The following is a 132,323-nucleotide window of genomic DNA, read 5'->3' as shown; positions in this document are numbered from 1 at the left end:
AAGGAAGAAGGTGTGTCTGTTTTATCCTTTCTTTCTTTCCGCGAGTAAATCGCCATAATCAAACTATCGTTTGCAAGTTGCAATCCTTCGGGGTTCGCCTATCGATCGCTACTTCCCACGGGTAACGCGCGCAGAGCAGATTCACCTTTAAACGAAAGACTTAAGCCCTTCGAGCAGTTTTTCACGCGACGATGAATATTTCAAGACGTTTACGATCGGGTTAATGCCTACACAGAGATCGCGTCCACCTCCTGCTTGCTTATTTGCATTCCCATTTGCATACGCACTTACGTAAATTGTTTGATCGCGTTTCGCATCTTACGGCTAAACAAGCAAACGACCCAACGACGTATCGATAATCGCGATAGTTAAATAACGTAACCCAATCGTACGAAACTTTTGCAAGTTGTACAATACCTTCGTCTTCTTCGTGACGGTGTCGAGTCCTATTTTTTCTTTCTTTCTTTCTTTCTTTCTTTCTTTGTTTTTTGAGAACACTATATCGTATACGGAATGGTATATAGAATGAGATTGGATGGACAAAGTTTTATTCGCGATTCGCGTGAAAGAATTTCGAGCGTAAAGACTATTACGACGCTGGCTGTCTCGTCTCCATTACCGAGCGAATTTTCGGCAGTCCGACCGTGCCACGGTGTGTAATTTGCTAGGGCCTTAGTCGTCGAAGGTAAAACCCGAGAAGCGTGACAGCGTGCTCGGGGCTTAATCGCGTTTGCTTATTTCCGGCGTTGGTCAGCCGACGCTGCAATTATGTAGGAGCGAGCTCGAGCGCTAACTGCTGCATAAGGGCTTATTTTATTCCTATTAGGGTAAAACGGGTAGTCAGGACGACGCGCATTCTCGTGTATCCCCAATTACGTGAAATTAATTTGGATCCCATTAGCGGTGGCCCACCGCTGCCGCGTCAACGATTTTTCCCAACGGTTGCCCTTCGGTTTCCTTTCCCCGTAAAACATACCTTAAACGTAAACCACAGATCACGTAAACGTTTCTTACTTACGTTTACGAAGCGTAGAACGCGTGTTCGTTAATGCGAAAAGATCGCTACGAATATTATTGGATCCGCTGAGAAAGCGCAACCACGTTGCGCTTAAAACGATCGTTGCTCGGTTTCACAGAGAGTAGCAGTTGACAGGAAACGCATCGACGAGGCAAAGATTTCGTCACGGATAGGGTGTTAACGATCTTTCGGTGAAAGGATAGAAACCGCGTGGACGAGGAAAGTGAGATATTTATTCTCTTCTTTTTTTTCCCTCTTCTTTTATAATACTTTCTATGGAAGGCTTGCCGGCGGAACGAGCGTCACTTCCGTGGGACAGGGCTTGAATGCAACACACTGTTAAATATCGCGCACCGAACGTGTGCCTCGTAAAATGTTTTAAGAAAGCGCAGCGCGCGCGCGCGCGCGCGGTTTGCATAATTGCAGACCGTGGCCGAGAACGGATGCGCTTATTAGCTGAAAGCGGTAGGAAATCACAGTTTCATTTTTTCGCGTGAAGGTTCCACGCGGTTCGTTTCGCGAAGGTACACTGCCTGATGGAAACCGAAGAAGAAGAAGAAGAAGGGAAGAAGGGACTGGCGAGAGGATGTGGTTAACCCACGGTCAAATCGAGCTTTTGCCGGGCTTCTGCATCCTGAAACGGGCGACAAAAGAGAATCACCGGAACAAAAGTACAGCCGTATACTGCCCCCGCATCCTGTTCTCTCTCGATCCTCCATTTACAGTCTAGCTCTGTCTTTTCGACAGATCCGAACCATCCGTCTACTTTTCCACGTTTTGCTGCGGTGCGATGTGTATCGGTGTCGTAACAAATACCCAGCGTGCAACTGAAATTACAGTTTATCGATCGACAAATTGGACGAAATAAAGAGTTAAAGAGATAAAAAGAGATATAGATACGAGGCGTCGGGGCAAGATTAATGGATTATCGTCTTGCTATCTTACCGCTGACAATATGTACGTACGCTGGCCTCTGGCTTGCCCAGAACGTCGAGACGCGACGTCTACTTAATATTAATAACGCGTCGCCTGGAAACACAAGACAAGCGAGGCGGAAGGCGATTAACCGGTGGGCATTTAATAAAATGCAAATAACCGGTCGCCGATCGATTATCGCGGTTAGCGGTAAATAAAGTTATTTCGACGACATCGGCAAATCGCGAACGGATCGAACACGGCACAAAAGGTTCCGCTCGTATTACGCGGCGATCGAGGGGGAACAGCGCGATCGCAAAGGTAGCAGAGAGAAAGATACGACAACGGAAGATTGAACAGAAACGACGACGACGACGACGACGACGACGAAGAAGAAGAAGAAGAAGAAGAAGAAGTAGAAGAAGGAGAAGGAGAAGAAAGAGAAGGACAGAGAGAAAAGAGTAAGGGAAAAAAAGGTGGATCGAGGTGAATAACAGCGTATAATGTGTCCAAAAGGCACCTGCTTCTTTCGAGCTTACTATCTTCCCATCGAATGGTCTCGAGAAAAGGAGCTAGACTCGAGTTAGCCGATGTTATCTCGTTCCGAGACCAGCGAACCACTTATATCGTTAATTGCTCCCACTTCCGGCCTCCCTTCTCCCTCTTTGTTTCTCTACCTTCCGCCTCGTGTTCTCCCTCGACGTCCATCTCGCTCCCACCGGTTTTATCTGTTGGCCGATGCGTGTGCTCGCGCGAGTGCTCGTACGCTGACGCGCGCGCGCGAGCGCTAAGAGCACGCATTATGCCCTCGGTTAAACTTCGGAAAGGCGAGCACGGAAGCTTATGCCCTTTTAAGCGGTCTCGTGTAAAGTGGATGTTCAGCCGGCCTCAAGCACAATGTATTTTAATCGCCTCGTCACGAAATTATTTATTGCGGATTCCGTTTTACGAGGAAATCAGTGGTAATTGGGGAGGCTTAACAGGGAAATACTTATAAACTTTATTGCATGTAGATCGGGTGCATAGCCGCGGAAACCTCGAGGGTACGCGCGGCCTGGCGTAATTAATTGAAGAATATCCAATGAATTCCTCTCGCGCAACCTCGGGGCGAGCTCGAGTATAAAATCAGTATGGAGCGATGACGATCAACCATAATTTATACCAGATTTTACGAGGGTACGTTAAACAGTTAACAAATTGGCAGGCAAGTTTCATTATTTCCAGATCTTGCAGCTTCGGTGCTTCTTTCGCCGGTATAACGAATACGTCGCGCAACGTAGACGTAATAATTTCTGCGAAGAATCTTCGTCCAGAAACCGTTGCTGCCGCATTTCGTAAACAGCTTGTAGAAAATCGAAAGATCCGGTGGCCGTAACACTTCGAAGAAGCGGCAAAGGCATCGATTCATCGACGAGAGGCGCGAGAAACGTCGCGATCAACAAGAATTTGCACGACGTATAATGAATGGCCGAAACGTCGAAATATGGATAAGTAGTGGCGCGAAATTCCTCTCGGCAACGTGTTAACGATCTTCCTTTCTCGACGTCACGGAGATTCGTCGAACAAGATTAAGACGAAACCAGTTGGTCGAGTCAACGTGACAGGATGAACCAGCGAGGAGGGAGAAAAAAGCGAGGGATCACCAGGCGTAATCGTGGCAACCACTTACTCGCGTAAACGTACGCCTGTTCGAAAAATCAACCAGCCTCGCCTTCTATATCCAGCATGTTGGCGAAAATTGGGAATAATATCGAACACGGGCCGGTAAATTGGTCGCAAACCGAGTCATTCTACTCCGATGAAATTCGTCGACCGAACGTTTGCCGTGTCTCCACTCTATTTTGTACCTATCAGTGGTCGTATCGAGGTCAAAGTGCCGCGTATTTAAATAATATCGTGGCACGTCCGCATCGTAAATTTCTATTAAAACACTTAGAATGCTTTTAGCCGTTCGTTTCGTTTCGATGTTGTAAATAAAATTTAATCGAACGACATATTTCACAGTCAAGAGTGAAACTATGTCTCGCTATAATTCATCATTAAGGATACGATAAATTACAAAACGTAAAAGTAAGATCCGCGGAACGAGATGTTTATCGTTAATCGAATCCTTTAATTGCGCGCCTGTTTCGAAACGATAACGTGACGCGTGCAGGTGTACGAGGAGTGAAAACGATATAATCGATGGTAGCTTGTCATTATCGAGTATCGTATATTATCGGCGCTCGTCAATGTGCCAGACGAGTGAGATTTGTCGCTCGCATCGTTACCCATTCGATGACAAATCATCGTCCGACCAATTCGACGATTCTACCGCGATACTCTAATGTCAGCCCAGTTACCTGCCTTTATTAACCCCTCGAGAAAAAGATCGTTCCTTCCCATTGACTTAACGAGAATATGCAAATATCATTCGCCGAATGGAGATAAGAGCGTAATAAAGTATAATTTCTCGGTGAATCGTTTATAATTTCTCCTTGAGTTTCTTTATCGTGAAATCTATCGAATTATGTCATGCTGGCCACCGACAAGTATAATCGTCTTATATAATACAACTGTATTAATTTTCTATGCGAAGCAAACATAAACACGTTACATAAAACTCCGTCAAAATTGACTCTCCGTTCCAACTTTAATTTTACAACCTAAATAGACTCTAATTACGATCCGGGTATTATTTATTAATTCGTTAAAACCTGTCCACCGTAATTGTATAATCCAACGGTCACGTAGAACGTCACGTTGTAAGCGGTTTTCGACGATTATAGTTAGTATCGCATGTAGCGAAAAAAAAAAAAAAAAATAATTCATTCGACGCTCGTAAAATTATCGAAACGCAGCTCGTTCTTTGCCGAGCGGCCACTTACACGCTGTATCTGATGTGGCCGTATTAAGGTAATGAATTATCGTCGTCCGATCGCGATAACCGTCGAATGTTTAGCCAACAGTTTTCTCCGCGTAACCCTTGCAATTTGCGTGCGTGAAAGCGTGTGCCCACGCGAACAGCCGTCCTGTGGCTGAAATAGACGCATCGTCGTGTCCGAGATAAAGCCGGGGAAACCTTCGGGGAAACACATGGCCGCGAGAATTTAAATATTGTAATTAAGAAAAGAGGCTACGCGTAATCGAGAGCCGAAGCCTGAGCTTGGTCAAGCACCGAGCATCGTTTCGGTGGGCGAGCTTCGGCCGAGCATATGGCCCGGACAATTACCAAGCAAACTCCGAAAACACGAGGGACACCGTCCCGCCTTATCTTCCTCCTCGATCCCGACCATTTTTGGCCCGTCCTGCTCGTCGGTTGAAACGCTGCTCCGAAGATATAACATCCACGTTTTTCGTTTCTTGTAACGTATTTTTCGAGCCAACGGTGCTCGTGTGTTCCACGCTGCATCGGGAGGAAATATTGTCTTACAGGATTCTCGTTCAAGAGTTTTCCCGTGTCACGGCTAATTGTTTCTCGGGACATGATAAAGTCGAACGATAAAAAGAAAAGCATAAAGAGAAAGAGAGAGAGAGAGATATCAAGAGGTACGACAATAAATAGTCGGAATCAGCGTTGATTAATATGCGGACGTAAAGAAATTTCACGTGATAACCGGCGAGTTCGATTCCAGATTATAGGTGAGTAATGTCCCTGGCAACCGTTCGGCAGTCAGCACGACGACAGAATCATTACTTAAACCGATACACTGCGCGCGGTGGGTAGAAACTATAAGTACACGCTGGATGCCCAGTTTACGTGCGTAAACCCGAGGTCTCCAGCGGCGGTAAATTGATAAAGTGGGTGACAAGTCGTTAAATCACCGGCAGGTACAGTCATCGAGATGCGATTGCATGTGCAGTCGCACTCTCGCGTGTGCGCGCGACTACGGGCCGAAGGGACGAGAGGGAAAACGCGGTGTCGAAAGCCAGAAAGAGCGAGCGCGATCGCGAGAGGAACGAGAGGAAGAGAGAAAGGACGAACGGGTGAAACAGCGGTGAAGAGGAGAAAGGAGGAAGCGGGAATCAGATTTACCAATCGACGATATATTTCAACTATCAACATTTTTGTAACTTATCGTTTTAGCGCGCGGAAACATTTGCATACGAGTTTCGTAAATCATTTATAAAATACGTTGCCAGGAATTTACGACTTTTGCCCGCGACTGCTTTATGAACGCTGGTATTTTTTTCCTTTTTCGGCCGAACATTCCCTCGTTACTGAGAAGTTGATTCCCTCGTTAGTTGGAAATACGTAATTTCGGCCAACGTATCGAGTATTGCACGATACGGACGAAACGGTTCTGGATTCGGCACGGAGCATCGTTTCAGGGAATTTCGTTGCCTTGAGAAGAGGCAGGTCCGATAAATTTACGCCATGCAAGGGGAAAGTGACGCGGCAGGTGGAATTTAGCGAGAACCGCTGAGAACACGGATTGTTTACCTGACTGCTTTCCTGCGGATGTCGCGATTGCTGTTAGCTTAAATCACTGCCATATTTTCAGCCCCCCTTGCGCGTGCATCATACGCTTTCTCTTGCCTCTTCCTCTTCACCTTCGCTTTCAGCTAAATTTTAGACTACTCGAGAACCGCAGCGTGATCCACGTGATCGTTCGATCCGTGCTTCGTTCTTCCTTTCTTCGATTCCCCGCGAGTCGAAACGTTTTACCGCGAGCTTTCAACTTTTCGCCTTTATATTTTCTCCGAGGTCCCTTTCGAGCGGTGCTTTCCTTTTTAAAAAAAAGATTACTCGCGAGTCAGTTCCATCGGGGCATTTGAAGAAATTAGCAGGTGTGTCGCTTAAAAGCCGCCACAGCTGCCACGGAACGTAGCTAATTTTTTCTTCTACCTACCGAGCCAACATTCCCCCGAAACGCAAAATGGAAACGGATTCCTCTCCTTCCAAATTAACGAACAATTACTATCATCTTAAGAGATGACTCGGCAAACGAATTCAAGATCGTGATATTATCCACCGAAACGACTTCTGGGGCACCGACGATGAAAGACCGAAAAGACAGCCGAACGAAAACCATAGCTATCACAAAGCGAGAAATAGTCGAGATCGGCCGATGTCGAAAAAGAAAAAAGAAAAAGAAAAAAGAAACGATCGGCACGTTTGTTGTTTCACGGAATCGAGGAAATTGATTTCCTGTTCGATCTGTTGTCGATTTATTCGCTGACGTTATTCGGTATAGGATTTTGAATCGCTGTTCGCGATATTAGGAGCGAGGCGAGCAATCGCCGGTGGGAAACGGTTTCTGGGAAATCGAAAGGCGAAGGTTCAAAAGTCGGGCGCACGATGATGGATGAAGAATCATTTAGAGAAGAAGCAGTAGGGTCTTGCGGGGAGGACTATTAATTACGACAAAAGGGGCCGCGGTTCGGCATCGAGTATATAAGCGGCGGGACTGAAGAGAGCGAACGATTAGTTACTTTAACCAAATTATCTCGCGGACAATGGGGCCAACAGGTGAGAAGTCTTCTTTTGCTTCGTATTTCGATTCCGGAAGATCGTTGCCCTGTTCGCGAACCGATGCACGGAAAAGGCGTAATCACGTTTCTTCGAATTTCCGCCCCTCCCCCCCCCCGCTTCGTAGTAATTTCACTTTGACAGAATCAGGTTGTACGTATTTGTAACGAACTTCACTTTGTATTTTAGCTTTGGTTTAAATCTTTCAGATCGAAGATTAGAATGTGAGAACAAATTACGTGTAATTTTTTAAATTTTTTACACGTGAGATGGTGTTACAGATTACAGTAACTAATGTTTCCTTAAGTAGCCACTGAAAGAATAGCGCATGCGACGACAAGAAATTTCACGAGTAAAAATACTTTCGAATAAATGTAGAGTAAGCTTAGTCTATTAGCTAGAATATTATTCGTCGGTATCTCTTCTCTCCTGCTGTTATTTTATCCGCGTAATCTGTTAAAAATTCGCGTGTTTCATTTTCGTCGATAAATAATATGTTAAAATATGTAGTCACGAAACGAAGGCACATGACAAAAGAAATCTCATCTCGCTAAATGAAATTTCCTCTTCGAACACGAACGAAGACGGTTCGCACAGTCGAACCCCTATCCGAGCCGTGACAAAATGTTATTCACGAAGGCTAGGCGTTAAAGGGAAGACCGAAAGGCATTCGACTTTTCCATCGACCGTGTGTTCAAAGTGGACCAAATAACCGAACAACAATGACTCGGCAACCGGAGCAAAATGATCTTCATTATACCAAAATCGGTAGCCAAATTGAGCGCGCACTTTTAAAGAACAGTAGGTTATCCAATATGTAGGATGTCGTGACGGCGCGGCGTGGCAGCGCATCCGAGACGGTTTCAGCGGACTTGGTCGTTTCCCATTGTGTCTCGAGTGGACAGGATGATCGTCGCTCATTTGTTTCCTGGCGGGACGGCAAGAGGCGTCAAGACGGCAAGAGAGCAACAGCAACAACGAGAACGACGATGACAGGAACGGCAGACAAGGCTGCCTGTAATTTCATACGTCAGCGCCGAATATTAATTCGAATTCCTCCCTTAGACCGCTCGTCCTCGCAACGAACCGAGGCAACGGCAAGCGGAAGGCAGGGAAGAGGGGCAGTTTTTGTCCGGTAAATGAAATATCTTCGGTAGCTGGGCGTCCTGCGGCGATCGAGTTCGCTTCCACCGGCTTTTGTACCGGCATTGGATTCTTCGGGGACTCCCCGTAGCGGATAAGTGGAATCATTTCAACGATCCACGAGGATCGAGGCCGCCGCTACGCTCGACTACCGAATACCGTCTCTAATACGACTCTCTTTGACCGGTGTTCGCTGCTCTTAAGGAATCTATCTTGAAAATTGGATCATTTTTAGCCGGCATCACCGTGCTCCATCGCTCTCTCTCTCTCTCTCTCTCTCTCTCTCTCTCTCTCTCTTTCTCTCTGTCTGTTTTTCGTACAAAGTTTGGCCATGGAAGGTTCGCGATCTTCGTGATCGAGAAAAAAGTTGGCAAGCAGAAACGTTTCTTGAGGTCAAGCAAGGTCCGGTCTCGTACAGCAGGTAATGTAATTAGTAGAAAGAAAGAAAGAAGGAAAGAAGGAAATAGAATATTATCCCACCCTCGTGATCCTGCAATTAGCATCACCGTCGTTACGCGTTTTCGTTGAAGGCTGCGGTGACGCGATAAATTCGTAACGCGAAAACTATCGATTTAATTGAAGCAACGGATCGGATCGTTCTGATCTCTTCGAGCGTACCATCTGCACAGGACGACCGCAACCTTTTTCAGGTCGAGAAATCGAGGAACACTCGACTCGATCGTACGCCTATCGACGAAGGGGTCGTCTTCTCTTCTCGGACGATAACGCAGCTCGGGGGAAAAAGAGATGCACGGCAGCTGGTTATATTGGTTCCTCTCGAACACACGTGGATAGTCTTTTACACGGTCGAGGTTCGAGAGACGAGAGACGAGAGACGAGCGGCTCGAGTTTATACGGTGTGTCCGGTCGTTAGAACGAACAGACCGATCGCGGCAGATATCAGAAAAGCACGGGCAACGTCGTCGTACACTGAGTGGCCGCGCCAAAAGAGAGGGCGAGAGATAATTAAGGCGGTCCCGTAGTAAATACTTGCTCGTCCGTGTGCAACGGTGTGCGGCTGTGCGCGTTATATATATCGAGAGCAGTACATGTTCCGTGACACATATTGATGATGGTGGCACTGCCATCTTTTAACTACTACTCGCCTCTTTTCTGACCTTTCCTTTTTCTTTTCTCGCCGCCGGATACATATCTTCGATAACGACGAAGGAAGGAAGAAAGGGGTGGCACGAAGGAAAGGGGAAACGCGAAAAATCAACGATCGTCGTGATTCTCGAATTTTACTGACGGCAGAGGAAATTGTTCGCTCTGGCCTGTGTATGACGGATGTCACTGCCGGGCATCCGATCCGGGACAAACATTTCCTGTTGCATCGAGTAAGGCGAAACACCGAATAGAAGAAATAAAGTTTAATAGAAATCTGCATAGAGAACATCAGAGAGTCTGTCGTCCGTGCGCGGCAAAAAATATGATTAATTCGCGAAATAATAGTGGCACGCCGTTGTACGCTAAATGCTGCATCGTGTGCGCGTTATATAATACGCGTATATACGTATAAAGATAAGCGTATAACACGATGACACGTATTGATGATGCCAGGCATCGCCGTCCTTTTCTTTGCTCAAAGCAGTTGCACTGCCAAGGCAGATCGGCGAGAAACGACACGGGGATACCGATGGGGAGGAGACCGTACTAAGAAGACAATTTGGCAGCGTGCCGGTTGTTAATTTTAATTACAAAAATAACAGGACAAAAACTTTCTCGCAGCCAATCCAAAAGCGACTCCGGTGCCCCCGACGCCTCTTATAAACGAGCTCCGACGAAACTGTGAATTACGAATTTGCCGTTGGATCGAGCTCCCGGCGATCCCGATCCTGCCAGCTCTTAAAGCCAAATCTTTTGCGAACTATTAGCGTTATCCGATTTCTCCTTTTTCTCCGTATTTTTTGTCACCGTGGCGTCGTCCAACTTCTCTCGGTTATCTCTTCTACTGGTTATTGCGTGGCGATCGTCGCGCAATTCTCCCAGGCGACCAAAATTTCCACCGCTTGCCCCCGACAAAATTACTTTCTTCCAAAAGTACCGGCTTCGTTCGTTGGCCGATGTTAACGCGGAAGGTTGATCCTTTGAAGGACCTTCCGACGGGTTTTCAACCGAGCTAAAGGACGTCGCAAGCTGCACAGACCGCTGCGGAATAATTTGTCAAACTTGTCACCGAGGCAGCGGCGCGACCATGGTTTCGCCTAATGAAGCGTCACGAAATTCCTCTGCGAAACACATTGACAATTTATCCGGCCCATTGCACCCGAGTAGCACGTTATGGGAACGGTCTTATTTCACGGGACGTTACGACAATTCTTACCTCCGTTCCGCGTTCCCTTTTTGCAGAAACTTGAGAGCGCGCGCGCGATCGTTCGCCTCGTGAACCTACAATAAGTACTACATAAGCTCGCGAGCGCGCGATGAAACGACGCGCATGAGGACGTTGAAACGCGCTCCTTCTCAAGAACGCGTCTCCTCGGATCATTAAATTAATTACTGTCGTGTTCTAAAGGGAACGATGTTCCACTTAACGTACCTTGATCGCTTCTTTCCGTGGATTTTAATTAGCAAGCGCTGAATTATGCACCGCGTTAACGTACCCGTTGCAGTTAGAAATTAATGGCCGCCGTTAATTCGCAAAGTCAATAGTGTGAATTTCCGATCCGCGTTGAGGACACTAAGATAAGCCGCTGTCGGGGTCTAATTGAATTAACGGCCGCGATTAATTAGAACTCGCTGCCATTACTCGACTAAGTCAGGCAAGAGGAACGACCTTTGTTCTCGATATCGATTAAGGGACGCGATAACGAACGCGGTATCTCGCGTTCGTTAAACACGCGATGCGAAATCCTTTTTTCCTAACTATCGAACGATCGATTTCTTAAGGGACGTACGACGCGCGTTCACGCGGATTACAGATCGAAATGCAACGTGGCGAACCGCGTGGTTTACGACGCGATCGACAAAGACATATCCTTGTCCCGGTCGATGCTCACTTAACAAGCCGGCCAAAGCAGCTGGTCCTAAGTGAAATTAATTGACTCCGATAAGTTAGCATACAGATAGCAGACCGTGAAGGCAAGTAGCACGGGCCACCGCCCGCGTACGTGCGGTTCTCGCGTGCATTACACGCGTGTGCGTGCCCGTAGAGAAGCAACGAGGCGGTGGTATGGGTGCGCTATCCTGCTGTACGGTCGCCTGCATAAAAGGCCAGGTCTGCACATTGCCTTTATGATGCAAAGAAGGCCAGCATTAGCTGGTAACAATGGCTCGACCAGTACCTCGCCCCCTCTCACCACCTTCCCCCTCTCTTCGCTTCTCCCTCAACCCCTTCAGCGCCCCCGCGGCTCTTACACTTCGTTCTTTTCCTTTGGTAACAGGCTTGTTAAAGTAATAACTCTAATTACACACCGTACGAATACACCTTCTCACCTTTTTGAATGGACTCCACGGAGAAGCGTCTCGTTTCTTCTCCCCTTCCCTCTCGCGTTCGGCTCTTTCATTATTCCGTATCGTGGCCGAGTGGCTCCGAGTCGAAAGTTCCTGTTACTCGCATCCGGTGCAAAATAAAGTTGAACTTAACGCGCGGTTACGCGCATAATTTATATCCCATCGCGGAGGGAAGCGCGTTAGGGGCGAGCTGAAAAAACCCGGGGAGAACTCTACGTAACACGTTCGACCGATTCTCTCGGATGTTCGAAGGGAAAATAGCTGTTGCCAGCAACCATCGATAACGCAACAAGGAAATACGATTAGTGGCACCGGGTAATCCGAAAGATGATGATAATACCAGCCATCGTTATACTTGAAAAACTTTGTGCTACCGATGATAGTATTCTAAAAGTGCCTCTGCCAGTTTCACAATGGCTACTTTACCCGCGATAAAATCAGTCCTCTGTTTCCTTGCCCTCTCGATTTCTTGACAGGAACAGGCTAGCAAAGAGAAGCGAGCAAAGATCCTCCTACTACTACTACTTTCTCTGTCGGCAAAACAACACGGTGTCTCGCTGGTAGGTGCGCAAACAATTTTTAAATCCAATTAAGTCGAGCTTCAAGTCGGTCGGTCGGCGGTCGCAACAATAACACTTTGCCTTTTACAATGCGGTGGCGCGGTTGCTTAATACCGCATGTGCCACGCCTCCTAGCTGCCCTCTCATCCCTTCTTCGTTTACCCTCTCTAGTCGACTGGCCAAACCCCACTCCATCTATCGCGCCGATGCCCTTTTGTTTCGCGGTTCATTTGTCTTTCTTCCTCTCCATCCTTCTCCCACTTTTTCCTTTGCCTCTTTTCGTACCTTCGTATCCTTCACCCCCGCTATTTCTCGGCCCGGGTCCCGCTTCCTCTCTCGTTTTCGCCTTCTCACTCTTTTCTCTCTTTTCTGGCTGGCTGGCTGGCTGGCTCGGCCCATCCGACTACGATGGGGTTCTCCAGCAGCGCTACGGTCGACTCGCAGCCCCCGAAAGGACCATAAAACGATAAATTAAGTCGCACCGAGAGTAAGAAACACCGTAAAGACATCGTTCACGGCGTACCGCGTATTATTACCGATCGATGAGGAAGATGTCATCTCAACGAGCGATGAAGCAAGTACGACTCGTCTTGTTCGCTATTTGAAACTGAGTATACTTTTACTTGTCAGACATCCGAGTTTTCTCCTCGATAATTACCGTATCGTTGACTCGACCGATTTCATACTCGACGAGACGCAGGTACTCGAATGAGAACCAACACGTTGCCTTTTATCGTAGAATCGTCTGTAATTGATTGATCACGATTCGAGATATAGGTCGCCGTTAGAAAGTATATTCCCATCCGAATGACATCGTTTGTAATTGGACGATCCATTCCGTTCCTGGTAACAACAGGGCCCCATGAGACAGAACGTGGTCCGATATTCCCCTCCCCCCCCCCCCCACCCTCCAACATCGTTATCGTCGATTGCTCTAAAAATGCCTTTCGTAACGATCGGAGGAAACGTTTAATTTTCGGCGACTCGTTTCGTTTTGTGAAAACGACGTTGAGACCGGTCGAGTTAGTAACGATCCAATAATAATAATAATAATAATAATAATAATAACGAAAGTATAGTCCGCGACTGATCACGATTTCCAATTGAATGCTTCGTGAAATCGTGTGCAATCACTGCAGCGAACGCAGTTTTCGTGGACAAAATGCGACCCCGATTAAAGTAATGGCAAAGTCGGTTTCGCCACGATTTGTCGTTACTGCTGTTATTTCTTTTATTTTTTTTTTCCTTCTGCTTGATAGAAAGCAAAAAATAAGACATCGATAATCTGGAAACGTTTGGTATCCGAACAGGATTTTTGTCCAAGTGCATGAAGCAGCGGCCACGAACGGCAGAACCATTCCTCCTCCAAATATGTCATTACCATTGGGCAAAACGATATTACCCCGTAATCGCGAAGAGCGGTCCGCAGAGAGACACTTAATTTTCGCCGATTCGTATATCCGTGGCCGTATCAAAAAGTGGCCGAAGCTCGTTCGAGATTGATAATCAGGGCCTCGATGATTGGCCAGGAGCGTTTCGTAGGACCGTCCAACGACACGATCGTTCGCAATCACACAAACAGCTTTTTCCACGAGTCAAGCGCGATCGGTGGTAAATTACGCGTTCTCCTTTGCCCTTAATAACGACGGAACAATCCGAGCCATTTAATTTCCAGGTCTCTTAGGTTCCCCTGTACTCGGTGCGAGGGAGGACTCGTCGAGCCGAAGGGAGAGTCCGTTCAAATGACAGTAATATCGTTGCCTTGTGGTTTTGTGCACCACGGTCTGATTATAGTCCACTTCCGCCGCGTAAACAACGGTCTCGGGACAAACCTCTTTAATGGCCTTTACCCCTCAGCAACGGGCAGTCCCAGCTGCCCGCGAGTATTGTGGGGTAAATCGTTCTACCTTAGCGTATACACCCCTGATTTTGTACTTGGCTTTTGTGATAACTCGCTGAATTACACGAACAGCTCGGACGTTTCATGACTTACGGCTCTAGACTTGGCGCCGCTGAGAACCAAATCCCGAGCGGTCAGTCCGCTCCGTGTAAACGGTACTTAACGGGCATCGAGAATACCTAAAGTTGTAACTTGGGAATTGTTTGGGAGATGGTGGTCGCTTGTACGTAAGCGTCGCGCAAACTTTCGTCGATGACACGAACAAAGTATCTATTTCGAAAAAGGAAGACATCCGGAGACAAAGTATGCTACAGACTCGAGTCATCGACAAAGGGAACAGAATCCAGAGACACGCGATTAAAACGGAGCCACGAGGAACATAAAGCAGTGAAAAACGCGAGGGTGGCAATTAGAGATTTCAATTTTCCTTTGGGTACCATCTGCACAGCTGCACCGTACGCCGGTTGTCTAACGTCCAATTATGCTTAGCGGTAGACGCTGAGAAAGGAGATTTGTCCTGTAGGGCACGAGCGCATTCCGCGTGGCAACGAGCTTAAAGGTACGAGGCCAAGATAATGAATTGTGTTTCATTTCAGTTGGTCCGAAAGGTATAATTCCGGCCGTGTGCCCGCCTAATTAGGCGGAGACATCTGTAGCCAGGGGCTCTCAAACATCGCTCCACGATTATCACTTATCGCGACGTTACTTAATTAAATTTTCGCTGGTAGGAGAAGATGGTTGGACAGCGCGTACCAATATCGCGTAAATTAAAATCGCAAAACAATATCGCGAAATTCAGTGCGTAACGTCGACGTGTCCCTGATCGAACGATAAACGAAAGTAACGTACGACGTTTTCGATCTTTATCGTACTCGAGCCCGATTGGAACGCGTTAAAAACAACATCAAGATGCGTCCCGAATCATCGAGCATTCGATCCGAGGCAGATAAGCATCGATACGTTCCGCCAAGGTGTGCGTTCGTTATATTATACGCAGCAAGGTCCGGGCAAAACGATCCCGCGTAGGAAACGTTCGCGCGATCTCCGAGCACGTCTCTGCTACTCTGGCCTCTGTAATTTTGCACTAATCCCACTCGCCGCGAGGAGAAAATGTTATCCCCGGTGCCAATCGCAAACGTAATCTTTCTATCTATTACAGACGACGACCCGGCACCGCGCGCGTTCGTATCTACGTCGATGCGAACTTTTGATCTTACCATCGCTATATTACATCATGCGCGGGGACTCCGATGCAGCGTTGCTCTCTCGTCTCGGTGAAATCACGTCTTTACCTGTCGTCCACGTAAAATTCCACGCTACCATCGCGGTGCCATACCATGGCACAATCTTCGATTCGTAAAGTTTTCGTTGATTTCCACGGCATTGTACCCGGCGCACAGGCAAACGTTACTTTCCACGTCCGCGGGAATGTAATCTTCCACTCTATCGCAAAAAGGCCGGCTCGCGCACGGTGTTCGTGTCCCCTGTTAATGCACGGCAATTCTTCTGATCGCTGGACAAGTCGCGGTAATATTGCTTTCCACATGGAAATGTGAAAGTATTTTCATTAAGATAATCGAATAGCTGGCCTCAATTTATAATTTTTCCTTAATTCGAGGACTCGACGCGTTGCACGAGTACCGGCACACGAGCCTAGCCGAGCGTGCCTTGTCGTTTCGCCTCGTAATATATGGAAATTAAAAGGAAATAAAGAACAACCGAAATCGTAAAGAAAGAAACAGCTGAATTACCCTGGCGCGTTGCTACGTTCGCGAAGATGAACCTTCGATCTTATCAACGTAACGTTTATGCATGGATCTGCGCAGGTGTTCGACTCCCTTTAGAGTTAATTTACAACCGCGTACCAATACCTCGCCACTGAAACCTGCGGTAGCACACGTGCTAACGGTTCATGCTTTTTTTTTTAAACACGTCCAATGATATTGTCCGAGTAACCAAAATTAGCTCCTCGACGATCGATTCCTCTGGAATCCAGAAGACAAATTGCTTTCATGATTATTCCCACTGGTTTAGAGAGGTTTATTAAGTCGCGTCGACGTGGTACTCGGCATCTATTTCCTCCGTAAGCGGCCGTTTACAAAGTCTTGCCCCCGATAATTTCCTTGGTACATTAGACCAGTTACCGAGGTATTGTGTCACGAAAGCCACGTTAAAATCATTTGTTCGTAGAGTTACGGGTAGCCAAAGTTGCGGAGCCTGGTATAAACTGTGTGACAAATCGACGACCGTTAACCAGCCGAGTGCACAGACCTGTGGCCATTCGAATCGAAAATTTGCAATCCTTTATTTAGTCAACAAGCCGAAAGGACACCCGGTTCCTCCTTTTGTTCGGACACCCTCCATTAGGCTCAGCGGCCCTTAAGGCAACCACACAATATATACATCCCCGAAGAGTTTTCTCGGTCAAATTTGCCGATCTCTGAGCGATTCGCAACGGACGAACACCGCGTCGAAAGAATTTCTCCTTTTTCGGAGAATTCTTTCTAACGACCCTCTAATATTCTTCTGTAGACGTGTCTTCACAAAATCACGTCTCATTCTGTCTATTGTCGCAACTTCAAAGCATCATTTATTAACGAAGCAACAACAAACGAGACACATGTAAGAAAAGTAATGCAAAACCACAGCGAAACGCGCTTCTTCCTGTGCTCCGGCATAACGAAGCTTTTAAAATCTTCATAGGATTCTGGTTCCCGTTGGCTCGCGTCACAGTATACGCGCTAATCGTTCGGGACAGGTCGACACTCGTCTCGTTTCCCGTAGAGAGGCGAGGACGAGTGTGCCGGTTTCTCCGGCGACGATCTCGTATCACGATTTCACGTTTACATACGTGTACCTCATCAGGGATCACCGAAGTGATCGTACTGGCCCGATCGTGTTACGGGATACCCGTCCCTTCCAGTTCGTTCGGCCAGATTTCTTGCATGATCGCACCCGAATTCGTCCGTCGCGGACATGTGGACACCTTCCTCCTCGTTCACGATCGGCTACAATGTATATTAATGATTCTCGTTAACTACTCACGCCGATACGTAATCGACAGTCACATTACGCCGGGAAACGCCCTCGATACATCAATCCTCCTTGTCATCCCTCTATAGTCCAGCAATTATAACTCTCGAATTACGCGTCTTCGTATAGTAATTTCCTTGCGAGCGAATCTGATTTTCTAGCCGATACGACGGAACGAGATTCTTTAAAATATTTTCCGGTCTTTTTGTAGAAACGATCTGTTGCGGTCACGACTCGATATTCAATAAGGTTGTGGTGCGAGCGTCGCGAAAATTTTTCTTCTGTATTCCACGTAAAGCAAGGATTTCCAAACGCGCAAGAGGCCATACCATGGAAGCCTCTTATGGAGTTCCACGAGTTCATCCTTTCGGAAGAGATACCATGGACCTCCCACGTTGGAAATACGATACGCGGACCCGGGTGACGATCCCGATCACTAATTGACCGTGCCGGCCTCGGCGGTGATCTTTAAAAACACCCGTCGGATCGTAATTGTTCCAGACGTGAGACAGCGTATCATCCTAATTTAATAAGCCACGCAAGGTAAAGGTGTAATCTTTACCGAAGAAAAATATCTACTTTCCTGTAAACGGTGGTAAAGAATGGATACGTATCTTCTTGCAGAGAAACTCGATTTTTCTCATCTACGAGACTAAACGTTCGATCGACTAAACTGTTTGCTCTCTGTGTCTTAACTACCCTTACGGTATGGAAGGAGGCACGGGTAAAGCTTTATCCTTGAAGTTATTTGGCGTGGGAACTGAAAGATCGAACGAGATTCGGTCGTTTTCTACGAGGGTCCGGCAGGAATTCGACGATTGTTTTCTAACGTAGCCGCACGATATTCAGCACGGTAGCAGAACGGTCCGTCAGCGCCAATACCACGCAATCACGGCGAATTACTCGACTGATTGGATCGTTTATGCTGATCCTTTGATCTCATCTTTTCCTCCCTCCTGTTCGCCGATATATTCCTCCACGATGTGGCTAGCCATGGATCCGTTAGAGTTTATCTTTGACCAAATAAGGACGGAATAAAATAAAGAACGATGCCCGTTCGTGGATCGGACTGCGGTCAGGGACAATCAGCCTGGTGAATTACCGATATGATTGCTACTGAAATATTCTTGCCGACAAAGGTCGAAACGTCCGAACGCTTCTCCATAGTTCGTGCACGCAGCAGCAGCAACCTCGAGAAACCCTTCTGTTTGCACAACTCGTCGTCACACGAGTCTCGTAGAAACAGGTACGAAAATAAAACGTTTCGATTACGTTATTGCTCGTAATCCTTTTCCATTGTAATCTTCAAATATTTGCAATCTTAAAATACTCTTTATAGCTTTCTACTTTCTAAACAATCGAGTTATCCTTAACTTTCCTTTTCGTTTCTTAACAAGCTTCATCTTCGTTCTACCTGACTACCTGACTCGCTATGTATCATCCCCATTCTTAGTAATTCTCCAAGCTTTAAAATCCCTCACGTTCCACGACAAAAGGGTTCTTCCAGTTCTAAACGTAAAAAGACGTTTACAAATTGTAAAACAGCGATCAAACCACTGTGACCATGTTATTCGCAACAAACAATCCCGAAATCGGTGTACTACGCGATTAGCGATATATTTCTTCCGGTGTTGTATCCGGGTGTGTAGCGATTTCCCGTCTTGGAAAACATTCTGTCGCACGGTATCGATCGTGTAACTGAATTAGAGGACGAGATAGCAGCTAGCAATACCGCTTTGGCAAAGGAATACCTTCATTTTCCCCTTTCGTGTTCCACCAGCATTTTGCCGAAGGCAATTTTCCAGTACATGACAATGGCAATCCGCGTTCGAAGATGACGATAAGAGTAATGGCGCGACGAGACTCCCTTCTTGCTGTCATTATCGTTGCTGCTTTATTATCGCGTCGCTGGGTAGTCCGCTCGTTATTGCCCGCCGTTAAACGAGAGCAAAGGACTATAACGAAGCGGCGGCTACGAGCGGAGCTGAACTCCGCTGCCGTGAATTAACGCGAGCATAAATTCCCATAGACACCTCCTTAATCGGCGTGTTCCTCTCCACACCTGCCCCCTTCCAGGGGAACACATTCACGTCGTGCCAGGTTATACATGCGCGCTCAAGGTACCATGAAGACGTTGCTGACAATACGGCTAATGCATGATACAGTAACTGATACAGTTATCTGTTCTTAATTGTCTACGGCGAACGAATGCATATGTCGCGGGTTATGGGAGATTTTATACGTCGATAACGCGAAACCAACCAGTACAGTGTTAGAACGCGTTAAAAGTTCATCGTTTGTCCGCTGGAGCAACGTTTAACGTACGGTTCCTCGTGCATGCGTTATCGCGAAGCGAGAGGAATTTGATTTTCAATTGGCATTTAAGATTCTCTTCGTTTCGCACGAATTAAAAAATGCAAAACGAATGGAAAGTTCGACGATAGGAATTCCGGCGTACGTAGTGCAACGACGAAGCGGTGTAAAAATACGCTTGAAATGAGAATCGTGGGTACGCTTTATATCGTCAGGCTTGTAATATCCTTCGTTCGCGATTTGTACGCAAATTATTACGTATCGAGGGACAATGGCGGTCTCCGCCTACATAGTCGATTGAATTTTCTGTCTACAGGGAGTACGGAGCGAGAAATTAGCGTGGTCTTTGGTCGCAAGTTTAAGCGCGGAAACCCCGCGGGCACGCAGAAGTATTCGCCGTGATGGTGGTTGTAGATGGATTCGCGGCGAAGTCGGTGCGGAACGACGGCAATTAATAGCGGGTGCCTATAGGGTGCCTGCGGAAGTAAAAATAAAATGGCACGAAGCTCGCCCCTTTGGCGGCACTACGGCGGCGAGTCATTAAGCGGACGGGGGAGGGGAAAAAAGGAGGGGAAGGCATTGTATAATATCTCGTGCGTTACTGCGAAAGCGAAGCGGTGCATGTGCACGCGCACACGCATTCGCGGCTCTTCGAGCCTCGGCTTCTTTCTCGCTCCCATTTGGCGCGGTTGCAACGGCACGAGCCGAGTAATAAAGTTTCTAATTGCCCATGATCGCTCGCGTTGCGTGTTTGTTTTTAATCGATGAACAACACCGGCGTGATTACGCGATTATTAGATTCAGGAATCGGAGCGGATCCGTAACTCGACTTGACTCGACCAACTTCCAAATTAAAATAAGCGACGAGAAAGCTCGTCCGCTGTTTCGTTCCGAAATTAATTTTTGCATGGTGGCAGGAATGTTGATTTGACAGGCGATCCAAGACGAATCGTTCGAAAATGATCGAGGAACACGGCGCGGACGAAATCGGGGACTGATCAGCCGCGATCACGCAGGCAGCCTCGCTTAATGAAGGTAATTAAGTTTTTCTGCATCTAGAAGTCACCACCGCCGCGTGGTTGATGGATGCTTTGGCCGATCTACACGTAAGTGGTAGCATGCAAGGGAGTAGAGGAGCCAAATAGACCGAGAAGACGAATGAAAAATTAGCTCTTCGAGAGCGCGTTTTTGCCGCGACCCTTCGTCACTCCCGGCGATTTTATTCTCGCCTAAGGTGTATCGCGCATCGATGCACTCGTTGCTCCTTAGAAACGAAACGACCCCCGGTCTAATCCGATAAATTGCGCTTTACGTCCAGACTACGGATTTAAACACCACGCGATTCCAATTTTATACGACCAGAAATTATGACGAATATCTTTTCCCATCCTGCGGCTCCCTCGGGATGGAAGAGTCGTTCTCTCGCCAACCAACCATGCCAATAATTCAAACCGTGCAACTTTTAAACCAATGGAACCTCGACGAATTATGCATTTTTCTATACCGTACGAAATTGAGAGCGCGAAATTAGAAAGACCGCGGCTGATTATACGCGCGTCGAGTTTCCTAGAGGGAAAAGGGTGAATCGATGAAATTCACCTCGGCGAGACTGGACGAACCGGCGCGGCGAGATCTCAATTTAGCCGGAGTTGCTTCCACTCCGAAAGATTAAAACGATTACCGAGATTGAGGAACGAGATGGTCCGAGATACGTTAACGGAGAGAGGAAACGATCGAGCACGAGAAGTAGGTAGCTGGAATTCTTGTTAGTCGATTACGTCATTAGCAGGAACCAACGGTAACAAGAGCAACAAGAGATAAAGATGCTGCAATCGGCAGCCAAGGGTTTACTTTCTGCGTTTGTTTGTATATTCCGCGAGGATTCTTTCACGGATTGAACCCAGCAACGCATAACTCTTGCATATAGGTATTTACGCAAGTGCGTGTCGGCATGCAGATCGTTGGTGTTTTATCAATCAGACGAAGTTGGACTCGCTACCTGCTGGAGCAGGTTATAGAAGAACAGGTAGATATAGAAAACGCACATTCATCAAAACAGCGACGTTAAATCGTGTGTTCGAAAGCAACGGGGGTCGCAAACTGCTCCAAGTCGAAAGAAGACGCGTAATTTCGAAGACACGCTGTAAATTTCAAATTACGTGGAATCTGCATGATAGATGCGGTGATTAGTAAATGCTACCGGTTGCGGAAGTTGTGGAACTTCCAAGTACGTGGTCTGTGCGCGTATCGTACGATGTTCCCGATCCACGTTACATTCCTGTAGAAAGGAAGCGACGAAGCCTGATCCTGGTCGAAGGATCGTAAAAATCGTGGGTATTGCCGGATCGACGAATTCATCGATGAGATCGAGCCGACGAGTCGATGAAGGGACCGGTTAAAGACGGAATGCGGTCTTGCCACAAGAAAGACTTTGTAACTGATCGGTCAATCGGCTCTCTCACAAGCTTGCGCAATGCACCGAAGAATGATACACAATATATATCGATGCACTACCCCTTTCGGCGTTCTCTTTCCAGGGGACCACCGTGACCACACACCGTGATTTTTCAGTCGTAATAACCTAGTAACGATGAAGATCTGATCGATGTCTTTCTTTCGATCGTAAGATCACTTTGATCGAACGTTAGATCGAGACGTGAAATGGAGCTAGAGCAAAGCAACGTTCGAAACGAAAGATTTCTGTTAATCGAATGGAATGGAATTTGAGAAGAATCTTAGTATCGTACTAGGCTTCGATAACGATTCCTGTCATTGGAGACACTGCGATCGATCGGAAATCAAGCCTGCCGGTCGTTTGCGCAATCCACGAAGGCTAAATGCACGTGTAATACGTGGCAAGACGCAGAAGCACGGCGATCGTTCGAGTATTCGCTTCTTTCTTCGTTTCTCTTTGCCGATCGTGGCCCCCTTTTCTCGTTCAAGCGCCTTGCAGCTTCTGCGGCCCTGGCCACACGTTACAGGCTTCAAACCACAGAGCCTAACGTTCCCATATGTATCATATGTTCTGTCCTACCGTACACCGTCACGCGCACGCACACGCACGCACGCATGTCAATTCTCACGCACTCGTGCACGCACATCGGCCACTTAAGTCTTTTATGGAAAAAACACCGGAATTTCTGCTGGAACAATTAGATCGTGTCCCGAGATTCCAAAGGTTGGAGAAATCAAATTGTCCCCCCCGGTAATCAGACATCTAAGTAAGATCTAGTTGAAGGATCGTGCGAAGTTGTAACTTCGCGTTGATTATAATTTCATTTTGCCAGATATGTTTCTCATTATAGATCCGTATCGTAACTCTCAACTAACAATTAAATTCGAATTTACCTAAATATAATAGAATTATAATTTCGTGGAGAATTGTGCGACGAACGCGCGAAAGAAATAAGATGGCAGAGAGATACGGGAAACCATGTAGGGCACATACTTTAACTGCTACAGAACAGGCTGCGGTCATTGCGGCATTATATTCGTTTACTTTACGTTAATCATGGCGTTTTATGGTAATTCGATAGCGTCTTTCCCGTCCGTCTGTCCTCCCTTGTGTCTCCTGGATTAGTTCACAGTCTTTCATTCCGCAATCGATCCTACATCGTCGATACGATTCCCGGTGCAACGAGGATCATGCACGTCGGTAATCCGATCGATCGATCGACGGATCGATTGGTCGTCGTAGTTGCCTCCGGCTAAACTCATGGCTCGTCGATCAAACCTTGTCCTCTCGTAAGGAGAACCGATTTGTTCGTTAATAATCCTCCGTCGTTAGCGGTTAATTAATGCCTCTCGTAATTAGCCTCTCTAGGAGAAGATAATCTGTCGTTCTTCTTTTTATTTAATAATCGCTCCTCTACAACGATTAACCGGTTCTCGCTCTTTCTCTTCCTCCGCGCCAAGTTTAATGTCTCTTTGATCTCGGCTTATTGGCTGTTTACGATACCAATGATTTACGGCCGTTAGAAACGTCATAAATCTTTCCTTTCTCTCGACGCAGAATCGAGCGAATTTTTCCATCGAGGATCAAACGATTCGACTCGGTCATATCCTACTTTTAATTGTACGTTGAAATCACGCGACTCGTTACCGCGATCGGACGACCTCGTACGACGCCCTTTTAAACGCGCTGGCTGCTCCAACGCTAGTACGGATAATTCTCTAACCCACGAGGAGCATTAAGAGCGCGATCCATTACGAGTAATCGCTTCTGACAGTATCGTGGCGAACAAAAGTCATTGCTCCTCGAAGGACTGGCCCAAGAGGTTTTCTTGAATATTTTTCGACACATAATACTCTGAGCGGTTAGCTCGGTGCTCGCTCCATCAACTTCGATCAAAGCCTACGAGTCAGACGAAGAGAAAGAGAAGTCTCGAGGGGCTCGATAATAAGCTTAGACATCATCTCTTCGAGCCGAGAGGAAAGAGAAGTACGCGAGGGAAAAGAGAAGTTTTGTGGTTAACTCGCATTAAAATCTGTACGATATAATTTCGAACAACTATCCTTTACATCGACTTCGAAGTCGTACAAGGAAAGAACGGTTTTATCAAAGTGGAACTATCTCGATAGTCTTTAAGAGAAATTTGAAACGGTATCTCGTAATGACGAACTTGTTCGAGCAGTGCGTTCGAAAGCGGATGACGTATCGAGCGTCGAATCTTTCGACGAAGAAAAATTTAAAAGATCGTTTGGTTTTTCACGGACGCGTAAAATGCAAAAGAAATCGATACCGAGAAGAAATACGAAGAAGCAGGAGAAGAAGAAGAGAAAGAAGTTGGCAGAGAAAAGGAGGAAGCCAATGATATTTTTGTGGTAGCGCAAAAGTTAAGGCCGTGGCCGCAGAGCAAACGTCGGTCGGCCGCAATCTTCGGTCAATTTCCGAGCAAGAGGCAAGCAATCTTACTGTGCAAACAAAAAGGTGGCCACTGTGGGGTTATCTTTCGAAAAAGAAACGAGATGAAGCGAGATGGAGAGAATCGCTGATCGACCCTTTGTCGGCCCTTCGTCCAGAGATGTTTCAGTGGCAATCGCATCGATAATTTCACTTCGTTTCTCGACTACCGCGCGCGCTCCTTGTAAATGCAATCCTAGTATCCCCGTAACCTTTTCCTCATCCGATTTTTTTTTTCAAAACTTCCCAACACGCTTTCAGTCTGCACGTCTGACTTCGTGGAATTTTCATTCGTTGCGATCACGTAAGATATCTAACATGTTTTTGCCGTGAGAACATATAGATACGACGATTTCGTAGATGATCGGAAGAATTCGTCGTAGCTTCTATCGTTTTGTTCTTCGAGCGAACAATTTCAAATCGTTTCGTCGATTAAAATTAACGACTATCCATCGAACTGATCGCTGGTATCGCAAGAAGCCTGTACAAGAAGATCAGGAAGAAAATGTTGAAGAAAATATAGTGGAAGATGCTTGACGTAAGTAAATTGCCGGAACTTCCACGCGGCAATCAGTTTTCCATCATGACTCTATTACCGGCCGATCTAATTAATGCCTCAGAATTTTTCTTATCGAAAGCAGATGATTCTGTGAGAGTCTAGGGTTAAGACATCGGCCGATCGATCTTTCCATACGCCGGTGAAAACAAATGAGCTTCGGACAGCCGAGGTTCGAAGCGGCCCTTTTGAGGCCCTTTGATGCCCGGCAGCTCTTGGGTCAGGCTACGCCATTCACGGTAGCCGTTCGGTCTCCTCTGACCTCGACACTTTTCTTATTTTTCTTTTACCCTTTTTTACTTCATCCCGCCGACCATCGCCTCATTCCCTACTGGAACACCGTAATGAACCTAGCGGAATGGACAATGGTCCTGCTACGTCCGAAGCCTGATGCCTCGCCACCAGAAGGGTTAATAACGATCCTCCGCGATCATTAGTAATTACCCTTTCCCGCTTCTACGCTAGAATCTTGCCGAATTTTCGCCCATTTCTCTTCTTCCTTTTTTTCTCTTCTAACAATTAATTTTCACCCTCGTTTAAGGCAAATTTTCCAAAAAAAAAAAAAAAAAAGGAACCAAAAAGAAAGAACGAGGGGATCGTTTAGTTAACTAATTGTATTGTTACGTAGGACTTTTATCGTTCATATAGGCACGCGTGTGAAATCGACGAAGCTATTTACGAAGGCGATGCAATCGGTATTGGAAGGACTCATTAAGCAGGATCTCGTTTGAGCGATTTTTTGAAAGTTGCACAGCTCTGTATCCCGCTAAAGCGGTGCAATTAAAATCGCAGCTGTAGCCGATTGCGGCGTAAACAAAAGGGAGAAGAACAGCAAATTACAACAATAGCCCTTGCCTCGAACTCCATTGTCGATGTAATATTGATTAATTACAATGTAGAGTGTCGGCTTGTCAGACAGGCAGACACCTTCGGCGATCGTCCGCAATCATCAAGGCCTCCATTAACAACAAAGGGCCGTACCATATGTGTACGCGGTGGTCCTTACCTCAAACTTTATGACTTCAAGAACGAAATCGTGCCCCTGCGCTTTTATAGATGTAAAAATCGTGCGAGTGAAACATCTGTGAGCGTATCGTACGATCTAACAGCTGAACATCGTCTTTCCCGGATAACGAGATTTCGAATTTTTCTTCGTCTCGGAGCAGATGTAAAAGTCATGTTAAAAAAAAAGGAAATATGGATAATGATAGTAAGGATTATACGCCCCACAAGCATGCCGTTGTTAAGACTACACGGCCTTAAATCCCCTTTAACAGGATAATAGAAAAGTTATCGGCGACGTTACAATAGCGGAGGGTGTTTGTAATTAATAGCCTTCCCAACCACTGACATTTCAACCTATTTTATCGATGTCGGATATGGAGGGGAAGGTGAAGTGGCTACATTCATTGATATTATTACACGGCGCTTAGTTTTAATTCTACTACTTATTTTAAAAATACTTCGTACTAAGTATTCGAGATATGAATAATATTTTTATCTTCGTTAGCGACTCGTTCTTTTAATTAAATATCAATGTAAGAAACCAATTGTTAACGTACATTTTTATAGGAAGTAAAACGGTTTATAGGCAAAAGCATTACAAATAGCCTTTAGAATCGGAAGGTGAAAAGTTCTTCCTGACCCAACCTTTTCCTTTCTGATCCTGAAGGATAATTAATTAAGTTTGACTCACCGCATGAATTACTGGGACTCGAAGTCAATTAATTAATTGTAACTTAGTCCACCCTTGCGAAGCGTGCTCTAAGGGGATTTTGTCACCTTTTAAAAGCAGTTACGAAGACTCCGGACTTTCAGAGGCATAATGAATATCCTTTCAAAGCAACCGTCCTTCAAGCTTGCATATCGATTTATAAGCTGTCAGAAGAAAATCTACTGTTAATAAATAGTTCTAAGCGTAAATGTATATTTTGATATTTAGGAAAGCGTTACGAAAAATGTATCCAGTGTGCAGATTTCTTAACAATGCCTTATATCGCGGGTAAAGGTTAAACCGAAAGATCTTCGCTTGTGCAAATAGTAAACCATGTGAGAAGGATACGAAGACCGATAGGAGAGGGTAGTTAGAGAATAGGCGGGAATAAAAGAAACCCAGCAAGAGTAATGCCTGGGGAAGCAGTTAAATTCGTTGCATGTGTGCCCCCAAGAGATTTCTACTCGCCCCTACACCCTTTGTTTCTGCGTTAGGTAAGCTTTTGTTTCGGTTATACGACCGAGGATACCGCAGGCCCCAGTCCAATAAAACGAAAAACAGATCCCCTTTACAATGCCGCGCATTTGCATAATTTCGCGTAATCTCCGCCATTTTCGCTCTTCGCGAATCTCTTCGCCCTTTTACTACGAAGGAGAGGGAAAAATTAATTTACGAGCACTCGCTTGTCTCGAGCACGTATTTAAATCCACGGGTTTTCGCGTCAATTACCGTTACCTCCTTATATATATACACCTCCTATCGTACCATGTATAAGCATACAAAATCGAATGTTTAACATTGGACGAATAGCAGCAAACATTTTAAACTTACCTACCGTGTCGAATTATATTTTTACTCGAACTGGGACGGTAACTGCCCAAACGTCATTCGTCCATACTTGTTATTGGCAGTAAAGGAGCGCAGAGGTTCGTATAACTTTCGCGACTTGGCAAGGCAACGAGCAATAATGGAGAACGGAACTCGCAGGCGAGATGAATTCGAATGATTAAGAACGATTGGATTGTAGGTGCTCGCTTCAATTATGAGCAAGACACGCCATTCCCTCGTTATATCGCACTACTCTCGACCACAACGACCGAAGACGACGAGCATACCGGCGTGGACGCAGAGGCGCGAACTTTTAATACGTGTGAACGCTCCTTTATTAGTAGCGTGACCAATGAGCGCTGACGCTATTAATCAAACGTCTAACATCAGCCTGTGTGCGCTGTACACACACCCTACCGACTAGTGCGCGAACCGTTCTTCTTCCAATTATTATCGAACAGCGCAGTCTCGCGGATTTAGAATCTATTATCGATGGACCGATCGAATTCCTGGATGCGCATACACCGGCCTAACTTTACCCCGCGCTTATCGGTGTCTCGTCTTTTCTATCATAGAAAATAACGGTGAAATGGTGCGAACGTTAAAATCGAGAAAGAAATCTCTTCTCTGCTTTACCGCTCGTTTAATCCAGATACGTATCTTTCCTACGAATTAATTATGGAAACACTTCCGGCGCAGCGAAAGCGGAAGTAGCGTGTAAAAGAAAGTCTAATCAGTGTAATGTATGTACGAACAATTCCATGTATAATTTTTTTCTATGAATATCTATATCGGACTGTCGTAAGTATGTATTTCTTTTCTTTTTAATTAAAATGATTTACGATATCCAATTATGATAAATATCAACGCGGTATATTCAGTGATTAGTAAGAACCGTTTTGACTCGTGGAGTAGAACGTAACCTAACTTTTTTGTCAACGTTCAATTCGCCGCGCAATGTTCGCATCGTACCCGATTAATTAATCAAGTGTTTTCGCGGCGTGACACGTTTCTACCTGAGATTCTCGTATATCTCGTTTGTGCCTCCGTAATTAACGCGTTGAATTGTTCCGTATGATGCGATACGGAAACGGGAATATGTGTTAGTGCGATTGTAACGCGGCAGCTCGTGACTCGCGTCGATCGTATGCAAATCCAAATATAATCTGGCAGAGTCGGTGACAACGAGTAACGGTCGAGAAACCTTAGGTGATCCGAGGCGATCGAATTTCGAAATCGACACGACAACATCGCATAATGGCCATGCAGTTACAGGTGTGTCCAATCGTGGTCGTTTCACTTTTTATTGCTCGTGCCTCGAAGGTACAACGAACCGTGTTGCACTGTTCCTCGAATTAACTTGGACGCAGCAGGAAATTATATCGATGAAATGTCATTCCCACTTGGTTCGACAATAATTATTTGTCAATGAATGAAATAATCTATCTAACCTTTTTTATCAGAGTAATCACGAGTAATTAAAAACAATATAAATAGCAATAACGAAGTAGGAAACCTCGAAAAGTTTTATCATTCTATCCGATCGAGAGTTACAAGAGCGTTTGATGGAATTGCCAACGACACTGTAGAACGTTCAATTGACCATCTGTCGACATGTGTGTGTTTGCGTGTCTCGTTTGAAAAGAAGCAATGAGAAGTCACGTAAGGACTGAGGAGGAATAAAAATACCTTCTAACGACAAACGTAGGAAGCGGAAAATTCAACGCCATTTTACGCACGCCGAGATCCGTAACCGAGATTACGCGGTAAGTTATAACGATCTTATCTTTTATAACTATGTTTCATAATGCCTCTGAAATCGCCTTTAATATGGTATGATAGCAGTTAATAGATGTAGAAATAACGATACACATATAATTAAACACGAAGAAACGTATGTTTGAAAGAATTTGAAATACAGATAAGTTTCTGTTTTAATAATTTCGATCTGAAGAAACTGTTCAAATTTGCATCAGAATGTATTTAAGTGCATTACAAATACGTAAATACGTAGAAACGTAAAACCCGGCCCGAAGGCACTGCGGTCGGCAAGTATCTTGTAATCTGTTTATCGTGTTCGCCCAGTTGCTTTCATGATGTCGATACTCCAAATTAACGTTTTATTGCGGCTGCGAAGGATATTCGTTACTACTCGGAGGAAGCTCGCGTGTCGTTAATACCAAGATCCAGGATGTACGTTTAAAAGTGGGGCAATTAAGGATACAAGGCAACAATCCCTTGCTGTAATTTTCTCATTCTTGAAATCCACGTTATTCTCTGTAATTACTTAAGAAATGGAAATGCTCACCGTTCACGAGTGACACTGAAATGTTTAATGCATTTGAGATTTGCAGAAAAGTGGCGTAGGATGAAGTAAGAGGGAAGTAGGAACAAATTCATTAGACTCATCGATAATTGCGAGGGAAATACCATCCGAAACTTCTCACGATAGAATCTTTAATGCCATCCCAAGCACTTTCTTACCGAATAATTTAACAAGCCGAAGCACCTTTAATCACGAAGTTTTTCCTCCACCGTTTCCCTGCCCCTTTCTCCGCCTTTCTTTTTCCTTCGTTCGTTCGTTCGTCGAGTCTGCAATAATTTCCTCTTTCAAACGAGCAACGCGAAGGGTGGGGGAAGATAGCGAAAAAACGTGGAAGAGAACACAGTAGTTGTTTAAAAGAGGTTCAAAGCGACTGACGAACAAATTACCGGGAAGTTTACCAATCCCGCACGCTTCTGCCCCTCCTCTTACTCTTTCTTTTTCTCTCTTTATCTCTCTTCTCGGCTCACCCTTCCCCGACTTCGTTGTACTCGTCTTTTTTATATATTAATCCCACCGCAACGACGCGCTGATAATCTTGGAAAGGGCTGTTTTAAATTGGCTCCTTTGACGCGATACGCCGCGCGATGAGTTTCATATCGGAATAATTTTCGAGTATCCCTCCCCACCCCTTCCTCTTCCCGTCGTTTCCTTTTTCCTTCTTTTTTCAAACCGCCGTTTTTACCGCGAGGCGTCGACCAGCAACATCATCGATTCGCTAAACGTCACACTGTCGATACTCCTTGCAATTTGTCGGCAACGATGTTCTCTTGCAAATACAATCCTCTACTAGTCTTCGTAGCTGTCGTCTTTCCATTCTTTCGTTTTGTCTTTCGTTAGTTCGTTGTAGGGAAGGAGAGATATTTTCGTTATTTAAATTCGAATTTTTAAATTACCGACCAGTTCGGCGATAGTGATTTGTCATTGTTCATCAGCGTGCATCGTTTGCAGGACATTAATCACCGGTGAGAAGGGATTGCAAAGTTAAGCGCAACATTGATGCGTCCGTGAAACAAAAGGAACAGGCGTAGCTGAGCGGCATGATGAATCCACCGGTAGCCAATTAAGTCCCAGGAGTGTCGTTAAACTACTACATACTCGTTAACGTTAAAATGTCGCTCAGCGAATAGGCAGGATGGTTTAAAACGAGGAAACGGACGTGAAAAATGACAATTACCGTGCGTTGCAGCGTTATCCCGTCAGGAAACTGGCAGGAGTCGCGAGACGACGAAACTGTTACATAAAATTTCGCAAAACGTATGTTTGCGACAGTGAGTTTCTAACGATTTCGTCGGCGCTCAAACCGTGTGAAACGTTGGGGAAAAAAAAAGGAAAAAACTAGCGTAAACGACGAGGTATAAAAGGAAAGAGCGAATTGTTGTCGCGGTGATGCGCGACGTCGCGTTTTATTGTGACATTATCGAACGCCTAGTTTTCAAAGCGTATGCCGTACGCTTCGGGCATTATTATTATTATTATTATATTCGGATCGTAACTAGAATAATTCGAAACGAGGAAACGGACGTGAAAAACGACAATTATCGTGTAACATAACAACACGGCATCAGGAAGCTATCGAGATTCGTGCAATAATGAAATTATTACATAAAACCACTCGGACCGTGTATTCGCGACGATGAAACGCCAACCGGGGTTCCTGTTCGTACATTCGTGCACGGCATGTTCTATCTTTCGTTGACTTTCCTATCTAGCTTAAACTCTCTACAGGACGGTTTTATTTTCTTCTTTTAATTGATGCATATAATTAGCGATGGTTATCGATGGGCTGGAAAGGGACTCGTCATAAGCGGACGAAAAGAATAAGCATCGTTGTACTCAAAGCGTAAGTAAGCGTTCATACGACTAAATTACAATTTCAATTTGGTGTATTACACGGCAACGGGAAGCTGTTCCAGGAAACGGTAACTTATAATTTTCTCAGATCTTGATCATCAAATTAAGGCCATCGTTACGTGTGGAGGCTACAACGGCAGACATAAATACCGAAGATCGCGTCTAATCAGCGCATTGTTTCCCGAACGTTCGAGTCTCGTTTTAGCGCGCACCGTCAGCCGGTAGGCGAGCTAAATGCGCAGAAGGCTTTTTAATTCGCGTCTAAACAGTCGGCCGATTCCGCGGCGAGAAAAGAAAGTCGCCTTGACGACGGGTTTCTTCTATACAGGCGGATATTTAAAATGCGAGGAAATGAAATTGCCTAGGTGAAGCTCGCGCGCTCGTTTGAGAACCGGGAAGATGGTAAAATAAAGTAATTGTTGCTATTACCGGGCGACGATGCTCGTGTTGGTAAATTGCAGGTGTACATGCATATACATTATGTATAACACGCCGCGCGTTGATGCAGCTGTAGGTGTGCACCGAGGATTCTCTCTCTTCTGCGCGGCTTGTGAGAATCCGGGCAATTACGTGGCTTCGCTCGCTATGGAATATCTGGCTTGTTTATAACGAATTAATTTAGATGTCTTAATTGCCATCGGTTAATTGTTGTGGAACACGGAGCGCGAATATCGCGGCGGATCGTCGCTTCAAAGACACCCGGAATTCGCGAAATGGGATTGCGTTGCTTTCACCGAGTTCCACGCTTCCGCTGTGCGCGATCGTTCATTAAACTCCGCCTGCATGACTCACTTTTCGTCCAAATATTTCTAATTGGCGAACGCCGCTACTTTTTCCAATCTTTGCCTTTTCCGATTTGTACTTTAACGTGTGCAAAACACCTCCTAAAGAATCGCGCGAATAGCGTTTGCATTAAGTCTGTAGAAATATGACGCGTTGCCCGATGCTGTAATTATATTAATTAAAAGCTAACGGAATCCACGGTACGTGGCAGGGGTTAAAGGAGTCGAGATCTATTAAAATTACTTACAAGGTACGTTAAATTTTGTAAATTCCTTGGTCATTAGCGACTCGAGGAAATGATAAACTTAAATGCGTACGCGTCGGCGATTACAAACGCACATTATTCTCGCTTTCCTCCTGGGAAAGTTAAGGCATCGAGCGTGTTAATTATAATGAACGTTAAGTAACCGGTGTATACGGGCGCTATTATCGTTTGTACCGAGGCAACAAAATCGCGCAGTCCTGCATCACATCGGGGAAAGCAGTTTACAGCTTGTTACTTATCGCGATGAAGTGCACTAATGCGGTAATGCACGAGAAATCCTATCGACCGGCAAATCTACCATGAATTGAACATAACGATGTTCGAAACGGTACAATGCAACATCGTAATACATTTTTCGCAACTTTTCGCTTACACGATTTTTCGCCGTTATGCGTTTTCCGTTTTTTCCCCTTCCAATCTAATCGACCAAAGACGACGAAAAACTTATTTCTCTATTAGAATTCTGTTTATTAACGCAACGCGTAGAATCTCCGTAACGCATCAGAGAAGATAATCTAAAGTGTCGAATAGAGACGTAGAGAGTGTATAGAAGGAACGTTGAGTAACCGGATCGCAGTTTAGTTTAACCCAAGGATTCGAGTATACACAGCGAGTGCAGTGCAATGTATCCATATCGTATAGACGAGGAAATAACGAGGGAAGAGTAGAGCTATTGCAGGTAACGTGCAACTATTGCTACCGCCGCCTGGCCGAGGCAATGGCTCCTTCACACGACAGGCCAATAAAACGTTTCCATGGGATATGAGCAGCCTGCAAAATGCTAATCGCCTTGATTCCGACGCATTTTCGAACGGATTTCACTTGCCGCTCTTGAGGAAATAATTCTCTCGTCTTCCTGCCGTCACGAAAGAATTCTCTCTTCATTGTGTCGAGGCAAGAGAGTGCACCGCGTCGCTGACATAAATCGCGTTATTCGTGAAACTTAATTGCACCGTTATCGGAATAATTAGAGCAACAATTACATATCTACGTACACGGTTGAATTATTAACATGGTTCGCCCGATACACGAACGATCGCGCCAGCTTTTTCTTTCTTTCTTTCTTTGCCTTTCGGACCGTCGATGAAACGTCTCGATATCTTCCGATGCACGCGATAACAACGTACTTATTACGAAAAATATGGTACACTAGCGGAGAGGGATCGTCGAACCCGTGTCCGAACATCGGCGATCATCTCCTCGATATATTATCCTTAATTCCGAGCGTGAAATCACAAAACATACTTTTCATCGTCAAATAGTTTTGTCACGTGAACGATAGGCTCGCGTGAGACACACGTGATATTTCCCGTGGAACAGCTGCGATAATTCGATAGTAGAATCGTGCGACACGTGTCGCGTATTCTCGAAATAACGAAACGATTGAAAGTATCCAATTAAAATCGAACTTCGATGCCTTTTAAATGAATTCTTTCGTAAATCGTATTTTGCAATCTGTTGCAGAACGGTGCGCGTTGATTTCGATGTTGGCGTAATTCAAAAGCAGCCAACGAAATACCAGATGTAACGACTGGTAATAACGAACACGGTCTGCGGTGTAAACGATTCGAAAAAATCGTTAACTGGCCGGAAATCGGTAATCGCCCGGAATAATCGGTTCCTTTTATATCTGCTTACGTTTTTTCAGTGGCGCATTAGTCGCGGACACGCATTTTTCTACGTAAAAACGAAACACGAGGGTGGATACGCGGTTCGTCCCCGTGCAGTCGGCTCTTTTCTTTATCGTTTTTTTTCCCCCTCTTTTTTTCCATCTCCTTCCCTCCTCCCTTTTCTGTCATATTAATCGGACTCAAGCTGCGCATATCCTCCGGTAATGAGAATTACACCCTTTCTTCGGCTTTCCTTTTTATTCGTTCGAAGCAATCTACGATTACTTCTTCGTCCACGAAACCCATTCGACGAATGAACAAACGGGATATCCTAATCGTACGGTTCATTATGAGCGTGTGCACGCTCGCGATGACTATGACTGATGCTAAGCCACGACGAATTGCGATGCACATTACGAATAAATATCGCACTCTTTGCCCCGTCTCGTCTAATGTGCCCGCTCACAGATTGCTACTTGGGTGGGTTTCGAAAAGGCATCGGGACGAGAGCGAGGGACATTACGTTTAATTAAATTTCACCGTGTCATGCGACGCTTACTGTTCTTTCGACGATGAAAAACACTTTATTCGGCACGCGGACAATCGTTAAGGCAAATGAATCTGCTCGAAGTTCGAAGGAACGAGCCGAACGACACGATGGTTCGGCTCACGACCATCTGGTTGATTTTTCGAAAATATGCGGTCACGCGGAATAAAAATCGCTGTTCGGTGATTATTCCTCGTCGCGGGTAAATCGACCAACGAACTTTGCACGCGAAGACCGAATAAATTTCTATTTCGTGACGCAGCCACCACTTGGAAATCGACTGCCGAGTAGAATCGCGAATGCAATACCGAACGCTGAATCGAACTTTCGAATGAAAAATTCGCGAATGTCGCCATCGCAACGATTAATCGGCAAGGTTGACCGATTAATGGAAAGTCGAAATCTATCAGAGAAAATCGTAATTCCGAACGCCGATGCCGGCAGGAGAGGCAATTCAGGCGATTCCGAGCACGCCATCTATCTTCCAGCGCGTTGGTAGCGAAGAAAGAAGGCATAATTAAATTAAATTAAGCCCGGCTGAGCTCTCGGCCTCCACCCCTTCTCTTCTTCAACGTTGTTCCCCTCCGCTTCTTCGTTGTCCTACCAGCGGCGATAGTCGACGCCGCCTTTATTTGCAAGCAATTTGCGCTCGCGGATCGCGCTGCAAAAAATCTGAAAATAATGCTGCCGTATTAATCATATCCCTCCGCCCTTATTCCTCCCCTTCCTCTTTCGGTTCTGTCTCCCCCTTTTATTCTGCGTTCGTCTGCATACCGACATACTTACGCCTCGTCCTCGCATATTTACGACCAAAAAACACCACATCCGCGCACACTCGGCGTAGCGCAATTTAGTGCACTGTTTACTATGCTCTGCGAGTATACGATACGACGAACTGTGCAAGGAGCGAGAGGAATTTCGTTGAAATTATTTAATTACTTCATTTGGGAAGAGAGGTAGACGAGGAACGTAACGCGCAAGCTTCGTAAGCCGAGTTTATTCCTTCCGTAATATTCGAACATTTGGTATCTTTATATCATAGAGATATCGAACGAGATTATATTTCTATATACAGAACAATCGATCTATCCAACCGTGTACCTACGGATATGTACATCGCATGGTATAACGGAGTAAGTAAGCAGCAGCTTGGTTAAAACGAGGAAAATGCGAGTAACCTGATTTTCCGGTTAACCGTTCGCTTAAAGGAAGGCACAGTGTATTTACATGAGAGGTGGGAATCACGATAACGAAATCGTATTTTGTTCGATAGTAGTCGAGGTGATAATGCGAAGCTCAGGATTTCTTTGGCTTCTTCACGGGCTCGAGGCCGCTGTCGTACTCGGAGGTGTTAAGCATTCTGACTCTCTTCAGCAACCCCATCTTCGGTTCGTCACCTTGACGCTTCTGCTTCTTTGCCGGCTCCCCGTCGAGCCTGAAAACGCAGAGACGCTCCTTAATCGTCGCATTAGGGCTAACCCGCAATTTTCGGTAATTCGACGTAAACGACATGTGGCGAGGACAGAGCGAGGTAATCGAAAATCGACAAAAAAGCGGACTCGCATTAAAAACCGGCAATACACCCCCTGGTCCGCTGGCGTGCCACAGAATTTCGGCCAACTGCCGTACCGAATTTCACGTTCGTCACTAAGTTTTTCCCGGTCGATCCGTTTTATTCGCCTAATCTTTGGCGGCGGCTAATGCTGCGCCACAAAAGAACCATCGAAATCAGAAAGAAAACGGAATCGTTCTTTTCTACGGAAGCACGCGATACGACGATGTGTCGGCAAAAATCTGCAGCTTCGTCAAAAACAACCGTTCCCTTCGGTTCGCTTCTCTAAGAGGATCGAAACCCTCGACCGATGGACACCAACGTTTCCTAAAACGTTTCCTTCTCGTGTATCCTATGATCCATCGTGGAAAAGATGGTGTTTAGACGTGTTCACGGGCGCACATGGTGACACGTATACACTGGCGTGAGTCGGTAAATATATATAGAAACGCACACAACAACAGGCGTAATCGCACCCACAGAGGCGTACACCATGGGTCTCTCGATCCATTGGAGCGTCAGCTCGGTGCCCGCCTTTCACCCATTAAAACCAACTTGTTCTCTCTCTACGGGTGGAGGGCACCCGTCGGTTACCCGTTGTGTGCATCGAAAGCACGCCCATTCAAATCGCATTAAACAAGTTAGTGCTTAATGTCTGCCCTAAAGAAAGCGGCATGGTGCGTGTCACTATCGAAACGTCGATATACATCTCGATAGATAAATACCCTTTTGGAGCGATATGGACAGGCGGTTACCGTGTAAGTTCTACGATTAGAATTGTAAGACGAAGTAGCCAAATATAAGAGACATAAACGAGAGTGGAAAGGCCAGATTTATTAGAAATGGTCGTCGTATCGTACAACGAAAGAGTAATTTAGCGTTACGGTACACGCGCCGTCTTATCTGCCGATAATCGTGATCGACGAAACGCGACCTCCTCGGACCGGAAAAAATACGGGATGTCGAAGAAATAACGAGCGATGGCCAGAAAATCAGAGTGACGTTGCGGGTGAGAGTTTTCCATAAAGAGGGGGAAGATTAGAGACGGGGACAAGAGAAGCAGAGAGTGAAGGGAGGCTCGTGCTCGTCCCGTGGTTTCCGTAAATGGCGCAGCCAGGGCCGGAAGTAGCGGTCGCATCAGTCTGTTTAATAGCCGTATTGTATAATTATGAACAATGGAGAGATATAGTCAGAGAGAGAGAGAGAGAGAGAGAGAACGGGAGAAGCCTGGAGAAGGGCAGAAGCCAGCCGAATGCCATGTGAAATGCATACCCGGAGAGATAGACGGAGACGCGGTTAGAGAGAACGAGAGCCAACCGACGTCAGATAGAGAGAAACGAAGGGAAACCGAGAGAGATAGGGAACAACGAGGATGAGCACGACGAGAGCCGTATGGCTTATGGTTGCCAGCCACCGTACACCATGTCCGCCCGTTCGTCGTACATGACGAATGACACAAAGCGACAGTTTTGACGTATCTAACCTCTCTAGGAACCACGAGCTGTCCTCCCGCTACGTTTGCGTGTACTATCTGTTAACACACGTGGTTGCGTTTGTTAGTTATTGTCGTGAGAGGGAAAGAGAGGGAGAGATGGAGAGAGGGGTGCATCGCAGTTAACACGCTAAGCCACGCATGAATCCGTCATTAATACTGCGAGCTCGCTCGTCTCCGTGATTGTCTACCTCAAACATCGACCAACCGGTCACCCGGCAGTCTGTCTCTCCTGTTCCTCTTTGAAATCGAATAAGAATCCGTTCGGATTATCGTATCGTATCGAATAAGGTGACGTAAGGATAGAGACATCGCGGAATAAAATCGAATACTTACTTCTCGTTCGTGAGCCTGTTGTTATGCTGTTGCTTCGAGCTGTCTTTCTCGTGCAGCTTTTTCCCTATTCCACCGATTCGCTGCGGAGTTTCCCTTAGAGCAAAACTCTTTGCATAGTGACCCAAATGGACGGTTCGTCGATCGAAGATCTCCCGCATGTCGCGTGGGTAGCTAGAGTAGAAACGTATCCACGAGGTGTACGCTGAAAACCAACGAGATTCGAGATTACTCGCGCGTTTGATCGCAGCTAATCGTGCAACGTTACAAGCTCTAATAACGTTCGACGAGCAGCGCGAATAAAATCTCGAGAACCGTCGCGAACAGCTTTAAGAATAGCGTGGATTTCGTCCACGTGTAAATGAGGCCACGTGCGCTGTAACTCGGATGTTAATCATTGACTGCGCGTAGCGCGCCCTTATTAATCGAGCTTCCATTAAGTTCCACGGGGGGCAGGCAGCGCACGCGATTCTATGGGGTGTGTGGCCCGCGGTGTGCTATTAAGAGGCATTAACGGGGGTCGAGTCAAGTGCTGTGGCTAATAGTCATCCCCCTTATTCCCTCTTAACTTCTCCAGCTTCCGCGAGCGGGTGAGAAACTCGGGGGTTCACCGATCCTGAGAGAACTTGACATGTGCCACTGTTACTGTCACTCCGTGCGAAAAATCTACCGTGAAGTGCTTCTCTGTCCGCTCTTTTGACGGATCGGCATGCTTCAGCTTCTCCCCTTCGCTCAAATTCATCCGAGTTGAAAGCTACGATTATCGATGTCAAAGAATATCTGCGAATTTGTTGTTTCTTTTCGATGTATTTCCGAGCGCGTATCAAATTTGTTTGTCGAATCGATATCGTATGTAAAAATTAAAACGTAAGGTCTAGTAAAAAGAACTTGGACGACTATTTCTATCAGGAAAACTTAAGCGTCTTTAATTCCGATAATTCACCTCGTAGACCTTATGTCTTGACATTTTCCGGCTTGATTTCCGTCTGCCTTCTATCCCGACTCGACGCTTCCGTACATAAGAAACTTGCAAAGATCTTTCTCTGGTGGCCCGGTGTCGACGTTGAAAAGGGAGAAATGTTTTTCTCCATTTAGCACATAAATCACCCGCGGGGGTGGTATCTAGCCGAGAAGGCAGAGAGAACGCGAGTAGGGGCTGCAAGAGTGGGCCGGGTGGGGTGGCATTGTTCCTAAGTGATGTAACTGCGTCTTATTGTATTTGTATCCTGTATCGCATTGTTAAGAGTCTCTCGCCACAAAGCGTAAGTGGTTTTGGCGGAAGCCACATTCAGTGGTTGGATTGTGTCGGCCACCCCCATGCGAAAGGCGTGCAAGTGGTCTACACTAGATTCGATCTAACTTGTTGTGTACCATTTATCCACTTCCTCTTAGTAGAAAGAATTTTGTAAAAAATATATCGAAGATAAACATTAGTAATTCCTTTATTTCGGAAAGTTAAATTACGTTTTTCGTTAAAAAAAATATTTACGATATATCATTTCATCGGTAATAAGTCTATAACACAAACGTGAGGAAACGTAAATGAGCAGATGAAGGTATAAACTTTTCATAGAATTTAATAAAGATGGAAAAGTATCAGAAGCATTTACCAAAGTTACACTGAAAAGGCTATAGCTAAGGACTGGTATAAAGGACGACACATATACACAAGCTGGAGTGGATGAATCTCTTTGATTGGTGGTAGTGGTCGAAGGCCAGGGGGTTGTTCTATGGAGTTGTATTCACTATTGAGGGCTGTTCGGCTCTATTGGGGCGATAATGTTACGAATTAGCAAGATTTCCACTTCTATGCGCTCTGCCAGGATACTACATTGCTCGCGAATTAAATTTTGGACTTAGAAAAGAACGAAAGATGTCGTTACGAAGTGTTTGATACTTTTTTTTCTTTTTTAGATATTGCTTCGTCATCGTTATGATTTTTCGAGGTGTTGCAAAAAAAAAAAAAGAATTACGGTATCGTCTGAAAGGTTTCCGATTTCAAGGTACGTACAACTAAATCAAATTTGTGTTCATCTCTTGCTTTCACGGTCTTTCTCTGTTTCTTTGTAACGACACGACCTCGTGGAAAGCGCAGCGTCGAATTATCAACGACAATTAATCTATCAATCACCCGAGGCACGTAGAGGAACGGTCAAGTGGTTAACTGTGTACCGTCACTCAAATCTGGAGGCGGCTAAGCGCTCAAAAACCGTGGCTAACCTTCGTGTAAAGCCACGCTTGACGTGATACAACTACGAAATTCAAAAACCTCTTAGAAAGATTTATGGCCTTTATTTTTCGTTTTAGAATCGATCACCCTGGAACGGCGAGAACACTACTGACACTATCGACTGTGTCTCTCTGGCATCGCAAATCGTACTTTATAGCAGGCTCGTAATATTCGAGCATAAGGATAAATATTCCCTCCGAATGAAACTCGAATCGTCGCGTTCTAATGGATTTATTATCGCAGCAAATAAATTTTTCGGCTTAACGACTCTAATAGGGGAACCATGACACAGCAAACAAGATCATCGCTCCCATCATCCAGAGAGTATGTAAATATCCAAGTGGCCGACGAAAACCGAGACGGAGCAAAGGCTCTGCAACGCGGTCGTGTAAGGGTTGCTTTATATGCGAGTAGGGTGCCCGCTGGAATTGGCTTACTGTCCCCCAAAGTCAGCTCGCTTTCGTTCCGATGCAACTGAATCGAAGTGCGTGCTTCCTCATCCTTCGCTAAATTTCATGAGTACTTTGTGTCTCATCATGGCAGAGGTTAAAATCGGATTAAGCGTAAAACCGTAAAGTCGACTCGACTTTCTATCGAGCTCTTACCTCCGTGCATACATCTATCACCCATCTACGTTAGCGTATTTAAAGCAGGCTTACCTTTGCACGCTCTTTCCCGTAATTTCGTATCTTCCAACACCATGGTTTCAAACTCATTCTGAAGCCCGATCGCTGCGTTGTGAACGGAAGAATGTTTCGACAGGGGCGTCAATAGGTTGTTTAAAATATCGTCCATGATCTCTTGCCTGATTCTGATACGCCTAGACTCGAGCATTCGGACAAATTCAATTTCTGGCGGGGTTAAAAAGATAGTCGCCGAACCGGAAGAACCAGCTCGCGCGGTTCTACCAATTCGATGCACGTAATCTCTGGCAGACGTCGGTCCTGTGTATTGAATCACACAGTCCACCTTTGGCAGATCCAATCCTCGAGCTGCAACATCCTAAATAAGGAGAATCGAACGTGTACATTTGAAATTAAAAGTATACTTATGGAAAACTTGAAGAGAGAAAAGTTCTGCTGTGGCCGATGATTCGAACATCTTGTTCTTCGATGATAATCCAAGAGGCGAGAGCAAGGACCGAGAGAGCGTGCGATCTGCCGGTACAAATGTCTTACAAACCGTGCCGATTTCTCGTTTTGTACGAAGGTGAATGCGCGCGGCTGGCAGCGAGCGCCCGCTGTGAAACCCCAACAGCGAACGTTTGAGCACGGCCCTGATTTCCTTGCGTTCGGTTAACCAATGATTTACCGAACGGAGCACATCGAGTTTCTGCTTGACGACCCTGGAGACTAATCCCGGACCACCAGTGGGGGGCGTCGTAGCCCCGAAAATTCTTTCGCGGCACGATACGGATGTGTCTGTCTTCTTTCTTTTTATATCTTTTTATCGAATTAATTCGACGCCAACCTACGACGCAACGGTCCAGGCGCCGGGGTGAAGGAAAACGAGAAAGAAGTTAGCCCTATCGAAATAAAATACCGATCCTGACGGCGAACCGTGTTTTATCGGCGCGATTTTGTTTCGTCCGTTTCTTCACGCTGATTATGGTATTATTTTTCCACGATAAACTTATTCTATACAAATATATTATACCAAATGATCGACTATTTTCCTGAGAAGGAATATTTCAAAATCGTTGTAATTGATCGGCGGGTATAAACAAGTCCGATTAGAACTCGACCGAAAGATAGTCTGATAAAGTGAAATCGGCCGAGGACGCCCACGTATCTTTAGATGAAACAAGCACCGCAGCTGCCACCGGTGCGATATAATGTAACGAAAACAGGGACGAGGAGCGATCGATGGCAGCGATTAAGACAAACGATCGTTTAGGAGAGAGGCCGCGATCGTGGCTCGGAGGATCGAGAACGGATCGTCCGCTCAAAACATCTCACTCGGACCATAGATCACCTCGTGGATCCGGATTCACCACCGCTGAGAGCCGCGGAACATTCCATCCGCGGGGGCTCTCGTGAGTTTTCAACGTGGAAATTAATAATGCTGCCATAGAATCTTCGTTCAAGTGACGCTGTAAAATGTGGGCGGCTGCCATCGTTGTTCAGGCACTCTGGGATCAACGTTTGTACCTTTCGAAAGTAAAGCGCCAAAATTTTAACGAAGTGGAAAACACCGGCACAAACATCTCGTGATGTCCGTTCTCTGCTTTATTTATTCGATAATCTTAATAGCAATTAATCGGTTTATATAGAGACTAATGAAGAAGGTAGAAAGAATAATGACAAGCTGTAACGAGTTACCGTGAAACACGTGTTGAATCAACGATGCAATCGCCTGATTAAAAGAAATTAATCTTTGCTGTGAGTAATGTGTAACACTGTTGCGTGTCGTGGATCATGAATTTTAAAATTCGTGCATTCCGCTGGACTTTGATGGTCTCTTCCTTTTTCTTCGTTCAACTGGCGCTTTAAATTCATGTTAACCGACGAGGAAGAAAATTGCAAAGCGAACGATAATGAATTTAATTATTACTACTGCATTTTTAACGATATTTATCGGACGTCAGGATCGATCACTTTCACCACTAATTAAAATGATAAAGCAGTTGTCATGGAGTCACGATATAACAGAAAGTTGATTCACTAAATCGATACACGATTAATTTGATTCGTGTAATACGATGGTAATTAGTAAAGGAAAGAAAGTTGTCTATCGGTCGTAAACCGTTGCATCGCGTTATTCTTCGAAATAACACGTAGGAAACGCCTTTCAGGCCAATGCTCGCATTCCAGAATTAGAATTTTTCGTGAGTATCGGTATCAGCACTGACGGCTTTCCCGATGAAATCTCTCTATCAGGATAAGCATTATTAATGCGAGCATTCGCTATTTAAATGTAGAAAACAATTAAAGAAAGGGCTAGCGGATAACGGACAAACAATCATAATTATACTCGTTACGAAGGCCTCATGTGCGCGCATAATTTTTAACCTCCGGGCACAGCGTGGGTCCAGAGATATTAAATTCTGCTCTGAAAGAATAAGCCACGGGGTAATTTACCGCTGGGGGAGTGCCGTTGGTGTCTCTAGCTTTTCTTCTACTCTTTCCTTCTCCGTTTCTCTCATTTGCCACTGTTTTATAATAATTTTTGTTCTCACAGAGGAGTTTCGCTGTTTTCATAAAATAATCTCCTCACTTTATTTTACTTTAGGTAATGGGTAAGCTTTCACGAAACCATTGAAAATTTCCAAGCCTAACTATTAGATGCATAAAACGTTACTTACCGTGCATAGTAGAACTCCACTTTTCGCCTGTCTGAAAGTTTTGAATACTTCAGTTCGTTCCTTTTGAGTCATGCTACCGTGTAATTTGAAGAATTCCACGTCGACCAAAGGATCAGAATCATCGTCATCTTCGTCGATGGGTTTAGTTAGTACAGACGATAAGATCTCCGTGTGATAATCAACCATATCTTGCGTGGCCATAAATATCAGTATTTTATGTTGACCGTGACTCTATTAATAGTACAAGCAAGCTTATGAAGTTTTAAGTACGAAAAAATAGTATTGTAGTTTCATATAGAAAGTCTACCTGACACTTTCCCGCGATATAAGCACTTAAAGTCACCATTCTCAGTTTTGGAGGTGTGACGATATAACTTTGATTCACGCTTTGTGGAACTACTAAATCTTCGTTAAGCTCGTTTGCATCACCACCGGTTGTTTCCAAATTTTCTTTAGCAGCATCGATGAAAACAGGATGATCCATAGCAAGGCCTGCCAATTTTTCTACCGCCTGTGTCAATGTCGCGGAAAGTAAAATTGTCTGCCTTCTCGACTCGTCCCCATTATGATTATCATCTTCTTTGAGTTGCGTCTTATCTTTCAGGGTATCAAACTCCTTCTTTTCCACAAAGTCTGAACAAGCTTTCTGCCTATCTGATTTTTTCGATTTAACGTAAGGCTCGCATTGATCGGAATCATCGTCACTGCTAGAATGATACACTTGTTTTCGTTTAGTATTGTCTACAATATCATCGTCCTCAGATTCTACATCTATGTCCTTGTTCGATTCAACCGATAAGTTATCCTTTTGCTTATCGTTTCGAGATTCTTCTAAATCACCACTATTTTCCAAGTGCTCAAGATCTTCATCGGTAAAAACTTTCTTTATATTTTGACGCAACATTTTCATGGCATCGTATCCTGTGTTTTGACTTGGGAGTGACACCTTCAAAGCACTCACTATACTGAAATGGTATTGTATTATAAAAATATTAACATCAGTTTTTTTTTATTTTACTTCTATTTTTATTTTTATATATTTTTTGCTACAGATAAAGAACATACCCTGATATATCTTTCTCGTACCCCATGTCAAACATTCTATCAGCCTCGTCTAACACAAAGTATTTAACATCGCTCAATTTTAAAGCCGTCGTGCGTTTTATATGATCTAATAATCTACCCGGTGTACCGACTAAAATATTGCATCCCTTTCTCAGTCTAGCTTTTTCTGCTTTTCTTTTTTCACCACCTGCTAGATATCCTGGTACGATCCACGTAAATGGCTAAACACGTTAGAAAATGAATGGAAATGTACTCAAGTGATCGATAAATAATTAATAACGCAGCACTTACTTTTATTAATTTCAGAAAGCACTCGTAAGTTTGTAGTGCTAATTCCCTAGTTGGTACAACTATAAGAGCTTTTAAACCACTATTTCTACTTAATTTTGGTCTAATTTTATGTAAACACTCAACTATAGGCAAAGCATATGCCAATGTCTTCCCAGAACCAGTTTGTGATCTAACTAGAATATCTTTCCCTGAAAATATCTGGGGAATTGCTTTCTGCTGCACTATAGTCATTTTAGTGATATGCATATTTTGCTCCAAGTTAGATATCTGATAAAATGTTTCATAATTATTAAAATATATTATTATATCAGATATGCCATTTCTACAATACTAACCATGAAAGGATGAATTTTAAGATCGGTAAAGGTTGTCCCTGTAAATATAGGCTCATTTATCGGTTTTACTAATCTTTGTCCAATGTTTGGTATGTCTGGGTTATGCCCAAATAAGGAAGATATCTTTCCAACAGGTTTATGAGAGAAATTTATATTTTTATTATCTCCTACATTGCTATTGTTATCAGTTTTCGACTTTTCTAGCTGTTTTTTCTTTTTTTTCTTGCCAAGATTTATCTTTTCTGGTGAATCAGAAGGTTTTTTGGATTCTTCTTTAAATTCCTCTTTAGCTTTCTTTTTTGATATATCATTTTCATCTGGTTCCCTTTTCTTTGAAGAATCGAACAAACTAGTTTCTTTAACTTCAGATTCTGGTCGTTTTGAAAATATGCTAGACAATGTCTTCTTAGTATTCGTATCTGTAATGTTTCTCTTTCTTGCTAACAAAGTTTTACCAAAATTTTCTTTGGTAACTTTAGTGAATGAAATAACAGGGACATCAGAAGCTTCATTCGCTTTGTTGGTCAAAGAGTCACTTGTTTCTATATCATTTTTATATTCTTTTGTAGGCTCTTTAGATATTTCATGTTGCGATTGCTTCTGTTTAATATTTACTTGTGATTTAGTCTTTAATTTATTTTGTACAACAGAAGACTGATTTTTATTAGGTGTATTAGTTCCCTTTAATTTTAGTGCAACAATTGTTCCTAAAGACTTTTGTTTAATTCTTTTTTTAGTAGTACTATTTTCTCTAACGGAGACATTTTTTGACTCGTTATTGTTTGGAACTTTACTTTTAGCTACCTTATTTTTTGTCTGCCTCATTAAACTAAGGATAGAATCATCTTCTGTCCCTATTTTCTATTGAAAAATTACAATTCTCCATGAAAATGACAATTTAACAACATTTTTAACCTTTCACTTACCTTTTTATCAACAGGTTTTGCACAAATATTCAAAGAAATATCCATGTCTTGTATAGTCATTTGGAACTGTTATTTTTTAATGTACACTTTCAAAAATAACAACGCGCACGTCTATAATTATTGAATAACAAACACAATATGTATTTAAAAACGTGGAACTAACCTAAAAGCACATGTCAGGCACACATTTACGTTTGACTAGTTCAGACACTGAGCATGCGCAGATCGTTGCGCGCGGCTGGCTTCGAGGCTACTGTCGAAACTGCAGTGTTCTTTCGATCTGTGATTAAATCTACGTTAGAAACATAATAAACATTATTTATTGAGAAGCTAATATTATTGTCAACACATGTAGGTTTTGTAGATATACGTTTTTGAGTGAAAACCAAATAATAACATTTTTCTATAATGATCGCTATATCACGTAAAAATTATCAAATATATACACCAATGCAATATCTTCTTCTTATTGCGAAATTAATTATTATCGATTAGAAGTATTATCGATTACTATTAATAATAATGATTCGAGCGTAGATTTATGAAGAAATAATCAGAGGAATTAGTAGATAGATCGAATTACTATAAGAATTGTATTTCGTAGTTTTAAAATTTAAGCGCGTATTTACTTGTGGACATTTGTGTTTACATTTTTTACGAAGGATCAGTCAAGTGTCGTTTGACGTAGTAACGAAAACAGTGATCATTCCTGCTTGTTCGAACATTTCGCATTCGTAGTTCATCGTATCAAGACGTTAACAATTCGACAAGAACATGCACTGTATCGGACTAGCGTTGATCACAAGGATCATCAGCACCTACACCATGGTAAGTGACAGACAATCCGTCAGTTAAACCGGTTTTGAACACTTGGTACGGTAACGGAAAATATTGTTAAATTACTGTTCAAACTTGTTTTTATCGATGACGAATATTATCGTTACTACGTTACATATTCTATTTCTATATCTTTTTCCTGCTATATTATCTATTTATTATGTATTTTTCTAGTCGCTGTCAATACTTATGATAAACCTGTTGATGAGCAGATATTTTTCGAAAATATCGGACGAAGAATTCTTTAATTCCATTGAAAGTTGGGGTATACTTGGTTTTAATTGGTTGCAAATTTTAAAAAACTTGCAAATAAGGTATAAAGGTGGGTACAATGACGAACGCATAGATTTATTCGAAAAATATCATGGCACTAATGTAGAACTCGAAACTCCTAGCACAAACAACCGTGATTTTCTTCCTCGTATACATAATATCGTTTTTACTGGCCAGTGCGTATCTCGCCTTGGGATCAATTTCCGTAAGTATATATTTAGCTGGTTAATGTCTCTCGATAAGTTCGAAATACAATGCGTAAATGACCAAAGAGAACGGACGTTGTAGTCGTGTATTGAAAGTGAATCGATCGTAGACTTCTTTATTTGAAGAACGTATTTTTGGCACGTAGCAACCTTGCTTAAACTCGCTAACGATCTTGCTAACTTCGGCGTACGTTCACAGAGGAAACCTAAGTGCGCCGTGCCTTGGATTTATTTGCAAGTGATTAGCATAATAGATCAGTCCGTGGCGTTGTCTATTCATCTGACGCACGAACAGCAATATGATGTTTACGATAAATCAATATGGTACATTCCACTGTGCAGTATCTACCTAGGTGAGTATGTTAAAGTTATATAACTCACCGATAGAGAGTATGTCTTATTAGACTGTACTTGTCGATCGATTTCTTTCTTCCGTATGAATGATTGACAAAGTTTACGTTTTTCTGATTTAGTATTTTCTGCGTGCATATGGATGATTGTGTATAATGCTCGGAAAGAATGGATCGAGGAACAACGGAACCATACAGATTTACCACTAACTTCGACCACATCGACGATGCAATCGAACAATGGCGGCGGATTAAAATCACCATCGTTCCTCTCGCAGAATTTTTTGATGTTCGATTCACCGAGATTATCTCCGATATTATCCAAATAGCTAATACACACAAACTTGTGGACTCTTTGGACTTTGTCCCTATGTTGCATTTTTCAACAAGAAAAAGACCAGGTAAAACGTACAGTAATTAATTGCTTATGCGTTGCAAGTTCATTTAACATTCGTATATTTATTCATGGTTTCAACTGCTAATCTTAGCTTCTTAGCATAAAAATCAATGACTGCTTTCAAGTTTTATCATTTTTTGCGATACACGTACATAATTCGTTCTATAGAGAGACGCGTATAGATATCATTTTTATGTTTCTTTCTCCCCTCTCTCTTTTTTTTTTTTTTTTTTTTCTTTCAAAACATTTCCATTTCTAGAAAAGATTCGAATCTTAAGTCCGCGTAATAACCATTGATCACTCGCAACTAATGGAATGTGCGGAGAGCAGGCAAACTACCAGAATACGATGAATCTCGGTCCCGTAACTGGGAAAATGTATAATAATGCGGGTAACTCGATAAATCAGTTCGGGGATGCGACTAATAGAGTGTATCAAATGCGCCCACGGCGGAGCGTAGCTGCATAGAAAATTTGAGAAATGGCCACGTTTTACGTCGAAATACTTTTAAACTTCCGGGATTTGAATCGCGCGCAAGCATATTCCCCATACGAGGACCGGCGTCTCCTAGATGGAAGTCGATTTGTCCAAAAATGGTTGGAACTTTTCTCGAAACTCTCGAGAATAATGATCGAGCGTACAATAGCTGATAGAAAAAGACCCTTCTCACGATTTATTTCGGGCGTTTCACCACGTTCCTAGGCGATCATTTGCGTTCGCCGAATAGTAACGCACCAACGAGCGCAACTTTTACAATATTCTAGAATATCCTTTCACCGCGCAAATGTTTCTCAATTTCGTGTTCCTTACACGAGAGTTAGGTTAAGCTCGGAGACGTCGTCAATTTACGTGATTATCGATAACAAGATATATCTTCGACGTATAAATTGACGCTAACAAAAACTTTCGTAAGCTTTCCGTTGAACGATACGGCTGCGAACATGAAGGACAGACACAGTGGGGTACGCGACGTGGTTGGTTGGTGGTGCTTTTAAAAAGAACTGAGCGAGCCAATTTGTAGACTGTCGCAAACTTTTAAAACACTAGTTGACAGCCGGTCCGCCCCCTCGCAACTTATACACCCTCCTCGACACTCGTCCAACCATCCAGAAGGATTCCAACCACCATTCCACGTTCCTCTCTGTCTCTCTCTCTCTCTCTCTTTCTCTCTCTTCCTCTTTCTTTTTCTCTCTTTCTCGTCTTTCGACTGAAGTACCTACCTACCAGTAGACGGCGAAACTCACCCCTCCGTGTCGTGGAAGCCGATGGATTGTAAAATAAAACTAACTTGGCTCTTTCGTGGATCGAGAACGAAGTACCGGCGAAATCTTATTCCCTCGAGTCTCTTTTATTTTCGCGTACCCCTTTTTTTCCACCAACCAGGGTGCAATCACGAAAAAAAAACTCAACGAAGAGTAGATATGTACCACGAAAGAGTCGTGCTTATTCGAAAAAACGAAGAGGTCTTGATCTGAGATTAAATCAATTGAAGATCGTATTTGCGGCTGTTACTTCTTTAAAATATTTCTTGTAAATTTGTATGATACTTAATACTGAAATAAGTCTGAAATAAACGGGTACTTGTAAGCTAACACGTAAAACAATAGCTGTTATTATTTCCAGAAGAACTTGTTCTTTAAGTATTTGCGAAAGGCAAACTTTCGTCGAATGTCATTCCCAAAGAAAATACCTTTTCACGGAATGACGTGCTGTTTACTACACTTCTTTAATATCTGCGCGCAACTTGGAATACTTTTACGAGTATCCAAGGATTAAGGAGAAGGGTAATCACACGCATGGTGTATATAAAGGGTGGTGCGACGTAATTAATCTTCTTGTATGACACTTTAGCTGGTTACGGGGCAGAGCTTGCCAGAAGCCAGAACACAACATCCCACTTAAGCTCGACGCCCAGAAAACAATTAATACGAAATTGATTAATAATTATTGCGTCCCAGTTTCGGTTCTCTTGTCGTGCTTTCCGGTCTTGCTAGTCACCGAACCGTGAAAAAACAAATTTTTCAGGTTCTTCGATCTCCTACGAGAACCCTTATCCTGATCAATATTCCATAAAGACCATTTACGGTATCAAACTATGTTCTAAAGTCGATTCCTTTCGGTGTTTTGGCAAATAGATTCGATCGTCTCGAACTAGGAGAAAATCGAACCTTAAAGCGTCTGGTTCGACGGAATGGTCGGTACGCGTAGCCGTTCCACTCCTTTTGTGACATTTATTTGTTCGTCGCCAAAAACGGACAGTCGATTTGGCATTACTTTTCCAGACAGACAGATTTTATTGATCTGCCGCGTTCGTTCTCTCCCGAACGTGAGTTGGAAAGAGAGAGCGAAAAGACGAACACCACGGGCGCGAAAGAGACGATGATAGAACGGCGGAACTGAACGCCCCATAAAGCTAACCAATGCTAATACTTCGCATCTCCGCAGTGGCGTCCTTTCGCGACCGTGTATCTCATAGCTCATCTGTTTGCTCGCACGGTTTCGAAAACACGCTGCGACGCCGCTGCCCTGGACCGGAATCAGCAATAAACGCGTAACCGAGCCTAATTCGTAATGTTGGCTCAGTCATTGTGGCCCATTGTGAATTCTCTTCCCCTGTTATTCAGGGGCCACGAGTATAATGCTGGGGTTATCGCAGGAAACTGCCAGTAACGACAGTAAGAGGCATGTAGGTACTCTTGCGAACACGCTTTACCCGTTTGCTCCTCGATATTTCTTTGCGGCTTAATATCGGATACATCGTTTCTATGAAAGTATGGTATTTCGACCAACATCCTACAGTCTTAAAAATTAAATAACTCTTTTGGATGCTCCGTTGTGCGTCAAACTTACAAATTTCAGCCAGTGTGAATAAGACGAAGAAGGGAGAAAAAATGGGGGATGGGAAATCACGCGCATCATGACCAAAAACTTATTTTGCCAAGAATCGTACGCAAATATCGGCGAAACGTCTTAGCATGTGAATAAGAGGATACCTATCGCCTGTCTCTTACTTGGTACGATTCTTTTTCTCTTCTTCCCTCGCTAGTGGAAAATGCAAGGCTACTGAAACGCAGACCGATGACCGTTCCTGCTCGAGAAACGGACACAAACGGGAGAAATCACATTACTTTCGAATTTCTTTGCGTCGTAACGGGGGTGGCACGTGTCCGTGCTTTTTTTCTTTTCTAAGGAGAGGCGGATGGACAGCGGGAAGCGAGGAAATAAATTTGTGAACACGATGGACGGTAGGGCACAATAGCTGCGTTTAATACTACATTAAACACGATACAGAACGATCTACCCCGTGACCACTGTGACAAAGTTTCCTGGACAATACGTCACGATGACTGTATTAGTGGGCGAGGGATGGAAATCTGTAGGCACGTGTACGGAATACTCGTCGACCTCGTGTGTATACGTTGATCCTCGTGTCATATACGAATTTCATTTGCAAACCGTAATTGTAAGCAGGCTCTTTGTCATGCAGGTGTTATTTAACGAAGAAACCTGATTTTCTTTCAAGTACAAGCGGCCATTACAGTCCAGATACGCGATATTTCATTTCGTACCGTATCGCCAGGTTAAGCTAGATTACTAGAGCCATTATCCTTGGAAGAAAGAACGGGTGGAAACGAGTTCCTTCGATCGACTTCCGACGTTCTCAACGAGGTTTCCACGTTCCCGCGCGTGTATTCGGCTACGTGAAGCAATCGAACGCTACCTCGTTACCGCGCCACGTAATTGATAATTGGTAATTATCGGCAACTGGCCGAAAGATATGGCCTCGCTACTACGTATCTTCGTGGTTGGACTCATCTATCTATGAATCGATAGATCTCGGATATTGCTTTGAAATATCTGAGTTGTATGATAATGACGAAGTCAACTCGGTGGAAACTTTCCACCGAGATTCATTCAATCTTAGAGGAACATAAATTTCTTTTCTCGTGAAGAGAAGAGATAACGTCGTATTGTAGGTTACTCGAAAATCAAAGATCGATCTTCGTACAAAGGGTAGATCGATAACGAGGGACAGAACGAAGGGAACGGTGTCTGGTTATCTGGTCGTGCGATTCAAAGTGGCGGAAGCGAGCGAGGGGTGGTGGGCGGAAGGAGCCGGTTTTTCGAGAATGGCTGCTGTAGGTGTCGAAGGGACACGGGGCTCGAACGAGGCCGCAATTAGGCGGTCCCGGGGTCGACGAGCAACGACGAGGTCGGGCATTATGCAAAGCAGATTTTAAATTTAGATGTGGCCCACCGTGCCCACACACCTCTACACATACCTCTGTGGCAAAGAGGCGCGCGACTGTACGCAGTTCCGACTACAGAAGGAGTATGGTCACACGGACGGTCGAAGACACGCGAGCGGGGCGGTTGTGCAAAGCGTGGGTCGCGTCGTGCTCGACAAATTAGCGCGTTTTAAATCCAATCTAAGCCGAAAGGGGAGGGAATCGTTATGGACGGCGACGGAGGGAAGAGGCCAGCAGCTCGAGGGATACTCGACGAGCTGTTTTGCATTGCTGGCTGGCGCGCGCGCGCCCAACATTTGAGGTGTAAAATATTAAATCCAGGCGCCTCCGCCATATCGCCTACGTCCTCGAAAGAGAGGAGGAGGAGGAGGAGGAGGAGGAGGAGGAGGAAGAGGAGGAAGAGGAGGTGGTGGAGCAGGCGGATGGAAACGGTACGCGGATAGGGGTGCACGATGTGCAGAGAAGGAGGGCGGGAGGTGGTGAAGGGGGTCGAGAAGGGGTCCGTTGCTTGATGGGGGAGGATATGGCGAGGGTGGCTCTGCGGCGCGCACTCAGCGAGTTTACATTTAAATGTAAAAGTGCCGAGTGCTGCTAGGCGAAAGCTGCTGTTTTGCATTCGAAAGCTCATGATTGCCTCTGAGCTTTGCTTTTGACGTCGAGGGTTTCTCGGTGCCGACGGACGACGAGAGGCCGGTTCGCTGTCGGAGCTACGAGTTCTCTCGTTTCGAACAGATGGGACGAGCTTAGAGCTTCCGGAAAAATTCGCACAAACGGAATCGGCGATTATTTCGAACCGGTTCTGCTTTCGAAGCGAATGCACCAATTAATCACACCGCGTGTCATCTTCATCTCGTGACCATCAACAAAACTCAAAGTCCCTCTGATCGTCATTAATATATTAATCGACTGCTCGTTAAACTTGAAATAATCGTGTCGCGTCACTCAACCCGTTAAATGAATCGACGGCTAATTAACAGCGGCCACCTAGCGAGCACCTCTATTGAGTGGGGAATTCGATAAACTTTGAAATTCTTCTCTCGTATCCAACGTTGCGCTACTATCTCCTCTCTCGTTCTACATAATCCGATCATATCTTCCCTTTTTGACAAGTTTCTTTCTCTTTTTTTATTTCTTTTCTCTCTTTTGTTTTTAGAGGAAATGTCCCGGTTCTCTTTCGAACGTGGATAGATATATGCCGACGAATGCACCTACACGCACGCACGCACGATTTATTTCCGGGCTCTAATCAATTCTCGGAACGGAACGACAGACACACGAGGTTACGAGCTAGGCCGCTGTTATTCTTCTAATATGTATGTTTCTTATGAGCGGCGGTAAAAGGGCTCCGTGCAATTTCCTATGATAGATCGAGTCCCGCGGACAAGTTCCATTACGGCCAGCCTCTGAATTATTGAACTGGCAATTCCCTGGCGACACGCGGGACACCCTGCATCAAAGTGTCAACGGGCTCATTAAGCCTCCAAATCAAGTGAACTAACGCGTTAACTGTTCTACCCTTGAACTTCTTGATAAACGAATTAATAAATTTTTTGTTCCGCTTGAAAATTTATTATCCACTGCTCGAATAAAAATATATCATCTTTCCTGTATTTCTCGAGTCTTAATAGAGAGAACAACCCGTTTTAATTAGCAACTTAGAAATACAATTTCGTCTATTATCTTCTTAGAGTATACGTTTCAAAAATGGTGTATACGTGGGTTTCATAACAAGGAATCAAAAATATTTAAAACCATGAAACGGTACACCGAACGATCGAGGTATAACGTTACACGAAACGAGATTTACTCGCTCTTTTCAAGTTTCCTTTTACGGTTCGAGAGAAGCGAGCATTTGCATTCTGGCTGATAGATCGGAAAACAGAAGATGGCTGATAAAGATTAAATCTATTTGTAATCCCTTGAAATAGGACCTGTTACTGCAAACTGCGGTATCTATGCGCGCGATCACCGACACGGAGAGTAAAAGAGAGAGGAAGGCTCGATCAGTATCTGAGATCGCCCTTCTAGTCCATATGCTGGGTTAATAAGAACCCTAATAATGGGTACCACCCCGTCGATACATAGGGACTGTCACTAAATATTTTTCTTTCTCGACGTTTGCTTTGGGAATTCGGCCGTGTCGATGCTCTAATACGCGAATACATATGTCGTCGACGTAGAAACATCGATCCGTCTCTTGCAAATTTTATTTCGCCGCCCTTTTCCACAGGAATTTCCTCCTACCTCGAATCGGATAATCGACATGGGACAAATATACGATCGCGTTTGTTTGTTACGAGGCAACTTTAACATTGAAATATCTATTCTGATTGCCGACAAGAAGATTATTTATATCAAGATAGAGGAATACGTTAAAGGCGGCACAGTGAATCCAGGTTTTGACAAGAAGTTAGGCAAATATTTTTTTATTAATTCGCCTCACTTGAAATGCAAATGGCCCAATCACGCGTCCGGAAGGCTAGAGCGACCGACGCTTACTCGAGTAATTTATTCGTAAGGGCGTTAAAGTTTCATAAGTCGTGCACATAAAATGCACTCGAGAGTGGAGAGCAAGGGTATCTAGGCGTTCCCGTCCGAGCGTTCCGTTCGCCACCCGTACTCTCTATCCTGGCGCGGCAGAAAATTATGCAGATGGCGGAGAAAAGCTTTGATAAACACGACAGTCTCTGATCGTTATGCAGATCCGCGCCACTGTAAAATGGCGGCAATCTCTCCCTCTCACTCGACTATCCACCCCCTCTCTATCTCGCTCCTCTGCCTCTTCTGATCCTCCCTAGCTCGCTGGACCCAGGGGTGTTTCGGCTTCTCACCCTCTTCCCCGACCGTCCCCTCCACCCCTCCCCGCTCCTCCTCAACCTTTTCCTCCTACCCCGGCGCTTCTCTTTCTCCCCTTTTTATCCTCCCTCCTGTCGCTGCTCTCTTTCTCTTCCGACTCCTCCAACTCCACCGCGGCTCGCTCCTGATTTTCACACCCCGGCCACGGCATTACCAGCCCAAGTCGAGGGTGGAAATACGCGCCCTCCTGCTTGTTTCCGTAGCGCGTCTGCGCCGGCTTGTACCACCCGACGTATATATGCACTGCAATTTCATTGGAAGATCGTGCTAGCACTTGAAGACACAACCAGCCTCGCATACACTCGTGCCAGCAGCCATTCACTCCTATTCTCGTACACGTCCTCGTCTCCGAGACAAGCAAGCAGTCATCCAGACACCAGAGACGCGCATATACTTTACAATCGTTCCGTCGAAGAGTTCAATTATTCTTACTCTCGAATATAGAACACATTTGAGGTAACTAATGTTTCGTTAACGAAGAACGAACTAACTGACGTCATCGAGGAATATCAAAAGCGCGTCGGTGTCATAACGCAATTACGTTGAAACACAGGGATCTAGGTGTCGGCGCCACCCCTCCGTGACGGTTGTCGAAAATTCATTTTGCCGCGCGTTTAAAATTTTCATCGGTGCTCCAATTTTCGCTTTACATTTCGGAACTGATCGCATTTACCGAATAATTTAGCCGCTTACGGTCTCGTTCGGCCGAGTCCCGACCCGTAATTGCGCGCGAGATTCCACGGGAACGCGAACAAAGTATCGTTTCTCAGACATTACGAGTTCTTCTTCTTCTCTTCTTCTTTTTCTTTTTTTTCTTCTTTTTTTTCTTCAAGCGTGCACGCCACTCGTGCATCGGCTGTCTCTCCGAATGATGTTTTATTCATGTACATCGGGCATCGAAAGTGTTGCCGGTTGAGCGGGGTCGAGTTAACTCGGCTGTGTTTAAGTGCACAAACCGCCTTTCCTTGAAACCATAGAATACTTTAACGCCTCGGCTAATTGGCCGGATACGTGTTACGAATGAAAGTTTCGCTGGAAGGCTCGATTGCGTATCGTTTTCGCGATTTCAACCGGTATTCTCTCGCATTCGTCCGTTTCGATCCCTCTTTCGAAGCGGGATAATGCTCGCGAGTCGACAAATTTCTTCATTCTCTTTCTCTCTCTCTCTCTCCATCTCTATAGTCTCGAGACTATACCGTGCTACATACTCTGTACTTACTCAAGAGGATATCATGGAACGCGATACTCTTGGATTGACGCGGTAAAGCTCTTTGGCGACGATCGGCGCGATCGGTTGTCGTGTAACGCCAGCATCCGATCGATTTTGGAAGAGGCTCAGCGCCGCCGTGTACGATGGACCAGTTTTTCGCTCGTAGTTTGTTTCACTTTCGCACTATGCATAATGCATGAGCGGACTTTAAATTCTGCCCGCGTCGCAACAAATCGTTGCTTTCGATAATATTCGTCCATCTTTCCAGACGATATAGATGGATTTAACGATCGAGGGGAACGCATTTAACAACCGGTAGAAACCGCTGCTTTCCGATGAAAAAGCTTACGATCGGATGGTCCGGTACGAGCTGTCCGATTGGAACGATATCTCCGCGATGGTCGGTGGCTCTCGCGCCCCTTTGTAAGGCGGGCCTTTCGATTAAAGGATAGTTATAGAGTAGTGTGATTAAGACGAGCCTGGGAGGACATCGTGGTCTCGGCCGATTGGTCGGCATATCACGAATGCTCGGGGCGTGGTTCGGTTACTAGCTCTCTCGACCAACCGTTCTCTCCTTTCGATTATTATTTAATTACGCTAATTGCCGGGACAGGGAGAGAACCCTCGCGATTTGCCAACCGCTCCGGAGGAGCTCCGATCGTTAAGTCGATGTAAACTCTTCGTAGAATTTTAACGAATCGTCCATGTTTCGTACGTGATCAAAATCGCAACATCGTCCATCGGCTAAACTACGAATTATCGTAATGGTAATTGCGGTGATGGTTGAGATCGTTCCTCTCGATTTTTGTTGCTTCTCTTATTATTTTGGTTCCGCTATAGGAGATCGACGTTCAGATGATGTCAGAAAGGAAAAGAATCGTCTCGCTGGGAACGATTAGCATAACATCGTTGAAGCGACGGCTATATAACGGGCTGAAAGCGTTGGTAGTCTTCCGGCGAGGTACCAGTGCAATTCAAATTCGACGCGGGACCGCGTCGTACGTGTCTGAAAACAACACGGATAGTCTGGTTCACCTTCGTTTCCCGTTCTCGTGTACGAGCGCGCAGAAAATTTTGCAAAATTATGCAGTCCAGCATAACGTGCCACTTCGGGGCAGCGGCGCGGCGGGGAGAATCGCGAGTACATCGGGACACGTGAGCATAAATTGGCTCGACGCAAAATTGGCCTGACAGTTTAACTATGACAAAAGCACAATAGAATGCGCCGTTTCCTGAACGCAGCATGCGGCTGTAATTTCTCTGTCTGTCCATCCGTCTCTCTCTTCCTCTCTTTCCGTGCCAGTCCTCCCTGCGCTCTGCCTCTCTCTGTTTTCCCTCCTACGGCTGTTTTCCACTATCCGTCTCTATCGCGCTCTTTTTCACTGTCTATTCCCATCGCAGCTCGTTTTCAAATGGCGGATATCGTCGACAGTTTAATACCGTGTCGCCGTCACGAATGCTCGTTAGTGGACGATACTTTGATCTAATAGAAAATACCTCAGCAGCTCGGCGTTACAGGATACCAGGCGAACGTGGCTCCTTCGTGAAACAACGATTTCTTTAGTATTGCTTGTTTCGATCGTAGCGTACGAGGATAATTTTTATCGAACCAGATCTTGGAACTTACAAGCTTCGAGATCCGTTTAAAGAAACGCATTAACTTTACGACGAATACGACTTCGTAAAAATGGTCGTTTTCGATGACGGTTGTTACAATGACACGTGTTTCTCGCGACCGTGAACCGCCGTTACGAAATTAACGAGCCATCTCATCGATTAAGTGAGAAACGCTTCGTTGAAATTGCACGTCACTGTCCAAGTTCCTTAAAGCACGTTAAAACTTTTAATACGAATTACGATCGAGCGACTCAACGAAACGAGTGGTCAGATTTCACCGTTGAGCCTCATCGAAGCTTTAGATTCTCCACTGTTCGTTGGAACTTGTCCAGTAGAGATTCATATAAATATGGAATAGAATAATATTTACTGGAACGGGGCAAAAAGTAAAGCGTCGAATCGTCGATGATCGTTGGAAGGATCATGGTTTCCGCGGGCAGTAGCAAAAGGACGAATTTTCCACGAGGAACCTGGTCTGGTTCTAAGTGGTCGTCGTTTGATGACGGTTATTACCATGATACGCTGTTTCCTGCGACCGTGAGTATCTTCCACCCACACGTCGACAAGAAACGGCTTGGCGGGAGTGTGTGTGGGTGGATGCATACACAGAACGGGAGTCGCAGACGGGGAAGCACGACGACGACGACCGGCACGTAACGACCGATTCGTGCACATGCAGAGACCGCGGAGAGCCGGCAACTCGTGGATGTTGGTTGAACACGGCCAGCCAGCTGGGTATCTCCTCTTTCCACGTAACCGCGTATTTCGTCATTATATAATACACTCGTTTACACAGAACATTATTGTCGCAAATATGTCATTAATGTCGGAAATCAGCGGTCCGTATTGTAATCACGCCCTTGCGTGATGCGGTTTTCCAGATTTCGCTTTGACGATTCCCGGTGTGCATACGCGGCTGTCCACGGACGTAGATTCTCCGGCCGGTTGCCTCTGGTCGCCGGAAGTCGCCAATACGTTTCTGCTAAACGAATCCCTGTCAGAAGAAACGAAGTTACCCAGACTGCTGCAACTTGGTTCTCGCGCTTTCTCTTCTACCGTTTCTTCTTGAAATCGAAGGTTTGGCAGCGATAAGGAGACAGCGGCTTCGATGATTAAATCGTAACTATTAGGAAGAGTAAGAAAAGAAAAGTATAGACTTTATATTGGAAAGTGTAAATGTTCGTTACTACGAATATTAAGTGATTGTGATTTTTCTCCATTTAGTCAAACTGCTAGAATACAAAGTAGCCTATTGGTCAATCGTACTCAAGTATGACACTTTCTATCTCTTATCTTATTCGACGGTTTTATTTATTCCACTGCAATAAACTTATCAGTAGGTAGAGATTAATAGGCGTTACGAGTACTTAATCAGAGTAACACCGATAACGAGAGCACCGATAATTCGATTTCGTAGATTTCTCTGATGTTTGCACCGATGGCGAAGGCTCGTCGGGAAGGAACTGCCCTCTTTCTCGCTTTCCCGCGCCCCGTAGCTAATCATGTAACTCGATTGAATAGAACGAGCGAGAGCGGGCCAATAAGAAGCTCCCTTTAATCGGGTTACTTCGTTACTACGTTACTCCGTCACTCGGTGCGGTGATATCAGCGGAATATCAATTGTAGTGATTAACCAAGACGTCCGTCGCGGCCTGAAACTTCGCCTGAGACCTCTTCGATGAAAGAGGGACGAAGATAGCACGGGAATAACATCTTTTGTCAGTCGCAAATTAGCTCGCTGGAATATTCAAATCTCGGAGTCCGCTCGAGCGAAGCTCTTTGAAGCATTTCAATCGCTTCTTCTCGCACCGAAAACATCCAACAGACTATTCCCCTTGAAGATTCTCGCGAACATTTCGACGAACGATCATTCGTATTTAGAGATTTCAATCGTAGTTACCGCGTAGTTTCCACGGATACGATTAACGGTTTACGACGTCACGGGGAAATTTCACGAGCGATCGGAACTCGACAAATTCGCCGCCAATTAATCGAATCGTTGACGACAGCAGCAAAGACGGACAATGAATTAGACACGGCGTCGTGATCCGGTAAAATCAGGCCCGAGGCCACATTATAATAATACGAGAAACGGCCAGGGAGCCACGAGGGTGGCGAAAGAGTACGTATCGAGGCGGACACTCGACACAGCTGTCCAGGAAACGTACTCTCTCTCCTATTGTGTCGGCTAGTACGCGGCCTAACCAACCGTAAACACCGAAAATCTAATTGACGAAATTCAATTCCGCGCCGAAATTCAATGCCGGCCGCGACAGATTATCGCGTCTCTCCGACTGTATACTTTTCCAAAAACTACATCGGAATCGAGCGTACCAATCCGCCATTGATTCGTCACGGGCCGAGGATTCGACGAATCGCCTGAATCGCGTTAAAAGCATTGCTTCTGTCCAAAGCACGCGCGACCAAGCGTTAAGCCGATAATAAGCACGATAGACGCGTCATAATCTCGATATTTCCTAAAAACTTTTTAATATCGCGTAGAAAATGTCGAAACCATTGTCGTATTACCGTTACTAAAGGGTTAACGCTGGTTTTAAATTCACAAGAAACAGTACGATCAAGCTTTCGATAGTAATACAGCACGCGTTTCAATAGGCGTAACTTCCCGTTGCGTACCTACGATCGTGGTCGTCGATAAATCCTACTAATCTCTGCACACGAATCCTGAGAGAGATTGTCGCGCCTTCGTGTTTTCGAATTTCCATCAAAATGCTCGAATCGCCTTTTCCCCCCTAGCCGGATTCGAAGAGGAGGGGATGTCGTATTAGGCGGGGTGAATTATCGCAGAATCAAAATAATTCGATAGATGGGGTGCCGTGTATTACAAGAGGGGTGACCATTTCTGCACGTTGGGGTGCCAAAACATCCGCCGTAACTCGGTAAAGTATTGTCGAGGAATTCCTCGTTAAAATATTTTCTTCGCTACAATCTCTATCGAGGTTGCTATAACCGTTCGGTATTCGTACGTGGTTTGAAACGTATCACGATTTTCTCGTTAGGTGGATGATTAACGACAAAAATGATCATCGAAATCTGTACGAAAGAAAATCTTTCATAAAGCGAGAGACAGAGATAGAGAACCGCCAATACTTTAGCGGTCCGTCAAGATCGTATTTATTCATTTGAGCTAATTTTTTGGGCGTGGAATCGGCTATTAGATTGTCGTGTTGTGCTTTAGGGCATATTGACGCCGTGGCTTGGAAAAAAGTAATCGAGACAGCTGCCAGAACGTCTACGATAGACCGTACACGGTACATCACCCTCTTCTGTACGTAACTTTTGCTCGGTATCGTTCGGCACCGATTCGCAAGAATTTGGCGATTCGATGGGAAACGTTTTACAAATGAGAGAAGCAGACACGAGGAAGAGCGTATTTAAAATGCAGAAAGGCAAACGGTGGCGTGTCAAGAACCGTCAGGTGGTCGGTTTAAATGACACAATGGCTCAATTCGGGGCGAAAATCCGACGACTAAATCTCCCATTCAAATGCGATCTCAATCCCCTGCGTCAAATGGGACCTAAGTAGCTACTTAGTTGCACATTTGGCTTAAAATTTTCGATAGCCTCTCCCCTCCCCTCACCGCATCCCATCCAGCGATACGTACGATCGTACGAGCGTGTTAGATTCGCGATGCTATCTCTCGGCGCATTTGCGATACGAACGCATCACCGGTACCTGGACGCGTCACGGTAATCTATTTGAAATTCAGTCACCCTTATGGTCGCTATTATGTTACATTCTCTCGCGGAGATCCAACCATCGACACGCGCGTTTTCCTTTCAAACGGAATGGTAAAATTGCGATTGTTTTATTAAATAGAAAAGAGCGATTTTGACGCGCGATAAGTGTAGTCTTGTTGATATTTTGATCTTAATAATATCACGTTCTGATTAAAAAGGAATATTCTAATACGAAATAGTTAAAAATGAAAAGGAACTGTTATTAGATGTATAAGGGTACAGTTGATGAAGTTTTGTACTAAATTGTTGTACCAAGAGATGATATAACTGTTAAGAGGAACAGTATCGTCGTCTCGATATTTCAATATTATCGTAAATATCTTAAAAATATTCTGTATTTCGTTCGATGGGATTGAGCTTTGATATAAAAGTTTAAGTTAGAGACAACTGGATAACGTGGCTAATTCAATCGCGTTCAATTAGACCTGCAAAGTGTTTTCTATAAATTTACGGTTAACGAGATTCCAATTCCGTGGTATATAATTACGAACGATCGGGCCGCAAGGGTCCCTCGGTTAGCCGATGCCACCACGGACGAGAATAATTAGTTTTAATTGCCCCAACGAAACTTATCCCTCCCCGTTGACGCATTAAGACCAAAGTTAGACGGGCCACAGGAGGTTTAGGTTTTGCGAAGCGTGAGCAGGTAAGGTATACACGTACTACGTGACACGGTTGGTAAACCCAAAGCTGGCTTTGTTAAGCTCGGATTCTGAGTGCCTTTGATACGTGTACTTGCACGCTAACTAACCAACCTAAGCTATCCACAGCGAGCTCGCGTACGTACGCCAGATGTGCGTGTGTTATACGCTTTTCTATATCGCTTCAAACAGGGACGTCTAGTTCCTGGCTCGCATTTAACAATTTGAAATTTTCTAATAACTTTAGTACTTCGTCGAAATTTAGCGTAGATCTCGATCTGTAAGTTTCTCCTTTAGAATTTCCAATTAAGAAAACGAACTTCGATTCTGATTAGCTTTGTTCTAAACGATACGCTATAAATACATTTCGATCGTTGAAAATAGAATTTCACGATGAATAAACAATTGCTTCTAATTATCCGAGAATGAGGTGACAAAGAAAAGCGAGATAAAATTGATCGAAGCGTTAAAAGTACGGTGTACTCCTAGGAGCCCGATGATTCGACGTCCCTGTCTTTTACCTACGTTACCCTCGACATCGTCTATACGAGTATGACCTACACGTGCGCGATACATTTTCAACTGGGAATTGAATTTCCTTGGTAATTTTAATGCCATTGTGGCTGAAGGGGTGGAGAGAGGCACCGAGACAGAGGGTAAGGTAACAAACACAACCACAGAGTGTGCATCCCCTAACCACCTCGTAGACGTAAAATTTAGTTGGAGACGAATACGATATCCTTACCATTCCCGCGTGGTTCTCCGCTCGGAATGATTCGAGCGCATGAAATTTAGACATTCCTTTGCTATTCATAGTGTGCCATAAACGAATGAAAGATACACATAATTCCTTTAATGCATTGTTTCTCTTATACGTACTTGTGCACAAACAATTTATGTGGAAATATACGAACGTAACCGTTAAAATGTAATAACAAATATAATATCTTTAAGAGAGTTTCGAAGGAGAAAATAGCGTCCAGGAACTTTATTTTGTCGCGTAAAACAAAAGTGGTGCATTTAATGCTACTTTATTTCCGGTACTTCATTGGAATACGGAAAGTCCCGAGATACAAAGCCAAAGCGCTATAACCACTTAAGGAAGCTTTGACCAAAGTTGCAACAGAATCTGCGTTGTGGAGTAAAGCGGATTTCCCCACCTCAAAGTGCCCCCTGTTATATCTTTATAAATGGAACCACTCCTAGGGTATATGGAAAAGCGACAACCTTTATCACTTACAGGATTTACAATATTATATTTCTGTCGAGAATCGTCGATCATTTCTTTAAAACTTCTTGTTTTGCACTATTGTTTTTCGATAATTTTAGTCAATAAAGAATTTCCATGTCGTGTAAAAATTTCAATATACCTGTTTCAAACATTCAAATTGATATTTCTCATTCGATTGAAAACACGTTAGTATGATACTAACAAATATCCATGATTATTTTGTAAATTAAAAAATCTACCGCTGTATTTTCAAAACTGAATTTAAGTCCTCTTATCATGCTATAATATACGGATATCATTTTCATTCGCAGTTGATAAAACAGAAATCTGTTATATCTTATCTGTGATTTTATTTCTAATATTAGTTCCTACACTCGCCACTCCAAAGCGTACATTTCATTCAACGTATTTCAGCGACAAAAATGATTTTTTAACGATCGGTATTTCAGTCCAGAACGTAACACAAAATTCCATTAAATGCCAGGTCTATTTTATACATTATCTATGGTCTCGCCGAAGTCGTAAACGATGTTTACTGATTGTCATTATTTTCGTCTGTAAATTTTTAATAACTTAAAATATGTTAGAAAAAACATCTGGTATAGATAACAATCAGTTATCCAAAGAAGATTATTTAATTATGCGTGCGAAAGATGCATTACCAATAGACATTTATGCAGCTAAATCCTGGTTAATTACTGCTAGATCGTTGTTTCCTCACAGTGCAAAAGTTCAGGTTAATATTCTTAATGTTTATTGACATCTATACGAAAAGTATTCAATTTATTTTAATTTATATAGTGTGTCATGCGTTATAGCTCATTATATGTCATGCATTCAAATGACATTTTACAAATTATGTCATGGAATTAAATTATTGATATTTTTTTAAGATTTACTGTATAATAACTTTTCAATAATAAATTGTGCTGTTTATTCAATAGTTCGAAGCCTATCGGATCGAGAAGCTTTCAAAAAATGTGAAGGAAGCAGCAAAATGTTTTAGTGAAATGCAAGTCTATGAAATAAATTACATTATATTATAAGAACCATTTGTGCGTAAACAACTGTTTAAATGCAAAAACAGATTTCAGAATTTTCCGGACGATCGCGATATATGGAAGGAAATAGAAGCAGTAACAGCTTGTCTTCGTTTGGAACAATGCGATGCTGAAGCAGAATTTTTATGCCAAATGTTCCAACATATACCGCAAGAACTTCAACATAAATTGCTTGTCATGACTGCTGATCATAGCGAAGATACAATGGAACATTGTAAATTATTACTTCTTTTACTGCGTAGATTTCCTCAAACAATTGCCACTCATGGAGTAAGTATCTTTAGTTAACATGTTTCTAACATTTGTATCTGGTGTTTTAGTTCTTAATCTGTTACATTTTTAGCCACGTTTAGTAGAAACTCTTCTTACCGCGGAGAAACATAGTCATCCAGGATGTGCGGTAAACGGATACAGAAAATTATTAACCTGTGACGCACTACCTCTCCTTGGTACTGCGCCGGTAGTATTAAATCCAAGGCTTAGCTTGAGATTACTTTGTAAAGCGATAGAATTTTATTTGACATACATACAGCAGCCGCAAGATAATCAGATTCAACAACCCTGGGATAGACTGTTTCAAGTTGTAGAATTAATAGGGAAAAAATTAGGATGGGAATTAAGTAGTTTATTTTCTATGACTTGGAACAGAGAAGCATATTGCGAAAGATTGCACCAATATGCTGTTACACATTCTGCTAATTTATGCGAGGAAGTGGTAGCTAGACAGCTATTAATGTGTACTGTTGCAGTATTACTAAGAATATTAAATGAACATACTGTACTGATTAATAATGATGAAACCATGTATTGTTTGGTAGAAGCGTTCGCAGAATGCGTACATTCACCCACAGGTGAAGTGTAATATGTAATAATCTGTAACTTTACTTTAATCTATAATTTCATTATTTTTGTTATAATTAGAACCCAAATTGAAGAAACGGAAAAGGGAAGATAATGGAGGAATCGTAATAACTAGCGATGGGGATTACAGCGGTAATGGATTGGCATTAAACGTGAAGTTATGGGACTTGTTACATAGTAGTGATTATTTACAAAGAGAAGTCGGGAAGCTAAGTCAACAACTCCGATTAGACTCGTGGCTAAATTCTTTTTTAACAGATTTAGCTATGTATAAGGGTTTACACCACGAAGTGTTACCAAGATTATCTCAAGAACCAGCTAATTTATCTGTTCACCTTCGTTTAGCAAGCACATGTTTCTTCTTAAAAGATTATAAGGTACACAATGTATTTTCATATTTTTATACTTTATTTGTACTTAAAAATATGCCTAAATACATCATATTTCTTTTTCTAGGCAATGTTAGAGTATATAGTATTAGTAGTTACTGCATTACCTTCGGTTTGTAGTAAAGTATCTCACAATTTAACTGTTCCATGTGGAAGACACTTACATTATTTGACGCTTGCACGTTTTCCTGTTATACAGTATTGTTGCAGATTATTGCTTCTAGCAATAAAGGTAATTATAATGTTATGATTAAAAACGTTTTTCATTCTGTTATTATATCTGTACCATAGGAAAATTTCTCTATACCTGGTGCTGTTGGAGATTTAGCTATAGGACATGCATTAGTTCTAATGCAAATTGATTGGCCGCAAGAAGCTAGTGCTTTATCCACAATTACGGAAAGGATTATTAATCGTGGAACTTTTTCTTACCCATTATTTCAGGCTTATATTATATGTGTAGATATTTTAGAAGAGTTAACATATTTATGGACAGAACATGGAGGTGGTGTATCTTTAGATATAGCTACAGGATCAGGGATTCTACAAAGTAAGTTATTTTATAAATTACACCATACATATCTTTATTTTTATTTATAATATGACTATATAAAAATATTTTATAGATCGACGTATTACTACTCGTGGAGCAGATAAAGGAGTCCGCGAAGAAGTAAAACAAGCAATGCGTCGACAAGCAGCTCGAGATGGCATCGATCCGTTAGATGAATTGTTACAAAAGTTTATTATCAATGAAAAAACAGCCATATTACACAGTTTAATTATTCAATAAATCAATTTAACCTTATTTTCATTAATTAATTTAATATATAGTTTTAATGAAATCGTTATATAATTTTTTATTTTGAGATATACACATGATTTTCTTAAGCCAACTTTAATATTTTATGTACATATTACATTATGTTAAAAGAAACAAAATTTTATTAACAATATCTGAATATCTGTTCTAGTCTTTACATGCGTCGTAGGTAATGAGTACTTTCAATTGTACCGGAATAATGATACCTTATCTAATCCCAACAAGCCACCTTTAAATGTAAATATATAAACATTATGATTTTGTTGATGATACAATTGAGTCATAAAGTTTATATACAAATATTTGTGACTATCCGTACTATACTGAATAATATGGAAAATTAATAAAACGTAAATATCTTATTAATTAGGCAGCTAAATTAATAAGGCTGTTAAGGATTATACAAATTTCAAATTATAAAAATGAATAGATGTAAATATTCCGGGTTTAATATATTGCATTCTATCTAATGTAGACATTCAATTGAAGAGCGATTAGGAATAATACTTTAATACCAGGCATGAAAGAAGCTATCTGGCTAAAATCTGGACCTGAAACTAATTGTGTATGAAGATCTAAACCTCCAGTATAGTTTCCACTTTGTATCATCTGTGATATTTGATGTAATCCTTGTAAAGAATTCTGTGACAGCTATAATAAGACGTACACAATAAATATATTTTTCTTTTTTCTTTTTTAAATCGATAGTAGCACAGTGCAAAGAGATATACATACCTTATTCTCTCTAAGGCAATCGTATAAAACTTCGAGTTTTCTGGATACATCTGCTATTTTGCGTTTAATTTGCTGAACAAAATGAAAAATATTGGTAATTTTGACTGTAATATAATAAAATATATTATTCCTATAAATACGAAGAATCATCTTACTGGATTCTTGGCGTTTTCAAAGCACTGATCTTTTAATTTATCGAATACTGTTTTTAAGTGCATATGCTGTTCCGGAATCGGTGGTTTTGGCTTCTCCGGTTCCGGTGTTCTGGCAATTGCGACCGGTGGTGTAGGTTCCATTAGTTTGGGATATTGAGCAGTCATATTTGGGATATTCTGACTAATATTGGATTGATTTGGAATATTCTGATGATATTGTTGCAGGTTGTAAGATGATTGCGTATCCGGATAAAATTTGTCGTGTTGCAATACCTAGAGAAGAAAAAAGAGGTAGAAAATAATGATATTTTATTAGTTAACAGAAACTTTAATTATGATCCTTACATTCGGTTCGGGTTGCGGTTGGGTTCCACTTAATGGATGTAAAATCGGGTTTTGTGGCTGATAATCTTGTTTTGACTGCAGAAAATGTAATATTATGATATATTTAGAAAGCAATACCTTCATATACTAACTGCAATAACAAAATGGTACGCATGAATCGTAAAATGTAATATCCCACGACTACAATGTTTGTATAAAGCAGTTGGAAACGTCCTTGTATTTCACACTGTCACATTAGTTAATATAATCACAGGAAATTGTTATTCGCAATTTACTAAATCGAATTTAAGAGATACTTAAGGGGAATAAACATATTTTGCTTAAAAAGAAATAGCAATGATGAAACAGTATAAACAACACTCAATCTTTTTTAGGTGTCTACCTTAAAATTCATATTCTTCGAATATTTTGCTTTCCACTTCCTGGTACCAGCATGATCCGCAGACATTTCATTTTTGTTGCATAATGCTAGTACTGGCTATATTATTTAAATGTATATATACATACATATATATATATATATATATAATAAGGATAAAGTTATACATAATAACTAATTACTCACTATTTTTCAGGCGCACTTGTATAAAAAAGATACGAAGCTATTTACCTGTATCCTAGAGGGTTTTGCAGCAGGTGGATCGTTCCACCCAGCAGGCTGTACCGGTGCTTGATAGATGTTTGAGCGATCCATTGGTGGCTGATTTTCGCTTCCATACATTTGAGTCTGCTGAGTTGGTTGCATTCTAATTGGTTCATACATTTGACTTTGCGGTGGATTTTGCAGTGGCGACAGTACACTAAGTTGAACTGGCTTAAAAGTTTCTGTTTCTTTAACATTTGATACGAGATTTTGTCCGGAGTACGTGTTCGTCGGCATAGGAACTTGTGGTTGATACATATTTGATGAAGAATAGCCTGATACTGGAGGAATTTGTTGATATGACGATGTTTGTTGAGGAAAACCAGTTTGCCCGTATGTTGAAGTAGATTTAACAGACGGATCTATTATATATTTTGATCTCGCTGGAGGTCCGGCGCTAGGTGGTCGAGATCCGATTCCGCTTGATGCACTTGAGGGAGGTGGTGGTGGAAGTGATGGAGAAACGGATGTTGAAGTGTAAGAATGAGATATTTGATCATATGGCATAGATGGTATAGGTGGCATAGGTTGCATAGATTGTACAGGTTGCATTGGTTGTACATGTGGTTGAAGCGGAGATATTCCAAACGTTTGTTGTTGCTGTTGAGTATTGAATTGATTTGGGGGAGGTGCGAAAGATTGTTTCGTTGGAGCAGCAATGTTTGAATCGAAAAAGGGTCTTGTTGGTCCGGTAGACAGTGGATTTTGTACACCTTGTACGCCAGTTACAGATCTTCTGGTTCGATCGTAATAAGTTTGCATTGCTGGTGCTTTTGGCACAACTTTCGATTCTTCAATATAACCTAAAGCTCGCATCAGGCGATCTTTTAACATTACGACTTTTTTATCTTGACTATTTCCTAAATAATTTAGTGCAGAATCGAGATCTCCTTCGGCCGCTAACATACCAGCATAACGAGACAAAACGTTGGCAATTTTTCCTTCTATTTGTACGTTTTTAATATTTTGCGTTTCTAATGCTTTCTGCATTATAACTACTAGTTCTACTATTTCCTGAATTTCAACATTGGAAGATTCAACCATTTTATTCAAATTACCAGAACAAATATAACAAATTTGAGCTTGTTCTTTGAGTGTTACATTGTCAGATGATGCCAAACGATCTCCAAGCATGTCTATAAAATCAAAGGGACAGAATTGAGAATTATATATCTTAATATCTCATTGTCACAATGCGTGCATTATAATACGATACGTACCGCACAAAGCAGATCGTTCTTGTGAATTGGAATGAATAAATATTCCAATCAATACTTCTTTCCAGCAATTTATATCAGCATTGTTAACAACATCAGCCCAATTTTCACTAACTAATGAATTGATAAGAGAATTGAGAGCTCCAGAATGTTCTGAAAAGTATCTGTACTGGGTACGTGCTAACAAATCAGGTCCAGCAGCCATTGAAAGAATGACCGCATCTGCGTACCTTTTATTTGCAAAGCACAACGACACAGCAGCTTCTATATTTCCTAAGAGGATTGCTTGAGTTATAAGCCCATCCTCATCTGCAAAATTACGTTATCTAATGTAATGAAAATTTAGGAAATGAAGTTCCTTATATGTAACTATAAAATTACCATCTGATACATTTATTTGAATGTTTTTATTTTTTGCAGCAGTTATTGACGTTTTCTTAGATTCTTGTGCGATAGCATCAAACACCATGCTCCCATCAATAACGTTTCCATTAAGTACCTAAATGAAGAGTAGTTTCTGTTATGTAATAATACTGTGAAAATTCTTCAAGTAATATAAAATTAAACTTACGTTATTCAAGTTACCAACTCCTTCTGTAATACTATTAACATCTTCTTGTGAAACGAGTTGATTTAATTTATTATTCATTGTTTCTATGTTATAACCAAGTAAATTCAATATATTCTTTGTCACATTTTCACTAAAATATGCCCCCACACAATTCCATATCTTTTTTCTATATATATCAGTAGTATTGTCAACTTTCCCTTTGCAATAATCACTATATTGCTCACTTTTAAGGACTTCCTCCAACTCATTTGAACGTTGAATTAATTCTGGTTGTGTAACCACTTGTGATATTATCACTCTTTTGTTTGAATTTGGAGGTAAATTAGAATCTACAGGTCCATTTTCAAATATTATCAATTTACCACCAAACTAAAAAAAAGTTCATGATTCTTATAATAGAAATTTAAAACTGTAATATATAAAAATCGATAAATATTACATATTTTAAAAACAGATGCTTACACCAAAGGATGCTCCAAATGGCCTTTTTAACCATTTTGGAGCTTTTGTCAAGGTGACTGCTGGTTCTGTCTGTACAGGAGGTGGTGCATGCGTGAAAGGATCCATTCCAGGGAAGGAATCTACAATTTTGTTAGATGTTTCTGCTGACATTTGTTGTTGTCCTCCCAATAAAGAGTAAACTACTGCATGTCCATCAAAGCTAGATCCCACAACTAGCCCAGGATGTCTTGGACACCATGAGACATCAAAAATCCACTGATTTGTTTGTGCTAATTCACAAATTACCTCACCATTCTGTACGATAAAGGAATATAAATATATAAACAAGAAATAAATTATATACATGTATTCGTAAACATACTCCTTTTAGACTTACTGGTGCATCTGAGTTAGGATTCCAACATAGTATCCTATTATCTTTGGCACAACTTAAGAGTAAATCTGAATCATGCGGATTCCATGCAATTGATAAGACACCACGTTGGTGATTTTGGAATGTTTTCAAGGGTGATGTTGCAAATCTCAAATCCCATAATTCAATTATAGGAGCCTGATCATCTTCTGATGCTAAGCACAACTGTGTTGCAACATCTGGATGCCACTGAACTACTTTCCATCTTACCTGTATGTATATATAAATGTACAAATGATACAAAAGTATTACAAAATATAGAGTAAGTAAAATTACCTTTGTATTTGTATCTGTTAAGTTGATAATTGGCTCATTTTTTCTCAAATCCCATATAGTACATCGTTGTGAAAACGTAGAAGCAAGGATATGTTGCACTGTAAGAAAAAATAAAAATTAAAGATATAAATATATTAGCAGATTAAACATTATGAGATACCTTGCTTGTTCCAAGCAATGTGTTGGACATCTTCTAATGGTTGACTTCTGACTCCAGGAGTCATGGGAGAATTTGTGTTAACAATATCCCATATATAAATTTCATTTTCTGTTGCACCAGTTGCTAACAAATTTGCTTGAAAGGGATTAAAATCAAGTGCTCTAACTGGACCTGTATGTCTGTCTGTTTTACTTATCAAGTAATTATTATCATTAGCTAACATTTTGGCAGCTGAATAAATCTTTATAATGCCATAATCACAGCCTCCGACAATTATACCAGCTGGATTATTACCATATGAACCCCATATTATTTTATGAAATCTAAAATTTTTATACATTTATGAAGTATTGTCATCTATCTGATATACAAGTGCAAATATAATTTATCTCCAACCTATGGTCACTTGCAACACTGATCTTAAGCTCCAAATCATATCCAGGTTGTTGTAAGTTTAAGGAATATAAATCCAAGCTCGCAGATGTGTTAAAACTTGCATCAAGTTGTTGAGCTGCAGTTCCTGCGGCCAATAATATAGGATGCTGAGCCGGTGGTGACCATGCTACATTGACAGTCTTGAGTAACTCTTTAATCTTCATCCTTGGGTCCCTAAGAAATAAATTATTTATATTTATTACCTGTATATAAATGGTATTTCAGTAAATCTTCTGTGTACAACTAAAAAATAATACACAGCGATATATTGTAGTGTAATATAGATATATATTTACTTAATTATACTTCACTATGAAGGTATTTAAATCTTAAGTAAATAAACTTATATAAAAACATTAATAGAAACATTTAAGAGAAAATTTATTTAAGAAAAATCATATATTTTCTCAAGATTTTACTTTCAGTAAAATCATGTGAATGAGTTATTAATAAGATACGCTTTGAATTAATTATACTATTGTAATGCAAATTTTATAAGCATAAATAATAATACTATAAATGCATTATATTCGATTCGTCGGTTCAGCTCCCTACTACTATTAAATTGCAGCACGTGTACATTAATGTTCTACAGTTAATTTTTAATTTCAGATAGAGTAGGGAATATATAATTTATTTAAATAATATTTTCTTACCTTAATATATCGAATTAACAGTAATTAAGTGTATTTTACAGAAATAAATCCCTAACGTCAAACAAGTAGCAATCACCCGTCAACTTCTTCCAACGTGGCGAACCATACGTTCAGAATAGTGCTGACCTCTTTGGTATTCGTGATAAACATACAGTTTGCTCTTTTTCATTTCTATCGAGTATAATAGAGGAGAAATAGACAGATATTTCTTCCACGTAGAATATTCTATATTATGTGTTCTTTCATAATAATCCTAATGTAATTACAGTCTATAATTGTATACAAGTACGAAAGATCTAATGAATTCTCATTCTAGATGGAACAGTTCATTCGAGTAGACCGTACGAGATTTCCTTAAATGTATATATTTATCACATTGACAATTTGGAAAATTTAAGCAAATATATGTGTATACAATGTATTTAATATTATAATTGTAATTTATTCATTATCATCTTCTTTCATCCTCGTTACTGTCTTTTTAATTGACATTTAACCTAAGAATTAATAATTAACAAATCTACATACGTAGTTTTATTTGACATTTAGTCTTTTTAAGCTTATTTGTATTTCCCAAATTGTATAAACCATCGATTTATGATCAGAAATATAAAATATATGAAGAGATACATTGTATATGAAATTGAACGTACGTATAATTTATATAATACACAATTTTTGCATAAGAAATAAGTAATACATTCAATAGACGTAACTCTTCTTACAGATATAAAATACCAAATCCGTCAGTCACATTGTACTTTTCTTTTTTTAAATTATTATTTTTTTTTCTTTTAAACGCGTTTAATTGAAGATGCGGGGTTACAAAGTGTTTTGATACAACACTGCGTTATTCATAGCGTCCTAGCTCCTTGGAATTCATTCCAGTCGTCGAATCTGTGGCAGCATGCAAGCAATACAAATTTCTGTGCGTTATTTTAGTTCAATAGAATAGTACCCATTGACAGTGAGATAATTTTTTATTTCATGAAAAAGTAGTGTTTATCGTATAGAAATAACAACAGGAATCATCTTCTCGATGTCATATATGTATTTGTGAGGTACATACATATGTACACATATCTGAAATCATTTCAGCGCATTCCGTGTACTCCACCGCTAAAACTCGTGATGCGTTTTTGATTCGAATTCAGGTAAACTATAAAATTGATTACAAACCTTGAAGACTGTATTTTCTTCTTAGTTTCACTTTCATTGTAATTTGTGCAATGATAAAGTAAATGGAACTTTTCTTTATAGAAATTACTTAAATAATAGCACGAACATTTATCCTGACTTTCGTAATGTTCTCCAGTTCAAGGTAGACATCGTAATTACTTTTCACGATGACCTGCGATGAAAAGTATATTATAACGGAAGTGCGACTTCAACGATAACAGTTAACTATACCATAATGACATAGATGTGTAGTTATTTTCAAAATTAGTTAAGTTTAGCGTTCTCTCAACGAGGATCACGATGTGGCCACGACTGAGAAAGTCTTGTCGCGCGTGGTCAATCATTCTCTCGATTGCTCTTTTGATGGGAATATTCTTCGTTTGGCCACGGAAAAGGCGAGAGGACGAAGATTCTCCTAACGATTACGTTTCGCTTCGGTAAGTGATTACGAAAATGAAAATTCGTAATTAAAATTCTTGAAAACATCATTAAAAAAGAACATTATTGTTTCTTTCTGAGAAATAATTGGAATAGAATATCAACGATAGCTTTAATCACTGTAGATGATTTTACCAATTTCAATACTGTAATTCCGTTCTGCACCTTCTTTTCATTCTCAGGCTTTTAGACAATCAAAGAGATTACATAGATCGTAAAGGAGTACATGTAGTAGTAGGACATTATATTGGAGATTCCGTAGATCCAATGAAAACTCCGAATATTACGAAAGGTAAATTACGAAATACGTAATAATTTGCACTTAATAGCAATGAATTTTGTTATATCTTCTATTTCTCATTAATAGATCTCATTAACAAAAATATGTTTGATCCACGGCCGTTTGAGGGAAAGAATGGCAATCCGGTTCTTGTACCGGCGAAAGACTTTTATAAAATGCAGCAGCTTTTTCAAATCAATCGATTTAATTTGATGGCTAGTGATAGAATACCATTGAATCGATCTCTACCAGATGTTAGAAGAAAAGGGTAATGTGTTTATTGGATATTTATCTTATCTATAACATATCAGCAGTAGGTAATTTACCGATTGCAGGTGCATAACACGATATATGAACGTAGGTAACTTACCGAAAACGTCGATAATTATCGTCTTCCATAACGAAGCTTGGAGTACGTTACTCAGGACTGTATATAGCGTAATTAATAGATCGCCAAGGCATTTGTTAGAAGAAATTATTCTCGTTGATGACAATAGCGATAGAGGTAAGCAAATAATATCTTTTATTAATACTCTTTCTTTGTACATGCTTTAAAAAACAAATTTCTTGTTTGTTAGATTTTTTGAAGGACGCGTTAGATGAACATGTAAAGAATTTAAAAGTTTCCACTAAGGTTCTTCGTTCCAGGAAACGTATAGGATTAGTGAATGCGAGGCTTCTAGGTGCCAACAGAGCCAAAGGGGAAGTCCTCACATTCCTTGACGCACATTGCGAATGCACGGTTGGTAGGTAAGCTCTTTTGTTAATATTTTTATGATAAATACAGCATTACATACACGATAAAACGATATATTTTTTATTACGACGTTTACATCAATATGTTTTAGGATGGTTGGAACCCTTGCTCGAAGCGGTTGCTAAGAATAGAACTAGGGTAGTATCGCCTGTTATCGATATAATAAATGACGATACTTTCAGTTATACACGGTGAGATATAATTACGTTCACCATCTTTTGGCAACTAAATAAATAACAATATAATATCGCAGGTCTTTTGAGTTACACTGGGGTGCGTTTAATTGGGATTTGCACTTTCGCTGGCTAACGTTAAACGGTCGATTGTTGAAAGAGAGGCGTGAAAATATCGTCGAACCATTCAGAACACCCGCCATGGCCGGTGGATTGTTCTCTATGAATCGAAATTACTTTTTTGAACTAGGCAGTTACGACGATCAAATGAAAATTTGGGGCGGTGAAAATTTGGAATTATCTTTTCGAGTATGGCAATGCGGCGGTAGCATCGAGATTGCCCCCTGCTCTCATGTGGGGCATCTCTTTCGAAAATCCTCACCTTATACGTTCCCAGGCGGTGTCGGAGAGATTCTATATGGGAATCTCGCTAGAGTAGCCTTGGTTTGGATGGACGAATGGGCAGAATTTTATTTTAAATTTAACGCAGGTAATCAAACTTTCTTTAAAAGATTGTTTCACAAATGAATTAAGCGTTCCCTGTACGTTTCCTTTCAGAGGCAGCTAGATTAAGAGACAAACAACCAGTTCGAGGTAGATTGGAATTACGTAAGAGGCTACAATGCAAGAACTTTGAGTGGTATTTGAATAATATATGGCCAGAACACTTCTTTCCGAAAGACGACCGTTTCTTTGGACGGGTAGATCTAAATTTAAAATTATTATTAAATAAAAAGATTAAACGTTAAATCATCGTAATAAGTATTCATGTATTTTGATTACGATATATTTCAGATTTTGCATATTTCATCGAACAAATGCATTATGCGACCAACCGCGAAAGGGACGTATTCTCAACCCTCGGGATATGCAGTCCTTGAAACGTGCCTTCCACGACCAATACTTAGTCAAATGTTTGTGATGACGACGGATGGAATTATAATGACCGATGAGAGCGTCTGCTTGGATGCACCCGACCATGACACCCAGCACAAGACACCAAAGGTTAAGATAATGGCGTGTAGCGGCCACAGTAGACAAAAATGGCGATATGACGAACAAGTGTGTTTCGAATTTTTATCTGTATTCGTTTATAAACTTTAGATAAATTCTGAATTTTTATTTTGTCCTTTTTAGTCAAAGACTTTTGTGCACGTATCTTCCGGAATGTGTTTGCAATCAAAGAACGACGAGGATCCTGTGATAGCAGCTTGTACAGAAAACATCGACCAGAAATGGTCATTGGAATCAATTCCTTGGAAATAATAACACCAGTATTTTCTTACATCGAACGCTATCTTAAAACACAATATATTTGTAAAGATCATTTCTAATGGAATTTTTACTTTCGTATACTTGCGGCTATTTCTACAGGAAATATTTGTAAATAAATGTATGGCTGGCTCTTTTATAAAAATTGTTCATATTTATAAAAAAGAACTATCCGATACATTCGATTTATGAACTTTGGCGTCATCTTGATTAAACGCGTGTCGCACACATTTTTCCAGACTAATATAGAAGTTTCTTAAATAGGTAATACGTCATTGTCAATTCCGGAGAAGATGCTGTCCGTAGTCGGTGATTCATCGAACCACTAAGGCTACACGTGACGAATCATCTTTATCGTCAATCTTATCAAGGTTGCGTTGTCCTCAAGATTACGCGAATTTTGCATTTACGGTATCAAGGCGCACTTTAAATGTATCTAGACGGAAAATACCTATTTACATGGACAAGTGGTCCCACGAATATCCTAAATTTATCAAATTTCATTTCATCTCTATCTATATCGTGGCTATTTATTTTTTACCAAAAAAGTTCTCCACGAAAGCGACCAACGTCGAGTAGAATAGGTTTTCTAGAGAGGCGTTTTAAGCGTCGTTTCGAGTAGAACAATCAGAATTCGTACCAATAGTCTGGTTGGCGTAGTTTAACGATATGTGGGTCAAAGTCATGTCCTCGGCGAGGCCAAGAAGCCACTTAGCTCGAAGCGGCCTAGTCTCCCTGTTCGTTACGATCACCTCCAGGCCAAGTTTGGTTGAGATGAGCGAGTCTTTATTTATGGACCGGTATCGTTAATCCATACGAGTCCCTTCTTCGAATTCGTCAATTCGCATTCACAGACACGGAGTCGTGCGATTCGATTATCATTCGGTGGAAGCAACGATTCTCTCATGTCCATCGAAATTTTACATAGTCTTTATCTTTATATTTTTATAACCCTTATATTCTAGATAACGAATAAACGATAAAACTAGAAAGGAGATCTTGAAGAATTGGCGAACAAAGAATGGAAAAATCAAGACGAAGATTCAGATGCATCGACCATATGATGGCGAGCATGTTCGGAAAAACTTGAACTTTCGACTCGTCTGATCTACGCATCTACCGTTACTTTGCAAATGCTCGGTTTTTTCTCGCGTTAGAAGGAAACAGGAATTATTAGATAATTGTGTAGCATCGAGAAAGGCAGTTTGATTCGTTTTAACGAAGACCTCTTCGTCTTTCCAGCTAACTTTCTTTTAATCGCGTCTCATAATCACGGAGAAGCTCGCGAAATTGTAGGGACGCAAAAATAGGGAGTTTAATGAAAGGTTCGGAGAGGTATACGTATAGACGGCAGAAACGCCGTGAGAGAGCGGAGAAAGTAAACGCAAGTACGATGAGAGTTTCTTTAAAATAAATTTCCACGTGTAACTTCGTTTCTCTCTCTTTCTCTGTATGTGTACATCCATATATATTTTTTCAAATCGAATGTTACATATAAACATATATACAGTTCACCACTATATTCTACAGGACGCGCGACTACGGGGGCTAAAACAGAGAGTGTGTGTGTGTTCTTTTTAACTTAAGTATAAAGTAGGAGCACTTAAGAAGGAAAATCGTTCGTAAGAAAAGAGCGGTAATATCTTTCGTTTTCGCGACGAGATCATCCACGCTGACAAACGCGTACACGTCCGTTCAACTTTACAACGATGCGCGAAACCAAAGGTGAAGGGACGCGACACATATCGAGGCAAAGGATTCGTTGATCTCGCGATGACAGCGATCCCTGCCATTCGATCGGCGTTGGATCGCCCCATCGAAATTTGACTATGTAAAAAACGAAGGAAAAAGGAAAATAAAAGACAAAACTGAGCGTGGATGGACAACACCTGCGCACACTTACGAGCTAGCGGTTCTAAAAGGTAACGAGCGCTTGATAGCTTGGTCGGCTGGCGGCGCGGCGCCTGTTTCTGGCTAAACGGTAAATACGTATAACTCGGTAACCTCGGTGAAATCACAATCGTCGTACGATTTACACACACACGCACGCACATATATATTATATTTATATCCATTTTGCATATACAGCTCTATGTTTATATATATATATATATCTATTTGATACATATATATATGTGTATATATATATCAAAATTAAAACGGTACTCTTTCACGATCCGCCTGGTACACCTTGCGCGGGGCTGACTATGTTTAATTGCGACGAGTAGGAGGACGCGCGAGAACCGTCACCCCCGTCGTTTCGAGCAAACTCGATTTCGATGCATTTTGCGCACCAATTTCCTTCGAGTCGATGCTCGACAGACGAACGCGTTTAGGTGAGATTCTTCGTTGAAATTGCACGCAGACTGTTCGCGGGATTAGCTGCTTCCAGCGATTCGCCCATCGACGAGTTCGTCTCGGTTTGCCACCGGAACGATAGCGCTCGTGGAATTTAGATCTCGCGGAACTCGCCGATGAGCGATAAACTAATACCTTTGCGACGACTTCGACTAACTAAATTGAGCCTCGTTTCAAATTCTAGCAGCTACATAGGTACATGTATTTTGTTATATTATAATTCGCTAATACGATTCGTATCGCTAAAATATCGCACGTCGTATGTATATACAATGATTGGAAAACAGGAGCCGGGCAATCCGTCTAATCGCGTCTCGAAATCGAAAGGTAAGAGCGAGCGTTTCGAACACCACGATGGAATCGCAATTTCTAACAGGGTTTGTAAAGCGGCCGCGGACGTATTTTCTCGTCGGGTCTTTTTCGTACGATGTTTTTCCCTGTCCTCGTAACAACAGGCTGTCGTAATTCAAATCGTGCTAACCTGTTCAGTGAAATCACGCGTGCAAACTGGAACGAGATGAGATCGAAAAAACCGGCGCTCGGACGTGAGAACATGCGGCGATTTTGTGGATAGACTCGTCTTCGAGAAATTTCGCGGCCTCTTTTTTTTCAGGCAACTGGTCGACGGATCGCCTAACGTGGAAACCAGCGACCGCTCCAAACGGAGATTCGCGTATTTTTCTGGAAAGTGGTGGCTTCGCTTCGCTATTACGTCGAACGATTTAGAACGAGAAGAGAAGAATCGCAGTGTTAGTTTTATTCGAGTACGCGCTCGTGTACGAGTTGGTTTCTGAAAACGAAACGAAGACAGAAGGGAGAGGAGATATTCGAGGAGTAACATCTGCAACGGGATCGGGGTTCGGGGATCGGGGATCGACGAGTTAAACTGACTGCGGAATTTCGGTCGAAATACGTTCGATCGGTGACTGTGGGAGGTGGCGAGGAAACCGATTTCCAAGGCTCGAGGTTTCGATCGATCTTTCTTTCTCCTCGTTCGGACGTTCGTCCACCGTTCTCCTCGTTCGGATCTGCGAGGACTCGTCGATTCGTTCGTTCCTTCTCTCGGCTGTGTCTCTCTGTTAACGTTTCATGGATGTCGAGACTCTCTCGCTTCGGTGTGACTCTTTTATTGCGTTTCACTTTCGCGATGAGCTTGCCCGTCCGATCGGGGCGTGGCAAAAGTGTAACGCAACAGAGGTCCGAGGCCATCGTCGGTCGGGATCGTATGCGTGAGGCAAGAAAAACAGGGCCTGCCATCCTCTCTCGAGGCTTCGTTCGCGTAGCGCCGCGGAGGAGAGAGATATCTATACCGTAGAAGCTTAGTCACACCTCGGGCCACGTCCTCGTAACGCGTTGCATCGATCTCCTTACGAAATCGGTTCGCTCTTAAAATGGATTTTGTGAACACACGCGTCGTTGCATGCTGCGCGCGGATCCTCCCATTCCAGATGCGCATGCTGATGCATTGATGAAAGGAACTCCACCGCCTCTCTCTCCCTCTCTCTCTCTCTCTCTCCATTTCCCGACTTCCAGACAAACTTCTGTCGACCGTTTCGTAGCTTCGCATCGTGAAATAAATTTCAATGTTTCAACTCTGTCGCCAATCTTCCGGTTATTGGTATTCAACATTCAGTAGAATTCTAGTTGCAAAGTTTCCTACCAAAGTTGCGTCGAGCAGAAGCGACGTTAGTTTTTCCGTCGTTTACCATTCCAGGGACGATTTTATCGCGTTTGTTTGTTGCAATGCGTTGCATTTGCCAGTCGATGACGATTTTTATCGGCTAGATATCAAGGTCGCGGTTGTTCAAGGTTCGCGTTTCATTTAGTCGGCGGCTCCTGTAATTTAGAAGATCGCCGACATTCCAAATTAGAAAGCGCAAATAGTTTCTCACGCGTCACCGCTCGAATCCTCTGCACCACCGTTTCTTCGGATTTCTTGGGAAAGAATACGCCCAGGCCTCTCCTCGTCGCGCTTTCCGCTTAATCGCTCGTCGATCGTATTTACCAAGGTCAAGATGATCTCCTGACCGCGTGGTTCGCCATATCGTGCACCTCTGCACCTGCGCTACTTACAGTGAATGTCGGTACATGGTAGAAAGTACCGATAAATTGCCACCTAGTACCGCGCCGGCAGCCGATTCGATCGTTTCCAACCTCCCTCTCGCTTTTCCACTCGCTTCCCTCTACTCTCGCGCGCTTTAATTTCCCTAATTTCCATGTTTCCGCAGCGAAATTCCTTCCTCGCTAATCTTCTCGCGGAATTTTTCGTTTCGCTACCGTTTCGATCTTTGGTACCGTGATTCCACGTTTCTCGCACCGAGTTTCCTCTCTTGCCAATCACCGAGTCGTTGCTCAATGATCCACCGCGTCGTAAATACGAAACCCGGCCAATTTCATTCAATCCGCGCGAGATGAGCGCAAAAAACGTCCAACTTTCCACCAGCCGGATTTCTAGCGGATTACGAGTCGCCCACGTAACCATCCGGTGCCAATTTTAGAAGCGTTCGTACGGTACTCCGTTGGCTGGCTGTTCGATCTAGATCGAGCGTAATTAATCTAAGCGGGCCCCGCTTACTCCCAAGGTCGAAACGCCACCCGTACACTCGCGCCGATTAGAAAGTTCAGATGAATTCGTAACCACGAACGGAAAGCGATCAGATCGTTTCGCCCCGGGTACGGTTTCCAGCGACCATCCGCAGGAAACGAGGGGCACGTAGGATCGTGTGGGATCCGGCCGATGGCGCCTTTACCAGCTTCATCGAGTCATTCTGGTAATGGTCGGCTACAGGAAGCTGCTTTTCCTGCGTGCTTTCCCACGTATTCAGTATTATTTATCTTCGATATAAGATTCATCCTAAAGTGCTACGCTAATTTCTCAATCTTTGCCTAATCCTTTCATCCGTTTCATCTTTGCATAATCATTTCATCAGTTTAAACTTTGCATAATTTCTACGCGTTCGACTTTTCTAATTTGATAAATGAAAGTCGATGATACCGACGGCTATAATAATCAGCGAATAACTCGAATGGCAAGACGACCCGTTCTTTCGATAATTTCTTGCTTCGTGAAAACCGTTCCACGCTCTGACGTCGCGTCTCCAACTTCCTCAATGACGAACTCAATGAAGAACTTAACGACTCGTGTCGCGGGCGTCGAGTTTCTCGTTCTTCCGGCCGAGGACGATCGACGACCGCACAGATCCGCCCATCGATTTCTATTTCGTAGTTGGTCGTCGGTGATCGACACCGCGGATTAGGATCGAGGCGATGGAGTGGTTAAAATTCACTTTCTAGGTCGTAAAATCGCGAAGCGTCGTTTTTAGCCGTTCCTTCCAGCCAGAAGGAATTTAAACCGCGTTCGTTCTGTATTTCCCCCGTGGTGTTTGGTCTTGTTCGACGATTTCGTCTGCTGGCTGTTGGCAACAGTCGCTGGAAATTATCTAGCTTTGCCCTTCGAATCGAACAGCAAATATTCTAACGAGAAGCTACGCGATTCCGCTGACTTGCTAATTTTGAAAACGGCTGGATGAGAAAAGAGGACGAATACGACGAGAATTTAGTTACAGTTTGTCAGCCCTCGCGCGTTTATACACGTTCCGTGTAAATTAATCTTCAAAGTACAGGAGGGTATTGTACTTTATAGAATTATATAAAATTTTGTCTTCGATCGACGATAGTATAGTTCCTTCCATAACACTGCCTTGTCGATTAATTTAAAAACGGAATTGCACGTATTTTATTAGTCCACCTTGCCCTATTGGAACATAATATTCTGACGTCTAATGGTACTAAGATACTACTTAAAGTCGAGTTTTATCGTCCGCCTCGGCTAATTGTAAGTCTCTGCGCATCAAATACTTCGGAAAACATTTCAGGCACGTTCCGTAAGGCACCTCTTCGTTTGATCAACGTTTGAACACGATGAATTCTAGTTACCAAGTGTTAGAATTACACGAGAATGTAAAATTAGCGAAACAAGTCCGTTGTGTAAAAGTAATTCGTCAACGGTAAGATCGATACTTTGTCCTCGGGTAAACGGACAGCTATTCACGAGCGATGGTTCCGTCGTCCACCGAACGGATGGCGACGTATCGGCGAAACTCGGAATCCCAAGGAACCGTATCGATTCGGGGATACTTCGATGTCTAATTAATCGTACCCGACGAGGAATCGTCGGACGTACGATCGGATTCCCCGACTCAAGTGTTATTTCCAGGGGACAATGGCGGAGAATTAACTTCTCGTTGCTCCTCTTGCACGCTCTCGGGTCTGCTGGCGGTGCTGCTCGACCTCGAACTCAGGTTATCCCTGTCGCTGAAGTAGGAAGAATCGCCTCTCTTCTCTTCCAGCTGAAGTTGTTGTTTGTCGTTCCTGAAGTCGTCTCCTCCATGACCCAGCAGACCAGGGAAGTACGGTATTCCTTGTCTCTGCGAGGTGATCTTGCCCATGAAACTGCGAATCTCTTCGAAGTAAGACTCGTCCGCTCTCGGCAATTGTCCGTGGTACCTCGATCTAACTTCGTCCAGTATCGTTGGGCCATCGGCGTCGTGTTTCTTCAAGTGTCTGTCCAGGTTGGTCTGCTGTCCGAAACATCGTTCGCACAGCGGGCACTTGAACGGTTTTTCCTTGTTGTGGATATTCCTGACGTGACGTTGAAGGTTGCTAGAGATGCTGAAGCTTCTCTCGCAGTACTTGCACTTGTACGGTTGCTCGCCGGTGTGCGTCCTCAGATGCCGCGTCAGGTTCGCCGATCTGGGGAACACTTTACCGCAGAACTTGCACGAGTATCTGTCCTTCGGCTTTAGACCGGCTTGAACGCTGATCGAGTAAGGTGGAAGATTGGAAGCTTGTTGTTGTTGCTGCTGCTGTTGCTGCTGCTGTTGACTCGAGTGACTTTGTTGCTGTGGCTGATGTTGCTGGCCACCCGAGGGACTCGGAACTCTCGCGGCAGCCTGAGAGGAAGAGGACGACGTGGAGGAAGTGGTGGAAGAGAATCTGTTCGGTGGCAATGGTACCATGGTCGGTAACGCTCGCACTTGGATTTTAGGTAAATCTGGAACCGACGAACTGTGATGGTGCGACCGGTACATAGCTTCGAGGACCAACGGATGAACGGCATGATGCTGAGGAAACAGAACCGTATGATAGGGAAGATTTCCGCCGAGACTATTTTGGTTCAGAACCTCTATCTCGTTCTGATTCTCGTCCGTGAGTCTTTCCTTCTTGTGATCGACGCGAAGATCCAACGGTTCGCAGTCGAGATCCTCCTGATGATGAGATTGAGGCGGTCTAGCCGCCGGACTCATATGAGGCTGTTGCCGGTGTTGCTGTTGATTCGTGGGGCTCGACAGGCCACGACCGTGGCCGTGGCTCAAATCGTATGGCAATTCTTCAACGTCCGGCACGCGAACGCTCAACGGATAGATGCTGGCTTGCTTCGGGCTGATGTGGCCCGGCATTTTTCTTGGACTCGAGTCTTTCTCCCGCATGGCTGGAGGGTACTTCGGGTCGTGCAACAACGTTGGGGGCAGGGGAATGTTACCGAGATATCCGCTCATCACACCGCTTCTGTCACCCTTGGCTTTGCTCCTGCTCGTCGCTCGGTATGATCTGAAACGACCGACAAATTTTTTACAGTCACTGAAAATAAATTCGATCGAAAATCGAACGTTTACATTGCAATTTAATTTTCAATCTTCGTCGTTGTTTCGTTGCTGCGACAACGAGCAAATTTACAACGAAAGAATTCAAGTATCGTACCAGACGCGTTTCGTTCGGATCGCTGACAAACTGATACGATTTACCGAAAGGATATCGTTTCTGCCAGATTCACGAATTAATCCTATACGTCAAAACGAGACCTACCTAAGTAACGTACGAAACCGAATGCGATACATCAAAGCGTCAACCATATCATGATGGATGTTCTTTCAGCCGGAGGCGATGATAGCGACACGTTTTTCGAAGCCGTAGAAATTAATCTTCCGATCATTCAAATTGCTCGCGTTTTTGTGCGTTGACGTCACGCTGGACGATATCGAGATACTTTAGTAACGAACGCGCGTGTAACGTACAGCACCAACGATTTCTACCATGAAAGATAGCGAGGAACAAGCCGCGAGGATGTTACGAAGTTCTTCAGTATACGATCTCCATGTAACGGAACTCTAGTAGAACGTACGACGATCTAGCTTTAAAACGAGACACGTGATACAAGAGATTCATAGCCAGTGACATAATCGACGTGTTAACCGTTGGTTCAAACTTCTTTTTACAGCACGTGCTATCTATCTTAATCAACGGACATCGTATTCTCTTGATTTTGATTTCGATCTTACGAAACTGATCTCCGGGCAGATCCGTCTGTATAATGTACACGCGTAATGTAAAATCGCTCGAGCGAATCGACAAGAAAAAGTTGTTTTATTCCTTAAATTACGATTTTATAATCCAACTGCATTTAAAGAAATTGGGGTGCAGCGGATAAACACACTGTTCGTGCAACAGAGATTGCAAGAAAGTTATATGATACGTGCTGCAACGAAGACAGGTTGTCGCGTTAATGTTTCCTTATCTGGCATCGAAATCACCGCGCGTAAATCCTTACTTATGCGCGCGTTAAAGTCTTCGGTGGGCATATCATTTTGTACGAAATTCGCCCGTTTCGTTTTTCACTATCGTTCGCTCTGCCGAAGGTAAATCGAATTCTTCGATCGATCTTCGACGAAGGAAGTTCTCGCTAATTCGAGAAATCGAAGAATCCTTTCACAGCCGGTGTCGTTTCACGCGAGTCGATCCAGTTACCGAAGAAGCTAATCTTCAGCTGGTTGTCCAGTTCCAACGAAAGAGAAATCCGCCGGTGACAGGGTTGGTGACGGGTGAAGGGGAGAGGGGGACGAGGTGGAGGAGCGAAGGGGACCGAGGGAAAAGGAGGAGTTGGCGACGGTGCAAGAACCCCGTTCCGGCGTAAAAGGAGCAGGAGCAAAAAGCTCGCGACCGACAATAGTGAAAAGCGTTAATTACGAGTGTAGAGAACGCGACGAGAACTGTTAGGTGTTCGGTTGGAATCGAAAGTGTACCGAACGGTTCGGAAACAGCGATCCCTGCCGGACGATGTTCGATGATCCAGAACGGCCGAACGGTTTCGTTCGCGAGTCGTTAACCCATCGTTGCGTGCAAAAACCGAGATAAATTCCTCATCGGGAAAACGGTTCTCTCGAGCTTCTTTAATGACACTCCTAGCCTTTATTACCGGAATTATCGATGGACAGCGAGAAAGCCGCTAATTCTGAATTCCAACGATAAGAGATAGTAACTGGACCGTTCCCGTTGCTTTCCTCGCCTTCTCCGCGAATCGTATTCGTCGCGAAGAGAGCCGATAGGCATAGAGACGCGTCGTTCGTCTAGATGTCGTTGATTAAGTTCGATTTACATATCGTACTTTCCCTTGTTCCCATCCGAGTCGGCCAGCCGGAGAAACTCGCGTGTGCTAATCAGATTTTTCACGGGATACAACGTCGTCGTCGACGACGACGACGTAACGCGTCCAACAGCAGATAACACGATCTTAAAGGCGCCTTTTACGAACAGAATCTCTGCCTGTCGTTAATTCGAACGTTTGGTAGTTGGTGGTTGTTGGTTTAACGAGCCCGCTGCCGCTTAATCGACCGTGAGGCTTTCGACGAGAGCGCGCGCTCGTTCTCCCTTCACAGATTTCCGGTAACTTAATCGCGAGCGGAGCGTACTTCTCGGAATTTCGTTTCCCTCGAGTAAGCCCGAGGCACCGCTTTATCTCCCGAAAGGTGGAGTTTCTCCGAGCGACTTCGTGAGTAATGTCCACGGGAAACGGTAGCTGGTTCCGTGGAACGGCAGTCGAAACAAGAAGAAGAAAAGGCGGGGCACACGATCCTTAAAGACTGACATCTGTTACGTGAATCAAGCTCGACCGACGTTACCAGAGATCGGTCGAGATCCACATGCCGCCGGCCACGATCCAGTTTTCGGTTTCTAGAAAGTCGGGATGAGTCGGGCGTGGTTTGTCTCTCTTTCCCTCGTCGTTTCTTTCTCGTTCACCCTCTGCCTCTCGCTCGTTGTCGTCCTTGCCGGTATGATTTCTCTCCCGACATTCACCTACGTGTACCATAAGTGCGCCTCCAGGGCCGCATGCGGTCCACGTACATATTGCACAATGCGTTGTTTTTCGAGCGTTGTTATGCTTTGGCAACATCTTTTAACGTAGCGTTTTCACTCGACCAATTCCGTCCCGTTTTTATCAATATCACGTATTTATGAACCTCGAATTTTACGAGACTCGACATTTTCTCTATCCTTAAAATTTCTACAACCCGAGAATACTAATTTCTACGTCGTTTATTCGCGTTTACCTATACGTTGTTACATTCTATATCTTAGTATCTTGATATTTCAGGATGCATCGATATCTTTCAACGCAACCATCGTCAGATTTTCTGATTTAATTATATCGTGTTTCGAATAAATAAAAATAACCCACGCGTTGCGAGCCAAGATCATTAATTCAACTCGCATGGGTTCCCTGTTTGCGCATGTATCTGAAAATCTTCGAGCGTTAAATGCGTCCCTGCGGCGTGGTAAACATCGTTCGTGTAACGCGTATAACCGTTCGCCACTTGTTACCCGAACGGACCACGTCCCTGGCCGGATTGTCAGGCGCAGGGAAGATTTCAATCGGTCGTTTCTTTTCGCGTGACGCAACTTTTCTGTTTTTTGATCGGCGAGAAAAAACAGCGAGACAGTGGAACGAAGTAAAGAGAAAAAAAAGAAGAAAAGAAGAAAAGAAGAAAGGTGTTTGAGGTATTCAAATCCGACACTTTTCTAGCATTTTTACAGTTCGTTATAATTTTTCTTTCTGCGATTAACCTGTCCAACGCTATGAACTCGTACGTTGATTCAATATTTTGTTTATTGTTACGTGTTACAGTAGCAACAAATTGCTTTTCTGTTCTACCTTTATGAAACGTGTCTTTTTTCGAACCTACGGTTCGCCACATAGACATAATATAACAAAAAGATCGTTTAATCGTTCAAGCACGAAAACCTAATCTGATACATTTTCAACGAATAAAAAATAACGTTGAGATTTTTGCATCTTGATTTTAAATTAATAAACGCTCGACGTCTTGACGCTGAACAGATTAATTCGCACGGATGGTGCTTATTTGGCAAATTATCGACCAGGCTAATATTACTCAATGGCTTAAAAATCTTGCAGAATTCCGTTTTAAGATCGTGCTCATTGCGAGAAAGGTAGGTTCTCGCTACGGATTTCGGACGATCTTGATCCGCGAGCTGTCCCCTATCCAAGCACTGTTCGAGTCGAGCGACATGGCGAAAAACAAGATGCGGTCGAATAAGAAGAAGCAAAGAAGAGGAAAGAAAGAACGCGTCGGTTCATGTCTTTCCTTGTTGCACGGGGTCCCTGTATGAGGTACGATCGCTCCTGCCGATAACGGGGCCAAGAGGTGCCGGCATTTAATTACGACGCAGGCCCCTTTAACCACCGCCTTGTCGGAGATAAAATACGAGACGCACCACTAAATTCATAGGGGCCGCGACACCGAAATATTGCTCTACGTGTGCGACAGGAAACCGCGTGTAATTTTCGGTTGGCCGTTGCCTCTTTTGCTATAAGTGTAAAATTGCTTCGATAGCCGGTGTCGCTGCTGTAACATTGTAATTGGCCGATCGGCGTGCGTCAAATTTGCGTACCGTCGCTCTCCACCGATAGATAACGACGATAAAACAAATGGCAGCGTCGCGTTACGGGAAAATTTTGGTCCGAAGCCTTCGTCAATTTCCAAGGATTTATCGGGTAATAGGAGGTTGTCGGAAGATGGCCACAGAGCAAGTACAAAATTGTAACAGAAATTCCTTAACTACCCATGTGAAATTCGAACCGTATTCTCCAAGCCGAGTGGAACTTTGGTCATTCTCATGTACCCGCAAGGGTAAATGGAAGTAAAAGTATCACAGGCACCAGTACTATAGGCGAATTCGAGGGAAGGTGGACAATAAGCGATCGCGAAACAGCGAGGAGGCAGTGAAAGGTGGTAAAACGATACAGAACAGCGAACGAGTGGCGTTCAGTTTCTGCGCCGCTTAATCGTTTTCAATGTTACTTTCATTCGGCCTGACAAGCGACACCGTTCATTATTCATCGAGCTTCGCGTTTCGTGCTTGCACCGGCTACTCTGACTGAATTAATTTGTCGACAACATTTCGTCCGGTTGCGTACGCGTACGTTGCGCGCGTGCAACGCCGATAAATCCGACGATTATTATTTATGATTTCGCCTCCGCGGTATAAAAGCTCCGAGTCCGTTTCCTATGTCGGCTTGATCGCGCCCACGCGGTGTTTGGTAGTTAGCAACCTTGTTCGCGCATACGGCTACATTTCCGCGGAACAAGTGAAACGAAGGGAAAGGAGGACGACGAAAGGGAAAAAGCGAAGCAAGTTGCATTACGTCTCGGTTGCGAGACACGTATTGAAATGTCCTCGAGAATATCGAGTTTCTCTGAAATACTTGCTGCATAGCCTTGAGTTCGTCCACAGATCTTAAATCAACGAACGAAAGGTGGTTAGGTTAAATGGTTGCAACTAATTTACTGGTAAATTGGTTCGCGTCGAGAAAGTACTCCCCGCAGTAGAAACTGTCCGTTCCTGATTAGACGTGTCTGGGCTTTTTCTACTTGCACCGCGCTCGCGCCGCGTGCCACGCCAACGCGGTTCTGTTATTTTCATTTTACCGCAAGGTGTCTGCGTGCTATACGCAGAATAAATAAAATTTTAGCCAGAAAACGCACCTCGTCTACGTAATTTTGAAATGGACGACACGCAATCGGCGATATATTAATTATGCTCGACATTACGAAACGCTTAAACGGGAGCCTAAAATAAGCAAGTCTCGGAGCTCCGGTAGAGGAATCCGGATGGAATTTTTGCAGCTGGAAAAACGACAAAAGGAGAAGTGATTCGTCTTTTTTTTATCGTTGCACTTCTATGGAAACACTGCCATAACGCGTCTCGCTAACCTTATCGGTTCTCCGAGCCAATCTTTCTATTCGGATTGCGATGAATGGGTTAAAGAAACCTCTTGTTTGGTTTCCGGTACTTCTACAGACGGTCTGACCCTAATAGGTATTCAGCCATTAGGATCGAGCAAAGACAATGCCGTCAGAGATGACTGCAATCTCGCTTCCAAGGGAACGACGTATCATCCACATTCCTCTCTGTCTCGCTAGAAACCTCATTGAATAACAGTCTTACGTTGTTGAATTTCAGACACTTTCGAATCTGCATTTCAATCTGCGTGCTCATTAAAGTAATACGCTCGATTCGAACTAAATTCCAACGGAATTCGATAGAAAGTAAGAATCAAAGACATATCCGATGCATAGTAAAAACATTTAGGTGGATCAGAGGCAATATCTTTGCGAAGAACAACAAACGTAATTTTTCCTGGTTCGCGTTCGGTTTAATTTGTCCAGTAGTTACGGAGCGAGTTAACAGCGATTCGTTCGAGTGAAACTAAACCGTGGTACAAGGTAGCTGCAGGTGCTCTCCTAACTAGGAAACTTCAACGATGATGTGTACAAATTCGAGAGCGTTCTCGACGTGTTCAATAACAAGAACAAGGATTTGCTGCTTGGAACATAGGTAATTGCAATCGATAGATAGACGATCCTTCGTCGATGACTTTCCACGTAGTAATTCGCGGTCTCTCTCAAGCTACACGGACATATTTCGGAGTCCTCGGTATGAGATAACATTCGGTAATTTTCTCCGCTATTTCCACGATTCAGATAAATGCCCAACGGTTGCAGGCGTTTCCTCATGAAATCTTAACTATCGGCGCGCCGCTGGAATTTCGCCTTACACTCTCACCGCGGTACTGCCGCGAGTTCCGCGTTATTCGTCGACTCGTTGGTAAAAAGGTTGACAAAAAGCAGCGTGAAAGCAATGTAAAAAATATTAAAATGCGACAAGAGTACAGAGAGTATGAAAAAAGCGGAAGGTACGCAAGGAAATTTCTGCGTGGAGATACGATGTTTGATTAGAAAAATTAATCGGCTAATAATTCGTTGCTACAGGACAAAGCATGGTAGTTACTTTCTCGCGGAGTTTGCCCCGTTTCGAGGTGGAACGCTAATTGCCCGAGGTTAGCCAAATATTTCCAGCCCCGCCGGAAGAAGATTATGCCATTTATAGACGTTAGATCGAGGACTTGACAATACTGGTCTGAGAATTTTTCTCATGGGTCGCGCAACGCAACGCGTTTAGACCGCATCTGGTAACAGTAACGGCCATTTGTCTGCAAATTACGCGATAACAGAGGGAACCACGCGAAGAAGAGACACGCGAGTTAGAAACGGGAAAAGAAAGTAACTCGTGTCCATGGAAAGGAACTTCCCCTCGAGACGCTTCCTAATCGCGATTAATACAATTATCGTAATAGAAGAAATTCCATTCTGCGTAATTTCGGAATTCGAACGTTTAACAACGAATGTATAATTCAAGAAATTTCCGTATATTCCAGTCGAGTAATTATCGAAGATTAGCTACAACGATAGACACAAGTACTTTTGTCTAATTTTTTAACGTTCAATACGATATCCGCGATAAACTTTCGATTTAACGATCCATAATGTCAACTGTACCGCGCCTGAACCTCACAGGCAGTCGAGATTTCGTAAGAATCTTCAGGCGACGCTAAAGTGGCGCGAGAGGTGTCGAAAGAAGCAGCTCCCTTCTCGATCCGCTATCGGAAAATTGTTCGGAGCGTTGCGTTTCCAAGGAAGCCAGCTGACGAAGAGAAAGGAGCGGCGAAACGGAGGAAGGGTTCGCCGAAACAAAGACATCAAACGATTTACTCCGCCGTTAGACAGGTCGACCGAGTAGACCACAATCGGTTTCTCTCTGGTTCCAACCACTCGAAAATGCCCTCTGGCGGATATCCGAGTTTACGAAATCGAATCTCGAACGTGCCCGATGAAACCGATCAAAACGATACGCCACAGAGTGCTTAAGCTATTAGAGTTTTTGTATTGATTATTAGCAATCAAATTCTAGTGGTATTTAATTTTAGACGTTTAATAGGTTAGAAACTCCCTCTTTACAGCGTTATGGATAGCCTGATGTCGACGACACGCGTGTCTCACCGCATTGAATCGCTGTATCCGGTGGTCGTTTTTGTCACTCGATCGAAAGTGCACTTGGACGTGTGCACTACTTATTTATTTATCTTTGTTTTTTTTTTTTTTGCCAACGACTGCACAGCCTTGGTGATAGTCGATGAAAGTTATCGACAGCGTCGTTTAGTAAGTTTTACTATCGTTCGAGTCGCATTAAAAGATCACAGACAAGTTCTTAAATCTTTTACGGACGCACAATGGACATTATTCTGTGAGGAGAGGTCGTTGACACTGATAATGGAAATTTGTGGCGACGACGGTATATCACAGGTAAAGAAAGAACAGAAGGAAAGAGAATTCCTGATTCCAGGTAGGACGATGGGACTCGCAGATAAGGGAAGAGAGACAGCGTCAAAAAGCTATCGGTTATGTAATTGGTGTATTTCGGGCGATTCCACGGCGCTCGTGACCGAGATACGAAAATTACGTATGGGAGCGCACCTTCTCCCCGGCTAATAGGCGATTGTGATTTAAAAGGAGTGAAATCTGTGGCAGATGAGAAAACGAGCAGCGCGACAGTATAGAAAATAGACGCGGGGAACGCCCGTGAGCGACGCCACGGCGAGATCGATGACCCGCTGTAATTCAATTCGACGTATTAGAAAGCGTCTTTTAATTAATGCATAGCGAACGATATTGGCGGCGAGAACGAGTACACAGTTTGGTAAAGCTCCTGGTTGCCGTGATTAATTGTAATCGCTTCAACTAGGGGTCCAGTCGTGGAACGAGGCTGTCAGAACGTGGTCCGTAATTAGAACGGCGTACGATCGAACTGTTGCATAATCGATGACTGTGGTGTGGCCTAAATTCATGTTGTTCGATGTACGTATTCGAGGTATTCGTAACCGAGCAAAATGTGCTGTACGAGCCACCTCTTGCTCTAATCAGGCAGATTCGATCATTCTGTTTTCCTTACCATTCGCGACGATGTTTCTTTCGAGTCCACGTGTCACGTATCTCGCTATCTCGTATCGCGTACCATGGAATCGAAACGAGACTTCCTTCCGATACACGGAACTCGACGAAATGAATTCCGTGCCCTCGCGGGACGCGAAAGCGACGGAAAGAAATGTGCCAGGGATGGCAAAGAGCGGTCTCGTCAACGATCGTAACCGCGGAGAAAGGGGAACGCACGGGGGGACAGAGATGGTTGACTAACAAACGATGATTTCGTCCCGTGTCGCGTGAATATTTCATGAGAAAACGGTCGAAGAATCGATGCCACGTAGAACCGAGAGATCGGGGGATGGATGCGTTTAGAGATAACGAAACCGGAGTAAGAAAATGGACGAGGAGAGAGGCACGATGTCGCGGAAGAGGCGTGTGAAAGGGTGTCGCGACGGGTCTGTAAAGAAAGGAAGGGAGATGAACGAGCGACAGAAGAAAGAATCGGGCCAAACGCTAGCCAACAACGGGCCCCAAGGAAAATTCATGAAAATCTATTCCTGATTTTGTGACCGATCGTTGTATATATTTATACACGGTGTTGGCCAGGGTCCGCATCGATATCGGGGATTACCAACTTTCCACGAAGTGACACGAACGCTGTACAACTGCGTCGTTCCTCGTAGCGCTGTGTCTCGTGTCGCAAACGGGCAATTTCGCGCGTTTCGCGGAAATCATTGCACTCGTGGAAACGACGATTCTCCGGTACAAGTTTCCGATCTGACGCGTTCTCCGTAGAAAACGAGGAAATCGAAACGGTTTACTAGCGCTTTACCTGATTTTAGGAAAATCGGCGTATACGCGTTAAGCGATAGTTTCACGCTGAAGAAGAATTGTGCATTCCAGGAAAATCTAGAATGCCCTAATGGACACGCGATGTGATTCCAAATTGCTTGGCTGAGAGACAGAACCAACCGTGTCCTTCCAAGGCCACCGGTAGCCAATCATTTGCGAAACGAGCGTAAATTAGGGGATTCTCGCGAGGATCGATGGAATTCGAAGAAACGGATTCCCGATGTTTTTTCCGCTGCTTATGTGGAAAGTGGCAAAAGTGGATCTATTCGTCGTTTCGTTTCTGCGACCAACGCAACGATTCAATTTCCAGACAAGTCTACTCAACAAATTCATTCGTGTATTTATATCCTCGAAAGATTGCCATTGAATAGTCTAAAAATTTGCTCCTATAAGAACGATTGGTTTCCCCCGTGTAACAGACCTTCGATCAGGCATAACCTTCGATCGAGTAAATGGATGCACGTGCGTTTGCCGCGTCACATCGCGCTTCGTCAGTGGCCAGCTGTGAATCTAACGCTTCTCGTATGTAACTTTCAATAGATATTGAATGTAAATGAAGTAAAAATTGTCTAGACACTATTCAGATAACGACTCGTGTCGGAAAAGCTTCTCGGGAGAAAAAGTACGCGGTTTAACATGTACGTAAACGATTGTAAACAGAAAAATATTTTCTGTCACTTTTTAACCTAACGTTACTCAATAGCCAATTATACCATTCAAAGTCTGAACGTTGAAGCTTCTCTCTAACGAAGTGACCCTCGAACACTCGAACAGTTGTTATTCTCAAGGACATAATAAAGTTGATCCGATCGGTAGTCAGCAAAGTACGACATAGCTGATCCATAGTCCGTCCTAGAGTCAAGGTACACTGTACCATAGAACTAGGAGATTACTCCGTGTTTCTCCAGTCATCCTTATTTTCCCAACATGGTCGTCCGCGCATGATTAATCGAACGTCCCAAGTTAGGCAAACGTTATCGGCGCAACAGCGGTGGTGAACAACGAGGAAGAGACAAAGAGCCGTGATTCGATCGAGAAGAGGTCTGGTCCCGCTCTCGGTGAGGTGGCCACGAAGCGGCAACAAGCCTATCAAAAACACGATCATCGAATTCCCACGCGCATTAAATTATCACGTATCAAAACGGTTATCATATAATATCATCCGGTCGAGCGTTCGAACATTCATCAGAAATATTCGAGAGCTCTGACCAATGATGGAATCCTAATTCAGCGTTCGTACTCATTAAGACTGCGCTAAACTCGATCGTAATGAAATTAATATAAAGCGAGCGTAATGACTGCTTAAGGATATCGAGGCGAGTTGCACAGGTAATTACTTGCGTATGGACGCCGATTATGGCTGGGGAGAAGTCGCTTTCCTAACAAATCTAAGCTCGACTTTTGGCGAGAGAGTCGTACGACTAAAGGTTCATGCGAGATTCCTTTCATAGTAGTTATAGTTTCGATTTTCGTTTCACGTCACAAGTGCAAGATTATAGCCTCAAACTGAAGTTTTCAACGTTATTCGACGAATCGATGTCTCTTGTGCGAAACGATCGAGAACGGAGGACTTCGATGCACTCGATTGAATTGAATTCGCTCGTTTGGGATCATAACGTCGAAGGTCTTGATTTCGGAAGTTTTCACGACGAATATGCCGACAGAAGGTTGCAACCTTCTTGTGCCAGCTATAGTATTATTTCACAGTGTTTTTGGTCGTTTTCTGTAATGCTCATAAATCGAAACGCGACAAAAAGATTGCATATTCATGCTAATGTGCGATGATCGCTTCGGGCTCGTAAAAATGCCAGGTTCGTACTTTGACTGAATACGCATCATGCACGTGTCACGTTCGTTCACATTAAACCACCAGTTTATGAACTTTTTTACTTTCTGTTTTTGTTTCTGTTCGATCTGCAACGTTAAAGAGTATACCGCGTACAAGAAAACACCATATACCTTATCTGAACGAGAAAGGAATGAATCCACCTTTGTGTAGGAAACGAAAGCTCATTTTTTTTCGCAAAAGTACGAATGGTTTTTCTCGTTCTCGGATCAGCTCCAGTCTCGACTCGTGGATGTTTCCCCGGGAGGAAAGTAGGCGTGTGTCGCTCGTCTACGATAGGTGGGATCACCGCGACGGGACGGCAATGAGCTTAACAATGGCATTGCGGTACTGCTCGAATTTAATTTGAAAGCAGCAAAGGCCCATTGTACGTGTACACACAAACGGACGTATAAATAGACGCGGTCGGTGCGCGTGCCCACGCAACAACAGCTTTATGCCACCGAACATCCCCGTCTCCATCTTCCTCTCTCTTTCTCTCTTTCTCTCTCTCTCTCTCTCTCTCTCCCTCACTACTTGTACCGAGTCGAATTTACATTTACAACCGCGTGCGCGCGTCTTCTAGAATAAGAACGTATAAATTCTCGTTAAATGCGATTCTCCGAGACTTCGTTCTGTCGCCTCGGTTTCATCTGGACACTCGCGTCGCGAATTTAACAGTACCTAAATGCTGCCAGCGTAAACGGTGATCTGGCATGGTGATAGTTTTTGTTTATTTTAATACCTAAGATGGCAAGATTAATCATGTCTTCTTGTTGATATTTATGTATTTACGCGATTAAAGAATACCTAATGGACGAAGGAAACTTTTATTTGGATTGCATCAGGTTAATTACGTGGATGAAAACGTGAATGCGCGTAGACATTCGCGATCTAATAATAATGCTATCTTTTTCATGTTTGTAAATTAAAGTTGTTTATTATGTTCAATGTGTAAGGGGACTCAATAAGTTAGGAGATTAGCGGCGTTTTACGACAGCTTTCGAGATAACGGATAATAACGTAACACGATGACAAGCGGGACGGGAGGGGGGCACGAAAGATGCCACGAGGAGACGGCGTTGTCGTTCAGGAACCGTTTTATTGCCGTTTGCGCCAGTCCAGAGGCGAGGACATTGTTCGAACCTCTGGGAGTCTCTCATGATTGTCGTGCTTTTTCCATTCTCGTAATAGTGGTCGTATTCAAATAACGTCGGTACACGTTTACGCATCGCGATCGTTGGGCAATCGGAAAAAAAAAAGAAAAAGAGGAAGCGACCTGCAGTCGTTCGTGCAACTTCGCTCCACTTGACACCGACGTGCCACATTCGATTCGAGAGAATCGCCTTTCTTCTCGTTACGCAGCTGCATATTCCTCCAAAAACGTAACATCGACAAAATTATCACTCGCAGTGTTCGCAGTTGTTCGTATCGTTTGCTCGCGAGATAGTTTGATCCATCGAACGGTGTGGTAGAAATTTTCGTAGCTTTCGGACGACGCGAAGAATGTATTCAACTCGATACAGAGCGAAAAAGGAGTCGCATTATAAACGCATAAACGCGGAAAATTCTGAAAGCTAACCGTTGTAGGCATCGCCGTCCATCATTGGATCGCGATAAATCCGGCGTAGTTCGATTAGTATCGTCGTCGATTCCGACATTATAGATCAGTAGAGCGTTAATCGTACGAACCGTCCATGTAAATTACAGAGCGAAGCTGCTGGAAAAAAATCGAACAGTCGCCTGTGAGTTATTACGCAGACAGAGGAGACGCGGTCGCGAGGAATCGTTAATGGCACTTGGCGAGGATCGAACGGCGCGGTGGCGGGAACGGCGCAACCGGTTGAAAAGAAAGAAAATAATGGAACAGAGAGTGTGCGCGAGAGAGAAGAAGGGAAGGAAGGCCGATGCTATTGGTTTCACGCGACCGTTAACGGTCTTGTCGGTCTATTTCGATCGCGGTGTGGCTCCTACAACAAAAATTGAAGCGCCTCGCCGCTGGTTTACCTGTTATCAATTAACTGTTAACGTTGCTGCACGCTTGGAACCGTAAGCGCTGCGTGCACTATCGTACCCGGCCTTTTCTCTATGAATAATGTATCTCGGTTCGGGGAATTCGTGGCATTTAATCATTGAATCGTTAAGAGACGGACGACCGACTTGCAAAGATTTATGCGATACCCACGAATATTCCTGCACCGTCATGAGAATCTTCTGCCATGCCTGATGGCCTCCTTCGATTCGGAGCAGGCGACACGCGTTGAATGTCGCGTCGCTTCACGCGTACTCTCTGACAATGTTATCGATTCTTAAAAAATGCTCGTTAAACGATCGTAATAGCTTGAATCCCGGCAAACGCTATGTCGCATAAATTTTATATTAGTTTGCAAAGTTCTTTTCCTATTATATGTTCAAATATGTTAATAGCCACGGTGGACGATAAACGAGAGAGAGAGAGAGAGGAAAGAGCCGGTGTTACAGGGCAAAGATTTCACTGATAATACACAATAAAATAAATGAACAGGTCGTAGCATAAATGATCCGGAAGGTTCGTTGCAAATGTTTATTACCTTGCAGCAGCTGTTAGCTTCGATACACGTGCGGTTAATGGCGCCGTATTTATAAAGGGAATGAAAAAAGATATGATCGGTAAATAGGCACGTTTTGAATTGGAAAATAGCTGTCGTAATAGCGTAATAGTTAGACGGGATAATTATTTCGACAATCGTACAACCGGAGCAACTTTTCGATCGGAACATGCTATCGCGCGTTATAGGTAGCCAAGATTATGTAACGACTCTTTATACGTGTCAAAAGTTTCCTGTTTATTGACTCAGAAGTTATTACACTTACCCGTAAACTATATTAGATTATCCATCATGTTGCGCAACTATTCGCGCGATATTTTTAAAAAGTAAACAATAATATGATTCTCAAATCGGTTACTAAATCGTCCTCCAGGAATAAGCGATTTTTCAAAGTTTCGCGTAAATCGAGCGTCTAACCGCTCACATTGCGCCGAGTTATCTCGTGGCAGTCGCGATCCCGCGAATGGGCGCAGCCCCTCGCCAGTCCGGAGGCGCGTAAATTTATGAACGAGGAAACGGCAAGGATCGCGGCGGGAACATAGCTTTTGCGATGTGTCTCGTTGGTTGAGCGGCAGAACGAACCGTTCGGTGATATAAGGACGAGCGTGGGCGACGCTTACTTTTCAAGCGGAATCGCAAACGCGACTTCGAAACTGGTTCCAAGCGAATTAGACGGCCGCGGGAGACTCGTCGAGTGAAACGCCGCGTCGTCGCTCGTGCGTTACGGAAAACGATCTATGGATCTATTTGTTACACGGATCATTTTTCATCGTGCCACTATGTCCGATGATGAACGGCCGATTTTTTACGCGGCGTCCCACGATACGAACCTATCGCCTCCTAACATTTAAGTCGCGAGTCTATTTAATTTGTTGCCGCCTTGAGATTTGTATCCGTAGGATAGGATTTCGCGAAGGTAGAAAATTCCATTTCCTACTTGATCTCAGAGAGATATATCTTTGAGAAGTGAATATTCGTCGTTTTGTACGTAAAGATACCAAAGAAGGGAGTCGCAGGAGTACGAATCGAGATTTTAGATACGGCGAGGTGGTCGATAGGTCGGTAGCCAGTTAAGGAAGCAAACGTCTCAATCGATTTCAGGTTGACGCGTTTTCTTTTTCGTGATCTTTGCTCGTTTCACGCGACAGACGCTTCGAGAAATCGAACGCGATCGAGCGACTTCATAAATATTCAGAGGCGCCAGCCGAGGTAAACCTCGCCACGGGAAGGGAACGAGATCGGACGAAGAAGAACAAATAGGTTTACCTTATGCGTCATTCCATGACCTTGAAGCCGGGGGTAGTAGTTGGCTGCACTTCCGGTGAACGGTTTCTCACTTTCCCCACTTGTTTCGTTGCGATTTTTTTCCCCGTTCGATCAAACTCGTTTTCCTTTTTTCCCCCTTGATCGCGCGTTCGTAACAGTTCGACGAGTTCACCACAGCTCCACGCGAGAGAAAGAGAAGATAGAGTCAGTCAGTCGAGGGAGGAAGAGAAGAAGAGGTAGAAGAAAGCGAAGAGGAAAAATAGGAGGCACTCCGGTTTCAACAACGGCACACTATCCTCACACCCGAGCACTCTTCTTCTTCTTCGTTCATCGATCATCCGCGGATCGTTATTCTACGAGTATCCAGATCGAAACGTCCGATCGAACATCCTGACGGTGATTGCGAGGCTCCGCGACGGGAATCTGCGTTCCAAGAGCGTGCCTCGTGGCGGCGCGGCGGCGACCACGTGTTCGAGCGACAGATCGCGATGCGCTTCCCTCGCTTTCGGTGCGTGTCACGCGACAAACGCTGTTCCAGCGGATCGTTTCTAGGTCATCCGGATCACCGAATCGACGTGGAACGGGATAATTATCCTAGAACTGTGTGTCCTTTTTCCGTGCTTTTGACTAGAGATAGTCCTTCTTGCGAAACTGTCGTCGCTCGAACGGATGAAACGATCTAGGGCCACGCGACGACCAATCTTCACGGATGCACCTACGATCGTGTAATCGATGGATGTTGCACGCACGACCGTCGTGTATCCTGTCCGATCGGTGACGGTGACGGTGACGGTGGCGTGGTATCGTGGATGCGGAAGGTGTTTCGGCGGGGCGATCGTGGTGTCCCGCGTGATGTTTCCGATCGATCGCGTGGATCGCGTGTCGTGTCGACAGGACAGCCGAGTCCTGACTGGTTGGTTCCTCGACTGGAGAGCACGGAGAAACGGAAGGAGTCAACCACGTTGCTCAGCACCGTCCGGCGATCGTTTGGTGCTCCTTGTTCAGGTCCTCTCTCGAGGCGTGTGATATCCCCCCCGTCGGGCTGCCTCGTGGACGAAGCGGAATATCAGCGAACGCTCTCGACGAGATTCGTGAGACGCGACTCGCTGCGAGTCGTGGCTCGTCGAGGCGGGAACGGGGAGAGCCGTGGCGTGGCGTGGCGCGGTGAGGCGAGACGGTGCAGGAGACGCGACGACGAGAGGAGGCTGTGTGTACGGTGGTGAGTAAGCCGAGTGTATCGGTGAGTAAAACTGCGTCGCGCGAGCGAACAGAGGGGTCGGGGACGGGAGAGCGCGCGGCGTGGTCGCGATCGGAGTGGCGAACACCGAGACGGTGAAACGGAGCAGGGGAGAAAAAGGTGATCGGCGAGAAGAGAGAAAGAGAGGAAAGTAGACCAAGTTGGTGGAGCAAGCGAGAGGCGGATCGATAGTGAAAGAGAGACGGAATGATATCGCGAGGAGAAGCACGCACACAAAGAGAATGGTACCGTGGTGGACTGGGCGGGGAGACTGAACTCGTAGGTTGGCGGGTAGGTTGGTAAGTAGGTAGGTAGGTAGGTAGGTGAACCACGAGGAACACACGGTGGACGTTCGCTTGTATCGCTGGTAGTCTGGGTGGATCGTCGGTGCGCTCCAGGTAGGAAGGTGTGCGCGTAAGGATAGCGAGGAGCTCCCCTGCGTGTTAACCGTGAGAGACGTCGGGAAGGTAAGTGCTTTCCTCTCTTTCAGCCACGGAGTAGCACCACGCCGGCACGCGACCTGCCCTCTCCCACCCCGTCTTTAGTCTCACGATCTCTCTCCCTCTTCTTCCCGTCTTTCCCTCGCGTCTTCTTCCTTTTGCTATAGCGGCAGCGGCCTCTCCCTCTAACGCTCCTCGATCGTTTCCTCTACGAGGTTCCTCCTCGACGTTCTCCTTCCCACTCTTTTGCTCTATGCCGCGAAGGGATTACCGCGGTAGTACATAGTGTTGGTGCACGACTCCTACCAGGTGGACACCGACACGCCGGAATCCTCCCATCAGACGCGAGTATATACCCTCGAGAGGAGAGAAAGAGAGAAAGAAGCCACGAGAAGTCGGCTGTAACGTTCGCTATCTCCTCTCTGTCGTTAATCGCGGTGTAACCTCTCCGCCAACTAATTCACCTTTGTAACTGTACCGACATCCCACCGAAACCGCTTCACGGATCATTCGTTCCTTGTTTCTGTTTCCTTCGAACGTGCAAACATCTTCCTACTTGATTTCCTTCATACGAGAATCGTTGAATTTTCATTTCCGAGTTTTTTCTTGTTTGTTCCGTTCGACAACTCGGCAGCGGAAACGTGTAACGTTACCGTCCTCCGATTTGTTCTCCACAGTCGTCGCTAGCGTACTCGTCCACCCAGTTGTCGCACGTGCGCCTTTGTTTTCATTTTAGCACAATCACTTTCGTCGATAGATCGACTCGTTTCACCTTCTTCCTTGTATTTCCGCGATCCTCTCCTCTGAGGAACAAAACCTGCTCCACCGGCACGTTGCACAGCTCATCGTCGAACTACTTTTATTTTGTTCCTCGCTTCTAGGCTACTAATTCACCTCCGTAACTGTACGACTACCCCACCATCGAGCCCTTGGCTGCCGGTTCTCGGCACTCCGCGACGACGGTCCGGTTGTCCTAGGACCGGGCCAGCTCCTCGTTACGGTTTCGTTCACGGATCCCTACTACCGAAACGCTCGTGGCACCTTTCAATTCGTCTCGCAACACGAGTGAACCAGTCGGACTTGGTAGCGATCGATTGTCATCGAAACTTTTTCTTTTAAAGAAAGCGAAGCAACTTTCAACCTCTGTGGACTATGTTCTATCAATTTTACGTGAACTGTTGTTTCGTGTCATCCGGCATCCTGATTTCTATTTTTCTCATCCAGCTTTCTTCCTGTCAGATCAGCGATTCTTAGTTTAACATTATGGCTGCTAGATATCAGGAAGTTACAACATAACGTCATTGATCTAGTTCACAGAATTTTTTGAGTCTTGTCAGAGCCTCCGGCCACTCGCTTCGGAGTTGCCAATGAAGTTGAATCCTATTCTGGCTCTTTGAACGGTCCATTAATTCCCAGTCGATGCTTGATCGGCATCGAAACCGGAGACACGCTGTATTAATTAGCGAAGCTGTAGCTTGGATCGGGCGATGATCATCGCATAAATTACTCATCCTTGCGTCGCCATATTTGGAGGAAACTTTATCCAAGTCCTGGCTTTCTGGGTCAATCTCTGGTTAGATTCTTAGCTTTAGGTTGCTCGAGACGCCCGAGAAACTAAGCACGACGAGTAAATCGAGGAGGCAGTGTAGGTATATACGTCTCGAGACCTTAGATCATCGGATCCTCGTGGATCTGCTCGCTCCGCCTTGTTGCGCAACGTTCACCGCCGTCAGTGATCTCGGGCACAGCAGTCCTGACACAGTTACCTGGTCAGAACGCTACGGCCAGATTAAAGAAACGAAAAAAGAAGCCAAGAAACGTGAGCCACTCTCGAACACCCTTCTCCCCTCCGCGTCGCCGTTTCGTGACTTTTTTCCGATCTTTCGTTCGGTCAACGAAATGACAGTCCTGCGATATCTCTTCCCCCGAATGATCTCTTCCATAAAATTCGCTATCATCTTTACGTTATATTTTCACAAACCATTTTTCCAAACTTTACGATAAATTTTATATCATTTTTTGATATATATTATAATTTAATATTGTATAATTATCGTTGATTAAACTCTTTGCCAAATATAATGTTATTATTATTACTATTATAAAATTTCTTTCTCACCCCTAAACCTAATATTATCGCATTGACTGCAAGCTGCAAGGCGTAGCCTGTTGTCGCAATTTTCGCAATGTCTCTTGTGACCATACACACCGAAGGGCGCTAAATTGGCGTGTTGGTGTCAATCAAAGATCGACGATCGTGATATTTCATACTGACAAAGGTGGGTCGGAATTCGCGACCACGTCGCGACGGATTCTTCCCTCTCGCATTCTATTCTGTACGATGACACTTCCCGCGGGGTTGACGCGACACGGGACGTACGCGTGCACACGGTGAGAACCCATCATTAGACGCCTACGCGCGCGAATATCACCGAGGACGACGAGAACCACTCGCGACACACCGATGTCGCGACGAGAGGTCCACAATGGACGGAATCGAGCGACTAGAGGGGTCACAGACGTCGATGACAATGTTCGATACCGGAAGCAGCTGTGGATGCAGCTGGAAATGCCGAATAACCTTCGATCCTTTGATTTAGAAAGGATTGATTTGAGGATGGCACTAAAATTCTAAACGATACGCGCATCTTACGTGTATAGAATGTAATATATATCGTAACGAGAACGTTTTGCAATCGCTGGCTAATCAGGACGCCACTTAAGACTCCCGATGTTTTCCATTTTTGAGCAAGCTTCAGGAATAAAGTTCGTTAATTTGTTTGCGCATTTGCGTGTTTAATAATGCAGGCAGCTAAGAAGAATTTGTCATTTACCACGTAATACCTTAGCCAGAAAAGTCAGACGTTCGCGTTGTGTCTGCAAGTTGATGGTCCTTTTTAAAAGAAAAACAGGCGAAAGAAGTAATTTCACCCGACGTGTAGCAAGATTCGAATACAAACTACGGAATTATATCTAATTTTACCAATCCAAGTTGAACGACTTTCTCTCACCGGGTGAATCTTATGGTTCACATTGGGCGAATGCCAAATAGGGTAACAACACCCTGGAGCGACATTACAAATTCTAAAGAAACGTAGCGGTAATTGGGTCAGAAAGGTGCCGAATAGATCGAAGTATTTCCCGCGCGAAGAACTTCGAAGCATCGTGGTGGTGCCTGATCGGGTTGAAATCCTGGTATTGGCAATCGCGATATCGTAATTCCTTCTTGGGTTCCATCATCGATGTGTCCAAGATCCTCTTTATAGTCGATCGACGAATCCCGCCCGCAGTGCTGTTGCGCTTTTCGCGGCACCTTGCGCGAATGGTCGCTCTAAATCTTCCTTTAACGGCATCGTTGGTTAACCGGTACCGGTCCCAATGCGGTCCAGTTCTGGGGCTCAGGGTCCGGCCGCACGACTTCCACGCTGTCGTAGATCCTACGGATCGTTGCGAAAAAGATTTTGCCACCACGAACCAAAAGAAAACCGTACGGATTGGCAAAAAATCGAGGCCAAAACCATGCACTCGCGAGGCGTGAACAATTAACGAGCGCGAGAGATCGAGTTCGAGCTGCGATTTCGGCGGCGGCTGACTAATCTGGTTGCAAGATCTTAATTAAAAGAGAAGGACGCCGATACGCTGATTTGTAGCCCTGCTCGACATTCTATTTCCACACCTTTCAATTTTAACATATAAAACGCCTTAAAATTGATTTTTATAAAAGTATACCAACACAGTTAGGTACGTTACTGATTACTGGAAACTTGAACATACACCCCAGGTTCGAACAAATTTTCGAAAGTTGCTCATCGATTGCGATTTAGTTGGGATAAAACGTCAAATGCTATTTGGATCGTGGGGGATTAACTTAAAGATTACAATAGTTCGAAGCGAAGATTAAAAGATTATCCAGTTACGATAAACTATCGATGTACTCGATACATCTAAGGAGCTTCGAGGCGCGAGTATAAATCGCGATGTCGTCGACGTATGACGGTAGGGGCAAAACGACTACCATTCTCACTGGATTGGTCACTGCGACGTTACATTTTCAGTGGGAGGAGCTGCTCGTACCTACGTATGCAGTGTACAAGCACGCCGGCTGCATATGGATGCGCATAATGTATGCCTACGTAGCTGTCAGCGAAATGAACTACCAGCCGCGACGTTACACGTCCTCGCGGTGGCGGCGCGGCGAACGCGTGCGCTCGCACGCGCGAGAGTCGCGCTGCGCTCGGTTCGAAATATCCACGATAGCGATCTTGAAACTGACCCGACGAAAAATAAATCACACCCTTTTTTTGTTGATTCCTGCTGCCCGTATCTATCGTACAATATCATATTAAATCACCGATATACGTGAATTATGTACATGCATTGAGAAATACGTCTTTTCAGTTGAAAAAATAGTTTCACGGATTTGATATTTCTGTCCCTTTTCGTCGCACCCTCGCTATATTTCCAACTACTTTGTTTAATAATAGTAACGGAATTATTATTTCGCTCGATCATCGTAATTAACGATAACGACATCCTGAAATATCTCAGAGGCCAGCGACGAGTAAAAAGTTCATTACGCGCACGAGGCGTTACGTGGACGAAACATTGCGCTTTCGTGTATATACGCTTGCATGCATGCATGTACCCGCACTTCTGGTGGCGGAATGATAGATCAAGCGGCTTGATACCGATCTCGGGCCGAGAAAGGGTCCGAAACCCGGTGCACGCTGCTCCACCGCCTCGCGAAACCTTTCTCCCGCTCTCCTGAACGATATTTCAATGTAACGCTTGATACCTTATCAATTACCCGTACCTTTCCCGAGTTACGTCACGCGAATTTGCCAGATTTTTGCGACCGATTTCTCTCCACCGTGTTTACGATAAATCTCGTCGATGGTCTCCGACCGTTTTTCCCTTCTCCTCTACGAGACGATCTTCATTAACCATTATTCAGAAATTGATGAATGTTCTTTCGGTAATCCTTCGTTTTTGATTTATCGAATCTTTACGTTGAAATTTCACGTTACCAAATAATACGATTTTAATTCGGCGAGCTCGCGCGCGGTCTCGGAATTCCGAACGATGATTCATCGATCGAGCGTTTCCCCGCGAGAAAATCGCTAGCTGCGAACCAGTACGGTCACGTAATTACGATGAACTTCGATTTTGAAGTTTGCACGCTGGCGGCGAAGTTCCGCGTCGGGACCCGGTTCGCCGCGGAGGACGAAGTAGCGAGTCACCGTTGCACATTCGCGGTATAGATTTACATATAAAACGGTATTGTTTTTCCTACGGAATAGGGCGCGTCTCCGGTTTCACATTTTACACCGGCGTTCAGGTACGTCGCGAGGCCGCAACGGTACCTGATATACGCCCGATATAACGCGATCTATCGCGTTTCGCAACGCCGCGAGTCGATAGCCGCACGAAAGTATGTCGTGGCGAACCTTTGAATCCTGACAGACCCGATATACTTCTGCGTATTTTCAAGAACTCCTGCGTGTCTGAATCGTTTCGAACGGTTATTCGATTCTCGATCGCTTTCCGTTTCCAACTCGTGGCTCCAAACATTCAACCTGTCATCGCGTTTTGTGCAAACATAATTACCAGCTCGGCGAAAGAAATCGGCAAGCAAAAAAGAATCGAATCGCGTTAATGTTCGGTTTTAGTTCGCGAAAAAAACTCCAACTGTGAGTTGCAAATTTCTCGGTTCAGCCGATTGGTTGAAACGAGAAGAACGAAACCAGCAACGAATAATAACGACGAGGTAGTCGATCAATTTTTACGCCTGTATTTGGTAGCTCTGTCCAATTTAGCCAATGCATGTCGATTAATCGTCAAATGTGACTTGCCATTCGGCGTGTGTATTTCTTCGTGTCTAGGTATTCGATGGTCAGCCCGGAGGGTCCTTGAAAGCTCGCAGAATGGCGCAATCGAAAGCAACTGGATGCCTTCGGTGTGCGTACCCACCCACCTCGTATGTCTAATCTGTCGATCGCATTTGGTAATAATCTCTCTTTTATTCTCGATCATAACTGGGCCAGCGATCTTGGACCTTTCTACCAGCCGGAGGATTTTAATTAATTCACAGTGGACATGTAACCTGTGGCTCGTTCTTGTCGAATCTCCAATCGCTAGATGAGTACAGCGATCTTCATAATATGGCGAGATTGAGAACGAAACTAGAAAGGCCCAACATCGAGTGACAGTACCTTGTAATCCTTGAGCTTCGTGGAAGTTGAGTGAATGTGCGTTTTAGACGAAAGATCCTAATTAATTTCTGCGTTTCTGATTCCTCGGTGTATCGCGTCTTACTCCTCGATCGATCTACCATAGATCCTTTCGACTTTCTATCTTTGGTTTTATTTCCATTAAATCTCCGCTTTTCCATCTTCACAAATCACCTCTCCAACTTCTTTCTCCATTCATACGACGTTTAATTTTCATTCGACAAGCTGTCGAATAACCCCCGGTGTTGGTAAGAATCGACAGATCGTTGTTCGATTTCGTTCAAGTTTCATCGACAACGGGCGTTTTTTACGAGGCGGTCTGAACAATTTGCCGGGATGAAATCGAACAGAGAGGGAGGAGAATGCCGAGAAATCTGTCGTTTTCGTAGTTACGTAAAGACATCGCGGGAACTTCCTGGACGAGCGAATTATTTTCGCTCGGATCGATCGACAGAAGAAGAAAACGACAAAATGTATTTCGCAGTGTCTTTCGGTTGAGTAACCGGCAGCCAGAAAAACTCGCATCGCTTCCGAGGGATCGCGAAAGAGTCTTCTTTTTTCACTTTTTGAGTCAAGGATTGCCCACGTGCTGCGACCACCGTCTAATGTCGTCCACGTCGTGTTCGTCGATTATGCTTCTCCTTTCGCCAGATCTTTTTCGTATCCACCTAAGTTAACTGGGCCAATCAAGCGGTTTCTCTCTTTGACCGACTTCCTTCTTCCTCTACGTTCGGCTGGCGTGTCTAGATGTACCGCGTTGATTACGAATCGACCGTAATTATTGCGATATTGGATCGCTCACGGCTTATTCGTTTCACAGTGATGACGTCATCCTTGGTCACGTTGCCGTCTATTATTTCGAAGATATAACAACACGTCATAGCTACAATTGTTTCTAAATCTTATTATCAAGCCGCGAACGTTTGTACAAAGTGTTTTTACTAACAGAATCCAAGAAATGTATCTTAAATAGAGATTTTTGTCTCGTCTCTTGGTATCGTGGCGAATATTCTACTTTCGATATTTGATATATTTTTGCACGAGTATCGTTGTCTCTTCCATGAGAAAATTTTCCGAATCCTGTCGATCGATCTTTAAGCTGGGAATTTAATGGTACTCGATGGATACCTAGGTATTGCGAAGCGAAGCGTTCAACTAATGGAGCATCGACAATTTCATTAATAACAAACCAAAGAGGTATTTAGGCGGTAAGACGTATTTATTATAGGTGGAATGTTAATAAGCGGCTTAGGTACAATATATTTTTTTCTTGGTCGGTAGGCAATTATTTTGCTGGCACGCCAAGTATGTATCTTCGGTTAAATTAAGAGTTCTCCGCGGGAAGCGAGCGTACGGTCGAGCGCTACGGAGAATGTTAATCTTAAAGTAATTCGGGACGACCGATTACGCAAAGTACACGAATGGTGACTTGTCTGTAATTACAGAGTCCTACGTCGTCGGTCTTATCTCGTAGCATTGTAAACAGGTACGAACGGTTTGCGAGCGTACGTTATTGCACGTCGACGGATGCGCGTTGCCAAGAAATCAACCACGCGTCATCCTGTCCCTATCCTACACGAATAAAGTCATTACCGCTTCTAATAGACGCGCGACAACTACATTCTGCGTCCTAGTGCCCTCGTGTAAGTTACTTTTTTTATCGATCGAACTCGTTTCGCGAGTAAAGTTCATTCAAGAACTTTTACAATTTTAATTGCACGAGCGCGGTGGAAGCGGTTGGAATTCCAAATAGCGGAAGTGGACGCGAGGTACACAACAGCGGTGGATTTCCGCGAGACGGAAAAACACGAAGAAACGGATTCGCCACGCGATTCACGCAAAGAAAATGCCGCTTTAGGAAGAGGTGATACCGAGCGGTAATTCGCGGCGTTTTGTTCTCCGTCATTATACGCTTACATGCGCAATCGAGCACATCGACGACCGTGTATGGGGCTCCGGGTGAACTGGCTGAGAGTGTGTATACGCGGCACACGAGCACGGCCGAGCGAGCATTACACGCGGCGTGTCCCGGGTTGCTTCATTCCATTCGCGATATTCCACATTCTTCCCACACGTGTAAGAACACATCGGTAGGTACATAGTGCCTGAGATGCCTGTTGCTGATACGAACTCTCGGCTTGCCGCCACTACCGTGCCGCGCCATTTATGGGCCAAGGGAACATCCGAACCGTTTACGGGACAGGAGAATCCTCGGTTTTTCTGCCGTGGGAAGCGTTGTCCTGCGGCCAGAGCGAACGGTGTCCGATCGTCCTACGAATCAACGACATCTAATTACATCGTCCGCGTGGCACCGAGGTGGCAGAGGTTAACGCGTGAACAAACAGCCGGTTCCTTAATGAAGAGACGCAGCGATCGGTGAATGCAGAGGCGACGAACGTCGACAAAACGGCTCGAAGGAAGATCGGTTAACCGCGCACACGGCTCGGTAAACGAACGAGGCAAGGCGCAGCATCGTCTGCGATGTTTCTCAATGGGCGCTAAATGTCTGACACAGAGAGTAAGTACAGGCTCCCCTCTTTGTGGGAGGTGGAAGAGACGCGTGAGATACGGTTCAGCGTTCTCATAGCTCCTCTTGAATCGAAACGTGGGCGCGAGAAAAGGGTTTATTGCCGCATCGACGTGCGACCGATGCGCTAGCTATCGCGTAATTAATTCCAACCAGGAATACATACGGACACACGGACACGGTTCCTTTCATGACCGACGAGTTGTCGTCGTGTTTCGAAGCTGGAGTACGGCCTCCTCCTTCTCTTTGCTTTCGAATAACATCTCGGCGAATCGTCCTCGTGTTCGAATAGTTCTTTAGCCAGGGCAGAGAAACGCGGCGATCGTTCGTAGAAGATACAAAATTTGAACTGGAAGGCAAGAAAGCTGGGGAACGCAGGTGTGCCAGTGCGAAAGCGGTGACCCATTATCCCAGCTGCGAGGGCAGTCGCTACCAGGGATCGTCCCCGTTGGGTCTCGTTCAGGAATGCCTCGATACGCCTTAACAGGATAAACAGATGTACTCGTAAATAAGTTCCCCCGCGTGGTTATGCTCTTTCGCGGTTGCCTTCGATACTTCCATGCAGACCCCCCTCTTAATTACCCGGCCTAGGAATGTATTTCTCTTCGCGAACGAGGAAACGGTCTGGTCGAGGTTCGCTTCTCTCGCAACCAAGCTCTCTGCTTCTCTCTCGCAGACTCGTGTTTTTCAACCTTTGCGTCCGTCGACGCGTATGCACCGACAAATCCGAAAGAGAGAGTTCCCCTGCGATTACACCGAGGTATAATCGATCAGAATGCGGCAAAAAGCTCTCACGACGATCAGACTCTTCCATCAACACGAACGAAATCCACCAAACGATCCACGAACAGACATTAAAAACAAATTTTCCATCGATCTGCGGGGAAATATTCGTCGGAATCGTTCGGTGCTCCGCCAGTTATCTGTTTTCTCTCGATTTGTCGAAAAAAAAAGGGAGGATCTCTGCTTCTTCGGTCGACGAAAAAAGACATACGACGCGTGTTTCGCGTTGTTCCACTTTTACTTTGCTCTTGAGAATCCCATCGTCCAAGAACTGCACCACATTTCCACGGATCCCTTGCAGCATAGTCGCTCGCTAATCATGCGTACGTGTGTGTATGCGGTCCCTCGCACCATAGTGGAGAAGCGTGCTCGCGCGTCGACGCGTGTGTGTACGTGTTGAGCGCAACAGGAGCGGAGCGCCGCTTCATCAGGGTGGGGTTGCCGCCAGTGGAAGTTTAACTCTTCGGTTTTACTTTCTAACATCTCCCCCTGGCCTCCCCGAGCCGCAGCCCGGCCTCCTTCCTGAATGGTCTCCTCGCGCGACGACGTGTCCTGGTACACCTACTCCTTCGAGGACGAAGTCGAACACGCCGATTTTCTGCTTTCGTTAGGCTTCGCGCGTCGGTGTTCTTCTGGCCGTTCTCGGCGGCCGCGGGGAAAAGTGAAGGGGAGGTGTTTTTTCGCCTTTTCGTCGTCTCGTTCCACCGAGATCCTTTGTGCCGGTCTTTTTTCACCATTCTGCTTCTGCGCAGATCTTTTTCACGTCTTTGAAACACCAACGATATAGTTTCTATTTCTTCCAACGTTACTTTATCGATGCTTGGCAGACAACAAATTTTTCGCCTTTCAGAAACAAATCGTCTTGTCGATTCCAAAAACTAGATCTTCCAGTATGTACACGTATTATATATACGTGTGTGTATTGTTGTCGTTGTAAGTACGTGTGCGCAAATTTCTACGCGAGTGCAACGAGACCGTGTCGGAACGTCGGCGATCGTGTGTGTGCGAGTAGACCACGCCAGGGTGGGGTCCTCTCGCATCCGACTTGGCGTTTTCAGTTTCACTTTCTAAGTCGTCGCTCCCCCCTCGCCCCAGCGCCGCTAACCCCCCACCTGAGACCACCTTGCTGCACCGATCTAGGCCCTGGAGTAGTCAGCCACCCCACGCCCTACTATTCGCTTCACGTCGCTCGCGGATGCAAGGATCGAGATCCACTGTTGCTCTCTCGATCGGCTCCTTCGATCCTCCGTCTATTATTGCACTCCAAATTCAAAGTGGAATTTACGAATGCCTCCTCCATGTGCAATAGATACGGTCGCATTATGTTTCAAGATGTTCGTTGCTTTAATTTTACCGGAATTTTATCATCGACTTTCGTATTTAATTATGATCAAAAATTCACATGGAAGTAAATCGACGACGACAAATTCCCATTTACGGTCAAAGCCGTGTCAAAAGCACGTGCAATTTCACGAGCTGTACGTGGGTGCCAGATGAGGAGTCGTTGTTAACCAGAAGCTCTGGAGCCGACCTCCAAGGGATCCGAATTATAATACCCAACGCACGGAGAGCGGCTGTTTTCACGGAGAGATTTATTTCGGAATTCGTCGTCGAGTTTAATTGGATCGCAGCACGTCGCCCGGCAAGGGCGTCGTTGCGTTGCACCTTCCTGTCCTCTCGGAATCGCAACCTTCGTCGACTTTCTTTGTCCTTCCTTGCCGTGTAGAGTGGAGGCGACAATCGGAACTTGATTCAGCCTACACGAGGAGGATTTATTTGGCGCGGCGTCCATGAGCCGCAACTTTCGGCGCGGGATTAACAACAACTCGAGAAAGTCATCGCGTGCCGCGATAAATTAATATTCCAGTGGCAGCAAACGACACCAACTTCTGCGACCACTGTGTCGCTATCTTGAATACCGTGACGAATGCTTCGATGTTGAATCAATTCGTTACACGGTAGAACTACTATCAGACATCAAGTGAAATTTCGTTGAAATAAACGAACCCTTCTCCTCGAGAGACACATCTTTCCAAACATGCCAGCGTTAAAAGTTGAATTTTTTATCATTTACGAGTTATATAACTTTCTCTATATTTTTACTAAAATGTTCGTGATTCGTAGTATCCGCGGCGATCGTTGTAGAGGTAGAATTTCGAGAAACTATTAGAAGGGCTGTAAATTCACGGAGGCGCCGCTAAAAACTAGGCCGGAAGATTGCAGGAACACGGGAGGGATGAGAGGTTCTCACGGTTTAAGCTACGTCCAATCTTCCTCGGGAAGAAGCAAATCGATGCAGAACCAAGCGCCACCGAGCGTGGCTCCGAATCGAGCTGGCTATGATGCGTGACAAGTCGGTCGATTATCGCGTACGGATGGATTCCGTTGTCCTTCCCCGTCGAGGCCACCGTAGCGAATTTCTAAGTCTTCTCCATCGGGTTTCCTACGATTCCTTGAAACATTCGATCGTGAACGGAGAGGTGGAAGCTGTTTTTTTCCTCGTCGTTTCTCATCCGCCGTCCATTATGCCTTTCGAGGGAAATGATTAGCTCGAGCGTAACGGCGGGACTAGGAAGCGGATGATTGCGGAACACATTTTGTTGCTCGTTTCTCGAATTTTAGAACGAAATGGTAGGAAATTTGCGAGCTAGTTCCTCGGATATAGTCGCTATTGTGGTTGTTCGTCCGACGAATAAAATATATTTCCTACCTAGATAATATTCTCCTTGTTGTTTGCGATCGAGTCGTTCCATTCTCGATCATTATTTTGGAACGTTACTCGTGTTACGATCGATGAATAAATTAATTAATCAGCAGAAATGTTGATAAACGACCGACCTTGCACCGCAAGATGACGGAGAAACTCAAAGAACGCGTCGAGAAAAAGATCGTCCTCGGAGAATCTCGGACAAGCTGTGCGAAAGAATCGTCGTTAAAAATCGAAGTACGAGAATCGGAGCTGGAAACAAAAAAGAAGCAGCATGCTGCTCCCAGGAATTAATTATCGCCCGGTTCCTCTAATTACCCTTAATCGTTTCCCATTCCACGACGCGGTTTGTCGGACATCGTCGACCCTGAGACGATGCAGACTATCACGCGCATACCGAAGACACGGAAGGAACGAGCAGCGATTCGACGCAGCCTGTTAAGGTTGACCAGGGCGTATAAGGTCGGTCGACCTTAGGCATGATTCGGTGGCGAGCCGAGAATCGCTATGGAACCTCGCGGTGACGCACAATGTCGCGTAGTCCGCCGACTCACAGTGTCCCACAAGCTGACACCTGGCCACGGATGATGCATAGCGCCGTACCGGGTATTTCCTACGTTTGCGTTTAGCGTATCATTTACATCCCCGTGTACACGCGTTAGTATCTCCGCTCATTATCTGCCTACATGCGGCACCAAGCTCCGCCGCCGTGTCTCTCCGTGTCCATCTGGCCACTTGCCACTAATGCGCTCGCTTTCCATCTTAGGTTGTCCTCCCCGCCATAGTCGCCTCCATCTATGTAAATGGAACCTTTGATCCTTCAACGTTGGACGTCTTTGACGTCTGCTAGTTCCTTCTCTTTCTTCCTTTTGATCGTTATCAGTGATTGTTCGTTATAGTTGGGAATCTATACTGCGGGCAATTCAAAGGATTAACTCTAGAACCACCGATAGTTCACACGAAGCTATTTCTACCAAAGCCAGTGAAAATGACCGGTCTTTATAAAAAATACTTAATAATAGAATATTTTTATATTTATCGATTTATTACTTTCTTACAGAAGCAAATCCAAGTTATGTAGTAGATTTTTGGTATTATTAATCTATCTGGGACCATGATCCCTAAACGTGGGTTGATATATTCATAAAATTGTAGAACGAGTCATTTTGATTGGTGTGGTATTTCTAGTGTTAGCATCTAGCCATGTAGCGATCGATCCGGAATTTTCCTGATAACTGATATTATTTTTACGGCGTAAAAATTTTAAAAACGTGTGGGAAGTTGTAGAAAACAAGGTAACTGGTTAATTGGAGTTCGATAAACAGATTGCAGGACCTTTTTACGCTTTGACAAGTACCGGTTATTTTGACTGGTATTGGTTTAATTAGCCTTGATACAAAATTATTTTAAGTTCGAATACATAAAGAACAAAACAAAATTCGTTATATTATTTTCTCAGTTATCGTTGCGAAAGTCATTCCATCATTGCGGAGAAAAATATAACATAAAATAGCGATTTTAAAGTAAAAATTGTAAAACTAGTCAATTTGACTGGTGTGGTAGTTCTAGACTTTTTATCGCGCGTTTCCACAACAGACATGTAACGTTACCGCGTAGATAGCGATAAAATAAAGCTTATCGCCAGACGTGTAACAATCGTCCACTCGTAGATATATTAAACCCATAACGTACTCGATTACAGAGGATAAGAATACACTTGCTCGCGTGTATTTTTCTCCAAATAATCCGATAGACCGTCGAACCTTGACCATCTCAAACTTTGAAATAAACAAGCGACAAAGATCTCGATGACGACCGAATGGGAAAGTTTAAGCAGAATCAAAACTTAGGTGACGCGGATCATTAATCAGATGCAACGTATCGAAGAGGATGCACCGAACATTTAACACGATTAACCTCGATGTACATAATTAGAAATGCTGTCTGAAAGTTGGCAATGATAGACCATCGTGCTTAGAAGATCGAAGACAACCGACTACGTTCTTCAACGGCGATTAATTGTTCGGATAACTTGGTATCGAAATAATCGATCGGGGATCGGGACACCCGCGACGCGCTTTCGTGCCCTCGAAGCGACCGGGAACGCGAGAACGAGGACGAATCGATCGTGTAACAGCCACGCCACTAAACTATTCGCCTATTTTATAGACCGATTGGAATGTTGCAGGGAGGAAGAGTTCGAAGCAGTCATCCGATAAAGGAAAAAATCTCTAACAGAGTAGTCTTGGTCCAGAAAATTGATGGACCGAATATTTTCTCTATCGCAATTTGCATGTTTATCCGCTAAGGAATTATTCGTAGAATCTTTAGCGTAATCATGTACGTGATATTTTAAAAATATTTTATCGATTAACCTAGATCCTGTACATCCAAGTTTAATTTCTTCGCGCAATTCTATTTCGAATCCGAGTGTATTTAAATGTGAAAATTTCTGCCAGCCTCTAGCAGACGCTTGTTGGACGAGGAAAAGTCAAGAAATTGCACATTGGAATTCTCTCATTTTACGAGCTACGACATTAGGTATTAGAATCTCGCTTTCTAGACCGAACTTGAGCCGCAGAGAGACGAGTTCGGGGAGAAGCGAAGAAACGCGCGATTCCAGGGATTGTTTCGCGAGGCAGGCCGATCGAACGCTTCGCGCGGCTTTCTCCTACTTCTCATAAAATCCGAAACTAGCTCGGCACCCGTTTTGTTTCGTCGTCGATACGTATTATCGTACGTTGACTGGGTTTCCAGCTCTCGGGTTTGGCGTGGTCGTGGTCGCTCAATAGAAATAATCCGCGATGATGGATGGATCGATTAACCGTTCTTCGCGAAGATTCCTGGCAGATGTTCCACGCAGCTGTTCCCGACTAAACGATGGGGAGATTCCTTTCGATTCTAATCGCGAAACCTGGAAATTGTTCGGACTACGTTTCCGGATGTATTATCGCGCTCGAAACGTTACGTCGATTAATCCTGCGTCCACGGCTTTCACCTGTTTCCATGTGACGCGAAACACGTGCCGCGGCCGGCGATTCATAATCGAGAGGCGAGCCCGAAATCGAGCCGAGATCGTTAAGCGATCGATCGACTTTCTATTTCATATTGCCACCAGCTCCAAGGGGACTCTACTCTGGTCAGAAAATCCTTTCGTATCGATTCGTGTCGTAACAGAGGCGTCTACTGCCGTGCGATTATCGTAGCTGCCTGATCTTTCGTATTTTCATAATTTCTCGAACATCTCGCCGATCGAATGACGTGCGCGTACGCGAAGAAGAAGGAAAAGCTTTGGCCGACGATGGATTCGTATCGTAGTGACGTATCGTAGTGATTGCAGGCATCGAAAGGCGGTGACTCTCTCGTTAAAATGTTTCTGGAGCACGCGATTCCGATGGCGATCGTTACCCAACGTGACTTTAGAGGCACCCTCTTCTTCTCTCCTTCGTCGTTTCGATCGCTTCGCGTGAACAGACACGTAACCTCTTTGCCACGACCGCCGCCGTTATTGCCGTCCGGCATAATACGTTTTCATTAAACCCCACCGCTGCCGATAATTTCTTCATCTTTCCGTAATCTAGCTTTTCAAGGTTGAATTTTATTGCAACGTTTAAAGATATTATACATCAATGTTCGCGATAGCTTCGTTTAATTACTCTGATACTCTGATCGATCGTCGAGTAATTAACGATCGATTATGTATGATTTCTCTTCGTTGCTTATCGATGAGAAAGATGCGACCAATGGCGCGAGAGACAGCGCGAAAGACGATGCGAAGCGAACACGCGTGTACAGCACAAGCGAGGAAGAGGGATATCGCGCGTGTGAGAACGGACCACAGTCGCGGTGGAGCAAACCTGTTAACGGCGATAACGGGACGGCTGATTGAAACGCTACGACGAACCGTGGATCGGCCAATTAGTTTATCAAATACCGGGAATAGTAGAGCAGAGTTTATCGCGTGGCCATCTGCTTCGCAGTCGGTAACTCGTTAAGTTGCCATAAACTCCGGGCAAGACGATAAGCCGGAACGAGTTGTTCTCTATAATTCTCGTCAGTTATCGAATAGTTTCAGCGTTTTCGCACAATATCGTTGGATTTTTATTCGTATTTCTGGCGTACCTTTTGCTTTGAACTTTAACCTGTTACAAAAGACTTCTGGGTGGTCCGGTTACGCTTTCAAGGGAAATAATTTTCGTACAATTTGATGGAATACGACAAAAGCTATTAGATAAATCGAGTTTCGATATACTTGGGCTTATCTTCAGGGTAGTTTACGTAGATATTTATCAATTCATACGCGACGCGTTTCCATAGATGTTTCCCAATGTAAAGTGCATTGCCATCGATAGCCCCGTTAAGAGATGCTCAAGATCGCAATCGAGTAAAGCGAACCAGGCGGTTTACTTTTGTATACGTAGATCCGTTAGGAACGCATCGATCGATAATAAATTTCTTATCTGTATCGCGGCAAGACGATCGTCGGCGTAATGAATCGAACAAGTCAAGGGAAAATGATTTTCGCAACATCGAGCTTCTCACTTGCAAATCCAATTAGCTAATAACAGTGTTTTCACCACCGCTTCAATGAAACACAAAATCGTCGAGCCGTGAATCAGCTCGTAATTATCAATCGAATCTGAATCACGAGCGAGGAACGCGTCGACAGTGATAAACTGCGATAATTCACCGGCGAGGTTACCAAGTTGTTTATTCGCTACCTGGTCTTTCATTCATGAATTTTCGCCAGATAAAAAGAACCACCTTCGACGAGCTGTATTTATTTATCGCGTGTACGATCCACGTGAAAGAAGTTGGAGGAACGGTGGCGCTGCCACGGATCCTTTTACGAGAAGGTGGCGAACCGATGGCGCAAATCGGCCACCCTACCATTCGTCTTATCGACACGAGCGCACACGGAAACCGTGGCGCAACGAAATAACGAGTTCTAATTGCGAAAGCAGATCTACAGGCCGGGTGGCGAGAAAAAAAGCCGAAGGTGCACCCGGCACCTGATTCATTTGAGTAGATAACGATCTATGACGCAGATACGGGTCGCCTTTAAAAATCGTTCCTCCACGCCTCGATCTTTTCTCCGGTTCCACGCGCCTGGCGGATTTCTTGCCTCGTTACACCGCCGCCACAACCCGACGCTCGGCTCCATCGCTTTTTTTCCCCTTTTCCGGGTGAATAAAAATCGCTTTGTACTTCGATCCGAGGGAAGTACGACCGGTGGTGAGATAACGATTATTAATATCTTCTGTCGTAAATTCACCGTGTTTACGTCACAGAGCACGAGCACGAGCACGTAATGTTATGCAAATTTCGAGCTGACGACTTTGAGAAGCAAGTTCGTGTAACGTAACGTTCGCGTACAGAAGCGTTAAGTTCGGTATTACCTACCAGGCGCTTAATTCGCCAAGTAATTTCCACCACTGAAAAATAATTAATCGGTACGACATTGAGGTTGGATAAGGGATCGTTCCCACTTCGATCGTAAATAGCGACAGTGTAAAAAAGGCAACATTACGCTCGAGTTTTACGCCGATAGCAACGGCAACACACATATATAAAAAGAATATCTATCAAACTTTGATTTGATTAATGGCGATTGCGTACGATTAATTGGCGTATTACGTGGATATAAACACGATCGGACGCGTTCACCGCACACACACGTGTCCGCCGGTGCGTTCCTATATTTCTTTGTAGAAATTAACGTTCAATTCGCGGATAATAAACGACCCGATGTATTCGTTCTGCCATTGAATTATTAGTCGAATAAATTATTACCGAAAGTAATCGTTCGCGGGCCCAAAACCGGTTTTTCGTTTTGTTTCGTCCCGATTCCAGCACGTTCCTCCGCTTTCGTTTCAAGGTTCCATTTTCTTCATTGGTTACGGAATACTCGCGCGTGTTCGATTATTACGACCGTCGTTTCGTCGTTTCGCGAGTTCCATCGGTGTCATCTACGGATTAAAAAGCGCCTTCGAAACTTTCGACTCGTTTAATCTCCATACAAACGGTCGAATCGAAGTTTCAATCTATCATTTCCATAAAAGCATTTTTATATTCCTGTCGAAATTGATTTACGACGTTCACGGGTACGAAGCAACCACCGAGGTTAAAAAGGAGATCGTAGAAATCGCGAGTAACTTGAAAATTGAACGCGAAACAGGCAACGAATTTGAATTTTACTCGAATGGTGGGGAGAAATTACTCAGCGGTTCCTTTCATCCCGACTGCAGCGTACTAAAACGATGGGGCGCCTTTCTTTTCACGATTTAAGGGATTTGCAGCGGTGTGCAATCGCTGCCGCGAGCGTAAGCATCTCTTACGCGGCACTACAATTACCCAAGGATTGAAGACCATCCGCTAATTCCGCCGGTAGACAGAGGTCATTTGCAACATGATGACTCTGCTCGCCTGCTGGATAGCGAGAGAGACTGCCTCTCCTGTTGGGTTCACCGGGGCCGCTCGATTACACGGAAAACAAGTAATCGGATTAACGGGGCCGGTCGTTTCTTCGCGAAACTTTCGTCCCTTCGCGAAAACGACCTTCTCTCTCTCTCTTTCTCTCTTTGCAATTTTTGCTGTTAATCGGTTCCGCGGGCAATCCCGCCGGACGTGACCCAGCGCCCGCGTAATTTCACCGTTTACGACTGCTTAATTCGACAAGAGGGGCGTGCTCCTTGAAGAGCGAGCTCTGTTCAGAATACTTCGATTTAATAGGATTCGGTTGCGCGATCTCGCATGCGATTGTTGAGAATCGACCGGCCAGACGAGCCAGGATCGATTTTTGGCTGGTTCTTGATCGCTAGATCGCCAGTTAACGCATTTATTGCAAACGTGTATGTGTAAAAATGTGCTCGACGCGTGTATACAACGCGTAAAAATACCCAAAATATACAAAAGTGACGCTTGTAATATTTGAAGTATAAGAGCGATAATCGTATTTCGATCGTATTTCTATGAATTTTGTGTAGATAAATCTGTAGCCCATCGATCGCCAACGATCGAATACTTCGAGTCGAGGAAGTAAATATCAAGGGAAACAAAGGTAAAAAGATTTTACAGGCGATTGGAAGACATAAAAAGATACCTAAATTGTCATTAACATGCGATGCCAACTTGGTCACAGGAAGAACTGGTTGCGAATTTAATAGCGGAAGAAGAAGAAAAAAAGAAAATTGAATGCGCGCATTTCCTTGTCTCAAAGACACTTGCTCCGCTTTAATCTTGCAATTCCAGTAAAAACTAACGCACTTCTCTTCGGATCCGGTTCGAACGCTGTACGAACTTCGCGACGCAAAAGACGAGGAAGAAGTTTTCCTACTTTTACTCGCATCCACGAAGGGAACTGGGAAAGAAACCGACGATTACGAGGACTACGAGGACTAGGACACATTCCGTTATCGGTGGGATCGCGCGTGTTCCTGCCCCGGCGTCGATCGTTCCATACACCGTTTCGAGAATCACAAGTAGATCCTTTTAGCATTCGTGGCGTTGCCCGGCTAACAGGTTGCACGGAAATCTAACTAACGAAATAACTAGTTTCGCTTGCGAAATTGCGTCATCGTCCTCAAAAGAACGAAAAAGCGGATAAAAGAGAGCTTGCGGAAAGTCGGTTGTGTCATGCGAGGACAAAGAAAGAGATCTTTTCATACGGAGGAAGAAACTGATAGCTATCTACGTTCCTATCCTGCGCCTATGAACTGTATATGTCAAAGATGTATCACGCATCCCGTGTCTTATCATATTCTCTCCGCCGTCTTATGTAAGAATTAGTTGGTAAAATTTTTGTTACGTATAATTTTTGGCCTATTAATATTCCATTCAAGGAATTAAAGTACCTAGTTGCCTGCAATATACCACGATTTAGTTTCAGGCGAATTATAAACTGACGAAGCAGCGAATCGTTTCATAATCTGGACACCGGAACAGGTGCCACCGTATAAATCATGCAAAACGGATACGTTGTTGGTCGTTTGACGTTCGACGTCGCGAGGCGAGTAGTTCCGTTTGCGAAACGAGTTACCGTGCAACTTCGTTGAACGAACGGAGAGATAGAGCGGGGAAAAAAGTAGGAGAGAAGGAAAGCTGATTCATGTAAGTGCAAGTATCGCGGAGCACCACCTTGAAAAGTCGTCCGCGGCGCAAGGAAAGGCGCGGGGAGCGCGAATTAATTGATAATTTCCTAACAGGCTGTTTCCATCGTGCTTCGAATCGTTTCGCGTTAATTTTACGATTCCAGCGTACAAGGAACATGAAAAACAGAGACGTTTTACATATATAATTCGCGTATTATGATCGCTTAACCTTTTCTCACTGCAAGAAATCTATGTACCCTTAAGTTGAGCAAGAGTATCGTGAATAAGTAAATATAGGAAATTCTGTTTTAAAGAAACGACGTTCGACACTTCATGCATACTGGTGTTGTTGATCTTCGATCGTTTGCACGATTAACGATTATACCGTATTCTAACATTTTCCTAGTCCGTATCAACTTAACGTTTCTTCGGTATCGAATACGCGTTTCCAACTCGATCGTATATTCATCCCGATCGTAAAAACCGTGATACCTGTATCATCGGGAGATCGCCAAGGATATTGCCGTTTAATTATGCGTAGATTCCAGCTGTGAGGTGTCACAGCGTATAATTGCATCTGTGGTCGCGATAAACTAGTTGCCGGTTCGCGCGGAAATTCAACAAGACGGTCGTTCAGAGATGGAAGGCGAGAAAACGAGCGATTTCTAGGCGATCATCGCGTAAATCGGTTATCGTCAAGCCGTCCGCTGCAAATTATCGCAATTAAACATAATTATCGCGTCGCGTCGCGTCGCGTCGATTCGCGATTCACGCGTGACACTAACGCGATTTATAAGTATGCGCGCTTTAATCCCCGCGACCTTTGGTCTTTCATCGTTTCCGGCTGTTTTTCGAGAACGCATCTCGGTTGTCGAAGTGGCGCGCGTCGGCGTTCCCGCGTGAACGCGAGCGAAACGCGATCGCGCGCCAACCACCTCGAGCAGCTGGAATTGCGAAAGTCGCCGGGACGCACATCTATTAATACCGTCTTATCTTTGCTGGTGTGGGTGTTATCAGGGCAGGGCGTGTCGCCAAGAAAGCAACCAGCGAACTGGCAGCCGGCAACGTGACTGTCTGCCTGCCGCCAGCTAGAATCCGCTTCTCTCTTCGTCTCTTCGCCGCCATCCCTATACGTTCCATCTGTATCTGGCTGGTTCGAGCTTGAAAGGCTGTGGAAGCGTTCTGCTTCCCCGGCGAACAGATACGCGCGCGATCTCGCTTGTTTCGATAAGGCGAATCGCGTTCAGTGGGAAGCAGCCACGTTGTTGCTTTTCTCGCTAGTTTCGTTCCATTGAAATTCTGCTCTGTCCTTACAGAGACTCGTAAACGTCCATTATCTCTAACGTTTGTAGATTTCAAATTTTGCTACTTTTGTTTCCTTGAGCCGTTGAGTTGAACAGGATCGACACACAGGGACGAACGATACAGATATTTTAAAATTGCGCGTCACGCGCAGATATGACATTTCTGGAAACTGACGGCGAAAACCACAGTGGGTCACGGCCCCTGAGACATGGTGTTCGAGTAAACGATCATCGCGAATGTTCCTCGACAAGCACGAAACGCTAAATGAAATCTCCACTCGTCATTGAAGTATGCGATTACAGGCACAAACACCAAACGGATCACGTTCTCCCATATGAATAAATATTACTTAACAAACACTTAAATGTCAAGTCAAAAAACACGATCGACCCGACGTCGATGCAAATCACGGTCGAAACAAACCGGTTGATGTTAACATTGTAAAAGAACTGTAAATTCTCTCGCCGGTGTCTTATCAGCGAATTATGCGAACGATTTTCACACGGTTCGAGGCGGCGACCGGGATGCGCGTGTGACCCGAACAAATTTCATGGCGAAACGGTACACGTACGACGCCAGATAACCGGATAGCCGAGGTTATGTAACGCGTGAATATAATTATGCAGATCGCCGAGCCCGGTGTGTCTCTCTTAACATTTACCTTTAGCCCGGCTTGGATCGCAACGCTTAAAGGACAGGTCACGCATGCGAATCTAGCCGGTTCCTAGACGACGGTCATCGCGACGCGGGCTATATGCGTCGATCCGTACCGGAAATAGCAATATTTTACTTTTGTCGCGTTAATTACGAATTTTCACGAACAAGTTACCTTGGGAAAATGGATCAGCCGATATTTTAGCTACCAGCATCTAAGATCTGTGTAATACCCACGAAAGAACAAAAAACTGTAAAGTTCTCCGGTGCGCGGTTGCACCATACCGATCAACCACGTTGCATCCACTCTCGGCGCGTCAAAACGAGGAAGCGGTTCGATCGGTCGAAGAAACGGCGTTCGTTAAAATTCCGTCCATCGAGAGCAGAGATTCGCTGACCGCCATTTTCACCTAATCCAGGCCTAACTGGGACCCGTGCTCCGTGTCTCGGTTACATTCTAGCCGCATCGGTGTGCACAAGGAGCGCAACAGCAAAACCGCCGAGGAAATCGCAGGCTGTCGAGCGAAGAAACTCCGTTCGTTAAAATTCCGTGTATCGAGAAGCAAAGCTTCGATCGTGAGTTCTGTGTGGCCAAAAGGACGTTCTCGTCGTCTGTCCTTGTCCGCGGCGTTTCTTCGCGACCATTGTGCACGCACAATAAAGAACCGCACTCCCCGGGAGCCAATTAAGCAGCGTGAACTCTCTAGTCGACGAACCGGTCCACGGAACTCGCTGTTGCCCTACGGCGAATTCAACGAGAAAACGATTATTAATGAGGCATCGCCGCCCCCGTATCTTATTAAGAACGATGGCGGTCTCGTCTTCTCATGGTTTAACATCTTCGTGACGGATAAAGCCGAGACAGTCCGGAGGGCGGCTGTTCGCGTTTTTGATGTCTTCATCGAACTCGTTTGCACGATAATTCCATTTAACGAACGCGATTCGATGTCCATCGCATTTGTGCCGACAAAAAGGATAAATATCTGATTAATATCCGAGCACAGAGTTAGTGATGGAATTTCTTCCGACGTTTCTTATTATCCTATATATTCAATGATGGAACGATAGAAATAATGGTATACGAAGAATCAGTTTGTTCAAAGTCGTACCACGCAATTCTAACGACCGTCGCGTGTTTCGAGCGACCGTAAAAACTAGCTCGCGCTTGCATGCGCTGTTCGGGATGCATCGATCACCGATACTCTTTAAATCTTAATCCCCCTTCGGGCGATAGTCTTCTCTTCCTCATTTCGTTACGTCCTAGATTCTAGTTTCCACGCCGAAAGGGACGTTCCACGAACGTAATTTTCATGCTGTGAATCGTTTCTCCCTTTTACGCGCTGATTAGACGAGAAAAATCAACCTGCTTAAGTAACAACCTCTCCTTTAGGAGTACTCCAACTGTTTTACGCGTCTAGTTTGCCAGCAAATGCGCGAATAAACGTTGTCCTACCCACGCCGAACGTCTAAGCAAATCTAATAACTCGTAACTCGAAATACTTTATACAAACCAACAAGAGTTTAAATACACGTTGCTGAAAATTTGCAACGTTGGATGCTTAAAACTTGCGATCAAACGACGTAAGAAACGTCAGAAGCAAGTCGAATTGTCCGATATCCGAAAATCTGTCGTTTCGTAAACGGCCGGGCGATTCGGGCGTCGTCGTCCGGGCGCGAAGAGACGATGCAAGCGAAGTCTGAGCGCCAGGGATGTTGCCGATACGGTGACGACTCGTGATTGCCCCAAGAAGGGAAAGGTGTGGCGCGGTGCAGTCATGTTGCTGATTTATAAGGCTAAATTCCTTTACTGCTTCGCGGCGTGCAATAGTCTATAGTGGGTCGCCGCGCAGGCAATATAACCGCCTACACCTAGTCCTGACGCGCGATTCGGTTCTAACGTTCAACTAAATTTATCGCTACTTTGCCTTCTTCCGCCCCCTCGGTCCTCCAGCTGCGTAATCCTTGCTCCGCCGCGACGTGACCCACGTTAACGAACCAGAAACCGCTTCTTTCACTGTCCAGGTGAGAGTCACGTTACTCCTTTTACATTCGAGGTATTAATCTCGAGAGTCGAGTATTTTATTTCTACCATGCGTTCACTGGTCCATCAAATTTTGTTGAAATATATGTAAACGACGGGATATCAAGATTTTCCAGGTCGTTGGACGAGCGACGATTAATATTCTTCGTGCGAGCAAGGATCGTTCTAATCGACACAAGGACGGTATTGAAATTAATTGAACGATCGCGGATTGTCCTCTGTTCCGCGTCGGGAATTAAAGGCGAGCGTAAATAACGATAATTGTATCGTGCAGCCTAGAATTACCTTCCTACACCGGTGTCTCTCTTATTGTTAGATCCGGCATTGAGCAAGCCGAGCAACTCGTCTGTGCGCGCGGTTATCGCGCCTATTTATACAGCCCTTCTAATTAAATAGACGATTCAGTCTAATCGATGGGTTAGGTTTGGGTTAGGTTTGTCACTCAATGGAATGCCGTCGCTACGAACTCAAACTTCTGGAGAACGTGTTTCGTTGGACGCGTTTATCCCTTTCAATTCGTCTTAACGTCGACCGGTCGAACTTTGAGACATTTTGCGAAAGTGAAAACATCGTGATATCACGATCTATAAGCAAGAATTTCGCGGACGAGATTCATCTTTAAGATTCAAGGTTGTCCTGTCGTTCGCGAGGCATAATACAATGGAAATCATCGTTTGAAAATGTCTTCGATCGTAAGGGTAGAACGACGCGTCTCACTGTCAAATCTCGATGTTCGCGAGCGTAATCGCATTACTGACGACTCGATCGGAAAACGTAGCCGCCCACGTACGCTCATTAAACCGCACGAATATTTCGGAACAATGGCCGAGCTCGAGATACGTACCAAGTGGCCTTGGTGCCTCACCGATCGACGTTTAGCAAAATAATGAATAGGTAGCAACGATCTCGCGAAGTTATCGGCCCGTTCCTCGTGAATAAACCACGTTCATGCACTCTCTCTCTCTCTCACTCTCTTCCTTTATCTCCGTCTTCCTCTCCGTTCTCTCTCTTTTCGCTGTCGGTCCGCGGCGAGATCTCCGCGAGTAACTGGGGCGGAGTTGTGTTGCATCACCGTGCCACAATACCCATTGCCTCCCTCCTCTCTCTCCTTTTCTCTCGTTCCGTCTTTCTCCCTCTTTCTTCGTTCGCGTAGTCGTTTTCCCTCCAATCCGCCGCGACTCCGACGATAGGACGCCCTGTATCTGCGTTGAATCGTCCGATGACGAGGCGTTCCGGGATCCTGTTGTCTCCGCCGAGCGAATACAGTCGCGTTCTGTCCTTTCGGTCCTTCCTTTGGTCGTCACGCGGCCACGTGTTCCATAGTCGAGACTTTCAGCAACCAGCTCATTCTGTTTTCCACTGTTCCGTTATACACAAAGACCCTACAGCCTATTAACAAGATCAAACTTTCACCCTCGTTCGTCGTGGCGTCCGGCCAGTGTAACATAAGATGACGATTAACAACGTTTAACGTGAAGTCGACAAATTTTTCAAACAGCCGTCGCACGAATCCTTTAATCGATTCCTCCTCTCATTGACTCGACTTAGTCAAATAGAACCCGACGAGTATAACCGAGGAACGATGAATTTCGAGGACAGACCTTCGCGCGACGTGTCATCATCACCCATCATCATTTGCCTGCTATTTTACCTGCGCTGGGCGCTACGTCGAAGCTTACCTTAAGGGGGTGACCTTAATGTTCATCGAGAGGGCTTACGTCACGAGAACCAGACGGATAAATCGGAGGATGTGTAGCTACGGCCGTCAGCTCGGTGTTCGGATGACAGGCCGATTATTTGGAGTCCATTAAAAAGCGCGACCTAATTATCGAGCAGCAAGATCGGAAACTCTGCTCGGCTGGAGCGCGGCGTTACGCTCGGCGGCCAGTTTCGCTCTCCACCTACACGCTCGTCGGCCGTCCTCTTCAGCTTGTGACGACATCTTCCTCTCCTACGTTCGCCGCGCTACCACGCCTTTCTAAGCCCAGGGGCATCCGACTGGATTAGATTCTGGATCGCTTCGAGGCTGCCGGCTTGTCTTAGCCCAACGAATATTCCATCGCCGATTACATGGACGCATCTCTGTGGTCAGATGACGCTTGTACGCGCAGGGAAAGTGATCCGTTCGAGGGAAACGCGGTGAACTGGATTTTTGAGAAAGTAAACCGTTGATGACGATATGATAATGCAACGAGAGACGGATATCAGTCTTGGTGTGTGGAACAGACGGAGGAAAAATGAGATCGAGTTTCGAGAGGTGGATGATCCTTTGCTGGGAACACGGGAAAAACAGAAGGATAGGAGGAGCGGAGTGAAAGCGAGAACGAGAGGAAGATGGAATCATTTATAACGAAAAGCAGAGTATGATCAATTGGATCAGATGTGGGAGTAATGATTAAGCTGAATCTAACAGGTAAAGTCGTTAGACAGGCGATTAGTAACGTGAAAAGGGAAACATGTAGGTTTGATTTCTGTTTGCGGTGTGTCATTATTTTAAATCGTAGAATTCCTTAACGAGCGTACGTTCAAGATCCAAAGAATAAGGCAAGAAACGGAATAGACTTTCGATCGAGATATGCAAACGCGATAAAGCAACGTATACCTAGAGTGTACAGAATTCCAGGCATAGCGAAACGAAATGCAAGATGCGACGCGGTTCCATAATTGTCAGGTAATTTATTAACGATCGAGCCCTAGGTATGGTTTAAGAGGTTCTAAATCATAGATCAGGGATATGGAGAATGGAGATGGGTTTCCCGGTTTTTGTCGATTCGTCGTCGATCGTGCCGCGGTGAACCGCTCCGATCACGGTAATAGGCTCCCTCGGTTCGCAACGGGGCCCCCGCTTGAAGTTGCAGTTGCAGTTGCAGTTGCAGTTGCAGCACACGGATCGATTTTCTACGTGGAAACTGCACGATCCAATCGGTACTGACCCGCGCGACCTCCGTCGCATGACTCGGATCTCCTGCTCGCACCAGCCCGCTCTTTTCGCTTGATAATAAGCGTTCGATTCATCTCTCGTACCGTGGAACATTTTCGAACGTCGTCCTAATAAAATTAATAGAAGACCGTCACGACGACAATTGCTCAACCTCCGAATCGACTTCGGACGAGAGAAACTTTAATTCGAAAAATTAGCATAAAAATTACCATAAAATTTACTTAATTATTTATGTAATCTCGAGAAAATAAAGCTTTTAATTTACCAATGAATATGCAGTTTTCTCACGATTAACCGTGCGCTCCCGATTGCACAAAGTCTCCAATTGTTCCGACCTAAGTTCAAACCCAATTACTTGCCAAGTAATTAGAAAGCCCTCCTCGGTGAGTATCGATCGACAATCGGCTGTCAATGTAACATAATGGAGCTACCTAGCGTTGAAAGTTCTTCGATCTGTATCGTTACGATTGTGCAAGTGGCTAAGATTGCCAAGCAATTAGCTAAACGTAATTTCGACGGTTCTTTTGTTTCTCTGGTTATTGGAAAGAGGACACGACCGATATTTCATTCGCGATTAATCCGTCTGTTCTACCTTATTCGTCCTCTCTAAGTAGCATAAGTCGACTACGATCGAGGTAAGAAAACTTTGAGTCGGCAGAAGTTAATCCAACCGGGATCTACTTGAAACTCGTAAAGCCATAACCCCGTGTCATGATTCGCGTTACGTACGATCGTAACGTAATCTATGTTTCGCAAAAATGTTCATCTAACAAATGGCCAAGGATTGGCGTAATCTAAGCGAAATCACGCGGATCCACTGGTCGAAACGAGGCCGTTTGAAAATATCTCAGCGGAGAATTTATCTCGTCACGCGCATACCGTGCCGTCTCGAATTCTGATTTTTGTCACGGAGACGTCATCGTTGTCGAGGACATCAAGGTCGCCGAAACCTGCTCCGATTTCCGTGAACCATCGGTCGCGATGACCTTCTCTTCAGAACGGACTGCTCTTCAGAAATGGCAGACATCGGTTTAATTTCGTTTCTCTTTCGTTTCATCGATCTCCCACCGCTGCTACAGCTTTGTCCTCTGTCGGTGTCGTCCTTCTCTAGAAACTATCGCAGTCGAGGATAGCAGCGCACCAAGTCTATCATTATGCGGCTATTTGCGAGCACCGCGTGTACGAGGAAGGCACCGGGGACAATCTCGGTTCTGTATCGGTGGCCGCCGATCGAACCGGTTCTTTTTCCTTCTTTTCGTTTTCTGCTTCCTCGTCGTGGCGTAGTTCCGCGCTTCGCAGCGCGAGGATTCTCGGTTCTGCCGACAAAAAATCGACCGCGCTCCTCGTCCCGTTTCGCCTTCTGCCATCGCCGATCGCTGTGACGCACGATAGCAAAAAGACCTTTAATAGATTCTCGTCGCGGACGCGCCGTGACTCATCACAACTTAGCGGAAGATGAAAGGCAGAGTCGTCTGTATCAATTATTACCTCGTACGCTTCATCTTGATAAAAATCGCTAAGGACGAGAAATAATTCGACGGTCACGAAATGCAATGCAGAAACAGAGGGGGAGAGAATAATCTTTATTTGCTACAAATATCTCATCGTTCGAATGAAATTATCTTGAAACAGATCGTTCGGTTGCCTAGATGTATACCTATGCATGACTCGTTCGAGAATTTTTACGACGGTCGTCGGATAACACGAACGAGCTCAATCGAAGCTGGCGAACAGCGCATGCAAATGCGCGACGATGACACGACCGTCGTCGCGAGGCTTTCTATTCCTCCGGGCGAGTAGAATGACTGATCCAAACGCGTTTTGTTTTATCGTCGCGTCGTTCTACATCAGTCCACATGCTCGTAATAGTATAATCGCGCGCCGCTGTTTGTCGCGCGAGGAAGCGATCGAGAATGTTGATCATCGCTGCCGGCAAAAAATCGAACAAGAAACGTCCAGGCAGGTTAAAAAAAAGTCGCATGGCGTGATTATTTAATCGATCGATAAGAGAAAATTGATGAATTTTTACGTAACACGATTCTCGGTTGCGAAATCTAATTACAACAAACATTTCTGCTACATTTCCAACATAACGTCGTTCTATAAAGTAGCCTTTGTTCCCATCTGTTTCTGCAAGAAGCTAATAAAAGTTTCACCTGCCTACGATATAAGCGTATCGTATCAGCATAATCGATATTCTAATGTTTGCCGACGAGATGATGCTGCGTCGGCAAAAATCTAAATTCAAGAGATCAACGATCCACAGGGAGAGAATCGTTTGAGATTCCGTTGACAGTGCTCCGTTATTTCCGCGTAAAGACGAGGAGGAATGGAACGGGCAGATGGACACGTATCGATCCGCGGATCGGAATTCGTCTGGATCGCGTCTACTCGATCGAACGTCCGATCTTTCCATCTTGAGTTCTTCGATATTCCTTCGAACGATTTCATGATACGCTGTACAACGAGATTATCACGTTATACGGTATGGTAGACGGTGAGTTGCGTGTATTCTGCCCGATTATGAGCTCCTGAAAGCTAACGAGCGCTTAATGCGCCCGATAACCGGAAGAGGCTCGGTATCGCGCCGTCTTTTCGCCTGCTTCTCTCGGCACCTGCTCGTTCAACGGTACGGTAATTTACGATGCACCGTTGAAAATCGCAACCAGCTACTCAATATTTTTACGTAAGTTAGCTGTAAGAAACTTAGCCGTCGATCGATGCAAATCAGCGA

General features: G+C 44.3%; 6 protein-coding genes across 10 annotated transcripts; 3 read left to right on the top strand and 3 right to left on the bottom strand.

Annotated features, from left to right (window-relative positions):
- The first annotated feature begins 28,726 nt into the window (after positions 1–28,726).
- Positions 28,727–48,765, top strand: LOC126916022 (uncharacterized). Its single transcript, XM_050721372.1, has 6 exons — positions 28,727–29,554; positions 47,361–47,526; positions 47,710–47,857; positions 47,931–48,013; positions 48,214–48,367; positions 48,488–48,765. The coding sequence occupies exons 2-6, from the start codon at positions 47,473–47,475 to the stop codon at positions 48,691–48,693; spliced, it is 645 nt and encodes a 214-aa protein (XP_050577329.1). The 5' UTR covers positions 28,727–29,554; positions 47,361–47,472; the 3' UTR covers positions 48,694–48,765.
- LOC126915966 (probable ATP-dependent RNA helicase CG8611) lies at positions 36,153–47,362 on the bottom strand. Its single transcript, XM_050721253.1, has 9 exons — positions 46,699–47,362; positions 45,773–46,633; positions 45,438–45,704; positions 45,147–45,367; positions 44,389–45,046; positions 44,082–44,312; positions 41,437–41,779; positions 38,551–38,752; positions 36,153–36,605 (listed from the first exon to the last, which is right to left on the bottom strand). The coding sequence occupies exons 1-9, from the start codon at positions 46,756–46,758 to the stop codon at positions 36,467–36,469; spliced, it is 2,982 nt and encodes a 993-aa protein (XP_050577210.1). The 5' UTR covers positions 46,759–47,362; the 3' UTR covers positions 36,153–36,466.
- LOC126915978 (integrator complex subunit 10) lies at positions 48,616–67,447 on the top strand. Of its 3 annotated transcripts, XM_050721284.1 has the most exons (8): positions 64,710–65,064; positions 65,273–65,340; positions 65,416–65,659; positions 65,733–66,240; positions 66,311–66,627; positions 66,707–66,871; positions 66,931–67,189; positions 67,266–67,447. In XM_050721284.1, the coding sequence occupies exons 1-8, from the start codon at positions 64,909–64,911 to the stop codon at positions 67,430–67,432; spliced, it is 1,884 nt and encodes a 627-aa protein (XP_050577241.1). In that variant the 5' UTR covers positions 64,710–64,908; the 3' UTR covers positions 67,433–67,447. The 3 variants fall into 3 exon arrangements, with proteins under 3 accessions (XP_050577242.1, XP_050577241.1, XP_050577243.1); XM_050721285.1 differs by lacking the exons at positions 64,710–65,064; positions 65,273–65,340 and adding an exon at positions 48,616–48,765; XM_050721286.1 differs by lacking the exon at positions 64,710–65,064 and having other exon boundaries at positions 65,423–65,659.
- A 74-nt stretch (positions 67,448–67,521) lies between these two features.
- Positions 67,522–73,688, bottom strand: LOC126915949 (protein transport protein Sec31A). Of its 2 annotated transcripts, XM_050721178.1 has the most exons (15): positions 73,530–73,688; positions 72,835–73,047; positions 72,439–72,761; positions 72,279–72,376; positions 71,967–72,212; positions 71,591–71,884; positions 71,129–71,497; positions 70,939–71,056; positions 70,561–70,866; positions 69,308–70,476; positions 69,080–69,175; positions 68,698–68,772; positions 68,353–68,625; positions 68,198–68,269; positions 67,522–68,113 (listed from the first exon to the last, which is right to left on the bottom strand). In XM_050721178.1, exons 2-15 carry the CDS (start codon positions 73,035–73,037, stop codon positions 67,925–67,927), a joined length of 3,831 nt encoding a protein of 1,276 aa, XP_050577135.1. In that variant the 5' UTR covers positions 73,038–73,047; positions 73,530–73,688; the 3' UTR covers positions 67,522–67,924. The 2 variants fall into 2 exon arrangements, with proteins under 2 accessions (XP_050577135.1, XP_050577136.1); XM_050721179.1 differs by lacking the exon at positions 69,080–69,175.
- Positions 73,689–74,367: 679 nt separating this feature from the next.
- Positions 74,368–77,773, top strand: LOC126915982 (polypeptide N-acetylgalactosaminyltransferase 13-like). 2 transcript variants are annotated; one of them, XM_050721294.1, is made up of 11 exons: positions 74,368–74,683; positions 74,845–75,145; positions 75,329–75,438; positions 75,514–75,694; positions 75,762–75,931; positions 76,005–76,172; positions 76,275–76,374; positions 76,437–76,846; positions 76,915–77,057; positions 77,152–77,418; positions 77,494–77,773. In XM_050721294.1, the coding sequence occupies exons 2-11, from the start codon at positions 75,009–75,011 to the stop codon at positions 77,620–77,622; spliced, it is 1,815 nt and encodes a 604-aa protein (XP_050577251.1). In that variant the 5' UTR covers positions 74,368–74,683; positions 74,845–75,008; the 3' UTR covers positions 77,623–77,773. The 2 variants fall into 2 exon arrangements, with proteins under 2 accessions (XP_050577251.1, XP_050577252.1); XM_050721295.1 differs by having other exon boundaries at positions 74,790–75,145.
- A 1,284-nt stretch (positions 77,774–79,057) lies between these two features.
- On the bottom strand, positions 79,058–101,744 carry LOC126915995 (MDS1 and EVI1 complex locus protein EVI1-A-like). Its single transcript, XM_050721323.1, has 2 exons — positions 100,635–101,744; positions 79,058–85,596 (listed from the first exon to the last, which is right to left on the bottom strand). Exon 2 carries the CDS (start codon positions 85,542–85,544, stop codon positions 84,186–84,188), a length of 1,359 nt encoding a protein of 452 aa, XP_050577280.1. The 5' UTR covers positions 85,545–85,596; positions 100,635–101,744; the 3' UTR covers positions 79,058–84,185.
- Between the last annotated feature and the right edge of the window lie 30,579 nt (positions 101,745–132,323).

This window comes from Bombus affinis, chromosome 5 (genome assembly GCF_024516045.1).
Source record: "Bombus affinis isolate iyBomAffi1 chromosome 5, iyBomAffi1.2, whole genome shotgun sequence".
In the NCBI taxonomy this organism is placed as follows: Eukaryota; Metazoa; Arthropoda; class Insecta; order Hymenoptera; family Apidae; genus Bombus; species Bombus affinis.
This window is presented reverse-complemented; position numbering and strand designations above follow the sequence as displayed.

Bases quoted from the DNA above. Each gene is read 5' to 3' on its own strand.
- LOC126915995 (XM_050721323.1), bottom strand. From the start codon at position 85,544: ATGAGCGGATATCTCGGTAACATTCCCCTGCCCCCAACGTTGTTGCAC.
- LOC126915982 (XM_050721294.1), top strand. From the start codon at position 75,009: ATGTGGCCACGACTGAGAAAGTCTTGTCGCGCGTGGTCAATCATTCTC. The intron at 75,146-75,328 runs GTAAGTGATTAC...TTTCATTCTCAG, and splicing joins AACGATTACGTTTCGCTTCG to GCTTTTAGACAATCAAAGAG. The intron at 75,439-75,513 runs GTAAATTACGAA...TCTCATTAATAG, and splicing joins AACTCCGAATATTACGAAAG to ATCTCATTAACAAAAATATG.
- LOC126915966 (XM_050721253.1), bottom strand. From the start codon at position 46,758: ATGACTATACAAGACATGGATATTTCTTTGAATATTTGTGCAAAACCT. The intron at 46,634-46,698 runs GTAAGTGAAAGG...ATTTTTCAATAG, and splicing joins CAAAACCTGTTGATAAAAAG to AAAATAGGGACAGAAGATGA. The intron at 38,753-41,436 runs GTAAGCCTGCTT...GTTGGTTTTCAG, and splicing joins ACGGGAAAGAGCGTGCAAAG to CGTACACCTCGTGGATACGT.
- LOC126916022 (XM_050721372.1), top strand. From the start codon at position 47,473: ATGCACTGTATCGGACTAGCGTTGATCACAAGGATCATCAGCACCTAC. The intron at 48,014-48,213 runs GTAAGTATATAT...GTACGTTCACAG, and splicing joins TCGCCTTGGGATCAATTTCC to AGGAAACCTAAGTGCGCCGT. The intron at 48,368-48,487 runs GTGAGTATGTTA...TTTCTGATTTAG, and splicing joins ACTGTGCAGTATCTACCTAG to TATTTTCTGCGTGCATATGG.
- LOC126915978 (XM_050721284.1), top strand. From the start codon at position 64,909: ATGTTAGAAAAAACATCTGGTATAGATAACAATCAGTTATCCAAAGAA. The intron at 65,341-65,415 runs GCAAGTCTATGA...ATGCAAAAACAG, and splicing joins GCAAAATGTTTTAGTGAAAT to ATTTCAGAATTTTCCGGACG. The intron at 66,241-66,310 runs GTGAAGTGTAAT...TGTTATAATTAG, and splicing joins ATGCGTACATTCACCCACAG to AACCCAAATTGAAGAAACGG.
- LOC126915949 (XM_050721178.1), bottom strand. From the start codon at position 73,037: ATGAAGATTAAAGAGTTACTCAAGACTGTCAATGTAGCATGGTCACCA. The intron at 71,498-71,590 runs GTAAGCATCTGT...ACTTTTTTTTAG, and splicing joins CATTTGGAGCATCCTTTGGT to TTTGGTGGTAAATTGATAAT. The intron at 68,114-68,197 runs GTATGTATATCT...GTCTTATTATAG, and splicing joins ATTGCCTTAGAGAGAATAAG to CTGTCACAGAATTCTTTACA.